General features: G+C 30.7%; 2 protein-coding genes, 1 long non-coding RNA gene and 1 pseudogene across 7 annotated transcripts; 3 read left to right on the top strand and 1 right to left on the bottom strand.

The window, feature by feature from the left end:
- The first annotated feature begins 2,697 nt into the window (after positions 1-2,697).
- LOC143257617 (uncharacterized) lies at positions 2,698-61,433 on the top strand. Of its 5 annotated transcripts, none has more exons than XM_076516617.1 (6): positions 2,707-2,969; positions 48,737-48,866; positions 52,128-54,323; positions 54,990-55,192; positions 55,605-55,725; positions 61,295-61,432. In XM_076516617.1, exons 3-5 carry the CDS (start codon positions 52,519-52,521, stop codon positions 55,625-55,627), a joined length of 2,031 nt encoding a protein of 676 aa, XP_076372732.1. In that variant the 5' UTR covers positions 2,707-2,969; positions 48,737-48,866; positions 52,128-52,518; the 3' UTR covers positions 55,628-55,725; positions 61,295-61,432. The 5 variants fall into 5 exon arrangements, with proteins under 5 accessions (XP_076372772.1, XP_076372732.1, XP_076372741.1 ...); XM_076516626.1 differs by having other exon boundaries at positions 52,139-54,323; XM_076516636.1 differs by having other exon boundaries at positions 48,779-48,866.
- A 40-nt stretch (positions 61,434-61,473) lies between these two features.
- On the top strand, positions 61,474-68,931 carry LOC143257631 (uncharacterized). Its single transcript, XM_076516667.1, has 2 exons — positions 61,474-61,626; positions 68,243-68,931. Exons 1-2 carry the CDS (start codon positions 61,474-61,476, stop codon positions 68,612-68,614), a joined length of 525 nt encoding a protein of 174 aa, XP_076372782.1. The 3' UTR covers positions 68,615-68,931.
- Positions 68,932-72,430: 3,499 nt separating this feature from the next.
- On the top strand, positions 72,431-73,745 carry LOC143257603 (uncharacterized; annotated as a pseudogene).
- A 19,868-nt stretch (positions 73,746-93,613) lies between these two features.
- LOC143257607 (uncharacterized) lies at positions 93,614-101,171 on the bottom strand. Its single transcript, XR_013031964.1, has 2 exons — positions 100,844-101,171; positions 93,614-96,972 (listed from the first exon to the last, which is right to left on the bottom strand). It is a non-coding gene; the product is annotated as an uncharacterized LOC143257607 (long non-coding RNA).
- Positions 101,172-139,505: the final 38,334 nt, after the last annotated feature.

Consider the following 139,505-nt stretch of genomic DNA (forward strand, 5'->3'; position numbering starts at 1 on the left):
AAAGCAATATGCTGATTATAATTGTTTTGTTGCAAGAACACTGCATAAAATCAAATATTTCTGATGTATTTTGATGCATGGCTGAAGTTATATGGCTGTTATTGAAACTAGAAGTAATGGTGCAATGTTTTAACTATTTTATGGTAACAAACGTACAGAATTGTAGAAGTAATTTAATTTTGAAATATCTTGTTCTTTCCAGTGGAGGCTTTAACACAGACAAGTGGTTAATGTGCTAGCTTTGGATATTCTTGTGCATCGTTTGTATTTGTTACACACACAATTAAAACGTTGTTTAAGCTGCAGATGCATTAAGGGTAAAACTTAGGCCTAACCCTTCCATTGAACAAACCAGCTCAAACGCTTGCTGTGGATGTTGGCTAACTTAGCTGCCTTCCTTTTAGTACGTTAATTCAAAATTAGACAGAGATACGAAACAGCCATTAAGTAGCCAAAAAAGAAACATTTCCACTACTTCCATGATTTCGACATATGTTCAACTTGTGTATATGCAGGTTTTCAATTGAACTTTATTCTCCATAGGTTGTTATCGCAAATACATATGCAAAAACGGCTCGTTTGGGTTGAGAAAATATTTTACATAGAAGAGCGAACAACGTTTCGACCTTCTTCGGTCATCGTCAGGTTCTTTGTGAACCTGCGTTTGTTTATGTTCGTTTCGTTATTTAGTATTTAAGTGTTTTCTATGGTTATGTTTTGTTTATTTGACTTGCAGTGTTCGAAAACGTGTGAAGGTGACTTTTTATGTTCTTTGAATCTGGTTTCCATTTTTCTACTTGTTTCTCCAATATAGAAGTCGTGGTAGTTATCACATTGTATTTTATAATTAAAAACGCAAAATTAAAGAAGCCTTACTTATACAACAACTTAAACCCAAAATAAACCAATACAAAGGAACACCTTTATATCTATATTAAAAATAATATAATAAATAATAATAATAAAATAAATATATTATATATTCAAATATCTAAGCCCAATCCTCTACATTCCGACACTCAGTTACACAACCCCTTTCAAACATGTGGTCAGTTTCCGGTCAGTTACCTCTCTCTTTCTTTGTGAACCTGACGATGACCGAAGAAGGTCGAAACGTTGTTCACTCCTCCACGTAAAAAAAATTTTCTCAACCCAAACGAGCCGTTTTTACATATATATTTCTCTACAAGTGGGTTTTCTCAATATCAATGATTGGAAATGGTTTATCGAATGAGTGACCGTCGGCAGTGGTGAAAGTCGCACTTTGCATGAGTGTAAAAGAGAAATCATCAATAATATAATAAAAAAATGAAGGGTGGAGATTGAGTTTTGATTATTTATTCAAAGTGGATGCGAAAAGAACAGTTTCGAAGGACCAGCCGATTCCTTGTCTGTAAATGATGTTATTTTGTGTAAAGCGTTACCTGTTGGTTAGCATGTTATGACTGTGAATCCAAAAATTAAGCTTCATATTATATTGAAAACATTCCGCTTTGCATATGAGTGCATCGTAAGCGTAACTGCCAAATCTCAATGTTCGTTTACAGTAAAGTATTCGAACAGTCGGAATGTTATTGTACTATTGTTCCTTATGAAACTGTAAGGGCAAAACAACAGCAATTAATATTCATAATTTATATGCAAAAACGGCTCGTTTGGGTTGAGAAAATATTTTACATTGAAGAGCGAACAACGTTTCGACCTTCTTCGTTATTCTTCAATGTAAAATATTTTCTCAACCCAAACGAGCCGTTTTTGTATATAAATTTCTCAGCAAGTGGGTTTCTCGACATCACTGAATATTCATAATTGTTACTTGGAGTCTAAAGGTCGGTTTTCCCATCTTTATTCTTACAATTGAGTTATCTCAGAAATAACTCAAAACAAACCAGTTTTGATGAGTTTTTCATGAGTTACTAAAATAAATAAATAACTACTTGCTAATTTCTAAAGCAATCGTTATTGTTGAAGGATCACAGCTTGCTTAGTTTAAAGTTGAGATTGGAGTGATTTTATGGGTAGTTGAAAAGTCAATGTTAAGTGTTTTCAGTTTGTTTTGGATTTCGTGGGCTATCTGCGCTACCCACTCCTGGGCTACTCATTTACTAAATAACAGTGGGATTTACCGACAAATTGCAACGCACCCACAGTTGAAAGTGAAAGCATGTTTTGTATGGTGTGTTTTGTTTGTTTTTGAATTTCGGGCAAAGCTGCACGAGGGCTATCTGCGCTAGCAGTCGCTAATTTAGCAGTATACAAGGACAGCTCTTGAGTTGCCCTTTTACCAACGAATAGTGAGATTGATCGTATTATATAACGCTCCCACGGCTGAAAGGGCGAGCATGTTTGGTATGGTGGGGATTTGAACGCGCGACTCTCGGATAAAGAGCCGAGCGCATTAAACATCTGGTCAGGCTGGACCTAATATCATCAGCTTGACCTATGTAGTAGCTGATTTAATATCGTTTTTTTGATTATCAATTGTTTTTGAAAATTAAGATGGAGTCACTTTAAGTTCAGTTGAACGAGTGGTAAATGTTAGCAGTTTGGCTTGCATCGTGGCTTACTTAATATCTTTATTTATTGCCATTATTAAATTGATTTGCAAATTTAATTTATTTCATTTGCAGCAGTATTTATTTAATATAAATTAAAATAGATATTTCTCATTTGTATTTAGCTCTCAACATTTTGTTTTATTTTCCCTGTCCTGTGTAACTTAAATATTATTTTATTTATTTTTCAGGAGTTTAATATCAGTAACGTGTCGCTGTCGTTCTAGAGATGTAATTAGACTTTAACAATAACGTTTAAAAAAAAAAATAAAGAACAGCAAGAAATCTTGTTTTTAAAGTCAAATTTATAAAGTATCAACGTTTCTGTTTGTTTGTAAACTTGCAATAAAAATGCCCTTTTGTGTACCGGAAGAGTATACTTCTATTCGATAATGCCAATGGATAGATAGAAAGGTGTTGTATGCGTTATACTATAGACTAAAGCATAGTGCATTTTATTATGTCAAAAATTAATGATGTGCACTAAAGTTATTATTGGTGTAATTAAAGTAATTAGGTAGTACTGTATGTTCACAATAAATATTTGTTTATACCGAGTATAGATACGCTAGCCTAATCAGTTCTACTACGTTGTTTTAATAGTGATAATTTATCAATAAAAGTAATCTTACTATTACTAACAAGTAACAGTAGTACAACTAATTTTGCGTTTGTTTATGTTTGTTTCTTTATTTAGTATTTGAGTGTTTTCTATGGTTATCTTGTGTTTATTTGACTTGCAGTGTTCGAAAACGTGTGAAGGTGACTTTTTATGTTCTTTTAATCTGGTTTCCATTTTTCTACTTGTTTCTCCAATATAGAAGTCGTGGCAGTTATCACATTGTATTTTGTAAATAATGTTGGTGTGGTGTTTGTCAGTGTAGGTTTTACATAGTATAGACCTCAGTTTTGTGCCTGGTTTTTGAATAAATTTGGTATTAACTGAATGTCATATTTTGTTACTAATTTTTGCCAAATGTTGGTTATTTGTTTGCTGATGTCAGGAATATATGGTATACAGCAGTATATGGTTTCGTGATTTTTTGATTTGTGAGATATATTTACTTTAGTTGGTTGATTTTGCTTTCTGTCTAGGTGTGTGCGTATAATGTTTTCTATGGTTTGTGGAGGAAACGTATTGATGTTGATGAAGTATTGTTTTATTTTGTTTAATTCATTGTTAATTTTATCTGGTGAGCATAGTTTTATGGCTGTGTTTATTTGGTTTCTTAGAATGTTGAGTTTTTGTTTTGTTTCATGTGTTCTGTCCCAAGGAATGTATAGTCCAGTATGGGTGATTTTTCAGTGGATTTCTGTTTTGAATTGTGTGTTGGTTCTTGTAATTTTGAGGTTCAGAAATGATATTTGATTCGAACACTGCAAGTCAAATAAACACAACATAACCATAGAAAACACTCAAATACTAAATAAAGAAACAAACATAAACAAACACAAAATTAAAGAAGCCTTACTTACACAACAACTTAAACCCAAAATAAACCAATATAAAGGAACGCCTTTATACCTATATTAAAAATAGTACAACTGGTTATAATAGTGTACAGTATTATTCAGTATTAATAATTTACACATATGTACACCGTGTTGAAACATTACGTTTATCTTTCGAATTATAAATGTCAAACTACAGACAATACAGTCAATTATTAATGAAGAATTGTAGTTCAGTTATTGGAATTTAGAGAAATTCTCTCTTTTAGTTAAACGTGATTATTAATAGTAATACTACTTACACATCGCACTGTATAGTAGACGTCCAGTATTCATTGGTAATACTTGGCTTTCGGCTTAGAAATCAGATTATCAATTGTGTTGTTTCTTATATTTTTATAATGAATATTGATATCTGATTTTGATCTGAAAATAATCCTTTACTTAAATATATATTAATTTTTTTACAACATATTCAAAAGCATACTTGCAAAAAAAAACACAAAAAAGCATTGTATTTAATTATCACATGACATCCATTAAAAATGAAATGCTGGATTCTAAGTTGAACATTACAGAAAAGATGCATTTAAAGCTTGATAAAGGGTCGTAGTTGTACAAGATTACCAAGAATTTAGAATTTTAAAGACCAAAAGTCTAATGTTCTATTTTTGAAAGATATTACAAAATCCAAACTGTTAGTTTTTGTAACTGAAACTTTTCATTTCATAAAATAAGTTTTATCTTTTTCTTTGTGAATTCATTTATAGAATCTAACTGTAAAATTATGTGCCACTGTGCAAGTAAAGGGAAGTCACCGTTAAGGTTTCTTTATTTCTTGTTTAACACCTGCAGAAGCTATTTCCTGTTTTTGATCATTACATTTAATTTTATATATATGTTACCAATCAGAAACTTGCATGTAGTAATTCCCAAAGCTGTTATCATCTTTTAATAACAACCCACTTTATCAATGAAAAGTCTTGTCTAATGGTCTCAAATAAATTTTGAAAATTGAGAAATGACATTTCATTTCCTTTTGTCTTAATGGGTGACAAAATATGAAACCAAATTAAAGAATGATTATTGTTTTCAAAATGTTTCCCATCCCATTAGTGGTTAATAATAAATTTAAAACAAAGTCCCTTTGGAAGGTTCTCTAAGTCACTTCAGTATTCAATTTTAGCCTCCTTACTTTAGTAAGAATATTCAACTGTTAGAAGTGGTGTATCATGATGACACCAGGCAGTGAAAAGTTGTCATAATAGGACTGGTTAAGCTATTGGAAAGTTACTTTTTAAAAAGGAAAACTTAGAGTAAATATTATTGAGAAGTTTAATGCCAAGGAAGATGATAATATCAATGTATCGTACTTTATTAACTTAATCATACCTTGGGGACACACATATAACTTTTGGCAGGGTAGGTATCATTTCCAGTTCAGATACTTTTTTTTAACAGAGTATTTAGTATTTAGGAATGAATTGTTTTCATATGTGGTAGATACAATAAATTCAAGGGAATTCTTGTGTAGTCTTCATAAATATTTGAACAATAAGGACTAAGTCTGGGTCATTAAAAAAAATGTTAGTTTGATGAATGGGGCAGACTAGACGATCCCTTGTTTCATTAAAATTTGTCATGTTGGTATGGTTTCAGTTAAATGTAACTAATTCTTATTTATATTAAGTAATTTATGTCATGTTGGTATGATTTTACTTAAATGTAACTAATTCTTATTTATATTAAGTAATTTATGTCATGTTGGTATGGTTTCAGTTAAATGTAACTAATTCTTATTTATATTAAGTAATTTATCTCATGTTGGTATGGTTTCAGTTAAATGTAACTAATTCTTATTTCTATCAAGTAATTTATGTCATGTTGATATGGTTTCAGTTAAACGTAACTGATTCTTATTGGTATTAAGTAATTTATGTCATGTTGGTATGGTTTCAGTTAAATGTAACTAATTCTTATTTATATTAAGTAATTTCTGTCATGTTGATATGGTTTCAGTTAAACGTACTAATTCTTATTGGTATTAAGTAATTTATGTCATGTTGGTATGGTTTCAGTTAAATGTAACTAATTCTTATTTATATTAAGTAATTTATGTCATGTTGGAATGTTTTCAGTTAAATGTAACTAATTCTTATTTCTACTGAGTAATTTATGTCATGTTGATGTGGTTTCAGTTAAATGTAACTAATTCTTATTTATATTAAGTAATTTATGTCATGTTAGTATGGTTTCAGTTAAATGTAACTAATTCTTATTTATATTAAGTAATTTATGTCATGTTAGTATGGTTTCAGTTAAATGTAACTAATTCTTATTTATATTAAATAATTTATGTCATGTTAGTATGATTTTACTTAAATGTAACTAATTCTTATTTGTATTAAGTAATTTATGTCATGTTGGTATGGTTTCAGTTAAATGTAACTAATTCTTATTTATATTAAGTAATTTATGTCATGTTGGTATGGTTTCAGTTAAATGTAACTAATTTTTATTTATATTAAGTAATTTATGTCATGTTGGTATGGTTTCAGTTAAATGTAACTAATTCTTATTTATATTAAGTAATTTATGTCATGTTAGTATGGTTTCAGTTAAATGTAACTAATTCTTATTTGTATTAAGTAATTTATGTCATGTTGGTATGATTTTACTTAAATGTAACTAATTCTTATTTGTATTAAGTAATTTATGTCATGTTGGTATGGTTTCAGTTAAATGTAACTAATTCTTATTTATATTAAGTAATTTATCTCATGTTGGTATGGTTTCAGTTAAATGTAACTAATCTTTATTTATATTAAGTAATTTGTGTCATGTTGGTATGGTTTCAGTTAAATGTAACTAATTCTTATTTATATTAAGTAATTTATGTCATGTTGGTATGGTTTCAGTTAAATGTAACTAATTCTTATTTATATTAAGTAATTTATGTCATGTTGGTATGATTTTACTTAAATGTAACTAATTCTTATTTATATTAAGTAATTTATGTCATGTTAGTATGGTTTTAGTTAAATGTAACTAATTCTTATTTGTATTAAGTAATTTATGTCATGTTGGTATGATTTTACTTAAATGTAACTAATTCTTATTGGTATTAAGTAATTTATGTCATGTTGATATGGTTTCAGTTAAATGTAACTAATTCTTATTTATATTAAGTAATTTATGTCATGTTGGAATGTTTTCAGTTAAATGTAACTAATTCTTATTTCTACTGAGTAATTTATGTCATGTTGATATGGTTTCAGTTAAATGTAACTCATTTATATTAAGTAATTTAGGTCGTTAGTATGGTTTCAGTTAAATGTAACTAATTCTTATTTATATTAAGTAATTTATGTCATGTTAGTATGGTTTCAGTTAAATGTAACTAATTCTTATTTATATTAAGTAATTTATGTCATGTTAGTATGGTTTCAGTTAAATGTAACTAATTCTTATTTCTATTGAGTAATTTTTATCATGTTGATATGGTTTCAGTTAAATGTAACTAATTCTTATTTGTATTAAGTAATTTATGTCATGTTGGTATGGTTTCAGTTAACTGTAACTAATTCTTATTTATATTAAGTAATTTATGTCACGTTAGTATGGTTTCAGTTAAATGTAACTAATTCTTATTTCTATTGAGTAATTTATGTCATGTTGATATGGTTTCAGTTAAATGTAACTAATTCTTATTTCTATTGAGTAATTTATGTCATGTTGATATGGTTTCAGTTAAATGTAACTAATTCTTATTTGAATTAAGTAATTTATGTCACGTTGGTATGGTTTCAGTTAAATGTAACTAATTCTTATTTGTATTAAGTAATTTATGTCATGTTGGTGTGATTTTACTTAAATCTAACTAATTCTTATTTGTATTAAGTAATTTATGTCATGTTGGTATGGTTTCAGTTAAATGTAACTAATTCTTATTTATATTAAGTAATTTATCTCATGTTGGTATGGTTTCAGTTAAATGTAACTAATTTTTATTTATATTAAGTAATTTATGTCATGTTGGTATGGTTTCAGTTAAATGTAACTAATTCTTATTTATATTAGGTAATTTATGTCATGTTGGTATGGTTTCAGATAAATGTAACTAATTCTTATTTATATTAAGTAATTTATGTCATGTTGGTATGATTTTACTTAAATGTAACTAATTCTTATTTATATTAAGTAATTTATGTCATGTTGGTATGGTTTCAGTTAAATGTAACTAATTCTTATTTATATTAGGTAATTTATGTCATGTTGGTATGGTTTCAGATAAATGTAACTAATTCTTATTTATATTAAGTAATTTATGTCATGTTGGTATGATTTTACTTAAATGTAACTAATTCTTATTTATATTAAGTAATTTATGTCATGTTGGTATGGTTTCAGTTAAATGTAGCTAATTCTTATTTATATTAAGTAATTTATCTCATGTTGGTATGGTTTCAGTTAAATGTAACTAATTCTTATTTCTATCAAGTAATTTATGTCATGTTGATATGGTTTCAGTTAAACGTAACTCATTCTTATTGGTATTAGGTAATTTATGTCATGTTGGTATGGTTTCAGTTAAATGTAACTAATTCTTATTTATATTAAGTAATTTCTGTCATGTTGATATGGTTTCAGTTAAACGTACTAATTCTTATTGGTATTAAGTAATTTATGTCATGTTGGTATGGTTTCAGCTAAATGTAACTAATTCTTATTTATATTAAGTAATTTATGTCATGTTGGTATGGTTTCAGTTAAATGTAACTAATTTTTATTTATATTAAGTAATTTATGTCATGTTGGTATGGTTTCAGTTAAATGTAACTAATTCTTATTTATATTAAGTAATTTATGTCACGTTAGTATGGTTTCAGTTAAATGTAACTAATTCTTATTTGTATTAAGTAATTTATGTCATGTTGGTATGATTTTACTTAAATGTAACTAATTCTTATTTGTATTAAGTAATTTATGTCATGTTGGTATGGTTTCAGTTAAATGTAACTAATTCTTATTTATATTAAGTAATTTATCTCATGTTGGTATGGTTTCAGTTAAATGTAACTAATCTTTATTTATATTAAGTAATTTGTGTCATGTTGGTATGGTTTCAGTTAAATGTAACTAATTCTTATTTATATTAAGTAATTTATGTCATGTTGGTATGGTTTCAGTTAAATGTAACTAATTCTTATTTATATTAAGTAATTTATGTCATGTTGGTATGATTTTACTTAAATGTAACTAATTCTTATTTATATTAAGTAATTTATCTCATGTTGGTATGGTTTCAGTTAAATGTAACTAATTTTTATTTATATTAAGTAATTTATCTCATGTTGGTATGGTTTCAGTTAAATGTAACTAATTCTTATTTATATTAAGTAATTTATGTCATGTTAGTATGGTTTCAGTTAAATGTAACTAATTCTTATTTATATTAAGTAATTTATGTCATGTTAGTATGGTTTCAGTTAAATGTAACTAATTCTTATTTATATTAAGTAATTTATGTCATGTTAGTATGGTTTTAGTTAAATGTAACTAATTCTTATTTGTATTAAGTAATTTATGTCATGTTGGTATGATTTTACTTAAATGTAACTAATTCTTATTGGTATTAAGTAATTTATGTCATGTTGATATGGTTTCAGTTAAATGTAACTAATTCTTATTTATATTAAGTAATTTATGTCATGTTGGAATGTTTTCAGTTAAATGTAACTAATTCTTATTTCTACTGAGAAATTTATGTCATGTTGATATGGTTTCAGTTAAATGTAACTCATTTATATTAAGTAATTTAGGTCGTTAGTATGGTTTCAGTTAAATGTAACTAATTTTTATTTATATTAAGTAATTTATGTCATGTTGGTATGGTTTCAGTTAAATGTAACTAATTCTTATTTATATTAAGTAATTTATGTCATGTTGGTATGGTTTCAGTTAAATGTAACTAATTCTTATTTATATTAAGTAATTTATGTCATGTTGGTATGATTTTACTTAAATGTAACTAATTCTTATTTATATTAAGTAATTTATCTCATGTTGGTATGGTTTCAGTTAAATGTAACTAATTTTTATTTATATTAAGTAATTTATGTCATGTTGGTATGGTTTCAGTTAAATGTAACTAATTCTTATTTATATTAAGTAATTTATGTCATGTTAGTATGGTTTCAGTTAAATGTAACTAATTCTTATTTATATTAAGTAATTTATGTCATGTTAGTATGGTTTCAGTTAAATGTAACTCATTTATATTAAGTAATTTAGGTCGTTAGTATGGTTTCAGTTAAATGTAACTAATTCTTATTTATATTAAGTAATTTATGTCATGTTAGTATGGTTTCAGTTAAATGTAACTAATTCTTATTTATATTAAGTAATTTATGTCATGTTGGTATGGTTTCAGCTAAATGTAACTAATTCTTATTTATATTAAGTAATTTATGTCATGTTGGAATGTTTTCAGTTAAATGTAACTAATTCTTATTTCTACTGAGTAATTTATGTCATGTTGATATGGTTTCAGTTAAATGTAACTCATTTATATTAAGTAATTTAGGTCGTTAGTATGGTTTCAGTTAAATGTAACTAATTTTTATTTATATTAAGTAATTTATGTCATGTTGGTATGGTTTCAGTTACATGTAACTAATTCTTATTTATATTAAGTAATTTATGTCATGTTGGTATGGTTTCAGTTAAATGTAACTAATTCTTATTTATATTAAGTAATTTATGTCATGTTGGTATGATTTTACTTAAATGTAACTAATTCTTATTTATATTAAGTAATTTATCTCATGTTGGTATGGTTTCAGTTAAATGTAACTAATTTTTATTTATATTAAGTAATTTATGTCATGTTGGTATGGTTTCAGTTAAATGTAACTAATTCTTATTTATATTAAGTAATTTATGTCATGTTAGTATGGTTTCAGTTAAATGTAACTAATTCTTATTTATATTAAGTAATTTATGTCATGTTAGTATGGTTTCAGTTAAATGTAACTAATTCTTATTTGTATTAAGTAATTTCTGTCATGTTGATATGGATTCAGTTAAACGTACTAATTCTTATTGGTATTAAGTAATTTATGTCATGTTGGTATGGTTTCAGTTAAATGTAACTAATTCTTATTTATATTAAGTAATTTATGTCATGTTGGAATGTTTTCAGTTAAATGTAACTAATTCTTATTTCTACTGAGTAATTTATGTCATGTTGATATGGTTTCAGTTAAATGTAACTCATTTATATTAAGTAATTTAGGTCGTTAGTATGGTTTCAGTTAAATGTAACTAATTCTTATTTATATTAAGTAATTTTTTTAATGTAGTATGGTTTTAGTTAAATGTAACTAATTCTTATTTATATTAAGTAATTTATGTCATATTAGTATGGTTTCAGTTAAATGTAACTAATTCTTATTTCTATTGAGTAATTTATGTCATGTTGATATGGTTTCAGTTAAATGTAACTAATTGTTATTTGTATTAAGTAATTTATGTCATGTTGGTATGGTTTCAGTTAACTGTAACTAATTCTTATTTATATTAAGTAATTTATGTCACGTTAGTATGGTTTCAGTTAAATGTAACTAATTCTTATTTCTATTGAGTAATTTATGTCATTTTGATATGGTTTCAGTTAAATGTAACTAATTCTTATTTCTATTGAGTAATTTATGTCATGTTGATATGGTTTCAGTTAAATGTAACTAATTCTTATTTGTATTAAGTAATTTATGTCACGTTGGTATGGTTTCAGTTAAATGTAACTAATTCTTATTTGTATTAAGTAATTTATGTCATGTTGGTGTGATTTTACTTAAATCTAACTAATTCTTATTTGTATTAAGTAATTTATGTCATGTTGGTATGGTTTCAGTTAAATGTAACTAATTCTTATTTATATTAAGTAATTTATGTCATGTTGGTATGGTTTCAGTTAAATGTAACTAATTTTATTTATATTAAGTAATTTATGTCATGTTGGTATGGTTTCAGTTAAATGTAACTAATTCTTATTTATATTAAGTAATTTATGTCATGTTGGTATGGTTTCAGTTAAATGTAACTAATTCTTATTTATATTAAGTAATTTATGTCATGTTGGTATGGTTTCAGTTAAATGTAACTAATTCTTATTTATATTAAGTAATTTATGTCATGTTGGTATGGTTTCAGTTAAATGTAACTAATTCTTATTTATATTAAGTAATTTATGTCATGTTGGTATGGTTTCAGTTAAATGTAACTAATTCTTATTTATATTAAGTAATTTATGTCATGTTGGTATGATTTTACTTAAATGTAACTAATTCTTATTTATATTAAGTAATTTATGTCATGTTGGTATGGTTTCAGTTAAATGTAACTAATTCTTATTTATATTAAGTAATTTATCTCATGTTGGTATGGTTTCAGTTAAATGTAACTAATTCTTATTTATATTAAGTAATTTATGTCATGTTGGTATGGTTTCAGTTAAATGTAACTAATTCTTATTTATATTAAGTAATTTATGTCATGTTGGTATGGTTTCAGTTAAATGTAACTAATTCTTATTTATATTAAGTAATTTATGTCATGTTGGTATGGTTTCAGTTAAATGTAACTAATTCTTATTTATATTAAGTAATTTATGTCATGTTGGTATGGTTTCAGTTAAATGTAACTAATTCTTATTTATATTAAGTAATTTATGTCATGTTGGTATGGTTTCAGTTAAATGTAACTAATTCTTATTTATATTAAGTAATTTATGTCATGTTGATATGGTTTCAGTTAAATGTAACTAATTCAGTTAAATTAAGTAATTTATGTCATGTTAGTATTTTCATTAAATGTAACTAATTTTATTTATATTAAGTAATTTATGTCATGTTGGTATGGTTTCAGTTAAATGTAACTAATTCTTATTTATATTAAGTAATTTATGTCATGTTGGTATGGTTTCAGTTAAATGTAACTAATTCTTATTTATATTAAGTAATTTATGTCATGTTGGTATGGTTTCAGTTAAATGTAACTAATTCTTATTTATATTAAGTAATTTATGTCATGTTGGTATGGTTTCAGTTAAATGTAACTAATTCTTATTTATATTAAGTAATTTATGTCATGTTGGTATGGTTTCAGTTAAATGTAACTAATTTAAGTAATTTATATTAAAATGTAATTTATTTATATTAAGTAATGTTGTTGGTATGGTTTCAGTTAAATGTAACTAATTCTTATTTATATTAAGTAATTTATGTCATGTTAGTATGGTTTCAGTTAAATGTAACTAATTCTTATTTATATTAAGTAATTTATGTCATGTTAGTATGGTTTCAGTTAAATGTAACTAATTCTTATTTATATTAAGTAATTTATGTCATGTTGGTATGGTTTCAGTTAAATGTAACTAATTCTTATTTATATTAAGTAATTTATGTCATGTTGGTATGGTTTCAGTTAAATGTAACTAATTCTTATTTATATTAAGTAATTTATGTCATGTTGGTATGGTTTCAGTTAAATGTAACTAATTCTTATTTATATTAAGTAATTTATGTCATGTTGGTATGGTTTCAGTTAAATGTAACTAATTCTTATTTATATTAAGTAATTTATGTCATGTTGTCATGTATGGTTTCAGTTAAATGTAACTAATTCTTATTTATATTAAGTAATTTATGTCATGTTGGTATGGTTTCAGTTAAATGTAACTAATTCTTATTTATATTAAGTAATTTATGTCATGTTGGTATGGTTTCAGTTAAATGTAACTAATTCTTATTTATATTAAGTAATTTATGTCATGTTGGTATGGTTTCAGTTAAATGTAACTAATTCTTATTTATATTAAGTAATTTATGTCATGTTGGTATGGTTTCAGTTAAATGTAACTAATTCTTATTTATATTAAGTAATTTATGTCATGTTGGTATGGTTTCAGTTAAATGTAACTAATTCTTATTTATATTAAGTAATTTATGTCATGTTGGTATGGTTTCAGTTAAATGTAACTAATTCTTATTTATATTAAGTAATTTATGTCATGTTTTATGTCATGTATGGTTTCAGTTAAATGTAACTAATTCTTATTTATATTAAGTAATTTATGTCATGTTGGTATGGTTTCAGTTAAATGTAACTAATTCTTATTTATATTAAGTAATTTATGTCATGTTGGTATGGTTTCAGTTAAATGTAACTAATTCTTATTTATATTAAGTAATTTATGTCATGTTGGTATGGTTTCAGTTAAATGTAACTAATTCTTATTTATATTAAGTAATTTATGTCATGTTGGTATGGTTTCAGTTAAATGTAACTAATTCTTATTTATATTAAGTAATTTATGTCAGTTAAATGTAACTAATTTTATTTATATGTAATATGGTTTCAGTTAAATGTAACTAATTCTTATTTATATTAAGTAATTTATGTCATGTTGGTATGGTTTCAGTTAAATGTAACTAATTCTTATTTATATTAAGTAATTTATGTCATGTTGGTATGGTTTCAGTTAAATGTAACTAATTCTTATTTCTATTGAGTAATTTATGTCATGTTGATATGGTTTCAGTTAAATGTAACTAATTCTTATTTCTATTAAGTAATTTATGTCATGTTGGTATGGTTTCAGTTAAATGTAACTAATTCTTATTTATATTAAGTAATTTATGTCATGTTAGTATGGTTTCAGTTAAATGTAACTAATTCTTATTTATATTAAGTAATTTATGTCATGTTAAATGTAACTAATTCTTATTTGTATTAAGTATGGTTTCAGTTAAATGTAACTAATTCTTATTTCTATTAAGTAATTTATGTCATGTTGGTATGGTTTCAGTTAAATGTAACTAATTCTTATTTGTATTAAGTAATTTATGTCATGTTGGTATGGTTTCAGTTAAATGTAACTAATTCTTATTTATATTAAGTAATTTATCTCATGTTGGTATGGTTTCAGTTAAATGTAACTAATTCTTATTTATATTAAGTAATTTATGTCATGTTGGTATGGTTTCAGTTAAATGTAACTAATTCTTATTTATATTAAGTAATTTATGTCATGTTGGTATGTAACTAATTCTTATTTATATTAAGTTTCAGTTAAATGTAACTAATTCTTATTTATATTAAGTAATTTATGTCATGTTGGTATGGTTTCAGTTAAATGTAACTAATTCTTATTTATATTAAGTAATTTATGTCATGTTGGTATGGTTTCAGTTAAATGTAACTAATTCTTATTTATATTAAGTAATTTATGTCATGTTGGTATGGTTTCAGTTAAATGTAACTAATTCTTATTTATATTAAGTAATTTATGTCATGTTGGTATGGTTTCAGTTAAATGTAACTAATTCTTATTTATATTAAGTAATTTATGTCATGTTGGTATGGTTTCAGTTAAATGTAACTAATTCTTATTTATATTAAGTAATTTATGTCATGTTGGTATGGTTTCAGTTAAATGTAACTAATTCTTATTTATATTAAGTAATTTATGTCATGTTGGTATGGTTTCAGTTAAATGTAACTAATTCTTATTTATATTAAGTAATTTATGTCATGTTGGTATGGTTTCAGTTAAATGTAACTAATTCTTATTTATATTAAGTAATTTATGTCATGTTGGTATGGTTTCAGTTAAATGTAACTAATTCTTATTTATATTAAGTAATTTATGTCATGTTGGTATGGTTTCAGTTAAATGTAACTAATTCTTATTTATATTAAGTAATTTATGTCATGTTTTATGTCATGTTGGTATGGTTTCAGTTAAATGTAACTAATTCTTATTTATATTAAGTAATTTATGTCATGTTGGTATGGTTTCAGTTAAATGTAACTAATTCTTATTTATATTAAGTAATTTATGTCATGTTGGTATGGTTTCAGTTAAATGTAACTAATTCTTATTTATATTAAGTAATTTATGTCATGTTGGTATGGTTTCAGTTAAATGTAACTAATTCTTATTTATATTAAGTAATTTATGTCATGTTGGTATGGTTTCAGTTAAATGTAACTAATTCTTATTTATATTAAGTAATTTATGTCATGTTGGTATGGTTTCAGTTAAATGTAACTAATTCTTATTTATATTAAGTAATTTATGTCATGTTGGTATGGTTTCAGTTAAATGTAACTAATTCTTATTTATATTAAGTAATTTATGTCATGTTGGTATGGTTTCAGTTAAATGTAACTAATTCTTATTTATATTAAGTAATTTATGTCATGTTGGTATGGTTTCAGTTAAATGTAACTAATTCTTATTTATATTAAGTAATTTATGTCATGTTGGTATGGTTTCAGTTAAATGTAACTAATTCTTATTTATATTAAGTAATTTATGTCATGTTGGTATGGTTTCAGTTAAATGTAACTAATTCTTATTTATATTAAGTAATTTATGTCATGTTGGTATGGTTTCAGTTAAATGTAACTAATTCTTATTTATATTAAGTAATTTATGTCATGTTGGTATGGTTTCAGTTAAATGTAACTAATTCTTATTTATATTAAGTAATTTATGTCATGTTGGTATGGTTTCAGTTAAATGTAACTAATTCTTATTTATATTAAGTAATTTATGTCATGTTGGTATGGTTTCAGTTAAATGTAACTAATTCTTATTTATATTAAGTAATTTATGTCATGTTGGTATGGTTTCAGTTAAATGTAACTAATTCTTATTTATATTAAGTAATTTATGTCATGTTGGTATGGTTTCAGTTAAATGTAACTAATTCTTATTTATATTAAGTAATTTATGTCATGTTGGTATGGTTTCAGTTAAATGTAACTAATTCTTATTTATATTAAGTAATTTATGTCATGTTGGTATGGTTTCAGTTAAATGTAACTAATTCTTATTTATATTAAGTAATTTATGTCATGTTGGTATGGTTTCAGTTAAATGTAACTAATTCTTATTTATATTAAGTAATTTATGTCATGTTGGTATGGTTTCAGTTAAATGTAACTAATTCTTATTTATATTAAGTAATTTATGTCATGTTGGTATGGTTTCAGTTAAATGTAACTAATTCTTATTTATATTAAGTAATTTATGTCATGTTGGTATGGTTTCAGTTAAATGTAACTAATTCTTATTTATATTAAGTAATTTATGTCATGTTGGTATGGTTTCAGTTAAATGTAACTAATTCTTATTTATATTAAGTAATTTATGTCATGTTGGTATGGTTTCAGTTAAATGTAACTAATTCTTATTTATATTAAGTAATTTATGTCATGTTGGTATGGTTTCAGTTAAATGTAACTAATTCTTATTTATATTAAGTAATTTATGTCATGTTGGTATGGTTTCAGTTAAATGTAACTAATTCTTATTTATATTAAGTAATTTATGTCATGTTGGTATGGTTTCAGTTAAATGTAACTAATTCTTATTTATATTAAGTAATTTATGTCATGTTGGTATGGTTTCAGTTAAATGTAACTAATTCTTATTTATATTAAGTAATTTATGTCATGTTGGTATGGTTTCAGTTAAATGTAACTAATTCTTATTTATATTAAGTAATTTATGTCATGTTGGTATGGTTTCAGTTAAATGTAACTAATTCTTATTTATATTAAGTAATTTATGTCATGTTGGTATGGTTTCAGTTAAATGTAACTAATTCTTATTTATATTAAGTAATTTATGTCATGTTGGTATGGTTTCAGTTAAATGTAACTAATTCTTATTTATATTAAGTAATTTATGTCATGTTGGTATGGTTTCAGTTAAATGTAACTAATTCTTATTTATATTAAGTAATTTATGTCATGTTGGTATGGTTTCAGTTAAATGTAACTAATTCTTATTTATATTAAGTAATTTATGTCATGTTGGTATGGTTTCAGTTAAATGTAACTAATTCTTATTTATATTAAGTAATTTATGTCATGTTGGTATGGTTTCAGTTAAATGTAACTAATTCTTATTTATATTAAGTAATTTATGTCATGTTGGTATGGTTTCAGTTAAATGTAACTAATTCTTATTTATATTAAGTAATTTATGTCATGTTGGTATGGTTTCAGTTAAATGTAACTAATTCTTATTTATATTAAGTAATTTATGTCATGTTGGTATGGTTTCAGTTAAATGTAACTAATTCTTATTTATATTAAGTAATTTATGTCATGTTGGTATGGTTTCAGTTAAATGTAACTAATTCTTATTTATATTAAGTAATTTATGTCATGTTGGTATGGTTTCAGTTAAATGTAACTAATTCTTATTTATATTAAGTAATTTATGTCATGTTGGTATGGTTTCAGTTAAATGTAACTAATTCTTATTTATATTAAGTAATTTATGTCATGTTGGTATGGTTTCAGTTAAATGTAACTAATTCTTATTTATATTAAGTAATTTATGTCATGTTGGTATGGTTTCAGTTAAATGTAACTAATTCTTATTTATATTAAGTAATTTATGTCATGTTGGTATGGTTTCAGTTAAATGTAACTAATTCTTATTTATATTAAGTAATTTATGTCATGTTGGTATGGTTTCAGTTAAATGTAACTAATTCTTATTTATATTAAGTAATTTATGTCATGTTGGTATGGTTTCAGTTAAATGTAACTAATTCTTATTTATATTAAGTAATTTATGTCATGTTGGTATGGTTTCAGTTAAATGTAACTAATTCTTATTTATATTAAGTAATTTATGTCATGTTGGTATGGTTTCAGTTAAATGTAACTAATTCTTATTTATATTAAGTAATTTATGTCATGTTGGTATGGTTTCAGTTAAATGTAACTAATTCTTATTTATATTAAGTAATTTATGTCATGTTGGTATGGTTTCAGTTAAATGTAACTAATTCTTATTTATATTAAGTAATTTATGTCATGTTGGTATGGTTTCAGTTAAATGTAACTAATTCTTATTTATATTAAGTAATTTATGTCATGTTGGTATGGTTTCAGTTAAATGTAACTAATTCTTATTTATATTAAGTAATTTATGTCATGTTGGTATGGTTTCAGTTAAATGTAACTAATTCTTATTTATATTAAGTAATTTATGTCATGTTGGTATGGTTTCAGTTAAATGTAACTAATTCTTATTTATATTAAGTAATTTATGTCATGTTGGTATGGTTTCAGTTAAATGTAACTAATTCTTATTTATATTAAGTAATTTATGTCATGTTGGTATGGTTTCAGTTAAATGTAACTAATTCTTATTTATATTAAGTAATTTATGTCATGTTGGTATGGTTTCAGTTAAATGTAACTAATTCTTATTTATATTAAGTAATTTATGTCATGTTGGTATGTAACTAATTCTTATTTATATTAAGTTTCAGTTAAATGTAACTAATTCTTATTTATATTAAGTAATTTATGTCATGTTGGTATGGTTTCAGTTAAATGTAACTAATTCTTATTTATATTAAGTAATTTATGTCATGTTGGTATGGTTTCAGTTAAATGTAACTAATTCTTATTTATATTAAGTAATTTATGTCATGTTGGTATGGTTTCAGTTAAATGTAACTAATTCTTATTTATATTAAGTAATTTATGTCATGTTGGTATGGTTTCAGTTAAATGTAACTAATTCTTATTTATATTAAGTAATTTATGTCATGTTGGTATGGTTTCAGTTAAATGTAACTAATTCTTATTTATATTAAGTAATTTATGTCATGTTGGTATGGTTTCAGTTAAATGTAACTAATTCTTATTTATATTAAGTAATTTATGTCATGTTGGTATGGTTTCAGTTAAATGTAACTAATTCTTATTTATATTAAGTAATTTATGTCATGTTGGTATGGTTTCAGTTAAATGTAACTAATTCTTATTTATATTAAGTAATTTATGTCATGTTGGTATGGTTTCAGTTAAATGTAACTAATTCTTATTTATATTAAGTAATTTATGTCATGTTGGTATGGTTTCAGTTAAATGTAACTAATTCTTATTTATATTAAGTAATTTATGTCATGTTGGTATGGTTTCAGTTAAATGTAACTAATTCTTATTTATATTAAGTAATTTATGTCATGTTGGTATGGTTTCAGTTAAATGTAACTAATTCTTATTTATATTAAGTAATTTATGTCATGTTGGTATGGTTTCAGTTAAATGTAACTAATTCTTATTTATATTAAGTAATTTATGTCATGTTGGTATGGTTTCAGTTAAATGTAACTAATTCTTATTTATATTAAGTAATTTATGTCATGTTGGTATGGTTTCAGTTAAATGTAACTAATTCTTATTTATATTAAGTAATTTATGTCATGTTGGTATGGTTTCAGTTAAATGTAACTAATTCTTATTTATATTAAGTAATTTATGTCATGTTGGTATGGTTTCAGTTAAATGTAACTAATTCTTATTTATATTAAGTAATTTATGTCATGTTGGTATGGTTTCAGTTAAATGTAACTAATTCTTATTTATATTAAGTAATTTATGTCATGTTGGTATGGTTTCAGTTAAATGTAACTAATTCTTATTTATATTAAGTAATTTATGTCATGTTGGTATGGTTTCAGTTAAATGTAACTAATTCTTATTTATATTAAGTAATTTATGTCATGTTGGTATGGTTTCAGTTAAATGTAACTAATTCTTATTTATATTAAGTAATTTATGTCATGTTGGTATGGTTTCAGTTAAATGTAACTAATTCTTATTTATATTAAGTAATTTATGTCATGTTGGTATGGTTTCAGTTAAATGTAACTAATTCTTATTTATATTAAGTAATTTATGTCATGTTGGTATGGTTTCAGTTAAATGTAACTAATTCTTATTTATATTAAGTAATTTATGTCATGTTGGTATGGTTTCAGTTAAATGTAACTAATTCTTATTTATATTAAGTAATTTATGTCATGTTGGTATGGTTTCAGTTAAATGTAACTAATTCTTATTTATATTAAGTAATTTATGTCATGTTGGTATGGTTTCAGTTAAATGTAACTAATTCTTATTTATATTAAGTAATTTATGTCATGTTGGTATGGTTTCAGTTAAATGTAACTAATTCTTATTTATATTAAGTAATTTATGTCATGTTGGTATGGTTTCAGTTAAATGTAACTAATTCTTATTTATATTAAGTAATTTATGTCATGTTGGTATGGTTTCAGTTAAATGTAACTAATTCTTATTTATATTAAGTAATTTATGTCATGTTGGTATGGTTTCAGTTAAATGTAACTAATTCTTATTTATATTAAGTAATTTATGTCATGTTGGTATGGTTTCAGTTAAATGTAACTAATTCTTATTTATATTAAGTAATTTATGTCATGTTGGTATGGTTTCAGTTAAATGTAACTAATTCTTATTTATATTAAGTAATTTATGTCATGTTGGTATGGTTTCAGTTAAATGTAACTAATTCTTATTTATATTAAGTAATTTATGTCATGTTGGTATGGTTTCTTAATTCTTATTTATATTAAGTAATTTATGTCATGTTGGTATGGTTTCAGTTAAATGTAACTAATTCTTATTTATATTAAGTAATTTATGTCATGTTGGTATGGTTTCAGTTAAATGTAACTAATTCTTATTTATATTAAGTAATTTATGTCATGTTGGTATGGTTTCAGTTAAATGTAACTAATTCTTATTTATATTAAGTAATTTATGTCATGTTGGTATGGTTTCAGTTAAATGTAACTAATTCTTATTTATATTAAGTAATTTATGTCATGTTGGTATGGTTTCAGTTAAATGTAACTAATTCTTATTTATATTAAGTAATTTATGTCATGTTGGTATGGTTTCAGTTAAATGTAACTAATTCTTATTTATATTAAGTAATTTATGTCATGTTGGTATGGTTTCAGTTAAATGTAACTAATTCTTATTTATATTAAGTAATTTATGTCATGTTGGTATGGTTTCAGTTAAATGTAACTAATTCTTATTTATATTAAGTAATTTATGTCATGTTGGTATGGTTTCAGTTAAATGTAACTAATTCTTATTTATATTAAGTAATTTATGTCATGTTGGTATGGTTTCAGTTAAATGTAACTAATTCTTATTTATATTAAGTAATTTATGTCATGTTGGTATGGTTTCAGTTAAATGTAACTAATTCTTATTTATATTAAGTAATTTATGTCATGTTGGTATGGTTTCAGTTAAATGTAACTAATTCTTATTTATATTAAGTAATTTATGTCATGTTGGTATGGTTTCAGTTAAATGTAACTAATTCTTATTTATATTAAGTAATTTATGTCATGTTGGTATGGTTTCAGTTAAATGTAACTAATTCTTATTTATATTAAGTAATTTATGTCATGTTGGTATGGTTTCAGTTAAATGTAACTAATTCTTATTTATATTAAGTAATTTATGTCATGTTGGTATGGTTTCAGTTAAATGTAACTAATTCTTATTTATATTAAGTAATTTATGTCATGTTGGTATGGTTTCAGTTAAATGTAACTAATTCTTATTTATATTAAGTAATTTATGTCATGTTGGTATGGTTTCAGTTAAATGTAACTAATTCTTATTTATATTAAGTAATTTATGTCATGTTGGTATGGTTTCAGTTAAATGTAACTAATTCTTATTTATATTAAGTAATTTATGTCATGTTGGTATGGTTTCAGTTAAATGTAACTAATTCTTATTTATATTAAGTAATTTATGTCATGTTGGTATGGTTTCAGTTAAATGTAACTAATTCTTATTTATATTAAGTAATTTATGTCATGTTGGTATGGTTTCAGTTAAATGTAACTAATTCTTATTTATATTAAGTAATTTATGTCATGTTGGTATGGTTTCAGTTAAATGTAACTAATTCTTATTTATATTAAGTAATTTATGTCATGTTGGTATGGTTTCAGTTAAATGTAACTAATTCTTATTTATATTAAGTAATTTATGTCATGTTGTCATGTATGGTTTCAGTTAAATGTAACTAATTCTTATTTATATTAAGTAATTTATGTCATGTTGGTATGGTTTCAGTTAAATGTAACTAATTCTTATTTATATTAAGTAATTTATGTCATGTTGGTATGGTTTCAGTTAAATGTAACTAATTCTTATTTATATTAAGTAATTTATGTCATGTTGGTATGGTTTCAGTTAAATGTAACTAATTCTTATTTATATTAAGTAATTTATGTCATGTTGGTATGGTTTCAGTTAAATGTAACTAATTCTTATTTATATTAAGTAATTTATGTCATGTTGGTATGGTTTCAGTTAAATGTAACTAATTCTTATTTATATTAAGTAATTTATGTCATGTTGGTATGGTTTCAGTTAAATGTAACTAATTCTTATTTATATTAAGTAATTTATGTCATGTTGGTATGGTTTCAGTTAAATGTAACTAATTCTTATTTATATTAAGTAATTTATGTCATGTTGGTATGGTTTCAGTTAAATGTAACTAATTCTTATTTATATTAAGTAATTTATGTCATGTTGGTATGGTTTCAGTTAAATGTAACTAATTCTTATTTATATTAAGTAATTTATGTCATGTTGGTATGGTTTCAGTTAAATGTAACTAATTCTTATTTATATTAAGTAATTTATGTCATGTTGGTATGGTTTCAGTTAAATGTAACTAATTCTTATTTATATTAAGTAATTTATGTCATGTTGGTATGGTTTCAGTTAAATGTAACTAATTCTTATTTATATTAAGTAATTTATGTCATGTTGGTATGGTTTCAGTTAAATGTAACTAATTCTTATTTATATTAAGTAATTTATGTCATGTTGGTATGGTTTCAGTTAAATGTAACTAATTCTTATTTATATTAAGTAATTTATGTCATGTTGGTATGGTTTCAGTTAAATGTAACTAATTCTTATTTATATTAAGTAATTTATGTCATGTTGGTATGGTTTCAGTTAAATGTAACTAATTCTTATTTATATTAAGTAATTTATGTCATGTTGGTATGGTTTCAGTTAAATGTAACTAATTCTTATTTATATTAAGTAATTTATGTCATGTTGGTATGGTTTCAGTTAAATGTAACTAATTCTTATTTATATTAAGTAATTTATGTCATGTTGGTATGGTTTCAGTTAAATGTAACTAATTCTTATTTATATTAAGTAATTTATGTCATGTTGGTATGGTTTCAGTTAAATGTAACTAATTCTTATTTATATTAAGTAATTTATGTCATGTTGGTATGGTTTCAGTTAAATGTAACTAATTCTTATTTATATTAAGTAATTTATGTCATGTTGGTATGGTTTCAGTTAAATGTAACTAATTCTTATTTATATTAAGTAATTTATGTCATGTTGGTATGGTTTCAGTTAAATGTAACTAATTCTTATTTATATTAAGTAATTTATGTCATGTTGGTATGGTTTCAGTTAAATGTAACTAATTCTTATTTATATTAAGTAATTTATGTCATGTTGGTATGGTTTCAGTTAAATGTAACTAATTCTTATTTATATTAAGTAATTTATGTCATGTTGGTATGGTTTCAGTTAAATGTAACTAATTCTTATTTATATTAAGTAATTTATGTCATGTTGGTATGGTTTCAGTTAAATGTAACTAATTCTTATTTATTAATAATAAGTAATTTATGTCATGTTGTTGTATGGTTTCAGTTAAATGTAACTAATTCTTATTTATATTAAGTAATTTATGTCATGTTGGTATGGTTTCAGTTAAATGTAACTAATTCTTATTTATATTAAGTAATTTATGTCATGTTGGTATGGTTTCAGTTAAATGTAACTAATTCTTATTTATATTAAGTAATTTATGTCATGTTGGTATGGTTTCAGTTAAATGTAACTAATTCTTATTTATATTAAGTAATTTATGTCATGTTGGTATGGTTTCAGTTAAATGTAACTAATTCTTATTTATATTAAGTAATTTATGTCATGTTGGTATGGTTTCAGTTAAATGTAACTAATTCTTATTTATATTAAGTAATTTATGTCATGTTGGTATGGTTTCAGTTAAATGTAACTAATTCTTATTTATATTAAGTAATTTATGTCATGTTGGTATGGTTTCAGTTAAATGTAACTAATTCTTATTTATATTAAGTAATTTATGTCATGTTGGTATGGTTTCAGTTAAATGTAACTAATTCTTATTTATATTAAGTAATTTATGTCATGTTGGTATGGTTTCAGTTAAATGTAACTAATTCTTATTTATATTAAGTAATTTATGTCATGTTGGTATGGTTTCAGTTAAATGTAACTAATTCTTATTTATATTAAGTAATTTATGTCATGTTGGTATGGTTTCAGTTAAATGTAACTAATTCTTATTTATATTAAGTAATTTATGTCATGTTGGTATGGTTTCAGTTAAATGTAACTAATTCTTATTTATATTAAGTAATTTATGTCATGTTGGTATGGTTTCAGTTAAATGTAACTAATTCTTATTTATATTAAGTAATTTATGTCATGTTGGTATGGTTTCAGTTAAATGTAACTAATTCTTATTTATATTAAGTAATTTATGTCATGTTGGTATGGTTTCAGTTAAATGTAACTAATTCTTATTTATATTAAGTAATTTATGTCATGTTGGTATGGTTTCAGTTAAATGTAACTAATTCTTATTTATATTAAGTAATTTATGTCATGTTGGTATGGTTTCAGTTAAATGTAACTAATTCTTATTTATATTAAGTAATTTATGTCATGTTGGTATGGTTTCAGTTAAATGTAACTAATTCTTATTTATATTAAGTAATTTATGTCATGTTGGTATGGTTTCAGTTAAATGTAACTAATTCTTATTTATATTAAGTAATTTATGTCATGTTGGTATGGTTTCAGTTAAATGTAACTAATTCTTATTTATATTAAGTAATTTATGTCATGTTGGTATGGTTTCAGTTAAATGTAACTAATTCTTTAAGTAATTTATGTCATGTTGGTATTTATATTAAGTAATTTATGTCATGTTGGTATGGTTTCAGTTAAATGTAACTAATTCTTATTTATATTAAGTAATTTATGTCATGTTGGTATGGTTTCAGTTAAATGTAACTAATTCTTATTTATATTAAGTAATTTATGTCATGTTGTAATTTATGTATGGTTTCAGTTAAATGTAACTAATTCTTATTTATATTAAGTAATTTATGTCATGTTGGTATGGTTTCAGTTAAATGTAACTAATTCTTATTTATATTAAGTAATTTATGTCATGTTGGTATGGTTTCAGTTAAATGTAACTAATTCTTATTTATATTAAGTAATTTATGTCATGTTGGTATGGTTTCAGTTAAATGTAACTAATTCTTATTTATATTAAGTAATTTATGTCATGTTGGTATGGTTTCAGTTAAATGTAACTAATTCTTATTTATATTAAGTAATTTATGTCATGTTGGTATGGTTTCAGTTAAATGTAACTAATTCTTATTTATATTAAGTAATTTATGTCATGTTGGTATGGTTTCAGTTAAATGTAACTAATTCTTATTTATATTAAGTAATTTATGTCATGTTGGTATGGTTTCAGTTAAATGTAACTAATTCTTATTTATATTAAGTAATTTATGTCATGTTGGTATGGTTTCAGTTAAATGTAACTAATTCTTATTTATATTAAGTAATTTATGTCATGTTGGTATGGTTTCAGTTAAATGTAACTAATTCTTATTTATATTAAGTAATTTATGTCATGTTGGTATGGTTTCAGTTAAATGTAACTAATTCTTATTTATATTAAGTAATTTATGTCATGTTGGTATGGTTTCAGTTAAATGTAACTAATTCTTATTTATATTAAGTAATTTATGTCATGTTGGTATGGTTTCAGTTAAATGTAACTAATTCTTATTTATATTAAGTAATTTATGTCATGTTGGTATGGTTTCAGTTAAATGTAACTAATTCTTATTTATATTAAGTAATTTATGTCATGTTGGTATGGTTTCAGTTAAATGTAACTAATTCTTATTTATATTAAGTAATTTATGTCATGTTGGTATGGTTTCAGTTAAATGTAACTAATTCTTATTTATATTAAGTAATTTATGTCATGTTGGTATGGTTTCAGTTAAATGTAACTAATTCTTATTTATATTAAGTAATTTATGTCATGTTGGTATGGTTTCAGTTAAATGTAACTAATTCTTATTTATATTAAGTAATTTATGTCATGTTGGTATGGTTTCAGTTAAATGTAACTAATTCTTATTTATATTAAGTAATTTATGTCATGTTGGTATGGTTTCAGTTAAATGTAACTAATTCTTATTTATATTAAGTAATTTATGTCATGTTGGTATGGTTTCAGTTAAATGTAACTAATTCTTATTTATATTAAGTAATTTATGTCATGTTTTATGTCATGTTGGTGGTTTCAGTTAAATGTAACTAATTCTTATTTATATTAAGTAATTTATGTCATGTTGGTATGGTTTCAGTTAAATGTAACTAATTCTTATTTATATTAAGTAATTTATGTCATGTTGGTATGGTTTCAGTTAAATGTAACTAATTCTTATTTATATTAAGTAATTTATGTCATGTTGGTATGGTTTCAGTTAAATGTAACTAATTCTTATTTATATTAAGTAATTTATGTCATGTTGGTATGGTTTCAGTTAAATGTAACTAATTCTTATTTATATTAAGTAATTTATGTCATGTTGGTATGGTTTCAGTTAAATGTAACTAATTCTTATTTATATTAAGTAATTTATGTCATGTTGGTATGGTTTCAGTTAAATGTAACTAATTCTTATTTATATTAAGTAATTTATGTCATGTTGGTATGGTTTCAGTTAAATGTAACTAATTCTTATTTATATTAAGTAATTTAAGTAATTTGTATGTCATGTTGGTATGGTTTCAGTTAAATGTAACTAATTCTTATTTATATTAAGTAATTTATGTCATGTTGGTATGGTTTCAGTTAAATGTAACTAATTCTTATTTATATTAAGTAATTTATGTCATGTTGGTATGGTTTCAGTTAAATGTAACTAATTCTTATTTATATTAAGTAATTTATGTCATGTTGGTATGGTTTCAGTTAAATGTAACTAATTCTTATTTATATTAAGTAATTTATGTCATGTTGGTATGGTTTCAGTTAAATGTAACTAATTCTTATTTATATTAAGTAATTTATGTCATGTTGGTATGGTTTCAGTTAAATGTAACTAATTCTTATTTATATTAAGTAATTTATGTCATGTTGGTATGGTTTCAGTTAAATGTAACTAATTCTTATTTATATTAAGTAATTTATGTCATGTTGGTATGGTTTCAGTTAAATGTAACTAATTCTTATTTATATTAAGTAATTTATGTCATGTTGGTATGGTTTCAGTTAAATGTAACTAATTCTTATTTATATTAAGTAATTTATGTCATGTTGGTATGGTTTCAGTTAAATGTAACTAATTCTTATTTATATTAAGTAATTTATGTCATGTTAATTCTTATTTATATTAAGTAATTTATGTCATGTATGGTTTCAGTTAAATGTAACTAATTCTTATTTATATTAAGTAATTTATGTCATGTTGGTATGGTTTCAGTTAAATGTAACTAATTCTTATTTATATTAAGTAATTTATGTCATGTTGGTATGGTTTCAGTTAAATGTAACTAATTCTTATTTATATTAAGTAATTTATGTCATGTTGGTATGGTTTCAGTTAAATGTAACTAATTCTTATTTATATTAAGTAATTTATGTCATGTTGGTATGGTTTCAGTTAAATGTAACTAATTCTTATTTATATTAAGTAATTTATGTCATGTTGGTATGGTTTCAGTTAAATGTAACTAATTCTTATTTATATTAAGTAATTTATGTCATGTTGGTATGGTTTCAGTTAAATGTAACTAATTCTTATTTATATTAAGTAATTTATGTCATGTTGGTATGGTTTCAGTTAAATGTAACTAATTCTTATTTATATTAAGTAATTTATGTCATGTTGGTATGGTTTCAGTTAAATGTAACTAATTCTTATTTATATTAAGTAATTTATGTCATGTTGGTATGGTTTCAGTTAAATGTAACTAATTCTTATTTATATTAAGTAATTTATGTCATGTTGGTATGGTTTCAGTTAAATGTAACTAATTCTTATTTATATTAAGTAATTTATGTCATGTTGGTATGGTTTCAGTTAAATGTAACTAATTCTTATTTATATTAAGTAATTTATGTCATGTTGGTATGGTTTCAGTTAAATGTAACTAATTCTTATTTATATTAAGTAATTTATGTCATGTTGGTATGGTTTCAGTTAAATGTAACTAATTCTTATTTATATTAAGTAATTTATGTCATGTTGGTATGGTTTCAGTTAAATGTAACTAATTCTTATTTATATTAAGTAATTTATGTCATGTTGGTATGGTTTCAGTTAAATGTAACTAATTCTTATTTATATTAAGTAATTTATGTCATGTTGGTATGGTTTCAGTTAAATGTAACTAATTCTTATTTATATTAAGTAATTTATGTCATGTTGGTATGGTTTCAGTTAAATGTAACTAATTCTTATTTATATTAAGTAATTTATGTCATGTTGGTATGGTTTCAGTTAAATGTAACTAATTCTTATTTATATTAAGTAATTTATGTCATGTTGGTATGGTTTCAGTTAAATGTAACTAATTCTTATTTATATTAAGTAATTTATGTCATGTTGGTATGGTTTCAGTTAAATGTAACTAATTCTTATTTATATTAAGTAATTTATGTCATGTTGGTATGGTTTCAGTTAAATGTAACTAATTCTTATTTATATTAAGTAATTTATGTCATGTTGGTATGGTTTCAGTTAAATGTAACTAATTCTTATTTATATTAAGTAATTTATGTCATGTTGGTATGGTTTCAGTTAAATGTAACTAATTCTTATTTATATTAAGTAATTTATGTCATGTTGGTATGGTTTCAGTTAAATGTAACTAATTCTTATTTATATTAAGTAATTTATGTCATGTTGGTATGGTTTCAGTTAAATGTAACTAATTCTTATTTATATTAAGTAATTTATGTCATGTTGGTATGGTTTCAGTTAAATGTAACTAATTCTTATTTATATTAAGTAATTTATGTCATGTTGGTATGGTTTCAGTTAAATGTAACTAATTCTTATTTATATTAAGTAATTTATGTCATGTTGGTATGGTTTCAGTTAAATGTAACTAATTCTTATTTATATTAAGTAATTTATGTCATGTTGGTATGGTTTCAGTTAAATGTAACTAATTCTTATTTATATTAAGTAATTTATGTCATGTTGGTATGGTTTCAGTTAAATGTAACTAATTCTTATTTATATTAAGTAATTTATGTCATGTTGGTATGGTTTCAGTTAAATGTAACTAATTCTTATTTATATTAAGTAATTTATGTCATGTTGGTATGGTTTCAGTTAAATGTAACTAATTCTTATTTATATTAAGTAATTTATGTCATGTTGGTATGGTTTCAGTTAAATGTAACTAATTCTTATTTATATTAAGTAATTTATGTCATGTTGGTATGGTTTCAGTTAAATGTAACTAATTCTTATTTATATTAAGTAATTTATGTCATGTTGGTATGGTTTCAGTTAAATGTAACTAATTTAAGTATTTATATTAAGTAATTTATGTCATGTTGGTATGGTTTCAGTTAAATGTAACTAATTCTTATTTATATTAAGTAATTTATGTCATGTTGGTATGGTTTCAGTTAAATGTAACTAATTCTTATTTATATTAAGTAATTTATGTCATGTTGGTATGGTTTCAGTTAAATGTAACTAATTCTTATTTATATTAAGTAATTTATGTCATGTTGGTATGGTTTCAGTTAAATGTAACTAATTCTTATTTATATTAAGTAATTTATGTCATGTTGGTATGGTTTCAGTTAAATGTAACTAATTCTTATTTATATTAAGTAATTTATGTCATGTTGGTATGGTTTCAGTTAAATGTAACTAATTCTTATTTATATTAAGTAATTTATGTCATGTTGGTATGGTTTCAGTTAAATGTAACTAATTCTTATTTATATTAAGTAATTTATGTCATGTTGGTATGGTTTCAGTTAAATGTAACTAATTCTTATTTATATTAAGTAATTTATGTCATGTTGGTATGGTTTCAGTTAAATGTAACTAATTCTTATTTATATTAAGTAATTTATGTCATGTTGGTATGGTTTCAGTTAAATGTAACTAATTCTTATTTATATTAAGTAATTTATGTCATGTTGGTATGGTTTCAGTTAAATGTAACTAATTCTTATTTATATTAAGTAATTTATGTCATGTTGGTATGGTTTCAGTTAAATGTAACTAATTCTTATTTATATTAAGTAATTTATGTCATGTTGGTATGGTTTCAGTTAAATGTAACTAATTCTTATTTATATTAAGTAATTTATGTCATGTTGGTATGGTTTCAGTTAAATGTAACTAATTCTTATTTATATTAAGTAATTTATGTCATGTTGGTATGGTTTCAGTTAAATGTAACTAATTCTTATTTATATTAAGTAATTTATGTCATGTTGGTATGGTTTCAGTTAAATGTAACTAATTCTTATTTATATTAAGTAATTTATGTCATGTTGGTATGGTTTCAGTTAAATGTAACTAATTCTTATTTATATTAAGTAATTTATGTCATGTTGGTATGGTTTCAGTTAAATGTAACTAATTCTTATTTATATTAAGTAATTTATGTCATGTTGGTATGGTTTCAGTTAAATGTAACTAATTCTTATTTATATTAAGTAATTTATGTCATGTTGGTATGGTTTCAGTTAAATGTAACTAATTCTTATTTATATTAAGTAATTTATGTCATGTTGGTATGGTTTCAGTTAAATGTAACTAATTCTTATTTATATTAAGTAATTTATGTCATGTTGGTATGGTTTCAGTTAAATGTAACTAATTCTTATTTATATTAAGTAATTTATGTCATGTTGGTATGGTTTCAGTTAAATGTAACTAATTCTTATTTATATTAAGTAATTTATGTCATGTTGGTATGGTTTCAGTTAAATGTAACTAATTCTTATTTATATTAAGTAATTTATGTCATGTTGGTATGGTTTCAGTTAAATGTAACTAATTCTTATTTATATTAAGTAATTTATGTCATGTTGGTATGGTTTCAGTTAAATGTAACTAATTCTTATTTATATTAAGTAATTTATGTCATGTTGGTATGGTTTCAGTTAAATGTAACTAATTCTTATTTATATTAAGTAATTTATGTCATGTTGGTATGGTTTCAGTTAAATGTAACTAATTCTTATTTATATTAAGTAATTTATGTCATGTTGGTATGGTTTCAGTTAAATGTAACTAATTCTTATTTATATTAAGTAATTTATGTCATGTTGGTATGGTTTCAGTTAAATGTAACTAATTCTTATTTATATTAAGTAATTTATGTCATGTTGGTATGGTTTCAGTTAAATGTAACTAATTCTTATTTATATTAAGTAATTTATGTCATGTTGGTATGGTTTCAGTTAAATGTAACTAATTCTTATTTATATTAAGTAATTTATGTCATGTTGGTATGGTTTCAGTTAAATGTAACTAATTCTTATTTATATTAAGTAATTTATGTCATGTTGGTATGGTTTCAGTTAAATGTAACTAATTCTTATTTATATTAAGTAATTTATGTCATGTTGGTATGGTTTCAGTTAAATGTAACTAATTCTTATTTATATTAAGTAATTTATGTCATGTTGGTATGGTTTCAGTTAAATGTAACTAATTCTTATTTATATTAAGTAATTTATGTCATGTTGGTATGGTTTCAGTTAAATGTAACTAATTCTTATTTATATTAAGTAATTTATGTCATGTTGGTATGGTTTCAGTTAAATGTAACTAATTCTTATTTATATTAAGTAATTTATGTCATGTTGGTATGGTTTCAGTTAAATGTAACTAATTCTTATTTATATTAAGTAATTTATGTCATGTTGGTATGGTTTCAGTTAAATGTAACTAATTCTTATTTATATTAAGTAATTTATGTCATGTTGGTATGGTTTCAGTTAAATGTAACTAATTCTTATTTATATTAAGTAATTTATGTCATGTTGGTATGGTTTCAGTTAAATGTAACTAATTCTTATTTATATTAAGTAATTTATGTCATGTTGGTATGGTTTCAGTTAAATGTAACTAATTCTTATTTATATTAAGTAATTTATGTCATGTTGGTATGGTTTCAGTTAAATGTAACTAATTCTTATTTATATTAAGTAATTTATGTCATGTTGGTATGGTTTCAGTTAAATGTAACTAATTCTTATTTATATTAAGTAATTTATGTCATGTTGGTATGGTTTCAGTTAAATGTAACTAATTCTTATTTATATTAAGTAATTTATGTCATGTTGGTATGGTTTCAGTTAAATGTAACTAATTCTTATTTATATTAAGTAATTTATGTCATGTTGGTATGGTTTCAGTTAAATGTAACTAATTCTTATTTATATTAAGTAATTTATGTCATGTTGGTATGGTTTCAGTTAAATGTAACTAATTCTTATTTATATTAAGTAATTTATGTCATGTTGGTATGGTTTCAGTTAAATGTAACTAATTCTTATTTATATTAAGTAATTTATGTCATGTTGGTATGGTTTCAGTTAAATGTAACTAATTCTTATTTATATTAAGTAATTTATGTCATGTTGGTATGGTTTCAGTTAAATGTAACTAATTCTTATTTATATTAAGTAATTTATGTCATGTTGGTATGGTTTCAGTTAAATGTAACTAATTCTTATTTATATTAAGTAATTTATGTCATGTTGGTATGGTTTCAGTTAAATGTAACTAATTCTTATTTATATTAAGTAATTTATGTCATGTTGGTATGGTTTCAGTTAAATGTAACTAATTCTTATTTATATTAAGTAATTTATGTCATGTTGGTATGGTTTCAGTTAAATGTAACTAATTCTTATTTATATTAAGTAATTTATGTCATGTTGGTATGGTTTCAGTTAAATGTAACTAATTCTTATTTATATTAAGTAATTTATGTCATGTTGGTATGGTTTCAGTTAAATGTAACTAATTCTTATTTATATTAAGTAATTTATGTCATGTTGGTATGGTTTCAGTTAAATGTAACTAATTCTTATTTATATTAAGTAATTTATGTCATGTTGGTATGGTTTCAGTTAAATGTAACTAATTCTTATTTATATTAAGTAATTTATGTCATGTTGGTATGGTTTCAGTTAAATGTAACTAATTCTTATTTATATTAAGTAATTTATGTCATGTTGGTATGGTTTCAGTTAAATGTAACTAATTCTTATTTATATTAAGTAATTTATGTCATGTTGGTATGGTTTCAGTTAAATGTAACTAATTCTTATTTATATTAAGTAATTTATGTCATGTTGGTATGGTTTCAGTTAAATGTAACTAATTCTTATTTATATTAAGTAATTTATGTCATGTTGGTATGGTTTCAGTTAAATGTAACTAATTCTTATTTATATTAAGTAATTTATGTCATGTTGGTATGGTTTCAGTTAAATGTAACTAATTCTTATTTATATTAAGTAATTTATGTCATGTTGGTATGGTTTCAGTTAAATGTAACTAATTCTTATTTATATTAAGTAATTTATGTCATGTTGGTATGGTTTCAGTTAAATGTAACTAATTCTTATTTATATTAAGTAATTTATGTCATGTTGGTATGGTTTCAGTTAAATGTAACTAATTCTTATTTATATTAAGTAATTTATGTCATGTTGGTATGGTTTCAGTTAAATGTAACTAATTCTTATTTATATTAAGTAATTTATGTCATGTTGGTATGGTTTCAGTTAAATGTAACTAATTCTTATTTATATTAAGTAATTTATGTCATGTTGGTATGGTTTCAGTTAAATGTAACTAATTCTTATTTATATTAAGTAATTTATGTCATGTTGGTATGGTTTCAGTTAAATGTAACTAATTCTTATTTATATTAAGTAATTTATGTCATGTTGGTATGGTTTCAGTTAAATGTAACTAATTCTTATTTATATTAAGTAATTTATGTCATGTTGGTATGGTTTCAGTTAAATGTAACTAATTCTTATTTATATTAAGTAATTTATGTCATGTTGGTATGGTTTCAGTTAAATGTAACTAATTCTTATTTATATTAAGTAATTTATGTCATGTTGGTATGGTTTCAGTTAAATGTAACTAATTCTTATTTATATTAAGTAATTTATGTCATGTTGGTATGGTTTCAGTTAAATGTAACTAATTCTTATTTATATTAAGTAATTTATGTCATGTTGGTATGGTTTCAGTTAAATGTAACTAATTCTTATTTATATTAAGTAATTTATGTCATGTTGGTATGGTTTCAGTTAAATGTAACTAATTCTTATTTATATTAAGTAATTTATGTCATGTTATATGGTTTCAGTTAAATGTAACTAATTCTTATTTATATTAAGTAATTTATGTCATGTTGGTATGGTTTCAGTTAAATGTAACTAATTCTTATTTATATTAAGTAATTTATGTCATGTTGGTATGGTTTCAGTTAAATGTAACTAATTCTTATTTATATTAAGTAATTTATGTCATGTTGGTATGGTTTCAGTTAAATGTAACTAATTCTTATTTATATTAAGTAATTTATGTCATGTTGGTATGGTTTCAGTTAAATGTAACTAATTCTTATTTATATTAAGTAATTTATGTCATGTTGGTATGGTTTCAGTTAAATGTAACTAATTCTTATTTATATTAAGTAATTTATGTCATGTTGGTATGGTTTCAGTTAAATGTAACTAATTCTTATTTATATTAAGTAATTTATGTCATGTTGGTATGGTTTCAGTTAAATGTAACTAATTCTTATTTATATTAAGTAATTTATGTCATGTTGGTATGGTTTCAGTTAAATGTAACTAATTCTTATTTATATTAAGTAATTTATGTCATGTTGGTATGGTTTCAGTTAAATGTAACTAATTCTTATTTATATTAAGTAATTTATGTCATGTTGGTATGGTTTCAGTTAAATGTAACTAATTCTTATTTATATTAAGTAATTTATGTCATGTTGGTATGGTTTCAGTTAAATGTAACTAATTCTTATTTATATTAAGTAATTTATGTCATGTTGGTATGGTTTCAGTTAAATGTAACTAATTCTTATTTATATTAAGTAATTTATGTCATGTTGGTATGGTTTCAGTTAAATGTAACTAATTCTTATTTATATTAAGTAATTTATGTCATGTTGGTATGGTTTCAGTTAAATGTAACTAATTCTTATTTATATTAAGTAATTTATGTCATGTTGGTATGGTTTCAGTTAAATGTAACTAATTCTTATTTATATTAAGTAATTTATGTCATGTTGGTATGGTTTCAGTTAAATGTAACTAATTCTTATTTATATTAAGTAATTTATGTCATGTTGGTATGGTTTCAGTTAAATGTAACTAATTCTTATTTATATTAAGTAATTTATGTCATGTTGGTATGGTTTCAGTTAAATGTAACTAATTCTTATTTATATTAAGTAATTTATGTCATGTTGGTATGGTTTCAGTTAAATGTAACTAATTCTTATTTATATTAAGTAATTTATGTCATGTTGGTATGGTTTCAGTTAAATGTAACTAATTCTTATTTATATTAAGTAATTTATGTCATGTTGGTATGGTTTCAGTTAAATGTAACTAATTCTTATTTATATTAAGTAATTTATGTCATGTTGGTATGGTTTCAGTTAAATGTAACTAATTCTTATTTATATTAAGTAATTTATGTCATGTTGGTATGGTTTCAGTTAAATGTAACTAATTCTTATTTATATTAAGTAATTTATGTCATGTTGGTATGGTTTCAGTTAAATGTAACTAATTTATTATTTATATTAAGTAATTTATGTCATGTTTATGTATGGTTTCAGTTAAATGTAACTAATTCTTATTTATATTAAGTAATTTATGTCATGTTGGTATGGTTTCAGTTAAATGTAACTAATTCTTATTTATATTAAGTAATTTATGTCATGTTGGTATGGTTTCAGTTAAATGTAACTAATTCTTATTTATATTAAGTAATTTATGTCATGTTGGTATGGTTTCAGTTAAATGTAACTAATTCTTATTTATATTAAGTAATTTATGTCATGTTAGTATGGTTTCAGTTAAATGTAACTAATTCTTATTTATATTAAGTAATTTATGTCATGTTGGTATGGTTTCAGTTAAATGTAACTAATTCTTATTTATATTAAGTAATTTATGTCATGTTGGTATGGTTTCAGTTAAATGTAACTAATTCTTATTTATATTAAGTAATTTATGTCATGTTGGTATGGTTTCAGTTAAATGTAACTAATTCTTATTTATATTAAGTAATTTATGTCATGTTGGTATGGTTTCAGTTAAATGTAACTAATTCTTATTTATATTAAGTAATTTATGTCATGTTGGTATGGTTTCAGTTAAATGTAACTAATTCTTATTTATATTAAGTAATTTATGTCATGTTGGTATGGTTTCAGTTAAATGTAACTAATTCTTATTTATATTAAGTAATTTATGTCATGTTGGTATGGTTTCAGTTAAATGTAACTAATTCTTATTTATATTAAGTAATTTATGTCATGTTGGTATGGTTTCAGTTAAATGTAACTAATTCTTATTTATATTAAGTAATTTATGTCATGTTGGTATGGTTTCAGTTAAATGTAACTAATTCTTATTTATATTAAGTAATTTATGTCATGTTGGTATGGTTTCAGTTAAATGTAACTAATTTTTTATTTATATTAAGTAATTTATGTCATGTTGGTATGGTTTCAGTTAAATGTAACTAATTCTTATTTATATTAAGTAATTTATGTCATGTTGGTATGGTTTCAGTTAAATGTAACTAATTCTTATTTATATTAAGTAATTTATGTCATGTTGGTATGGTTTCAGTTAAATGTAACTAATTCTTATTTATATTAAGTAATTTATGTCATGTTGGTATGGTTTCAGTTAAATGTAACTAATTCTTATTTATATTAAGTAATTTATGTCATGTTGGTATGGTTTCAGTTAAATGTAACTAATTCTTATTTATATTAAGTAATTTATGTCATGTTGGTATGGTTTCAGTTAAATGTAACTAATTCTTATTTATATTAAGTAATTTATGTCATGTTGGTATGGTTTCAGTTAAATGTAACTAATTCTTATTTATATTAAGTAATTTATGTCATGTTGGTATGGTTTCAGTTAAATGTAACTAATTCTTATTTATATTAAGTAATTTATGTCATGTTTTATGTCATGTTGGTATGGTTTCAGTTAAATGTAACTAATTCTTATTTATATTAAGTAATTTATGTCATGTTGGTATGGTTTCAGTTAAATGTAACTAATTCTTATTTATATTAAGTAATTTATGTCATGTTGGTATGGTTTCAGTTAAATGTAACTAATTCTTATTTATATTAAGTAATTTATGTCATGTTGGTATGGTTTCAGTTAAATGTAACTAATTCTTATTTATATTAAGTAATTTATGTCATGTTGGTATGGTTTCAGTTAAATGTAACTAATTCTTATTTATATTAAGTAATTTATGTCATGTTGGTATGGTTTCAGTTAAATGTAACTAATTCTTATTTATATTAAGTAATTTATGTCATGTTGGTATGGTTTCAGTTAAATGTAACTAATTCTTATTTATATTAAGTAATTTATGTCATGTTGGTATGGTTTCAGTTAAATGTAACTAATTCTTATTTATATTAAGTAATTTATGTCATGTTGGTATGGTTTCAGTTAAATGTAACTAATTCTTATTTATATTAAGTAATTTATGTCATGTTGGTATGGTTTCAGTTAAATGTAACTAATTCTTATTTATATTAAGTAATTTATGTCATGTTGGTATGGTTTCAGTTAAATGTAACTAATTCTTATTTATATTAAGTAATTTATGTCATGTTGGTATGGTTTCAGTTAAATGTAACTAATTCTTATTTATATTAAGTAATTTATGTCATGTTGGTATGGTTTCAGTTAAATGTAACTAATTCTTATTTATATTAAGTAATTTATGTCATGTTGGTATGGTTTCAGTTAAATGTAACTAATTCTTATTTATATTAAGTAATTTATGTCATGTTGGTATGGTTTCAGTTAAATGTAACTAATTCTTATTTATATTAAGTAATTTATGTCATGTTGGTATGGTTTCAGTTAAATGTAACTAATTCTTATTTATATTAAGTAATTTATGTCATGTTGGTATGGTTTCAGTTAAATGTAACTAATTCTTATTTATATTAAGTAATTTATGTCATGTTGGTATGGTTTCAGTTAAATGTAACTAATTCTTATTTATATTAAGTAATTTATGTCATGTTGGTATGGTTTCAGTTAAATGTAACTAATTCTTATTTATATTAAGTAATTTATGTCATGTTGGTATGGTTTCAGTTAAATGTAACTAATTCTTATTTATATTAAGTAATTTATGTCATGTTGGTATGGTTTCAGTTAAATGTAACTAATTCTTATTTATATTAAGTAATTTATGTCATGTTGGTATGGTTTCAGTTAAATGTAACTAATTCTTATTTATATTAAGTAATTTATGTCATGTTGGTATGGTTTCAGTTAAATGTAACTAATTCTTATTTATATTAAGTAATTTATGTCATGTTGGTATGGTTTCAGTTAAATGTAACTAATTCTTATTTATATTAAGTAATTTATGTCATGTTGGTATGGTTTCAGTTAAATGTAACTAATTCTTATTTATATTAAGTAATTTATGTCATGTTGGTATGGTTTCAGTTAAATGTAACTAATTCTTATTTATATTAAGTAATTTATGTCATGTTGGTATGGTTTCAGTTAAATGTAACTAATTCTTATTTATATTAAGTAATTTATGTCATGTTGGTATGGTTTCAGTTAAATGTAACTAATTCTTATTTATATTAAGTAATTTATGTCATGTTGGTATGGTTTCAGTTAAATGTAACTAATTCTTATTTATATTAAGTAATTTATGTCATGTTGGTATGGTTTCAGTTAAATGTAACTAATTCTTATTTATATTAAGTAATTTATGTCATGTTGGTATGGTTTCAGTTAAATGTAACTAATTCTTATTTATATTAAGTAATTTATGTCATGTTGGTATGGTTTCAGTTAAATGTAACTAATTCTTATTTATATTAAGTAATTTATGTCATGTTGGTATGGTTTCAGTTAAATGTAACTAATTCTTATTTATATTAAGTAATTTATGTCATGTTGGTATGGTTTCAGTTAAATGTAACTAATTCTTATTTATATTAAGTAATTTATGTCATGTTGGTATGGTTTCAGTTAAATGTAACTAATTCTTATTTATATTAAGTAATTTATGTCATGTTGGTATGGTTTCAGTTAAATGTAACTAATTCTTATTTATATTAAGTAATTTATGTCATGTTGGTATGGTTTCAGTTAAATGTAACTAATTCTTATTTATATTAAGTAATTTATGTCATGTTGGTATGGTTTCAGTTAAATGTAACTAATTCTTATTTATATTAAGTAATTTATGTCATGTTGGTATGGTTTCAGTTAAATGTAACTAATTCTTATTTATATTAAGTAATTTATGTCATGTTGGTATGGTTTCAGTTAAATGTAACTAATTCTTATTTATATTAAGTAATTTATGTCATGTTGGTATGGTTTCAGTTAAATGTAACTAATTCTTATTTATATTAAGTAATTTATGTCATGTTGGTATGGTTTCAGTTAAATGTAACTAATTCTTATTTATATTAAGTAATTTATGTCATGTTGGTATGGTTTCAGTTAAATGTAACTAATTCTTATTTATATTAAGTAATTTATGTCATGTTGGTATGGTTTCAGTTAAATGTAACTAATTCTTATTTATATTAAGTAATTTATGTCATGTTGGTATGGTTTCAGTTAAATGTAACTAATTCTTATTTATATTAAGTAATTTATGTCATGTTGGTATGGTTTCAGTTAAATGTAACTAATTCTTATTTATATTAAGTAATTTATGTCATGTTGGTATGGTTTCAGTTAAATGTAACTAATTCTTATTTATATTAAGTAATTTATGTCATGTTGGTATGGTTTCAGTTAAATGTAACTAATTCTTATTTATATTAAGTTAAATGTAACTAATTCTTATTTATATTAAGTAATTTATGTCATGTTAGTATGGTTTCAGTTAAATGTAACTAATTCTTATTTATATTAAGTAATTTATGTCATGTTGGTATGGTTTCAGTTAAATGTAACTAATTCTTATTTATATTAAGTAATTTATGTCATGTTGGTATGGTTTCAGTTAAATGTAACTAATTCTTATTTATATTAAGTAATTTATGTCATGTTGGTATGGTTTCAGTTAAATGTAACTAATTCTTATTTATATTAAGTAATTTATGTCATGTTGGTATGGTTTCAGTTAAATGTAACTAATTCTTATTTATATTAAGTAATTTATGTCATGTTGGTATGGTTTCAGTTAAATGTAACTAATTCTTATTTATATTAAGTAATTTATGTCATGTTGGTATGGTTTCAGTTAAATGTAACTAATTCTTATTTATATTAAGTAATTTATGTCAATTCTTATTTATTTAAGTAATTTATGTATGGTTTCAGTTAAATGTAACTAATTCTTATTTATATTAAGTAATTTATGTCATGTTGGTATGGTTTCAGTTAAATGTAACTAATTCTTATTTATATTAAGTAATTTATGTCATGTTGGTATGGTTTCAGTTAAATGTAACTAATTCTTATTTATATTAAGTAATTTATGTCATGTTGGTATGGTTTCAGTTAAATGTAACTAATTCTTATTTATATTAAGTAATTTATGTCATGTTGGTATGGTTTCAGTTAAATGTAACTAATTCTTATTTATATTAAGTAATTTATGTCATGTTGGTATGGTTTCAGTTAAATGTAACTAATTCTTATTTATATTAAGTAATTTATGTCATGTTGGTATGGTTTCAGTTAAATGTAACTAATTCTTATTTATATTAAGTAATTTATGTCATGTTGGTATGGTTTCAGTTAAATGTAACTAATTCTTATTTATATTAAGTAATTTATGTCATGTTGGTATGGTTTCAGTTAAATGTAACTAATTCTTATTTATATTAAGTAATTTATGTCATGTTGGTATGGTTTCAGTTAAATGTAACTAATTCTTATTTATATTAAGTAATTTATGTCATGTTGGTATGGTTTCAGTTAAATGTAACTAATTCTTATTTATATTAAGTAATTTATGTCATGTTGGTATGGTTTCAGTTAAATGTAACTAATTCTTATTTATATTAAGTAATTTATGTCATGTTGGTATGGTTTCAGTTAAATGTAACTAATTCTTATTTATATTAAGTAATTTATGTCATGTTGGTATGGTTTCAGTTAAATGTAACTAATTCTTATTTATATTAAGTAATTTATGTCATGTTGGTATGGTTTCAGTTAAATGTAACTAATTCTTATTTATATTAAGTAATTTATGTCATGTTGGTATGGTTTCAGTTAAATGTAACTAATTCTTATTTATATTAAGTAATTTATGTCATGTTGGTATGGTTTCAGTTAAATGTAACTAATTCTTATTTATATTAAGTAATTTATGTCATGTTGGTATGGTTTCAGTTAAATGTAACTAATTCTTATTTATATTAAGTAATTTATGTCATGTTGGTATGGTTTCAGTTAAATGTAACTAATTCTTATTTATATTAAGTAATTTATGTCATGTTGGTATGGTTTCAGTTAAATGTAACTAATTCTTATTTAATATTAAGTAATTTATGTCATGTTGGTATGGTTTCAGTTAAATGTAACTAATTCTTATTTATATTAAGTAATTTATGTCATGTTGGTATGGTTTCAGTTAAATGTAACTAATTCTTATTTATATTAAGTAATTTATGTCATGTTGGTATGGTTTCAGTTAAATGTAACTAATTCTTATTTATATTAAGTAATTTATGTCATGTTGGTATGGTTTCAGTTAAATGTAACTAATTCTTATTTATATTAAGTAATTTATGTCATGTTAGTATGGTTTCAGTTAAATGTAACTAATTCTTATTTATATTAAGTAATTTATGTCATGTTGGTATGGTTTCAGTTAAATGTAACTAATTCTTATTTGTATTAAGTAATTTATGTCATGTTGGTATGGTTTCATTAAATGTAACTAATTCTTATTTATATTAAGTAATTTATGTCATGTTGGTATGGTTTCAGTTAAATGTAACTAATTCTTATTTATATTAAGTAATTTATGTCATGTTGGTATGGTTTCAGTTAAATGTAACTAATTCTTATTTATATTAAGTAATTTATGTCATGTTGGTATGGTTTCAGTTAAATGTAACTAATTCTTATTTATATTAAGTAATTTATGTCATGTTGGTATGGTTTCAGTTATTTATATTAAGTAATTTATGTCATGTTAGTATGGTTTCAGTTAAATGTAACTAATTCTTATTTGTATTAAGTAATTTATGTCATGTTGGTATGGTTTCAGTTAAATGTAACTAATTCTTATTTGTATTAAGTAATTTATGTCATGTTGGTATGGTTTCAGTTAAATGTAACTAATTCTTATTTATATTAAGTAATTTATGTCATGTTGGTATGGTTTCAGTTAAATGTAACTAATTCTTATTTATATTAAGTAATTTATGTCATGTTGGTATGGTTTCAGTTAAATGTAACTAATTCTTATTTATATTAAGTAATTTATGTCATGTTGGTATGGTTTCAGTTAAATGTAACTAATTCTTATTTATATTAAGTAATTTATGTCACGTTAGTATGGTTTCAGTTAAATGTAACTAATTCTTATTTGTATTAAGTAATTTATGTCATGTTGGTATGGTTTCAGTTAAATGTAACTAATTCTTATTTATATTAAGTAATTTATGTCATGTTGGTATGGTTTCAGTTAAATGTAACTAATTCTTATTTATATTAAGTAATTTATGTCATGTTGGTATGGTTTCAGTTAAATGTAACTAATTCTTATTTATATTAAGTAATTTATGTCATGTTGGTATGGTTTCAGTTAAATGTAACTAATTCTTATTTATATTAAGTAATTTATGTCATGTTAGTATGGTTTCAGTTAAATGTAACTAATTCTTATTTATATTAAGTAATTTATGTCATGTTAGGTATGGTTTCAGTTAAATGTAACTAATTCTTATTTGTATTAATTTAAGTAATTTATGTCATGTTGGTATGTTGGTTTTTCAGTTAAATGTAACTAATTCTTATTTATATTAAGTAATTTATGTCATGTTGGTATGGTTTCAGTTAAATGTAACTAATTCTTATTTATATTAAGTAATTTATGTCATGTTGGTATGGTTTCAGTTAAATGTAACTAATTCTTATTTATATTAAGTAATTTATGTCATGTTAGTATGGTTTCAGTTAAATGTAACTAATTCTTATTTATATTAAGTAATTTATGTCATGTGTATGGTTTGTTAAATGTTTTCTTATTTGTTAAATGTAACTAATTAACTTTCTTATTTGTATTAAGTAATTTATGTCATGTTGGTATGGTTTCAGTTAAATGTAACTAATTTTTATTTATATTAAGTAATTTATGTCATGTTGGTATGGTTTCAGTTAAATGTAACTAATTCTTATTTATATTAAGTAATTTATGTCATGTTGGTATGGTTTCAGTTAAATGTAACTAATTCTTATTTATATTAAGTAATTTATGTCATGTTGGTATGATTTTACTTAAATGTAACTAATTCTTTTTTATATTAAGTAATTTATGTCATGTTGGTATGGTTTCAGTTAAATGTAACTAATTTTTATTTATATTAAGTAATTTATGTCATGTTGGTATGGTTTCAGTTAAATGTAACTAATTCTTATTTATATTAAGTAATTTATGTCATGTTGGTATGGTTTCAGTTAAATGTAACTAATTCTTATTTATATTAAGTAATTTATGTCATGTTAGTATGGTTTCAGTTAAATGTAACTAATTCTTATTTGTATTAAGTAATTTATGTCATGTTGGTATGGTTTCAGTTAAATGTAACTAATTCTTATTTATATTAAGTAATTTATGTCATGTTGGTATGGTTTCAGTTAAATGTAACTAATTCTTATTTATATTAAGTAATTTATGTCATGTTGGTATGGTTTCAGTTAAATGTAACTAATTCTTATTTATATTAAGTAATTTATGTCATGTTGGTATGGTTTCAGTTAAATGTAACTAATTCTTATTTATATTAAGTAATTTATGTCATGTTGGTATGGTTTCAGTTAAATGTAACTAATTCTTATTTATATTAAGTAATTTATGTCATGTTGGTATGGTTTCAGTTAAATGTAACTAATTCTTATTTATATTAAGTAATTTATGTCATGTTAGTATGGTTTCAGTTAAATGTAACTAATTCTTATTTATATTAAGTAATTTATGTCATGTTAGTATGGTTTCAGTTAAATGTAACTAATTCTTATTTATATTAAGTAATTTATGTCATGTTAGTATGGTTTCAGTTAAATGTAACTAATTCTTATTTATATTAAGTAATTTATGTCATGTTGGTATGGTTTCAGTTAAATGTAACTAATTCTTATTTATATTAAGTAATTTATGTCATGTTAGTATGGTTTCAGTTAAATGTAACTAATTCTTATTTGTATTAAGTAATTTATGTCATGTTGGTATGGTTTTAGTTAAATGTAACTAATTCTTATTTGTATTAAGTAATTTATGTCATGTTGGTATGGTTTCAGTTAAATGTAACTAATTCTTATTTATATTAAGTAATTTATGTCATGTTGGTATGGTTTCAGTTAAATGTAACTAATTCTTATTTATATTAAGTAATTTATGTCATGTTGGTATGGTTTCAGTTAAATGTAACTAATTCTTATTTATATTAAGTAATTTATGTCATGTTGGTATGGTTTCAGTTAAATGTAACTAATTCTTATTTATATTAAGTAATTTATGTCATGTTAGTATGGTTTCAGTTAAATGTAACTAATTCTTATTTATATTAAGTAATTTATGTCATGTTGGTATGGTTTCAGTTAAATGTAACTAATTCTTATTTGTATTAAGTAATTTATGTCATGTTGGTATGGTTTCAGTTAAATGTAACTAATTCTTATTTATATTAAGTAATTTATGTCATGTTGGTATGGTTTCAGTTAAATGTAACTAATTTTTATTTATATTAAGTAATTTATGTCATGTTGGTATGGTTTCAGTTAAATGTAACTAATTCTTATTTATATTAAGTAATTTATGTCATGTTGGTATGGTTTCAGTTAAATGTAACTAATTCTTATTTATATTAAGTAATTTATGTCATGTTGTATGGTTTCATGATTTTTATTTAATGATTTTACTGTAACTAATTCTTATTTGTATTAAGTAATTTATGTCATGTTGGTATGGTTTCAGTTAAATGTAACTAATTTTTATTTATATTAAGTAATTTATGTCATGTTGGTATGGTTTCAGTTAAATGTAACTAATTCTTATTTATATTAAGTAATTTATGTCATGTTGGTATGGTTTCAGTTAAATGTAACTAATTCTTATTTATATTAAGTAATTTATGTCATGTTGGTATGATTTTACTTAAATGTAACTAATTCTTTTTTATATTAAGTAATTTATCTCATGTTGGTATGGTTTCAGTTAAATGTAACTAATTTTTATTTATATTAAGTAATTTATGTCATGTTGGTATGGTTTCAGTTAAATGTAACTAATTCTTATTTATATTAAGTAATTTATGTCATGTTGGTATGGTTTCAGTTAAATGTAACTAATTCTTATTTATATTAAGTAATTTATGTCATGTTAGTATGGTTTCAGTTAAATGTAACTAATTCTTATTTATATTAAGTAATTTATGTCATGTTAGTATGGTTTCAGTTAAATGTAACTAATTCTTATTTGTATTAAGTAATTTATGTCATGTTGGTATGGTTTCAGTTAGATGTAACTAATTCTTATTTATATTAAGTAATTTATGTCATGTTGGTATGGTTTCAGTTAAATGTAACTAATTCTTATTTATATTAAGTAATTTATGTCATGTTGGTATGATTTTACTTAAATGTAACTAATTCTTATTTATATTAAGTAATTTATCTCATGTTGGTATGGTTTCAGTTAAATGTAACTAATTTTTATTTATATTAAGTAATTTATGTCATGTTGGTATGGTTTCAGTTAAATGTAACTAATTCTTATTTATATTAAGTAATTTATGTCATGTTAGTATGGTTTCAGTTAAATGTAACGAATTCTTATTTATATTAAGTAATTTATGTCATGTTAGTATGGTTTCAGTTAAATGTAACTAATTCTTATTTATATTAAGTAATTTATGTCATGTTAGTATGGTTTCAGTTAAATGTAACTAATTCTTATTGGTATTAAGTAATTTATGTCATGTTGGTATGGTTTCAGTTAAATGTAACTAATTCTTATTTATATTAAGTAATTTATGTCATGTTAGTATGGTTTCAGTTAAATGTAACTAATTCTTATTTGTATTAAGTAATTTATGTCATGTTGGTATGATTTTACTTAAATGTAACTAATTCTTATTTGTATTAAGTAATTTATGTCATGTTGGTATGGTTTTAGTTAAATGTAACTAATTCTTATTTATATTAAGTAATTTATCTCATGTTGGTATGGTTTCAGTTAAATGTAACTAATTTTTATTTATATTAAGTAATTTATGTCATGTTGGTATGGTTTCAGTTAAATGTAACTAATTCTTATTTATATTAAGTAATTTATGTCATGTTAGTATGGTTTCAGTTAAATGTAACTAATTCTTATTTGTATTAAGTAATTTATGTCATGTTGGTATGATTTTACTTAAATGTAACTAATTCTTATTTGTATTAAGTAATTTATGTCATGTTGGTATGGTTTCAGTTAAATGTAACTAATTCTTATTTATATTAAGTAATTTATCTCATGTTGGTATGGTTTCAGTTAAATGTAACTAATTTTTATTTATATTAAGTAATTTATGTCATGTTGGTATGGTTTCAGTTAAATGTAACTAATTCTTATTTATATTAAGTAATTTATGTCATGTTTGTATGGTTTCAGTTAAATGTAACTAATTCTTATTTATATTAAGTAATTTATGTCATGTTGGTATGGTTTCAGTTAAATGTAACTAATTCTTATTTATATTAAGTAATTTATTTGGATTATCACCACTTTTTATATTAATGAACAAGTTTTCGGCTGAATTTCCTAAGCCTTCTATGAGTCCATGAAGTCTACAGATACGAGTGACTACTTATTCATATCTCATAATGTGTCAAAACCTTAAATTACTGAGTTATAAAATTATAATGGTAACAATAATTCCATTAGTTGTTGAAAACCTTCTCGCTTCTATATGCTATGTGATGCTTCCAAACGAGGAACGTCTTTCAGTACAGCTCAACTGAGATAAACAGAATGAGCTTTTGAATGATATAAACTGTGAGCTAATATCTGGTAATGAATAATTTATGAACATTTCATGTTGTTTTTAACATTGTTTATTTTAATTTATTATTAACTTTTCACAAAACTTCGATTTCTGTGGCGACAATGTAGGGACCTATTGTTTTCTTTAATTCGCTACTCCTACGGCAACAGGCCAAACCGCTTGGTATAAAAGATCCTGAGTGACTGCTGAGTTCAGTTATAGGAAGGATAGTGACTCCACTGCTGTGACTAGTGTCAGGTTAGCCATCTTCATTGATATTGAGTAAATCTTTGTTTCATAGCACTCTTTTTATGTTATCTCATTTATTTAATATATTTTAAACAATTCCTGTTGGTATTCATCAATAGATGTTTCATATCATACCTTTACCATGTATGGTAAACATCTGTTGGTATTCATCAATAGATGTTTCATATCATACCTTTACCATGTATGGTAAACATCTGTTGGTATTCATCAATAGATGTTTCATATCATACCTTTACCATGTATGGTAAACATCTGTTGGTATTCATTAATAGATATTTCATATCATACCTTTACCATGTATGGTAAAATTAAACATAGTAACAAAGAACCTTCACTTATAAACTTACAAACAAAGGTTTTCAACATAATTTTTCTTTGTGCACCTAAGAACTGAAGGATACTGGACATAAATAAGTAAACAGAAACACATTTGTGTGATAATTCACGTGAAAGAGTTCAATAAATGTTCAAGTTATGTTGGTTTTTTTTTTGTTACTTAAGTTTGCTAATTTCAGTATGTTCATTATTGGTAACTTATGTTAATTCATGTGACCCTTGAAATACACACTTCGTTATATTAAATATGATTTAACATTGGCTCAAAAAATATATCTTGCTTAACAGGAAGGATGTTTGTAATGAATGTATTAATATTTTAGTGTTGTATACATTACTGAAAAACAACCCATAGGTTACAGAGAAGTGGCTTGTCAGAAATTTGTGTGAAACTATAAATATCACACATTTTTCAGTAGTAACCAGAAATGCTAATTTTGATTGGTTGGTTATTCTCATGAGCTGTGACACTAATTGGTCATATTAACAGTGATAATCAAGTAATAATGGTAATGTTTTAAATACTGGGTAGTTGGAATTGCCCAAAGTAGTAACACCAGTTGTTTTTATTTTCGTAGCATTAATTGATTCTAATAGGTAACTGAGTTTTTTGCTCAATTCTAATGTTGATTACAAGTCAGAAGAAGGTAATTATTACCTAGGTAGTTGCTAGTTAAGCCTTGTGTAGGGTGCTGTGTACAGTTCTGATCTTATTCAAAAAAGGAGATGGGTTTATTGGTAGGATTTGGAAAAGAGGCTACTAGGATGATTCTGGAGATGTAAAGAGTTACCCTGGGTTAGGTTAATTACCCTTTATTATCTAATAAGAAAACAAAGATAACAGGTGATCTTATCATTATTACAAAGTGATACAAGGGATAAACTCACCTGAAGATTCCGTAACAAGAGGACACAAGCTAAGTGTGGAGAAGACAGTTAAAATAGTGTTATTTGCTTATGAATTAAATTTCTATTTGGATTAGTACAGGTTTCACATAATTGTAAGAAAGAAACTGATAATGACATGAAAAATAAAAGTTGGGCTTAACTTTTTACTTGTCTCAAAGGAATATGTCTAAGGCTATCCTTGAAGGATATAATAGTCCATCGTTGTTAGTGTATTATGGCTTGATGAACATAATCAAGATGTAGGTTTAGCTGCTGCCAGAATACAAGTATCAAGTAATAATGATCCTATTATTATTAATATTATTCATTTCCTTGGTTTTAAGTATTTTAGCCTTAATTAAAAGTATGTTTGATAAATTAGACATTTCCTTATATACTCTTCAAAACAAGAAACGCAAAAGGGATATTTTTGTTATTTTAAAGAGAAATATATGTAATAACGTTACAAGCTCAGAGTATGTGATGTTACATGTGTTAAGGCACTGATTGTCAGACCAAAATGACAATAAAAGTTGTGCACTTTAAAACGGAGGAAAACAACGGATTTTTCGCCAAAACCCATTCTTGTCCAATAAATTTGTTTGAGAGATCTGCATGTTCTGCAAGTGCAACATATGCAAAATCCATATAAAAGTGATGGGTTCTCGGTTTCCATAGCTCAGTGTTAAGCCACCGACACGCAATACAGTTACGCCAAGACTGACTGAAGCACAACGCAACAACGCCATTGGTCGCTTGGAAGCAAGCAAATCTCGATCAGATGTTGCCAGAGCTGTGAATGTCCGCCCAAGCACCATCACAAGGCTATGGAATCGTCACCAACAACATGGATCAACTTCGTGACCGTCCACGATCTGGCAGATCTCGTGTGACCACGCCCGCACAAGATCGCCACATCCGATTACGTCACCTTCGAATAGGACCACCACTGCGACGTCTACTGCCTCAACCATACCAGGGCTGCGTAGGATTTCCGATCAGACCGTGCGCAACCGTCGGCGAGATTCTTAGGCTCCATGTGCAACCCATCATGGTGAACGTCCAACGTTTTCAACATGACAACGCCGTCCTCACACAGCCCAACTCACCACTGTCTTCTTGGGACACCACAACATCAACGTTCTTCCATGACCCTTCAGATCACCAGATTTAAACCCCATCGAACATCTTTGGGACGAAGTTGGAACGGCGTCTGCGACGGCGGCAACCTCAACGGCAGGCTCTACTTCAGCTTTGAGCAGCTTTGCAGGCTGAGTGGACAGCCATTCCACAGGATGTGATTCGTCATCTCATCGCTTCCATGGGCAAGAGATGCCAAGCAGTTATTGATGCTCACGGGGCATATTCGTTATTGACGTTGAGTGGCGTTAAACTTCAACTAGTGAGCGTGGACTTCGCCTTTGCAGACTTTGGATGTTCAGCAGTGAATGTGCAAAGTTTCACACGTGTCATACAGAACTACCCGGAATAAACTTGTTAACAATTTGTCTCACGTTTTGCCTTTTGCATTTCTTTTTTTGAGAGTATATTTACTGTTCAGAGAGTTTGACTGTGGGGGTCAACATCCTATTCTGTGTACAGACACTTTCATGAAAAATATGTCATAAACTAAATGTATTTGTTGTGTTGTTTTTTTAACGGGGACAATGTATTTGTTGTGTTGTTTTTTTTAACGGGGACAGTATATTTGTTGTGTTGATTTTTAACGGGGACAATGTGTTTGTTGTGTTGTTTTTTAACGGGGACAATGTATTTGTTGTGTTGTTTTTTACCGGGGACAATGTATTTGTCGTGTTGTTTTTTAACGGGGACAATGTATTTGTAGTGTTGTTTTTTTTAACGGGGACAAACAGTTTTATTAAATGTCTTATGTTTAATGTTCTAAGGAACAGGGGACAAAGATATAATTGAAAAAAACTTGTATGGTATTAATATCAAGTACTGTACAAAGATGTTATGAATGTTCCACTTAAAAATGTTGCATTAAATAATATGAACTTTTAGTCTTTTTTCAGGCTGAGGAAGAATCAACATGATTGTAAACTATTTTGTGGTTCGAAGATAAGGTCACTATAACAACTGATTTGTTAACTTCTTATCTGCTGTTTTGTGTGATGGTTAAAGAAAGAGCAGAAGATTTAAAGCTAATTTGTGGAAAAATAGGCTACAGCTCTTCAGTGAGTGTTTCTCAGATAGAATTAGTTGATTCGATGGTTACAGAGATGGCAACTAATGGTTCTCAGTCGGTCAGTTCAGACCTGAATGCCACAATGTTCGGTCCACTCATGCCAATCAATGCAGCTTTTCCAGCAGTGCAGAAAAGGACAATGTCCAGTACCGTGCGTCTCTTTCAACATGGTTATCCTACACACTCAAAAGCTCTGGAGATTCCACCATGTCTGATCCTTTAGCTCAGGTACCTGAATTTGACTCAGTCTTATGCTCTCAGGAAAATCAGTTTGATCTAACCTCATCTCAAGTTTCACCACAAACTCCTAAGAACTGGTTGCCAGGATTTAACACCATGCCATTAACTTCGTCGGTTTATCGTCAGTTGTCGCAACTTGCTCCTAAATCGTCTTCAGAGTTTGTACAGGTCTGTCAATCTAATCCGATTCAGGGAACTGCCAAGTTGCCTTTTAAGACTCGTGTGGCTAAAGTGGATTCACCAGTAACATTATCTCAACAAAATTTACCATCCAGTCTAGCTTTTGTAATGAAAGGAGACTCGTTACAAACTGCTAATGCCTTGATCTCACAGGAACTACAAGGAAATATGCAAGATAGCTTTGTGCCCATGACTGAAAGTACAAGCTTGTGCCTTCTGGGGGGGCTGAATGTTATTTCAACACCATCGTCATCTCCAACACAAACCGTTTCATCTTCAAACTATTCTACGTATGATGAAGGGCCAGTGGAAACTTCACAAACACAACCACAGCTAATGTTAGACAGTACTGTTTTTGAAACTCAATTCATTTCGACAAGTGTGCCCACTTCGTCTCATTTTCCAGGCCTGCAAGTAATGTCCGGGCTTCCTCAGGAAGCTTCCACCTTATTTCAACTTTCTTCTTCCCCATCAACAAGTTCTCCATTACTTACAGCTAATACATCATCAGTGGGGTCAATTGTTCTCGACTCATCTGTTATAAGTTCAGTTAACACTCCGATGGGTTCAGTAACTCTGGCCTCTGCTCTGAATCCAGTTAACACTCCAATGGGTCCAGTAACTCTGGCCTCTGCTATGAATCCAGTTAACACTCCAATGGGTCCAGTAACTCTGGCCTCTGCTATGAATCCAGTTAACACTTCACTAGGTTCAGTTACTTTGCCCTCAACAATGAGTCCAGAAAATAATTCAGCAGAATCTTTAAACACTCACTCCCTTGGAAGCCTAACTAATGCTTCATTGATATCAGCTACCTTGACCTCTGTCATGAAAGACTCATTTCCAGTTACGTCTGGATCTCTTAATTTTTCTGAACATCTACAGAATGTAAATATTGATACTATGGATGTTTCTTTTGCTGTGGAAGAATTGAAGTGTTACAAATGTAAGTTTTGTACGTATGTGAACCTGCAAAAAGAACATATTGTCACACACATTAAAATTCATCACCAAGTGCAACTTTCAAACTCAGTTACAACAAGAACCAATGAACTGTCATCACAAAGAAAGACAACTAATCAAATGCTGAATAATTCTGAAACTAGTCCTTTCTTCTCTACATACTGTAGTCGGCCAGTAACTGAAGTAAGAGAGGAAACCAATCATACATCTTTTACAAATTCTCAACCTCCAAATAATTCAGGAGGCCGTTTCCTTTGTGGCAAATGTAGACAAACTTTCTCTGAGCTAGAGGAATGTCGAAAACATTTATCTACAGTGCATCACGTAAATGCTAAACATGTTCAATTAGAGTATCTTGACGAAAACATGGAGCCTCTGGACAAAAGAAAACATACTGATGAATCCAAAGGAATGAAAAACTCCTCCAAAAAAATCACTGAGAACCAACTTTTGAAAAAGGCAAGTGTCAGTGATACACAACCACTGAAAAGTTTGAAAGCTGCAATTCTTCCAAAGGTTGGAGAGAACTCAAAGGTCTTAGTTAGCATCAAGAAGAAAAGCAACAGGGAGATGTCCATTTCTAAAAAGGCATGGCAGAAAAAGATGAAAAAAGAACAAGGTTCATACATGTATGTAGGAGGAACTCCGTGGTTTTTAACGTAAATTTGTGTGCAACTTTATAAAGGTGTGGTATTTGATGTAAAGTTTTAATTTACGATTGGTTATTGGGTATAATTAAATGATGACATTGATAATAGATGTGAGAAAGTTAAGTAAAATTAAAAAACACTGAGAAAAGAGGAACATTGGTGAGCCACTCTTTTATATTTAAATATTTATTTTATATAAAGAAGTCCATGAGTGTGACCAAGATGATGAATATTTCTTTTAACATATCTCTATTACTTGATTAGGTAAATGTATCACTTTAGTTGTAATTTATTTCAGTAGAAGTAACAAGGTCAGTCATAATACAGTCCTTTCAAAATAATGTGCTCGGCAAGTAAGTAAATACAGAAACACTGAGCTATACATAATGCACTTGGCACATAAGTAAATACAGAAACACTGAACTATATGAACGTCAGATGACAGTTGAATTTACAAGATAAAAATGAACTGATGAAATTGGATGAGCCCATGGTTTTTGTGGGTGACTTTATGACTGTTTAAATTGGAGAAAGATCATAATTTGTAAATTTTCATATATACAAGTTTTATAGAACAGTATAAATTACTTGTAGTACCTCATATGACAAAAGGTTACAGACTGTTTGATCTAACTCTCTTAACAGCTGTGAATATAAAGGATGCAATGTGCGGTTCAGAAACTTGGATAATCTTGATTTTCACCGTAAGTGCCATGTTAAAGATGATTCGACCTTTTCTTGTGCTGAGTGTGGTATTGTCCTTAATCGTTGGGGTCCATGGCTGGACACTTGTGGCGTACCCACCTTGTGGACCTGGAGCTACATGCCTGTGATCAGTGTTCTTTCAAGTAAGCCTAAAAGTTGTACATAATAGTTTTCTGATTTTTTGGGCTCATAACTCTTACAATCTGCATGAATTATGTGTTTGGCAGTACCATCTCGGATCTGAAATAACACTGTGTAGGTACTGAAGGCTGTTTTTTCCATATTGTAAAATATGTTGTTTTTCTCCACATAGTGGTAATGTTGTAGTTTTGGTATATGTTACATAATGTTTAAAGGCTGTAACCTTAAGTTACAGTTCCTTTTAGCTCATAACAGCATTTTCAAAGAATGGATTTATTGTTCTTTTTAGGTAAAAGTAACTCCAAGAAATGCTGAAAGAAATATTGAGACAAGAATTGTGTTCTTTGAGAACTAGAACTCATTCTTTTATCTTATACATTTTGTAATTATATCTACCTGTGTTGTTTTTAATAGAACGTATAGTCTCTCCAAGCTAGAAAGTCTTCATAAGCGGATTCACGTGGATGAACGACCATTCTTATGTGACGTATGTGGTAAAGGTTTTAAAACAAACAAGCAGCTTCGTACACACAAGGTTTGAAATGTTCCTACATATCACAAAATTAATGTTTACAGTGTTTCTACTCTGTATAATAACTTGTTAATTACTGGTATTATAAGTATATGTTACCTATAGAATTCTCATTTGAAGTACAGAGATTCGTGAAGAAGTCAGTTTTATTATATTTTAGTTGTAAAATTACAGTATCCAGAGAAGCAATGGAAATATTTAAGCCCAATACTTGTGATAAAAAATCACATTATAATATCTCTACACTTGTGTTTCTTCTACAACAGGCATTGCCATACATTCCAGTATACTTAGCATGAATAACCTGTCTAAACGATCTATCAAAGAACACACTTGATGCCATCCATTCCAGTATACTTAACATGAATAACCTGTCTAAACAATCTATCAAAGAACACACTTGATGTCATCCATTCCAGTATACTTAACATGAATAACCTGTCTAAACAATCTATCAAAGAACACACTTGATGTCATCCATTCTAGTATACTTAGCCTGAATAACCTGTCTAAACAATCTATCAAAGAACACACTTGATGTCATCCATTCCAGTATACTTAGCATAAATAACCTGTCTTAACAATCTATCAAAGAACACACTTGATGTCATCCATTCCAGTATACTTAGCATAAATAACCTGTCTTAACAATCTATCAAAGAACACACTTGATGTCATCCATTCCAGTATACTTAGCATGAATAACCTGTCTGAACAATCTATCAAAGAACACACTTGATGTCATCCATTCCAGTATACTTAGCATGAATAACCTGTCTGAACAATCTATCAAAGAACACACTTGATGTCATCCATTCCAGTATACTTAACATGAATAACCTGTCTAAACAATCTATCAAAGAACACACTTGATGTCATCCATTCCAGTATACTTAACATGAATAACCTGTCTAAACAATCTATCAAAGAACACACTTGATGTCATCCATTCCAGTATACTTAGCATGAATAACCTGTCTAAACAATCCATCAAAGAACACACTTGATGTCATCCATTCCAGTATACTTAGCATGAATAACCTGTCTAAACAATCTGTCAAAGAACACACTTGATGTCATCCATTCCAGTATACTTAACATGAATAACCTGTCTAAACAATCTATCAAAGAACACACTTGATGTCATCCATTCCAGTATACTTAGCATGAATAACCTGTCTAAACAATCCATCAAAGAACACACTTGATGTCATCCATTCCAGTATACTTAGCATGAATAACCTGTCTAAACAATCTGTCAAAGAACACACTTGATGTCATCCATTCCAGTATACTTAACATGAATAACCTGTCCAAACAATCTATCAAAGAACACACTTGATGTCATCCATTCCAGTATACTTAACATGAATAACCTGTCTAAACAATCGATCAAAGAACACACTTGATGTCATCCATTCCAGTATACTTAGCATGAATAACCTGTCTAAACAATCCATCAAAGAACACACTTGATGTCATCCATTCCAGTATACTTAGCATGAATAACCTGTCTAAACAATCTGTCAAAGAACACACTTGATGTCATCCATTCCAGTATACTTAACATGAATAACCTGTCTAAACAATCTATCAAAGAACACACTTGATGTCATCCATTCCAGTATACTTAGCATGAATAACCTGTCTAAACAATCCATCAAAGAACACACTTGATGTCATCCATTCCAGTATACTTAGCATGAATAACCTGTCTAAACAATCTGTCAAAGAACACACTTGATGTCATACATTCCAGTATACTTAACATGAATAACCTGTCTAAACAATCTATCAAAGAACGCACTCGATTTTCTTTATCATGTTTATCTCAATTTGTCCATTGAAAGTTTTGAATCAAAGATACATGAAAATGACATTTGAAACTGCCTTAAAATCTATAGTGAACAAATAGTATTTAGAGGAATATAAAATGTACATCTGAACCTTGATATGACTCCCATTATAGAAATATTAAATTGACTCTAGTACAATATTATTTGTATTGTGTTAACAATAAGAATAGTCATTTAACATCAATCAAAGGAGTTATTAAACCATTTTCTTTTCTTAAAATTTACATCACTGATTTAAATCTTTCGTAACAACAAACACAGTTTTAGCCACTTAGAAGCAAAGTATCCAGCCAGTAGTTATCATTTATAACAAGTTGCTATATTAAGTAATTTTTTGTGATATTTTCTCAACTGAAGATTAGTGTTGTTAACATGATTGAAGAGAAATTGTACTTAGAAGAATAACTGAAGTCCAAATACATTTTAACGTAATGGTGAAAATACTTTTTACCAGATGGTGAAGCGTCATTGCATTTATATATGTCACTAGACGCATTAGGCCTACGATATTTTTGAACGCTACAGTACTATCCTAGCCCTAAGGGATTTTGAAGAGTTAAAAGAATGTGTAATGATAGTCTTTAACCGTGCCACGCTTCTCATAACCTTTGTTGAAGGTGCATTTCCATCAATCTGAAGCTTTTCGTGCCAACTGAGATACAACAAACACTGTAGTGGTCAGAACACTATTTGTATAAGCTGTTTCTTACAACAATTTTAATGATGTATACTTGACTAAGAATGTAATGTCTAAAAGTGTAATAAGTTTAACTATGTTTTATGATTAATATAATTAATTACATAGAAGTAGGCCTGGCATGGCCAAGCGTGGTAATCTGAGGGTCGCGGGTTTGCATCCCCGTCGTGCCAAACATGCTCGCCCTCCCAGCCATGGGGGCGTTATAATGTGACGGTCAATCCCATTATTCGTCGGTAAAAAAGTAGCCCAAGAGTTGGCGGTGGGTGGTGATGACTAGCCGCCTTTCCTCTAGTCTTACACTGCTAAATTAGGGATGGCTAGCACAGATAGCCCTCGAGTAGCTTTGTGCGAAATTCAAAAACAAACAAATACATGGAAGTAACATTTAAATTGAGGTCAACTGTTATTGTTGTAGGATTTTTTGTGTATGTGTATTACTTACAACGTTTGACTGCCTATATTAAATAGACTACATGCAATAATACTTTCTGACATTCTAACCTGATTAAGAGTTATTGTAAGTTTAGAATCTTAGTGATTCTAGCAAGTTCTGTAGAATAGCGTAAATGTTAATGAAGTTTTTGCTGTTAACACTAGTTCCGAAGCCAATATGATGAGTTTTTAGCAATAAAACTAGATATTAAATATTGTTATAATCCACACAATAATACAAAAGAAATTTCATATCAGCCAGTGTCCCACCATTGAGATTTCATCAGCACTTGTACCTCAGTAACTGGTTTTTGCTTCTCATTTGCAGTATTTGTTTAGTTATTACTTTAACATAAGCACAATTTCAGTACAACAATGCCAATCACCAACTATATTGCATTGTTGTGAGTTTATAGTTGTTCTGTTTTCAGTGTTTTGTCTTGGATAGTTTATTTCAAACCATCCACATGTTGTGGCAAGGTAGATCTTCAAGCACTGTCTTTTGAAATAGTTAACTGGAACATTACCCTTACCTTCAGGTGTTAGAAATTATGACAGATGGAAACAATTATAATCCCCCACTCCACTGTAACCTTTGTTTAATATATCTCATTATAAATACCATTGTTATTGTTGAAAATTAATTCATATTTAACACTTAATATTAAAGTAAAAGTTAACTGGTTGTAATAAGAAATAAGAGGATTACTGTGTGGCAGGTTGTGTTCCTGGAACTGACCAGGTTGGTAAACTGTGTGCTATGTCATGTTCCCTGAACTGACCAGGTCGGTAAACTGTGTGCTATATTGTGTTTCCAGAACTGACCAGGTCAGTAAACTGTGTGCTATGTTGTGTTTCCTGTACTGACCAGGTTAGTAAACTGTATGGTAAATTATGAAAGTTCTTTCTAGTACAACCACACATTTATGGTATTCTATAGTACTACCACACACTTATGGTAAGTTGTGACAGTGCTCTGTAGTACCACCACACGCTTATGGTAAGTTGTGACAGTGCTCTGTAGTACCACCACACGCTTATGGTAAGTTGTGACAGTGCTCTGTAGTACTACCACACACTTATGGTAAGTTGTGACAGTGCTCTGTAGTACCACCACACACTTATGGTAAGTTGTGACAGTGCTCTGTAGTACCACCACATACTTATGGTAAGTTGTGACCGTGCTCTGTAGTACTACCACACACTTATGGTAAGTTGTGACAGTGCTCTGTAGTACTACCACACACTTATGGTAAGTTGTGACAGTGTTCTGTAGTACTACCACACACTTATGGTAAGTTGTGACAGTGCTCTGTAGTACTACCACACACTTATGGTAAGTTGTGACAGTGCTCTGTAGTACTACCACACACTTATGGTAAGTTGTGACAGTGGTCTGTAGTACCACTACACACTTATGGTAAGTTGTGACAGTGCTCTGTAGTACCACTACACACTTATGGTAAGTTGTGACAGTGCTCTATAGTGTAATCACATACTTATGGTAAGTTGTGACAGTGCTCTATAGTACTACCACACACTTATGGTAAGTTGTGACAGAGCTCTGTAGTACTACCACACTTGTAGTGAGTTGTAATGGTGCTTCATAGTACAACCACACACTTATGGTAAGTTGTGACAGTGCTTTATAGTACCACCACATACTTGTGGAAAGTTGTGACAGTGCTCTATAGTACCACCACACACGTATGGTAAGTTGTGACAGTGCTATTTAGTACTATCACATACTTATGGTAAGTTGTGGCTTGAGATTAAATCTGAGATAAAGATGAAATTGTACTAAGTTTAACTTGTTTCATGCAAGAATTGCAGTATTGTTTATAAAGTATATTTTTGAATCAAGAACCAATCCTAGTAAGTAAAAAAGATAAAATGAAAATTCTAAATTACAGTAGTAATAAGCAATGTATGTTTAAATTGTTAAAATTATTTTATCTTTCTTGAGTCATGCTGTTTTTAACCAATTAAATAAATGTATTTTGTACAGTCTTTGTGTGAAAGTTGTTAATGCATTTAAAATAGTTATGTATTTTATGTGCACATTCTGCTACTATCAAAACATATAGTAGATGTATATACACAGTGCATTATTATGTTTATAAAAACTTGATCTACTGTGTCCTTTTCAGAAGGATCTGTTCGAGATGATTTAGCTAACCTTTCATTAGACTTCCCTTTGTTGACAGTTATATAAAATCATAACATTTCTTGGCAGTTAATTTACTAGACATGAATACAGCTGTGACTGTCAGTCACTTGGCTTAGTATCGCGGAAGTCACCAAACAATCAAAATCAGTGTTTGCAGATCAATCAGTTGTAATATTATTTTTATAATTCCTTATTAGTTCACCTTAATCTGTTTGTATCACAACTTGTTGAAATAAGCAACTAGTCAGAATTAATATTTATATTTATTATTACTACAAATTATTAAAATTGTAGGAGGTTAATTTAAAAATTAACGGGTTATGAAATTACACTAATGATCTAGCTTTGATCACAAATAGTGAAATAAAAATTGTCTCTATTATTTCTGTAGTCTGAAACCTGTGTGTTTTACAGTCTTATCACCAGAAGGCATCTAGTTCATCACAGAGATCCGGATGTGTGTGTGAAATCTGTCAGCGACACTTCTCTGACAGGCGGTTTCTAAAGATTCACAAAGATACAATTCACAACAAGATACGACCTTTCTTCTGTACCTTCTGTGGTTACTCCACGTCTTCTCGGGCACCTTGAAAATGCACATTCGACAACACACGGGGGAGAAACCCTTTGCCTGTGATGTTTGTGTTTATCGTACTAGTGACCATAATTCTCTTCGTAGGCACAAAATGCAACATTCAGGAGAAAGACCTTATAAATGTCCTTATTGTTCGTATGCAAGTATTCAGGTAAAATATGTTATTTTATGTCTTTCAAAAGCCATTAGTTCCTGTTCCAGGTTTTAGTTAAGTCTGTTTTATTAAAGGTTGAACATAGAATTACATGTTATTTTGTTTCATCGTTGTTTCTTCAAGTCAACGAGCAGTAAACTACAATGTTGAAAATAAATATCTTATTTTTCACCACTACTAACCTTGTGAAAACTATATCAAAGTTTTTATATAAATAAACCCAGAATGTTTAATCAAATACTGTTATAGAAGATGTTTCTTTGTACATCAGAATTATGGACATAATTGTCAGCACGTGAACCTCTTGTGATAATTTCTTGGCATGACATCTCATTTAACCTTTTGTTTGCTTGGATTCAGCAAGAGCAGCTGTGTATGAGATTTACTTAGGTGGCGAAACTTGTTTTTAGTTCATGTAATCAGTAATATCATAAAGAATGATATGTTGTGTTTCACTGGGTTAATAATACTGTTTCTAGCATTAGTTCACATCAGTGTTTTATTATTTTGTAAAGCTTTTGAGTACTGAAATGATTTGTTACAGTCTGTGTCACCATGTTAAGTTATGCTTGGTCTGATTGCTGTCCATCTCTGTTGTACTATTTCTGAGTCCCCAATCTGAACATATCTTTTTGATCTGAATGTTACGAGTATCTTGTTTTGAAATGGTCATTACCTACCCTTCCCAAAAGTGAAATGTGATTTCAAATAATGATTTGTGTTTGATCGTTGAATGTATAACGAGTCTCTAGTTTCTGTTGAATACGACATGTTTATAGTTACCTTTAGAACTTCAGAATGTAAATGCTGCCAAATACATATTTGTCTTATTTACGATGTCCTTAATAATAATTATTTCTGTCATTCTTACCAGGTGTTTCTCTCTCAAGAATTTCATTTCTTCACATCTGGTTACTCTGTGAGAAAATTTGTTTAATGATACACTCTGGAGGATTATGTCTTAATTATGAATAGCTTAAAAATATCTTAGAGCATGTTAGTTTGGTGATTCTCTGTGCCTCTTCTGGTTTCTTTGTTCTGTATAAAATATATTTAAATAAAACTTCTTTGTAATAAGGAATATTATAAAATGTTTTCAATGAATTATAAACAGTAAGCTAACTATAAAAATCCAGACTGAAACATAACTTATAACTCAGTGAAGCCAGTTTTCTATAAATAGAATTTATCCAAAATGGAGAACATCCCAAGTTACAATGAAACCTCTAGTGATTAGATGCATTAAATAATAAACCATCACCCTTACTATTAATGATGTTTTCAGTCCTAAACCCAGTTCTCTCTCTCTTGCAGGATTTGTTCAGGTGTAGAGAATAAGGTTTGTCCTAAATGTTTCAAAATTCAAATCTTATCTTGAGTCTTCATAACTGTAACATTTTATAACACTTTTATTTTAACTGATAATGAAGTGAGTCCTCAATAACAGAACATTATTTTATTAAGCTGTTTATTTGGTTGTTTTTTTTCCATATCTCCATGAAACTGTTACACATAAAACCAAATTTAACTATGATGTATAATCCTTTAATCACATCTAATAAACTAAAATACTTTGTGTGCATGGATAATGTTAGTGCCAGAACTAATTATTCATTATTTTTCAACAGACGAACTGGTTATTTATTTGTGAATTTTATTTTGTCACTAGAACATGACCCCTCAGTGTGGATTCCTGTATGTGGTAAAGGGGACCTCCCAGGGAAGATCCTATTCTTTCAGTTTACCACTTCTGGGATCTAAACATCTACCCACGTGTTTGCTGTGCATTGTGACCTGTGAAGGAGAGGAGAGGATCCTGGTGGTTGAGGGGTCCAACCCTAACACACCACGTTGGCCTTGAATTCCTGTATATGGGCAGCCTTGGGGTGGGCCCCCCTTGGATCAGTTGGCTGGTCAACTTGGGCTAGGGTCAACCAAGTACCAGTGTTGGAAGTTCTCAACAGGTGTTGTGGACATTGTATCTGATGCTGGTGTTTGGGTATAGTGCTCACAAAACCCTGGCATTGTTGCAATGTCCTTGCATGACATTGTAGTGCGTCCCCTCATAGGGCTCCATGGTGGGTGGGGTCAGTTGGCACTGAAATATTCCGTTTTTTATTACAAATGCTCCAAATATTGGTGAAAACATCCACATCTCAACACAGCAAACTCCTCTTGCATTCAAACGCAGTTGGAAGTATACCTGTTGAGGTTACACCTCATGCTACTTTGAATTCATCATGAGAAGTTATTGTTGAGAGGGATTAGAAAAACATCCCTGAGTCAGAGATTCTTGCTGGTTTCTCCATTCAAAGAGTTTCTGCAGTGAGGCATATCTCCAGATGGAATTATGATGCCAACCAATGTCCTCATTCTGACATTTATATCACCACATCCATCTGCAACCATCAAGGCAGATTACCTTAATTGCAGGGTACGGCCATACGTTCCAAACCCTCTCAGATGTTTCCACTGTCAGCAGTTGGGCCACTCTAAGACATCATGTTGTGGTTCCTTGACGTGTGCTTGTTGGAGTGGTAAGGACTACAATTCTTATGAGTGTGAAACGGACTCTCATTGCATCATTTACAATGGTTCTCACCCATCATACTTTCGTTCTTGCCCTAAATGGTTGGAAGAAAAAGAGGTGCAGTGTTTGAAAACTATTCATAACATTACTTATCCTGAGGCTCGAAAGTTGTCCACCACTTCATCTCAAATGTATGCTGCTGCACTTCATTCCACTACTACAGTGGGAGTGCAGACAGATCTTTCTGAGCCTCCTAAAGAATTGTTCTCAAACCAAGTGAAAAGTTTGACCTCCATGGTTAACAAAGTTAATGAATAAACTTCAACACCTATCTCTGTCCCTTACATACATTCCAGCAAACCCCCAAGATCCATTTCCTTTGGTTTTGGGTACAGGCATTTCCTTGGATCCATCTTCTTCTCTCACCCCAATATACAAAATGATCATTAGTTCGCATCCTCAGTCACTGGAATCTACTTCCAACAACAAAGTCCTGCCCTGTTGACCCAGGGCAAGATTCATGGAGGTCGATAGACCTCCCTAAAATAAAAACAGTAAAGGAAAGAGACGTGGTCATAAACAGAAGGGTTATCCAACCAATTCACCTACCCTTTATAGGATCCTGGCATTCTTATACAATGGAATTGTCGCGGTTTACGTTCTACTCTTGATGACGTCAAAACACTGATGATTCCTATTATCTTGTATGTCTTTCCTTACATGAAACATTTCTGAAACCTGCCGATACAGTCACCTTTCAGCGGTTTTCTTTGTACAGAAATGACAAGCTATGTGATGGACACGTGTTATTGGTGATGGTGACACTGTGTCCACCTTGGAAACGTTTTAGTTTTTTAAAGGCCATTAATCTTTTAATACCATTTAAGTTTTTAATTTATACACTAGATCTTTTTTAATGTGATTCCCTTTTAAGAATCACAGTCCATCTAGTTTGATTTGAAGTTAGAAAATGGCCATAACATCAAGTAACTCGAAACCAGGACTGGAAAGGCCAACTTCAGGTGACTAACGCAGCTGTTTGAACTACCCGTTAGTCATCCTGGTGAGTTGTTAATAAAATTTTGCTTCAAGTTTTTTAAAACTTTTATTACCTTACTTTTGAAAATTACCATAACATCAAACAACACAAAATCAGAACTGGAAAGGCCAACTTCAGGTGACTGGTGGTGGTTTTGGACTTACCTGTTAGTGTTCCTGGTGAGTTATGATAATTACAATTATGCCACAGAAAGTCCTTTACAACTTGTGTTACTGTGGTTGTTCTCTTAACATTGTAGACTAGATGTAAACATTGTTATTATTCTGTTTGTGTTTTTTAAACTTTGTTTTGTTTTACTTTAATTTTAACATTTTACCAGATGTTTGACACAGATATCCTAGCTGGTTTGTGTCATAAAACACCAACCAACCAGTAGAACATGAATTTCAGGAAAGATGACATGGTGCTCTAATCTAAGTTGTATATTGTTTTATTGGAACATCTCAGGTTATGAGTAATAAGTCAAAAGCCATGTGTCAAAACTGTAAGGGATGGAATGTTGACTTTCCAATCCAGTCTGAGACATGTTTTTTTAATATTCCATACCGACTGAAGAATAGAAACCATTATGTAGAAACAACAAACAACTTTAAATAAAATGTATAATTAATACACTACAGAAAATGAATCATTTGATTTCTTCTAAACTCCTTTCTATTAACAGTACAATACTTTACCTCTTTAACATTTTATTATTAATTTTATCAAAGTATTGTTATCACTTTCTCTGTTTCTACGATCAACAACCTAATACTGTTCAACATTTATTACATACACTTTCACAATATGTTGTTCAAGCTATATTTTGTTCTCAGTAACTGCCATTTCAAATCAGCGTGGTAACGTGACATAAGCCAGGTGTGAGTAATTAACCATTTTATCAGAAGTTGTTTTATTATAAACAATAACTAATGCTCTAAAGAGAGTGTGTTAAAGTGATCACATCATGACCGTTTTAATGGTTTCATTGAAAATTAAACCAATTTGTTAGCAATATATGTTCATAAACTTAGCATTGAAATAGTTTAAAATAAATACTGTTATATTATCTATGTTTTATTTACAAAACTAAATAGGTTTTAATCTTTCCGTCACTTCCCTGAGTCTTCAGTCTCCACTATGAATTATTATTTTTAATTTTTTTCTTCCCTTATGTGGACCCCAGAACATCCACAAATTAGACATATACACAAGCTACAGATATTGAAATACCAGAATATAAATTATGAACCCCTATCCCATGCTATTTCCTACAATGTCAAAACATTTATCACACCCACCACAGAAGCCTCTTTCAATTATTTGTGCTTTTTAATTTGCTCGTTTTCTTAAGCCTACTTATCAATGGTACATGTTCATAACAAATAGAAAAGCCACTTTGTCAACCGTGTGATTCTTGTGATGTTCTGTTCTGTTTTCACAGTGAAATACAATATTGTACAAGTTGGCAATCTAGATGTATAAAGATTGAAGTTGGTGCTCAAAATACAAATAGAATTGTTCCAATCCATTTATAGCTTAACTATAGTATTGAGATGTCTTATTTTAGTGCTATAAATATTTCATTTATGTTCAAAAATATATGCAATTGAAAGTTTTATACGATTTTTTTGGGACAAGAAAGGGCTTGTTAAAATAAACACCCAGTGTTTAAAGCTGGACTAGGGCTTAGGTGAGTGCTAAATATGTTGGGTTTTTATTTATTTGGATTATAAATTTATTTTTTAATAAAACATGAGTATTAAAAACTTGTTACATTATATAAAAATTTAAATGAAAATGAAGTAAGGTTTTGTTAACTGTTCTTACATAAATGTAGTTAGGCATCACATACTGTACTCCAAAACTGTAATTACTAATTCTCAGCTCTCCCACTAGGTGATATATTGCATTGAAATAACAATAAAGTTAACTGAAAACAGTTGTGTAAAGTTAAGTCGCTTAAGGTAAATGATTCCAGTCACCTGTTACAATCTGCAATCATTTCATTTCTTGTAAGAACTTTATATTTTTCAACTTATTTGATAACAGCACTGAGATGGAGAAATTAGAGTGAATATAAGCTGTTCATGTTGGGGGTTTAGAAACTGTAAAAGTGCTGTTTTCAAATAAAAATCACATAAACTCTGACTGACTCAGTAAAAGGTTCATATCATCACGGACAACTCTATAATAAAAATGTTTTGTTAAATGATGCACTTTTTCTCTGTGAAACAGATCTGTAGTGTTCACTACAAGTTTACCAAAAGTCTATGAAATTAGGGTTAGTACATTCATAATTATATGTTGGTAAGATGGTAGTCACAAAATTTGTAAGATTGAGTGAATCTTTATACAGAGAATTAAAGCACAGTATTAGAAACAAGTGTCTAGTGATTGACTTGGTTTATCAATAAACGTAATTATCTATAAATTATATGTTATGTCAACTATGCTACCTCTGCTTTATACAGTGCTGACCAGGCCTAATTGATCAAATCAGTTATTGTTATACAGAAGAAGTGATTAGCTAACATCATAATTAAATGATGTATCTCAGTAGAGAACAATGTTTTGACATTCCTAGGTCATATTCAGGTTAATAAAGCAGGTCAAAATATTGTTCTCTGCTTTATCAATGAAAGTTTTAATACCCACACCAGTTGTTCTGAAGTACATTTTTAATTCAAGTGCGTTTCTCGTCATCAAAAATTAAATTGTCTCACAAAAATAATTAATTAATCAAAACTACTTATTATTAATCCAGTATATTGTCGTAAATGTTTCTCATTATTATTTTCTATGAATTCAGTTGTATTCAGCTAACTACATGACTCATAACATAATTAGCATGGGAAGATCTTCTGTTATAAATATTTCCAGTTGTTTCAAACATCTTGTGTCAGAATCTTGACTAGTTGAATGGAATGCATTACTGAACCCCATGATTGATCAGTTTTCAAATTTCACAAATCACCCAGTTCTGATGATTGTTTTAAACTTGTCCACGTCTATTCATTATCTAGTAGCTCTGTTTTTTCTAGGCAAGTACCTACAAGACTCACCTGAAGATAAAACATCCTGGAATGAATGACGGACTCATGTTTTCGTGTAAACAGTGCTCCTTCCGCACCCTTAAGAAAGACAACCTCGCAACTCACATCTCGTCGGACCATCCGAGGTCCCCGCCTGAAGCGACTATTGAACAGCTGAAGTCCATTGGCTTTTCCAAACTTTTACATTCCACGTTAAATCAGTCTCAGCCATCAAATATCACAGTGTTACCAAACACGAGCCAGTCTCTGTCTCTCGGTGAGGCCGTGGATATTGCCGTATCTCAGGGTTCTGACGGAACAGGTTCTACGCCCTTGTTTGTTTTCAAAGCAATTGAAGAATTCAACAAGAAAATTGCATAGCAGTCAACTAGTTAACCCTAGCAGTGTTTCAAATAACTGTTAAAATATAATAGTTAACCCTAGCAGTGTTTCAAATAACTGTTAAAATATCAGTTAACCCTAGCAGTGTTTCAAATAACTGTTAATATATCAGTTGAAAGAAAACAAATTTGTAAGAATGTTTCAGACAAAGGCTCTTTGTCAAGTATCTCACAAGCAAGGAATTTAACTCATTCTAGAAGTCTGTTATCATTGGGTGATGTAACAGCAAAACCTGCCCTTTCAACGTAACGTGTCTGTTTTCTTCTATTAAATGTACTTATTATATACAAAGAAAATGTATGACAAGTTTCCGTTTTTTCATTATCTAGTAGCTTAGAAAATAAGATACCCAGAACTGAGGTGGTTTCTTCATAGATCAAACTAAAACGAGGTTAAACAATCATGATAAATAAATTAAAACGAAATTGCATAGATTGACATTACTGAAATGTTGAACTAGTCCTAAGAAAGCAAGGAAACATAATTGTGTATAAAAGAAACATTATAACTGCAAGTGATAAGAGAAATGTAACCCATCCGAAATTTATCAATAGCACAGATTATGACACTTAAATGAATTGGAAATTTCTAGAACAATTGACACCATGAAGATTTTATATTTGAGACAAAAAATGTTCTGTACAACCATCACTGTTCAAGTAAGCATTAATAAATGTACTGCTTTTCTAAGTTCACTGTAATATATTTATTTAACACTTTATGTTACTGTTTTCAATAAACCAGTGACTTCCTTCAGATTTCTGAAAATGAACTTTCTTTTTTTATAAGAAAGATTTTAAGTATTCCTTATTAGTAGGTGACTTTTCTTTGTAGTCACCCAGCCATTTTCTGTTTATTCAAGATTAAATGACTTCCTACTAATTACGTAGCAGTTTTCTATTCATTCAAGATTATATGGATACCCAACTAACAACTTGTCTTTTTTTATTCATTTGAAAGAGAAAGAATTATGCTCAAATCTATACAATTTTATTTATTATGTCATTCGAAGTATTATTAAAGAAGAGAATAAAAGATAGGATAAAACTGGTGTTTAATATTTAAAACCATGAATAAAGACATATTTTACTCATCCATATCTATTATAAAGTTAAGGCCACACTCAAAATAGTGTGTGATCTGACATTACCACGAGGTTTAATAGTTCCGATTTAACTTGACTTCCGTATTGTGGCTACTAAATCTAAGTGAACTCCACAGTCAGAAATATCCATTTTTTCATTCTCTGTTCAACCCAGTTGAACACATGATACTTAACATCGCTCAATACTGCTGTTCTGTTTGTGTGAGATTGACGACCTAACTTCATCAAATATTTTTATGCATATAACCTCAATTTGTTTAACATTTCTTGTAATCCAAAATTAAATTTGAAACCTCCTTTTATATTTGTTTCTTAGAAATACAGCAAGATTTCAACATTAAAACTTCGATGTATTTACATAGATTAATAAATAATTTTCTCAATCCAGAATTAAAACCCAAAAAAGTAGGCGGTGGATTAAACTTTGAAATCTTACGTAAGGATCTAATGTAACATCGAAACTATTTGGAATATTCATGGTAAATCAAATTTTAATTTTATAAACATAGTTTTAATCTGAGAAGTGTAATTAGAGGGCGTTCTCCAAGAGCAAGAAAAATAAACTTCACGATTTTTTAAAACACGGAGGTTTTGGTAATTAAAACAAAGTGCATATTTTGGTGGAAAATTAAAGTTCAAATCTTCGTTTCTGTTTATTTCTTAGAAAAATAGCAAATCGCTTCATTAACACTTTAATAACAATTATATAATTTTCAGAGATATAAAAAATTTCCTTTTTTTTTCACAAAGCTACTTGAGGGCTATCTGTGCTAGCCGTCCCTAATTTAGCAGTGTAAGATTAGAGGGAAGGCAGTTAGTCATCACCACACACCGCGAACTCTTGGACTACTATTTTACCAACGAATAGTGGGATTGACCGTTACTTTATAATGCCCCACGGCTGGGATGGCGAGCATGTTTGGCGTGATGAGGATGCGAACCCGCGACCCTTAGATTACGAGTCGCACACCTTAACACGCTCGGCCATGCTGAGCCCATTTCCAGAAAGAAAGACATCACTTTGTATCAGAATGTTTTTCTTATTATTATTATTATTCGGATGTATGTTACGTTGTTAAGTTTCTTTCGTTCTATGTATCTGTTCTGTATCGCTTATACTCATATAACCTAACAATGTGGTGTACAAGCATGCCGTGCGTTTCTTACATTATTATAATACGGAATTTTGAATTTTCCTTCGTTTATTTTACGTATATTGCAGTTTTGCATAACATGGAAAATAATTTTTGGAAAATAATGACTCTAATATATCAAAACTAATTACAAAATAAAAACAGCTGAAAGATAAATAAAAATCGTTGAAAAATTACGAATAATTAAAAACTTTTTATTTGCCCTAACTGATTTTCCCATCATCATCACAAGAGGTGAAGATAATTTATAAAAACCATCAAATCCAATGATACGACATATTACTGTTTCCACAATCTTTATAAACGAAGATAAGTTGTTGTTTATTTGATATATGTCCTCAATATGTTTCTCATTTAATTTTGTTAACAAATAGATCAGGTAAAACTGTATGAAATTCGCCTATCAGCACACTGAAAATTTTATTATCAGATCGAGTTTGCTTGAATTTTTTAGACAAAGTGTTCAACACCATCATGTAGTTCATTCAGTTTATGAGTTTCAATATTGAATTGACAAATGGAGTTCAAGTTTCCCAGTTTAATCAAGCCCGGCGCAACCAGGTGGATTAAGGCGTTCGACTCGTAATCCGAGGGTCGCGGATTGGAATCCCCGTCGCACCAAATATGCTCGTCCTTTCAGCTTTGGGGGCGTTATAATGTGACCTGTCAATCCCACTATTCGTTGGTAAAAGAGTAGCCTAAGAGTTGGCGGTTTGTGGTGATGACTAGATGCCTTCCCTCTAGCCTTACACTGCTAAATTGTGGACGGCTAGCGCAGATAATCCTTATGTAACTTTGCGCGAAATTCAAAATAAGCAATTCATTTAAATACACATTTTTTTTATTAATATTATAAGAAAAATATACTTCAGCGTGAAGTTAAATGCAACTAATCTATATTTCAGTTTATAGTTAAAAGTATATAATCATTGTTATGGTTACGGGCATGAAATCTACAATTTTATCATAATTTTCTATTTTCATTGTTTTTAATTCAGATACATCGTGACCGTTTAGTGAGCTTGTTGAAATTAAGACAGCTTAAGTGGAGAAAACTATTTAATAATTCATAAATTCAATGCAAAGTGAAAGCCTCGTATTCAGTAAACAAGTACCAAAGAATAAGTAGGAAGAAAAAGTTTTGGTGCCATGACTAAAAAAAAAAATAGTGTTTTCTATCTTTACTAACGTGTTTGCTGCTCTTACCTAATTTATTGTTTTATCAAAGTTGAAAGAAAGACTTCTAACTTAAGGAATGATATTTTCTGGAAGTAGAAGTGCTCACAGCTAAGAAACAGTCTCCTATTGAAGAGAGAAGAGTCTAAACATCAGATGACTTTCAAAGCATACATCCCGAATAGCAGATTGAGTGTTGCCCATAATGATAGACCTTCACACAAAATTCTGTTGTCTATTGGCTGGAAAAGAAAGACAACAAAATATTCGCGCTCTGGGGTCTGTTATGTATGTGACATTATTAGCCAATCAGCACTTAGTATTTTGTATGTGCGAGGCTATTCTATATAAAGTACAGGAAGCTGCGGCACGTCTGAGTTTTGTTGTTGCTCGATAACAAGTGTTTTATGAGAACCCAAAGACATAACATGGTTGTCAGAAGTGGAAGTTTTATTTAAATTGTGCCTTAGAAGCGACACACAGTCAAGATAAATACAAACTTTACGTTCACATAATCGTACGAGATATGATTCTCGCGGAAACACACGTGTTCTACCCAGAAAAATGGCGGAGGTAAGTTTCAAGCCACCTGTTTTTAATGACAAGACGGATGCTAGTGCGGCGTGGAAGAATCTCAAACAAGATTTGCGGATTTTCTTCATGGCATCAGGGTTATCAGAAGCAACAGAAGAACGTAAAGTGTCTATATTGTTGTACACACTCGGGTCGAAATACACGACAGTTTTCGACAATTTTGGACTGTCAGAAGCTCAACAGAAGAACTATAAACATGTAATCAGAGAATTCGACAACTATTTTCAGCCAACCAAGGTAACAAAGTTGTACATGAAAAAGTTTGAGGACCGAAAGCAGCAACCAGGTGAGACTGTGTCCCAGTATATCAGTGCACTTAGAGATAGCACAGAACTGTGAGTATGGTGATACTCTCGAACAACAGTTGTGTAAACAAATCAGCGTAGGCGTCAGTGATCGAGCATTAAGAGATAGACTGTGGTCAGAGGATCTGACACTGAAACAGATTACAGAGAAATGTCATCACCATGAACAAAAACTAGAATCACTGAAGGAAATCGAAGGATCCACAAGTACCGTAACAGATGTAAACTATGTACGTCGAGGTCAAGGTCAAAGCAGAGGTCGTAGTCGCCACAGAAGTCAAGGTTCCAGAAACCAGCAAAGACGAGGCACACAGGTCTACAGAGGAGCCACGACACGGAGACCGCCACAGAGGAACTGTACTCGGTGTGGAAAACTACCACATCACAGTCAACAAAGATGCCCAGCATTAGAGAAAACTTGTAATTATTGTAAATTAAGAGGTCACTTTGCTGTCATGTGTAGAAATAAGAATAGAAATGTACATTTTGTAAACACATGTGATGATTATTTTCAAGATGTCAATGATTATGATGATTGTTATGAAATGTGTAATGTAGAGGAAAGTATGAATTCTTTGAATATTTACTCCATTGGTGTAAACAAACCTACTGAGTATTGGTCTGTCATATTAAGTACCCCATATGAACAGGGTAAAGGTGCAGTGCGTATGAAAATAGACACACAGGCAGAGTGTAATATATTGAGTAAACAGTCATTTGATCGCATGGCACCTCATGGTTCATAATCTTTGTCTAAGTCACAGGTAACCATAAAAGCATTTGGTAATCATAAGATCACACCTGTTGGAAAACTAGATTTACTGTTATTCACAAAAGCAAAATGTATGATATTGATTGTGAAGTTGTTGATGGTGATGTACCTAATCTTCTTGGAGGTGAATCTAGTACTAAGTTGGGGTTAATACAAAAAATAAATGCAATTAGTACTTATGTACAAGGTAAATACTTGCATGATTGGTGTTCACAACATAGGCTACCTCCAGGTCCCGAGATTCCCACTGTTCAAAGCCCCCCCTCATGAATCAACACAAGTATGCCGCCCTTCGATTGATAAATCAAATAAGTGTACTAAAACCCAGACTCAGTCAGACTCCGAGTTCCTAGCCCGGGTTCCTAATATAAACAAAGTGCCACAGAGTATTCGTGAAATTTTGCTTCAGTATAAAGACAGATTTCCCACAGACAGAGTAGGCAAAATACCGGGAAAATGTATGTTGTCTATTGACCCAGATTACAAAGATGGCCCTGTGTCACAGGCTGCTAGGCCGATTCCTGTAGCGATGAGAGACAGAACTAAAGTACAGTTAGACTTTTTAGAGTCACAAGGGATCATTTCGAAAGTACCAGTTGGTATACCGACACCGTGGTGTAGTCAACTACATGTAGTACACAAGAAAGACCGAAACTCAGTGAGAATTTGCATTGATCCTAAGTTTCTTAATAAAGCACTACTGAGAGAATACCACCCTATCAATACACTAGAGGATGTACTTACCCGTATTAATGGAAGCAAGTATTTTACTGTCCTAGATGCGAACATGAGACACTATCAGCTACAGCTCGATGAGAATAGTCAGTTACTCACTGCTTTTAACACTCCGTGGGGTCGTTATATGTACTTACGTTTGCCGATGGGAATTAAGTCGAGTCCTGAATTGTACCAAAGAGCGATGGAAGAAATATTTCAGGAGCATGATAATGTGAATAACATTTTTGACGATATGCTACTCGATACTGTTGCACTACCTGAACATTGTAAAGTGCTAAGCAACACGTTGGAAACTGCTAGACAAAATGATGTGACATTTCGACTATCAAAATGTTTGTTTGGCCAGCCAGAGGTAGACTACACAGGTCATGTGATCACAGGCAACGGCATCAAAGTTTCTGATGAAAAAGTGCGTGCAATACATGAAATGCATACTCCAACCAATCGCGACGAAGTAAGAACACTGCTCGGAATGGCTACGTACCTGTCCAAATACATACCTAATTATTCTGATTTAACTGAACCTCTACGAGAAGTAGTCAAGAAGAAGACAGAAGAAACGCATGGATTCTATTTTGATGTACCACAGCAGGAGGCGTTTTCAAAGCTCAAGACTGCTCTCAGCCAAGCTCCAGTTATGAGATATTATGCACTTAATGAACCGTTGACATTGTCATGTGACGCATCACAAGGTGGACTAGGTGTTGTGATATTACAAAACAATCAACCAGTTGTCTATGCATCTAAAACACTAACACAAACAGAAAGAGCGTATGCACAAATAGAGAAAGAACTATTAGCAGTTGTATTTGGTTGCAGAAAATTTCATCACTTGTTATATGGCCGAAATGATATCACAGAGGAGACAGATCATTTGCCATTGGTCCGTATTCAAGACAAACCATTGGGACAAGTTCCGTTACGACTACAGAAAATGCTTTTATAACTGCAGCCGTACAACATCAGGTTAGTCGGAAAACCAGGTAAAGACATACCTATCGCAGATGCATTGAGCAGATTTCCAGTGAAAGATAAATATCCTGGCCTGGTAGATGATATGCGAGATTGTCAAGTTTTCGCAACTGAAGTCGCAATTTTATCTGCATTCACCGAAGAAAAGCAACAAGAGCTAAAGATCGCGACAGAAAATGATACAGAATATCGAATTCTCAAAGAACAGATTGTGAAAGGATGGCCCGAAAATCAAGACGAGGTACCACCAGAAGCAAGGCCATATTGGGATTTCCGAGAAGAGCTAACAGTATATGATGGTATATTATTCAAAGGAGAGAGAGTCATGATACCAAGGTCAATGAGACATAATATACTGAAACTCGTACATCAAAGCCATCAAGGAGTTGTGAGATCAAAGCAGCTTGCACGTGACATTTTATTTTGGAAAGGAATGAACAAACAAATCGAAGACACTGTCTCAAAATGTACCACATGTCAAACAATGAGAAATGCACAACAAAAAGAACCAATGATCAGCACACCTACACCAACGTTGCCATGGCAATATGTTTCAACAGACTTATTTGAAAACCAAGGAACACATTATCTAGTAGTAGTTGATCATTTGGAGATCAGTGAATATGAAAAAGAGATTACATCCAAACAAACAGTTCAGAAGTTGAAGAAAATTTTCGCTACGCATGGCATACCTCAGATTGTGTATTCGGACAATAGTCCACACTATGATGCTAAAGAGTTTAAAGATTTCAGTCAGATCTGGGGATTTAAACACCAAACATTCAGTGCTCGATATCCACAAGCAAATGGACTGGCGGAACGCGCAGTTCAGACAGCGAAAAGACTTGTTATAAAATCTCTGAAAGAAAAATCAGACCTGCATTTAGTATTGTTAGACTACCGAAATACACCAAAAGATGCAAAAATTGGATCACCAGTGCAAAGGTGCATGAGTCGTAGAACCAGAATGAGGTTACCGACAAATGAGAAGTTGCTTATTCCACAAATGATAAACAGTGATAAAGTGACGTCAGAAATCGACATTCAGAAACAGAAAAGTAAATCAAGATATGATCAGAATTCAAAACCACTGCCACCACTGGATCTTGAAAAATGTGTAAGATACAGACATGAAAACAAGTGGATGCCAGCTCAGTTATTAGGGCAAGCTGAGAAACCCCGAAGCTACATATTACAAACACCAGCAGACAGGATGATTTGTAGAAATCGTAGACATTTATTGCAAACAAATGAAGATGATGTCTATCACAGTGCTTGACAGAGATATCTTAGAAGAAAATCACAAGATGATTTGATTGCAGAAGAGTCTGTCCCAGAAAATGTGCCAAATATCCCTAAAACACCCCCAAGACAAAATATGTCTCAATCAGGGTCACCCAGAGCTAGCCATATATGTGAATCTCCACAATTGAAACAAAGTATTACACATGCTAAAAATAAAAATCAAATGCAAAATATTGCTCCTGCTCAAAAGAGTAAAATTGTAACAAGAACAGGTAGAATTTCTAAAGCTCCTACAAAACTAAGAGATTTTGTTATGTGAATTGTTAAAATGAGCAAGAATGTTACAAGAAAAATGTAATACTTAATGATTGAGAATAAGAGTTGTAAAAGAAAGAATACTTTTGTATTTGTAAGAGTTAAAATACTCTTGTATTTGTGTAGTAATTTGGTAGAATTTTTTTACTTCATTTTATATATTATTATGTTGTTATATCTGATTGATATAATGTGTTATGTAGTTAGTAAAAAAAAAGGTCCAGTTTTAATGTTAAAGAAAAATTTAATTTTCTGTGTATTTACACTTATCATATTAAAAAAAAATACATTTATCATATTACCAAAATAGACATTAATAACAACATAGTTTATTATGTCTTTGATGTTATAACTATAAGATATGTAAATCCAAATTTATGTAACAATAGTTAATTGTTTTAATTGTTAAAAAAAAAAGGGAGATGTTATGTATGTGACATTATTAGCCAATCAGCACTTAGTATTTTGTATGTGCGAGGCTATTCTATATAAAGTACAGGAAGCTGCGGCACGTCTGAGTTTTGTTGTTACTCAATAACAAGTGTTTTATGAGAACCCAAAGACATAACAGGGTCGTGTTTTTATTTTAAGGAGGATGCATAAACTCTCTCTCTCCCAAGTACAAAAATAACAAACATAACTCGACGTACTTTGTTATAATGGTGACATTCAACTCCTACATTTAGTTAGTGTAGCCAAGAAATTTATATTTGATGTTGTTTACTAGTTATTTATCCATGACACTATAAACTGAGAATTAAAAACGAATTGCGCAGATAAGCGTCATTTAACTTTACACGAATATATGAAACAAGCTAAACCAAATCCATTTGGTTTACAAAGTAATATCTTAAACAATTCAGAAAAAAGTTCTTTAACGAATATCATATTGAAAATTATATGGATAACATGCTTAAAAAATGCATATTTTGCATTTGAAGTTATTTCAGTATTTCACAAAAAATATAATTATGCTTAATTGTTCTAGAGCAACGCCACTTTGAGCTATTTTCTGAACCCGCCTAGAGTAATTAAACCCTGAATTACAGAGTTATAAATCTATGTAGACTAACCGCTTTTGCATCGGAGACAAAATATAATTACTATAATATCTGAGTATAGTTTTCCAAATTAAAGTATATACATATATAGTTATTTTTCTAGATGGCATGTACATTGTAGAGCTATGGCGCTGGAAATATAAATGGAAGTGGAGGTACTTTGTGGTGTTACGACTATCAAAAAAACTTTAATATAATTTAATAATGATTTATATAACTTATTTTATACAGGTTGATCAAAGTGTTAGGTATAAGCCTTTTATATTTTAGGTTTACTATTCGCAACTTAGCCTTAAGTCTATAGTAATTAGTATAATGACAAAAGTAGTTCTGATTAGATAATAGTTGCTTAATAATAATAATTGAACCTCTCAAAATAATAATGTTTTTTAAGTTGTATAGATTAGAAAGTATTAGAGTGAAGTCATCATGAGGGAGATAGGTTTCTATTTTAGAAATTGTTCGGGATGATTTTCTTCAACAGTTGGTTAGGGAACATAGTAGTAGTAATAGTAGTGAGTCCCAAAGTATACTTTATATTGTTATTACATAGTTTATATTAATAACTGTTCCCCGGTAAGGCAGCGGTAAGTCTGTGGATTTACAATGCAAAAATCAGGGGCTCAATTCCTCTCAGTAGCCACAGCAGATAGCCCAATATGGCTTTGCTACAAGAAAAACACACACGCAAACTAATAACTTAGTTCCAAGTCACAAAAGTATGTGAATGTGAAATCACAGTTGTGAATATATAAATTTGTCATAAACAAAATATTACTTATTGGACACCAAACAACAAATGAAAAATGTCTACATTACTGGGAACTGTACTCCCATTGGATCCTCTCCCTACCGATTGGCAGTGATGAACGAGCTGTTGTTAAAACTAAAAACTGCCAGTAAATATTAGATGGACCAATAAAGATCAGTGATAGCTCTGTTCATCCTATACTTTGGTCTGGATGGTTTCATGAGATCTAGAAACATTTACTATTTGAAAAGTCACAAACAAAACATTAAAACCATTTATAATTCTTTTTAATAATTTAATTTGTAGAAAAACAAGACCATACAGTAAACTCTTAAACTGAGAGTATTTTAAAAATTGATAAATGGGTGTTAAAAAGAAATAATATGTTGTCCTGACAACAGTTTTCTATATGTCGCCTTTGATTGTAGCTACTACAAAAGAACATGCCCTACAATAGTCTGTGATAAAAATTATTTGAATAGTTTAGGACAAGTACGTATTTGTCAATCACAATATCTCAGATTTACTACCAGTGTGATTACAATATGTATCCTCTGCTTTAATAGGGGTGTAGGTTATCTCATACTTCATTAACAGTTTTCATTTCATTTATCCATAATAATATGAATCCATGTATATGAGTTTGAAATTGGTGGACTGTATTGGGACCACATTTTACTTTGCCTTGATGTGGGTTTCCCACAGTCTCAGGTTACTAGGTATATAGATAATGTGTTATCATTTATTGGCGTTCCAATAAGAAGGTGATGAAGTGTGATAGGTCAGTTTTCAGATGTGATTATTAATTATTTTCATTTTATAATTATTAACTATTGAACTGCAGTATATATCCACTACTTTTTGACTGTGAAATCTAATATGGTATAAATGTTTTTAAAGTTGTGTTATATAACAATCAGTGAAACCTCATAGTACTAATAACAATGCAGGTTTATTGTTAAATTCTGATAGAGAAATGGTTGATGGGGTAGAAATAAGGGAACACCTGGGTACAAGTGATGATTGCTGAATCACATTTACAGATTTTCTGCATATGGAGATAAAGAATGATACTTTGGTTCCAAATTTCAAAATAGTACATTTTGAACAAATGATGATTAAACAAGTTAATTAATCAGAGAAACTGATTGAATGATTTTCAAGGTTACTAAATTCTGGAGTTCCTCACAGACAGGAAATGTTTGTTGCAAGTAAGACTGAGATTGTCTCCTGGTGGTATGAAGAGTAAAATAGAAATAATTATAAATAGTTGAAGTTTAAATTGGCTACAGTGATGGACAACTTTAGAGGATTACAGAAAACCAAGAGAGTTGGTCAAATGGGATATAAAAATGGGGTTGGCTGGAAGTGGGAAAAGTAACAAGTGTCAGGAGAATGTCAAGATGGACCTTTGAAGAAAGGATAATATCTGATTATTATGGGATGGCTGGGTTATTAAAACTACTTTTTAGTTTTTTGATAATCAAATAATAATTAAACAATACTATTCCTTGTTCTCAATAGTCACTAGATAGAAACAAGTTTGAACTAATCCAGGGAAAAATGTCACAATACAAAGATGAACACATACTTACAAGTACTTCTATATGTACATTTTATAACTTTAATTATTAGCCATAAGGCTATTTAAAATAACATATGCATATATTTAAGAAAGGTGGGGAATTTATTGAAAATATATTTATGGTTATAATGTATTTTTGTTCCTTTTTTTGCACATCTAGAATTTATAAAATAAATCTACAATGACTGCTAACTAATGATGTATAAAAAAGAGAACATAATTGTTGAAGTTATGGTACTAAAATAAAATAACTTCATTATTAATCAAACAAACCATTATTTATTATTAAAAATATGTTTTTAAAATGTTCCATTTTTTTGCACACTAGTGTATGTGTGATGCCATCACACGTAATTTGTGTTGTCAATGTGTAGAAGTTGTGTATTGTCAGTTAGTAACTGATTTAAGATATTTTTTATGTTACTTTAGTTATTTAAATAAAATATGACTTTTTTCCCGTGACTTTATTTCTGTTCACTGATTGAACAATGTGATCAGATTAATCCTGAGGTTACCAAGAACAAATTTTAGGAAGTTCAAAGAATGATAAGTCTCCTGGAATTTACTCAAGGGTTTTGAAAGAGCTTAAAGATGAGATACGTCAGCCGCTTGTTACTATTTTTCTAAGACATTGAATAGTAGGCTGATGCCAGAAGATTGGAACTTGGCTGATATTATTACTAATTTCAAGGGAAGTGATAAAAATTGCCAATTAATCTTCACATTAGTGGTGGAAAATTTTCTGAAAGCTGGATAAAAGATGTTTCGTAAACTCAGCAAAGTTAAAGATGTCATTATGGTTTCACAAGGGTAATATCCTGCTTTACGTGTCTTTTGACATTCTTTGTAGAGATTATTGCTTGTGCAGATTAGGGTATAGGTGTGGATTTGGTGTGTGTGGATATTTAGAAAGCATTTGATGTTTGCCATGTAAAAGGCTTGTTTAGATGTGAGAGACAGGTTGGCTCATAAGATAAAAAAAAACTGGTTAGATGGAAGAAAGCGAAAGGTTTATATATCTCATAACAGCTGGTATGGGTATTAACACTTTTACTGATAAGGAGAGAACAACATTTTGACCTTAATAACCCCAGTAGTCAAATGAACCTAAAACCCAAATGAGAGCATTGCAAAGTGGTCTAATGATCAAGTAAGGTCAGATACTGGTGCACATATATTGAAAACATTAGAGGAAACAAAGATAAACCTTGAATCTCTGTCACCTTGTGATGGGCACATCATACCATCAACAGTTGATAACATTAGAAAGATACGCGTTTGTTCACACACACGACACTGCTTTGTATTTGCAGTGTGAAAACATGATGCATTAGGCTGACTGTTTCAGTTGTATTGATTGGATTTTCAGTATTCCTCACTGAAGAGCAGTAGAACATTCATAAGACACGTGGCTTCAGTTACATGTCAGGTTTAAAAGATTTAAGATGTTTGATGACAGAAAGGTCAGGAGTTCAACGAGTAAGTTTGGTTGAAGGTGAAACCAAAGAGTTACAGAGACACAAGCTCACACTTTGATCAACAAATACTGACCTGACATATTTGGCTTTATAGGGGACTTCTTAAGCTGAGTGCTTCTGACAAGGACAGTCCTGGTTCTTCAGGTAGCCCTCCTTTCTATCAATGTAGTTGTTTTTGTCATTTCTTGAGCCAGCTTGATACATGAATCTCCATTCTCTGGTTATCTACCCTTTGTCCTCTCCCTTCATACTTATATTCATATGGATTCCTTTTTTGTTACAACTTCATATCAGTTCATAGTTTTCACATGCACTAATCACCTGGTAATATTTTGTGACATACGATTGAGATTTTTCATCTTTCCTTGAGTTTCAATCTCTTGAATCTGTTCTTCTAATGTAGGAATTTCCTTTTTCATTGTGTCTCTCGCCCTTTGTCTGTTCATCTTTGTCTTTCACTTTCCAAGCTTTGTCGAAATCTGTACAAGTTCCATTGTTTTCTTGAGACACTGTATTCAGAGCCCAGCAGCTTTACTGCAAAAATAACTACTTGTTTTCCATCTTGGCCTCAATGTCTTCTTCAGCAGGGTCACAGTTAACATTGTTTCTGGGATTTCCTTGGTTGGGACTCTGTGAGATTTACTTCCTTAGTGTTATCTCAAGAAACTATTTGGAAGAGCTCTTGGAAATTTGAACTGAGGCAACTCAGCAGCAGTCATTACTGGTCACTTTGGGTTCCTTCTTTCCAGTCCAAAGTGGTTCAAGTATGTTTTTCATCTTTGTCAAATCATATTTTCTCCTGATCATCATTCTCTCATTACTTTCTCCCATCAAGTGCTGGTTGTTGATAGTTTCTAAGGTGAGTTTTTTTTACTCTTGTCTGGTGGGAGCACAATTATTCCTCCTTACTTACTCTTGTCTGGTGGGAGCACAATTATTCCTCCTTACTTACTCTTGACTTGTGGGAGCACAATTATTCCTCCTTACTTACTCTTGACTGGTGGGAGCACAATTATTCCTCCTTACTTACTCTTGACTGGTGGGAGCACAACTATTCCTCACTTACTCTTGACTGGTGGGAGCACAATTATTCCTCCTTACTTACTCTTGACTGGTGGGAGCACAATTATTCCTCCTTACTTACTCTTGACTGGTGGGAGCACAATTATTCCTCCCTACTTACTCTTGACTGGTGGGAGCACAATTATTCCTCCTTACTTACTCTTGACTGGTGGGAGCACAATTATTCCTCATTACTTACTCTTGACTGGTGGGAGCACAATTATTCCTCCTTACTTACTCTTGACTGGTGGGAGCACAACTATTCCTCCTTACATACCTGTGATCTCTGTAAGAAATAGATTTATGGGTCAACCAGGATCTACCTCTGACTTTCCACATATCCTTCCAAATTCGTTGCATCTTTGGCACCTAGAGGAGATTTTGTGTCTCTTCAAGAAGTGAATCCTGAAGAACAGATCACTGACGTGTTTCAGAGCAACCTTCCACATTATTCTTGAACCAACATCTTGACATTGTTTGAATCCAGCTGGTTTACTGGAGTAGGAAAATGTATGATATTTTGAAATACAAACAAAGTGGTCCAGGAGAGTACTACCCACGGAGGATGTTCCAACCTGCTGTTAGTGGAGTGATGTAATTTAATGCTGATGGCATCACAAACTGGTGCAGAGTATGTTAATAAGGTGAGACGTGTTGTTCAAAGGCTTGACACTTGTGAAAAGCCTTTTGTCAGTGGTGTGATGTGTTAACTGTCTTTTTTGTTGTGAGTACATATCTGAAACACATTTTCAAGTAAAGAAAATATTACTTTACCTGTCATAAAACAAATACTCTAGTTCAAAGTATATTCATAATGTTAGAAAAACACATAGGTTCAAGAAGTCTCTGGAAATGAAATCGTTTGCTCCCAAAGAAGAAAGGGCCACCTATTGAAAGTGCTCGGGTTATAGGGTTTCTAAATCACTTCTTTAGACTAAAGTATACATATATTCCTTACCTGAATTAAGAAAACACAAATTATGTAAAGTTTCTGTCATGATGTAGTTTAAGGTCATTGCTGATAGTAAACTTGATATGCTAGTTGGTAAGTCATTCAGGCTATCAAAGCAGTATTATCAAATTTGGTGATGAAGAACTTACTTTGAGACAGCAAATTTTGAGGATGACTTGAATCGGTATTGAAATAAATTATAACACAGTAACAAATATACAAATTTTCAACAAGATTTTGTCATCATCAGGTAAAAATATAGAATGAAACAAAATGTTCACGTAATCAGAGGTTGCTTAACAGTTTCATAAAGATAGTTTGACACCCTAGGATTTTATGTTAAGGTTGGGATGTTTTGTTTTACTGTCATTTTATTTGTTAATGAATGGTTCTTTATATAAGTTACAGTTTTTACTGTGGAGTTATAATGGTGACAAAGGAAGATGTATTATATTCAATAAATCCAACTTCCAGTTTTCTTCCGGTTTCTTCAACATATAATTCTGGTCAGTTATTACTTGTTATTTTATAAATAAGTATTTTGTGATTCTCAGTAATTCACAAAAAAATTTGTTCACAGTTTAGTTTTACAGTCAACTTGGAGTCAATTGTAATTTCATATTTCATGGCAATTTGTGTTCAAGCGTGAAATATTTTTGAAGTGATTTTAGGGGCGAGTGGTAAACAGCAGTTGTTGTTTAGTTTATTAGTGTAAAGTTTATTAATGTGTTGAATTTTAAGGTTTTTGTTCTGTTGGTTGCGATAGAATCTTTCAACAATAACTGGTGGAAATTTGTTGGTGAAATGAAGGTATGCCATATTAGGTTGATTTTTTTCATATGTGTAGTGAGATGAGCAGTCTTCATGCTGTGTCAATAATATTTGTAGTGTATTGATTGTTTGGTTTCATGGGTGGAATTTCAGGTTATGTAGAAATCTGAATGTTTGGTGAATTTTGTTCACAAGATGTGATTAGATCTTGTCACATCTGATAAGATTGAGGTTAAGAAAAGATGGCTACTTGGTTTTAATGTTAATGGAGTTTACCTTTCAGAGAAAGTTTGCAAGTGTTTGGTTAAAGTGAAGCCAGTGAATTTTACTGACACCCATACATGTGTACAATTATGGGGAGGATGAAGAACACATGTTTCAACTCATATACATGTTGGTTAGAACTCTATGAAGATGTACATTAACTATATCTTCAAAACATTGGCTGGTCTTTCAGTTAACAGTATAATTTTTTAATATTCAAAAAACCTTATTTTTTAGTGAAGTGATTTTAATAAATTAAAATACAGATTTGTCTTTGTGCAAAGTGATTTTCATGGTAAGATTAAAAATCTGCTTCTTCAACTTAATCACAAACTTCACTTGTGTAATCTCTAAACCCTCTTAAATACATTTCAGACACTTGTTTTGAGTAGTTTTATATTTGATCTGTTATTTTCTCTACTCTTACGCTGTACAAAGTTGTTCAAATTGACCGACCTTGTAACCATCCAAAAAAAAGTCAAGTGTATCTAAACTACTCTGTCTTTGTAGAATGACTTGATTGTAATTTGAAACCACATTATTTTACCCTAAAAGGCTTTAAACTTGTAACAGTGTACATCTGTTTATAATTGTTTTATTGTACTTTGAATTGTATCTACCATTTCACCATAACAAGATGAAAATCACTTGGAGAATGTGAAACTCAAGTTATGCTATTAAATTACATTAACCACAAGCTGCTGGCATGCATATCTTGTGAAGCACTTTTATTTATTTCACCTGTTCTAACCTCTAACCTTATTACCTGTATTGTAGTAATGCTTCAAGTGACTCATCTTATTTTCACTACATTTAAAAATTGTTCATCTTAAATCTGATTGCAATGTACTGGCTGTTTTATTATTTTCAGAAATAATCAATGAATGTGTATTACGTATACTATAACACTAAGGAACAGAACCTCTTTCATTCCACTTTGTAATTATCCACTATTCCTCCTTCTTTGTTTTGATGTACATCTAAGCTATTATTTTCTTTTGTAATTGTTGTTAAGCATTGTGGGGAGATTTTGTTGTGAGATATTTCTGTGTTTATTTAGTCTCAGCCACACCACTGATCCATCTTCTCTTGTGTCACCCTTTTGACTCACTATTTTCATTATATATGTTTGTCATTTTCATTGATTAGACTGTTTAACCAAACAACTTAAATATTTGTATCTCTTTTAATTAACATGAGCAGTTTAGGCATTTTATATCTTCTTGCAATGCCAGTTAATATACTGATGTAAATAAAAAGAGCACATGTTCAAACATTAAGCCCCAAAATACCCCACACCCATGGCATTATCTCACTGACAATGAGTGGGGTGGAATCTACCCATTTCATGACAGTGATAACAGTCATTCTATATCTTTGTGTTTTTCAAGAAACTTTGCACATTATTAGTAAACATCTGGACTTCACACACAAAATATTTAAATTGAAGATTTCAACATTACAAGTATTTCTACAAAAAATATCAGATTTTTTTCAAATTAAAGATTTAAACATGATAAGACCATCTGCAAAATATCAGATTTTTAATTGAAGATTAAAATGTAACAAGACTTTCATACACAAAATATCAGATTTTAATTAGAGATTTAAATGTTACAAAACCTTCACACACAAAATATCAGACTTTTAGTTGGAGATTTAAATGTTACAAAACCTTCACACACAAAATATCAGACTTTTAGTTGGAGATTTAAATGTTACAAAACCTTCATACACAAAATATCAAATTTTTAATTGGAGATTTAAATGTTACAAAACCTTCATACACAAAATATCAGATTTTTAATTGGAGATTTAAATGTAACAAGACCATACACAAAATATCAGATTTTTAATTGGAGATTTAAATGTTACAAAACCTTCATACACAAAATATCAGATTTTTAATTGGAGATTTAAATATTACAAGACCTTCATACACAAAATATCAGATTTTTAATTGGAGATTTAAATATTACAAGACCTTCATACACAAAATATCAGATTTTTAATTGGAGATTTAAATGTTACAAGAACTTCATACACAAAATATATGATTTTTAATTGAAGATTTAAATATTACAAGAACTTCATACACAAAATATATGATGTTTAATTGAAGATTTAAATCTTACAAAACCTTCATACACAAAATATATGATTTTTAATTGAAGATTTAAATGTTACAAAACCTTCATACACAAAATATCAGATTTTTAATTGGAGATTTAAATGTTACAAAACCTTCATACACAAAATATATGATTTTTAATTGAAGATTTAAATGTTACAAAACCTTCATACACAAAATATATGATTTTTAATTGAAGATATAAATGTTACAAGACCTTCATACACAAAATATCAGATTTTTAAAGAATATTTAAATGTTACAAAACCTTCATACACAAAATATCAGATTTTTAATTAGAGATTTGCTCATGCATTTTTTTCCCTTTTCAAATACTGACTATCCAACATGCAAATTAATTTTGGTTTTGAGTTTAAAAATACTTTTACATACCAGAAAACTGTTATTTTATTTTTAAAATCTGTGTAAGCTCTACATAACTCAAATCTTTCATTGTGCTCATTGGTTTATCTTATCACTGTATGGGTTTGGATAATTTAATCAAACTGGTAACCACTAATTATAAATTACAAAAGATATAAATTATCTTTTTATTTCTATAATGGCTACAAATTAAAACACACAACTACAAATGTTTTTTTAAGTCTTGTAATATTATTCATCTGTTTATATTTAACTGTTTTTAATGTATTTATCTTCCAACTGTGTCTAATATTGCAGAAGTTGTAATCATGTGGTATATGGGTAGCTCATGTCACTGTATCCAACAGTATAAAACTAACCTTTCTAAAGTGTCCTCTTTGTTTTGTTCTAATGAACTAGTACATTGTAAATTACAATCATATTACAGTTATAAATTACATATTTACAAATAAGTTCTTGAAGTTCATTTAGTTTTTCTTAAAACGGTAAATAAAACAACAAATATCCGTGAGTGTTACAAAGTTTGTACTAGTTTATTGTAATGAACATGCTAAATCTGGTTGAATTTTGTACGTGGAGGACATGAAAACTAATATTTTTGTTTACGTTTTATGTATGTGTTTTGAAGTAAGTAGAAATTATAAATTACTATACCATCTATAGTATTTACATTAGCTTCCAAACCTTTTTATCTGTTTGTTTTAGGTAAACTAACAAACATACTACAACCTGTGATGGCATTCTTTTTGTTGTTTTTATAAGCATGAAAAAACAATGTTAGTGTACATTGTAGATCTATTTATAACATAATAAACAAATCTACAAGTGTTTATTACAGTAAACAGAGAAATAAGCATTTATTTTTGGGTTCTTTGTTTTTCCACAAGCTTTATATTGTAAAACTTTTATGGCTAAAGCTGAACTATTTCTTGTTCATTTGATATCAGTATTTAAGGGGTCAACCTGAGTTCCTCCACCAAGGGTCATCAGAAGTGGGTCAGTCAGCATTGGAGACAAGCCAAAAAGGTTTAGAGAAAGGCACTAGATTAACCTGGCTGGGTGCCTCCAGGCAAACTGCAAAGTGTATAATAATGAAAATAGACCAGAGGGCAGTTAGAAAATACACTATAAGTGTGGGCAGTGTGCTTATTCTTGTTCTGAGATGTATCACACTGTGAAGGACTTCAAAGATGTCACATGGACATGGGAAACTAGACTCTCTGGCAGATGGTGATCACAGACCTGACTTGGGTGAGTTCTGTTTCTTTGTAATTTGATATATATGTTGGTTTAGATTATACAAGGTAACAAAATGTAGGTTAGGAGATTGTGCACGTTTCTGTTGTAAGTTTGTTCAGATTAAATACGACATGAATAAACCTAAGACGAAAGTGACATTCGGGGATTTTCCCTAAATTCAGAATGGCCACCACTTGATGACATCATAATATACAAATTAAGTGAATAAAACTACTTTTATGAAAAACCTTGGATCATCCTGGATAAACTTTCTTTATACCAGGAGTGAACCTTGACTCCTTCAAAAACATAGAAATTACCAGGAATCAGTACAAACAACTGGTACATAATGTCAATACATATATATAAGGAATTGTTCTGTACCTAATGTTTATTAATATAAAACAAAGAACTGTTTGCAATATTATTTGTGATTATTTTTAAGGTGAATAAATAAATGAAGCATTGTTTGAAATTTTGAATCGTAGCTGGTTCTTTTCGGTTGTAGTCTAACATATATCAGTAAGTAAGTAATCTGGGTGTTTGTCCAGTGAGACAGTGTAGTTAGTTTAGTAAAATAATGTTTTTGTATTGGTGATAAATAAGTTGTGTAACCTTCTATAATTTTAAAGACAAAACTGGTGGTTGTAGTACTGGTTTACTTATTGAACATGTTGATTCCCAAACCTATTTTGCCAATAATTTCCAGGATCCAACTTGTCATTTTACAATTACTTTTAGGAAGAGTATATATGTACTGTTGTGTCCCAGCCACTAAGTGGTCCTTTAAAAATAAAATAGACCATGACTCACCAGCAGGTCATGTGGAGTCTTATTGGAAGGCTGTCATGACCCACCTGTGGGAGCCAACGTGTTAAATATGTCAACTCATGTATCAGTTGGACTTTGAAAGGACATGTTCAATTATTATTCAGTTACCAAAAAACCCTTTACTTGGTAATAATAATGTTCAGACAAAATTACAAATAACAGAATTCTAATGAAAATATGAGTTTCTATTTTCACCTAAACTTCCTACATCTTATTTTTGTATGTCTGTGTTTTACGTCGTCCCCAGTGAGACATCAGTGAATCTTCAGATTTACAATGCTAAAATCGGGTTTTTTTTACCCTCAGTGTGCACAGCAGATGTCTCAATGTGGCTTTGTTATAAAAAAACAATTGTATTTGAAACTATCAATGGTACTTACACCTTGAGTGTCATGTTTTTGTTGTTTTTACAAGGATGAAACGACAGCATTCATGTACATCATGTATTGTGGATATATGATGATTAGAATGTTATTTTTTGGTTTTCATCATCTTTGTGATTTACGTCTACTGAACTTGAACCATTTCATATCCATTTGATGTCTGTCTTTAAGGGGTCAACATGTGTTCGTCTTTATAAGTTAACTGAATATTATGGATTACATAGTTACTTTAGTGAAATATTTGTTGTTACAAGCACAGCCTACATATATAACTTCAGTGTTTAGGAAGAGTCAACAGATGGCCATTGATATCATTATAATAACCTCTGACCCATCAAACAAACTATTTAAATTGAATGTTGTTGTATACATGGGTAAACTTATGAAACAAAAGTTTTAAAGAATTCAGACTGACATCTGATCATTGTTAATGGACAACTTGTGTGACAGAACAAGTATCTATGAAGATATCCAAGTATAACAGATTTAGTTATATATAGACTGTATTGATTTAATTCACAGAGTAACTGTTTTTACTATTCCACTCAGTGTTATAGGTACCTTTAAGATCACATTTAAACCTGTTACCACTGCAGTTAGTGGTTTTGTTGTAACAAGAGGAATGACACTTGTCTTAAAGTGATGAACAGAATTGTTGTGATGGGAGTGTTCTGTCTTCAGTTTGGTAAGTTGTTGTAACATTATACCAGTTGATAAACCTGTTACCACTGCAGTTAGTAGTTTTGTTGTAACAAGAGGAATGACACTTGTCTTAAAGTGATGGACAGAATTGTTGTGATGGGAGTGTTCTGTCTTCAGTTTGGTAAGTTGTTGTAACATTATACCATTGATAAACCTGCTGGAAGGTTGCTCACTAAATGCACTTTACCAACTGTTATATTAGTTATTGATGGCCCTACAGAAGTATTAAACCAGTTCAATTTATACATATAAACACTTGTCAGTCAGTCAGTCAGTCACTGTACATTCATTGGAAGGTTTATAGATGCACGAACTCGTCAGACATATGTAAATCATTGAACAACTACAGCCACCTTATTAATAATATTGTCTATAAAATAATTCTCTTGACTCAACTACAACCTTCTTACAAACCTGTATATTAACCTTGTTAAAGTACCACATTTCATGAGTTTTATTTAAGAACATAATTTAACAATGAACTTATGTCTACAAACATTTCAACTCAATAAAACTACAGTATATACATATGTATCAAAAAGTAAAAATATATTTAACCAGAGATCTACATATACTGTTATCAAACAATAATTTTCAGTTGTGTGACTTCTTTGTTCTGTATTGTGTGTATATGCCTGTATGTAGTAAACTACATAACCTGATCGTGACAAAACCTGGAAACACAGTACATCTGTTATTCATTCAACCTATCTATAAACTGTATAGGTTTACCTTATCTCAAGTTATCTGATGTCTTCTGTTTGAGAACAATTTCTGTTGTTGTCAAGCAGATATAATTTAACTTGCACATACTATCACAACAAAAGAAAGGTTTACAAAAGCTACAGAACAAACCCTTCATACATCTATGTATTAGTAAATGATAGTCAAGTTCTTTCTCGGTTGCATCAAGTTAAACTTTTCTATAACTGCTTTCAAAGCTTTGTTTTATTATCAAGTAAACAAACTGTATGATGTGTCATCATATCAAAATTTCATCGAAATGTGATGGGCAGGCCAGGAAGGCTAGTCATTGGAGTTTCGAGTATTACAACCAGTCAAAATTTATTTATATTAAGTTCAGAAATTCAGTGGTGAGTGGAGCACACAAGCACCAACTCGAGGAAGTTTATGGTTAAAGCAAAGATTCTGACTGAGATTAATAGTCAAACACTTTTAATATACTTTGTCACAATATTTTGTTACAATCCATTAGTTAAATATCTGAAACAAATTAATTTTATAAATAACAAGTTCTTTCAGTAAAACAAGTAAATACCCTTTAATTATAGTAACATTCACTATATTGTTTACACTACTGACACACATTGATTGGGCCATATCTTAACATCATATACTCAATTTTAGAAATATAGTAACTTACAGAGAGCTGATACAAGAAATGTTTGGTAAGTTCATTATAATTGTATCACAGAGAGCTGAGACAAGAAATGTTTGGTAGGTTCATTATAACTGTAGTCATGGTTTCTTATTATAGGTGTTAGAAACTTTCATTACTTTCATTTTGTGAAGTGTATACTGTTTACAGTTCTGGCTTCAAACATGGGTGTTTGTATGAATCTTTGTGGTATTATTACAGTTTTCCAAATAGTGTAGACAGCTACCCGTAAGTAGGCCTGACACTGAATTGGTTTTTTTTTCATTGTATCATAATTCTCAGAACCAGAACCACTTAGTCATTGGTTACAGATAAAGTTGGTGAATCACCAGTCTTCTCACTTGTATTCTTATATACTCTTGATACAACATCAAATTTTTAACTTATTACTTACTTGACAACAGTTTGTGACATAATGTAAACATCTAACTTTCTCACTGCTCTAACTGAAGCAGTCTGTAGATAATGTAAACACCTTCTGTAACTTTCTCACGGCTCTAACTGAACCAGCCTGTAGATAATGTAAACATCTTCTGTAACTTTCTCACTGCTCTAACTGAACCAGTCTGTATATTATGATCTAATTTCCAGTATTTCTAATGAGGCTTTTGTAATCTTTCTCGTGACATTAGTGGTGGTGTTTGTATGTAGTATAAACAAACATATTTCTCTTCTTGGTCAATCATTATATACTTAAAAGTATGGTCTCCTTACTACATCTATCTGTTTAATATTTGAAACATTTGAAAATCCCCAGATGCTTCACAAGGACTGTACAAAAACTAAGGGAGAGACCACAAAATCAAGAAATGATAAATATATTTAAGGGGTAAAAATAAAGTTTATTTGTGGTGATGAGGATATAGTTTAACATGTAGCTTGTTTTGTGTACAGACTAAACCTTACTTAAATACTTAACAATATGTTAATTCTAACGCATGTGAGAAGCTAGAGAAAGTTGTTTATCCTAAACCATTGTACATAAAAGTACATTATACATGTAGAGTAGTACAAAATATGTATAACATTACTTACAACAACCAGTGAATGTTTGTTGATGAAAATATTAATAAGTGACAGTTTTATCATGTGTAAGTTAGTTGACAACTGTATTTACTGTTTGGTTTAAAAACAGTATACAATATTTAACAAACATTACTGATAGATCAGTGTCAGAGATAGATACTAAATCAGTTGTAAATCTTACAAAATGATTCAGTAAGTATGTAACAGTCTTATATCTTTATTTGTACTTGATATAAACATAAATTTCAAGGTAAATCTAGTAATTAAAGTTACGTTTATAAAACAAACTAAAGGTGTAACTAGTCTAGACCTATTTAGTATTTTTTAGATTGTCATAACACTTAGTGTTATAACTTCAAAATGATAACAGATTGAAGGTGTGATAAGTGTGTTAGGTGGACAAATGTAACCTGGCACTGTTTACTTTATGAATGTTGTTGTATTCTATTTTGTGCCTAGTGACAGTAATTAGGAACCCTAATTTTAATTAGTTGATAGGATACTAATTAATGAAATCATTCAATTCTGTTTCTAAGGCCTGTTTTAATTAAAATGGACTGGTAACCAAAAACCAGACTTGATATTTCACAAATAAATCTTTATTAAACAAACCTGATTATTTGTGTACAAAAAACTTGTCATCTTTACTAAGATTCTACCAAATAGTGTTAAGGTACAATGAGTGTATCATTAGTTACAGGGTAATTATTTAACATGTATATGAACTGTTGCATAATATGAGAATTTGAATTATGATCTTCAGTTTGATACAAAACTTAATGACAGAAATTCATTAAGTGAGGGTCAACAGACATGTCAATGTCTCTTGACCCATGACCTGCAGCAGTAGAGCTAAAGTAATGAAATTGTCAGCCAAACTGGTAGCATCCATAATAAGTTTACATTCACTAGTTAAACTGTGTTTTGTTTCACTTCAGGCTCCACAAAATACATAGCCTGGCTAACTAATGAATGAATATTTGATGTAAGTGGAGCTACCAGTTTGGGTGTTAATTTTGATTTCATTATTCTAAGTCTTGTATCAGTTGTCACACCTAAGGTGGTTTTTATTAGATATTATTACGTTTCCTCAGTACACAACCACAACAAGAACGTGACATTCGATAATAACCACCACTAGCTTTAGGGCCACAACCCTGTTATTTAAAACATACCAATACTTTATGGAATGAACCATATTCTTTAAAATATATATCAGTAGCTATTCTATCTAAAACAGATGTTTTTAGTCCAAATGACAAGAAACCAATCCATTTGAAATCTCAGATGAAACTGTGGTAAAACTTTTCAAGCTAATAATTCATGATGTTTTTCTGTTGCCATGTCCAAAGATCATGGTCAAATATGACATTTGTAGGCTATAAACATGTATCAAAATTAAATATGTTCTTTTGTTAAGTAAACTTTCAGTGTGAAATTAAATCACAACTCCAGATTTTATGTTATCTGTCTGAATGGATAGTCTGGTATGTAAAGTAATGGTCACTAGAACACTTTCACTGAAAATATAGGATAGTTTGTGTTACCACAGTATGAGCTACAGAAATGTATAAACTACTAAGTTGTCACGGTTTTTGCTTTTAGACACATTATGGTATGTCTTATCAAAATATTATTTTTCACTATGTTTAATGACATGGTTTTGTTCTCTAATTTATAAGTTTTCTCATCTGTTAAATTTGTAACAGTTATATAGACTTGTATTTATTTAAGTAAAGGAAACATGAATACAGTTACAACACAAAGTGTTCGTACCCCTGCGTCTCGAGTGGTTTTATTTGCTCATAACTTAAAAGGTATCATGATTAGGTTAATAGGAGTAAGGTATATTATAAATATTATACTAACACACATCTACATAAATATTTATGTAAATTAAACGACAAATAAACTGTTTATAAACAAAACCAAACATAGGAGAAGCACAAAGTGTTCAGTACAGTTCAGAACGTGAGAAAAACTGATATTCCTCGAGATATTTAGTTTGGCGAATAAACTACATTATACCATTCCAGAACTAGACACTGGGTTCATAATTATTGGAATTTAGCCAGCAGAAAATGTACTTCTGGCAATTTAGCATCGTCTCCGGCATAATCTGCTTGGTCATTATGGCAAACAGGAAACAACTGTCCAGTGATTTAAAAAACTGAATTATTGTAAAATACAAGTCGCCTGTTTCTCTTTCCAGTATTGCTACACAACTTAATGTGCTGAAATCTTCTGTTCAAAGCATAATTGCCAAGTTTAAGCTTACAGGATCAACTGCTAACCTCCCTCGTTCCGGACGCTCCACCAAAATTCCAGAGAGAACCAAGAGGAAGGGTCTCGGAGAAGTTAGAAGGAACCCTTGTTTAGCACATAATGACATACAGAAACTGGTAAGGGAAACTGGGGTTGAAGTAAGCAAGAAAGTATGTAGATGATCCCTTTACCTATTGGAAGAGTATTCTTTGGTCAGACGAGACTAAAATCGAGATTTTCGGCCACAATGATGTTCGCTATATTTTCCATAAGAAGGGAGAATGAAATCTTCCAAAGAACACCGTCCTTACAGTTAAACACGGAGGTGGCTTGATCATGCTATGGGGTTCCTTCAGCTCTTCTGGTGTAGGTAGCCTTCACCACGTCAACAGAATCATGGAAAAGAAGAGTATGTTGATATATTAGACACTTGTATCAAGAATGATGCTCGAACTTGCAGCTTGGGCGTCGTTGGATCTTCCAGCACGACAATGACCCTAAGCACACATTGAAATATGTGCAATCCTGATTGCAGAGAAACGATATGAGCGTTTTGGAGTGGCCATCGCAGTCACCCAATCTCAACCCAATTTAAAACGTTTGGCATGAGTTGAAGACCAGGGTTCATCAGCATCATCCAAAAAACTTGCAAGAGTTGGAGGTCTTCTGTAAAGAAGAATGGAAGAAAATAGCAGTTGAGTACTGTCAAATGATCATGGAGGGCTATGAGGAGAGATTGCGCCAAGTACTTCACCTGAAAGGCTACACAATTGACCATTAAAGTAGACCCACTAACACTTTCTGCCCCTCCTATGTTTGGTTATTTGTCGTTTAATGTACATAAATATTTATGTAGATGTGTGTTAGTATAATACTTATAATATAATGTACTTTCATTAATAGTGATACTTGTTAATTTATGAGGAAAAAACTACTCACAACACAAGGATATGAACACTTTGTCGTAACTGTATGTTTAATTACATTGTTTCAAATGTCTTTCTCTTGTTATTTACATGTATTGAAGTAGGTTCTCAATACTTCCAGTATGTGAGTGTTCAGAGTTGAGCTGTTCAGTAGCTTTATGCTAATAATTCATACTTTTCCACCTTACGAAATGAATTTTGACAAATATCAACTCCAACAATTTTAAGTTCTAGACAAGTTGTTAAACAAATATTTAACTACAGCTTAGAGTGAACAAGTTTTCACTGTAACTTAACATTCTTATTCACAGTTGTAAACACTTTGTGATATACTGGATTTGTAGGGGGCTGTTATTTTACCCCCAGATTTCAGTTTTATATATAAATAACAATTCTGTGTATTGTTCAATAAATCAATATTTGTTATCAACCCTAAGAAAACAGAATAATTACAGAGTTGTCATCTGAGTGTAAGTTCTGTAGATACACATGTACAAATGTGTTATATTAAACAACTTACTAGTTAAAACATTGTAATGTTTAATTACTGACCATCAACCACAGGAATAATAAAATTATGTTTGTAATCCTTCAGGGATTCTTTATAAAACTACTTAATATATCATCTAGTGGTAATGTTCTGTGAAGAACACAAGGATGTGGTTGTTAACAAGGAGCAAACTGTCATCTTGCTGGTAACGTTCTTCCAAACAAACCATTCCTGTCGTAAGGTCTATCTATACCCTTCACACTGAAGTATAAGAATTGTTAGATATGTATGTTACCGATTTGAAACACTTTAAATATTAGAATCTAACAACAGAATAATGACTTACACTCCAGTAATAAGACATGTTCTACACCGTTATACAAATTTACCTAAAGTACTGGTAGATATCCTGATGGATTAATTTAATATCTATTCTAACTCAACATTATATCATTACAAAATATTATACTTTATAACTGTAGGATTATTATAAGGACTAAACTCCAGTTACCACAGTTTAGTAATAAGACATGTTCTACAAATTTACCTAAAGTACTGGTAGATATCCTGATGTATTAATTTAATATCTATTCTAACTCAACATTGTATCATTACAAAATATCATACTTACTTTATAACTGTAGGATTATTATAAGGACTAAACTCCAGTTACCACAGTTTAGTAATAAGACATGTTCTACACAGTCATACAAATTTACCTAAAGTACTGGTAGATATCCTGATGGATTAATTTAATATCTATTCTAACTCAACATTGTATCATTACAAAATATTATACTTTATAACTGTAGGATTATTATAAGGAGTAAACTCCAGTTACCACAGTTTAGTAATAAGACATGTTCTATACCATTGTACAAATTTACCTAAAGTACAGGTAGATATCCTGATGTATTAATTTAATATCTATTCTAACTCAACATTGTATCATTACAAAATATTATACTTTATAACTGTAGGATTATTATAAGGACTAAACTCCAGTTACCACAGTTTAGTAATAAGACATGTTCTACACAGTCATACAAATTTACCTAAAGTACAGGTAGATATCCTGAAGTATTAATTTAATATCTATTCTAACTCAACATTGTATCATTACAAAATATCATACTTACTTTATAACTGTAGGATTATTATAAGGACTAAACTCCAGTTACCACAGTTTAGTAATAAGACATGTTCTACACAGTCATACAAATTTACTTAAAGTACTGGTAGATATCCTGATGTATTAATTTTATATCTATTCTAACTCAACATTATATCATTACAAAATATTATACTATAACATGTATCTACATTAGTCCAAACATGTGATATTCTGGAAAATTTAAATTTACTTATAATGAAGCATTATGGTACTTGTACATGTATCAAGTTAAACAAAGTACAGTAACCCATATTTAGAAGCTGTTATTAACACAAGATAATCTATTTTAACAGAATTTTCACTACAAAATACAGTATCCATGATGTTAAATCATACACCTTGTATGTTTCCCTCACTCGTGATGTTACGAACAACAGCTTTTCTACTAGTAATTTCAAAACCATCAGACTAAGAGCTACTGCTTAACACTCCTACGAAAATTGGGGCCTAATAGGCCCCAGAGCAACTTGAAAGGTTATTAATATTAGGCTAATAATTTTGTATTTAAATGAAATTGCCATTAATTGACCCTATCCCTTTATATTTTAAGGAGCAATAATATTTTGACTTTTCAGACATTTGCGAAATAATATTTAAAAATTTTTTTTAAAACATCCACTAAGGTTATTTTGGGGCCTATAAGGCCCCAGATCAAAAAACATAAAAATGACTATTTATTTCCTGAATAATTCCAGAACAGGCCTGGGCAACTGAAAAAAGCAAATTATAGTAAAAATATATTAATTTTACAACTTCTTTTCAAAAGATGGATATTTAGGATAATAACTCAACTCCAACAATAATTTTAGACGGTCCTGATTATTGCCTAGTTTGCTCACGCCTGTTCTAGAACATTCTAGAAACTTTACAGAAGTATTTAGAATAATCTAGAATATTCTAGAAGAATCCACAAATCCTATATATATAGGAGCTGAAATCTTCAAACCGTGTCAAAATGATATCTCTTGATGAAGCTGTACATTTACTGACAAAACCATCTGACGATGAAAGTGAGCATGATAATGTCGAAGACTACTCTGAAAGTTGTGATGATGATCCTTCTGAAGCCGAAAATGATGAACAAATTACTTTTTTCACTTTCAGAAGGGTAGAAAGTAATCAAGAAGATCTTACTACGATGCCAGTGAACGAACTTTGTCCAACGATAAGAATTTTCGTTATTCAACAACACCTTCAAGGATCAACAGGAGAACCACAGCTCTCAATATATTCAATGGGAACCCAGGCATTACAAGGCAAGCTGCTCCAAGAGTCTCTACACCATTCGAAACATTCAAAATTTTCATTTCTGATAATATGATGGAACAGATCATTCACTCAACAAACACCGTCATGAAAGAACCAATTTTGAAAAAGACCTCTGGAAATGGATCGCAGCTAATCTTTTCCTTGGAATAAGCAAATCCAAAAATGCATCGATAGACAAAATGTTTTCAACCAAATTCGGTTTGCCATTTTTGCGAAAACTGATTACACAAGACAAATTCAAAAAAATGTGCTCAAAAATCAGATTTGACATCCACTCTCAAAGAAATAGAGAAATCAAAGATGCTGCCATCTCTGAGTCTGGAATTTTTCATTGAAAATTGCAAAACAGTTACAACCCAGCGAATACCTGACAGTGGATGAACAACTATGTAACTTCAAAGGAAGAGTTGGCTTCAGAACATACATTCCGACAAAGCCAGGCAAATACGGAATAAAGATTTGGTGCCTAACAGATGCAAAGACAAGTTACCTCCTCAATGCTCAAATTTATATTGGAAAGGTTGGAAATAAGACAGAAACAAATCAAGGAGAAAGAATAGTCAGAGAACTGAGTCAGCCATTTCTTGGAAAAGGAAGGGCAATAACGACAGATAATTTCTTCACAACAATGACACTTGCCAAGTACCTACAAACAAAAAGAACAGGACTTGTTGGAACCATATGGAAATCAAGAACCTACCTGCCTCCTGAAATAAATGCAAAATCTAGAGAGTTATCACCAAAGTTTTTCTACCATGACGACATCACTCTTCTCAGGCACTCAGACAAACCAGGAAAATATGTGCTACTACTGAGTTCTCAGCATCAGTCTGGTGAAGTAGAAGAGAATGGAAAGCCCGAAATCGTCAATCTTTACAATGCAACGAAGGCAGGTGTCGACACTCTCGATCAACTGGTGAGATATTGTTCAACAAAGAGGCGATCAAAGCGCTGGTCAGTCTGCATATTCTATAACATTCTAGATCTTGCTGCGCATAATGCTTTCGTTCTATACTCAACAAAACATCCAGAATTTCTTCGTCAACATAAATCAAGAGCCAGAATAGAATTTATACGGCAATTGGTGCTTGAAATCAAAGAAATTTACTGCAAAGATAATGACAAAACAACCTCATGTGAACCGCCTGCAAAGAGGGCAAAAAGAGGACGATGCAATTTGTGCAGCAGATCAAAAGATACAGTTGAAAATTGTTTGCTCAAATTGTAAAAAAAATGTTTGTCAGAGCCATTCTAAAGTTGTTTGTAATGAATGTTGCTAAATCACTGTGTTTATATTGGAAAAATATATGGGGCCTGATGGGCCCCAAAATCACTTTAGTGGATGTAAATATTTTTTTCGTAGGAGTGTTAAAGAAAGTGTTTATAATGAACACTAAGTTACCCCAGGTCCTTGTGTGTTTTACATTTCATCATTATATTCTTAAACAATGTCAACTTAAGTGACTGGTTCTCCCCTGATATATTTTGTACATATTTCTGTACTGAAAAGAGATATTTTATATCACTGCAAGATAAATACAACCTGTATTTAGTTAGATGTAATTTTCTGTCTAACAAACCTTCTACACAAGTTATAACTACAAAGAAATGAGATTCTACACTTACTTCAAACACACAAAGTTGTAACTATAAAAGTAAGAAGGTTTCCTTATTTTAACAACCACTTACATCAGTGTTTCCTCCAGAACAAAAAATGGAACAAACTACAGAGCTTACTTCTGTGGATACCAGTCTATAAAACCATCTCTCCTGACTCAGCTACAGCCACCTGATTAATATGATTGGTCAGTTAAACATTAAAGTACTGCCCAATGGAACATGTTCAGATTGTTAAACTAAAATTCTCCCGTACTAGAATTTTTAATAACACTTACACAAGCAGACATATTTCCCTTCACATACTGTATCCTAACAACAGTCATGACTGTACACTGGTTTCAACTTCTCAACTGTGCCATAACAGAAGATCAAACAAAGAAGTGTTAATAGCAACTTATCTTGCTGGTCATACCCTCTATTGTCAAAGAGAACCTACACAAATCACAGTAACCTTCTTGTAAAATAAATGATGATTGTGATGAAACAGAGAACCTACACTAATCACAGTTACCTTCTTGTAATATAAATGATGATTGTGGTGAAACAGAGAACCTACACTAATCACAGTAACCTTCTTGTAATATAAATGATGATTGTGTTGAAACAGAGAACCTACATTAATCACAGTCACCTTTTTGTAATATAAATGATGGTTGTGGTGAAACAGAGAACCTACACAATCACAGTAACCTTCTTGTAATATAAATGATGATTGTGTTGAAACAGAGAACCTACACTAATCACAGTCACCTTCTTGTAATATAAATGATGATTGTGGTGAAACAGAGAACCTACACTAATCACAGTAACCTTCTTGTAATATAAATGATGGTTGTGGTGAAACAGAGAACCTACACTAATCACAGTCACCTTCTTGTAATATAAATGATGGTTGTGGTGAAACAGAGAACCTACACTAATCACAGTAACCTTCTTGTAATATAAATGATGGTTGTGGTGAAACAGAGAACCTACACTAATCACAGTCACCTTCTTGTAATATAAATGATGGTTGTGGTGAAACAGAGAACCTACACTAATCACAGTCACCTTGTAATATAAATGATGGTTGTGTTGAAACAGAGAACCTACACTAATCACAGTCACCTTCTTGTAATATAAATGATGGTTGTGTTGAAACAGAGAACCTACACTAATCACAGTCACCTTCTTGTAATATAAATGATGGTTGTGGTGAAACAGAGAACCTACACTAATCACAGTCACCTTCTTGTAATATAAATGATGGTTGTGGTGAAACAGAGAACCTACACTAATCACAGTCACCTTCTTGTAATATAAATGATGGTTGTGGTGAAACAGAGAAATCCTACACCTACAAATCACAGTAACCTTCTTGTAATATAAATGATGGTTGTGGTGAAACAGAGAACCTACACTAATCACAGTAACCTTCTTGTAATATAAATGATGGTTGTGTTGAAACAGAGAACCTACACTAATCACAGTCACCTTCTTGTAATATAAATGATGGTTGTGTTGAAACAGAGAACCTACACTAATCACAGTCACCTTGTTGTAATATAAATGATGGTTGTGGTGAAACAGAGAACCTACACTAATCACAGTCACCTTCTTGTAATATAAATGATGGTTGTGTTGATACAGAGAACCTACACTAATCACAGTCACCTTGTTATATAAATGATGGTTGTGGTGAAACAGAGAACCTACACTAATCACAGTCACCTTCTTGTAATATAAATGATGGTTGTGGTGAAACAGAGAACCTACACTAATCACAGTCACCTTCTTGTAATATAAATGATGGTTGTGGTGAAACAGAGAACCTACACTAATCACATCAACCTTGTAATATAAATGATGGTTGTGGTGAAACAGAGAACCTACACTAATCACAGTCACCTTCTTGTAATATAAATGATGGTTGTGGTGAAACAGAGAACCTACACTAATCACAGTCACCTTCTTGTAATATAAATGATGGTTGTGGTGAAACAGAGAACCTACACTAATCACAGTCACCTTCTTGTAATATAAATGATGGTTGTGGTGAAACAGAGAACCTACACTAATCACAGTCACCTTCTTGTAATATAAATGATGGTTGTGGTGAAACAGAGAACCTACACTAATCACAGTCACCTTCTTGTAATATAAATGATGGTTGTGGTGAAACAGAGAACCTACACTAATCACAGTAACCTTCTTGTAATATAAATGATGGTTGTGGTGAAACAGAGAACCTACACTAATCACAGTCACCTTCTTGTAATATAAATGATGGTTGTGGTGAAACAGAGAACCTACACTAATCACAGTCACCTTCTTGTAATATAAATGATGGTTGTGGTGAAACAGAGAACCTACACTAATCACAGTAACCTTCTTGTAATATAAATGATGGTTGTGGTGAAACAGAGAACCTACACTAATCACAGTAACCTTCTTGTAATATAAATGATGGTTGTGGTGAAACAGAGAACCTACACTAATCACAGTCACCTTCTTGTAATATAAATGATGGTTGTGGTGAAACAGAGAACCTACACTAATCACAGTAACCTTCTTGTAATATAAATGATGATTGTGGTGAAACAGAGAACCTACACTAATCACAGTGAATATAAATGATGGTTGTGGTGAAACAGAGAACCTACACTAATCACCGTCACCTTCTTGTAATATAAATGATGGTTGTGGTGAAACAGAGAACCTACACTAATCACAGTCACCTTCTTGTAATATAAATGATGGTTGTGGTGAAACAGAGAACCTACACTAATCACAGTCACCTTCTTGTAATATAAATGATGGTTGTGGTGAAACAGAGAACCTACACTAATCACAGTCACCTTCTTGTAATATAAATGATGGTTGTGGTGAAACAGAGAACCTACACTAATCACAGTCACCTTCTTGTAATATAAATGATGGTTGTGGTGAAACAGAGAACCTACACTAATCACAGTCACCTTCTTGTAATATAAATGATGGTTGTGGTGAAACAGAGAACCTACACTAATCACAGTCACCTTCTTGTAATATAAATGATGGTTGTGGTGAAACAGAGAACCTACACTAATCACAGTCACCTTCTTGTAATATAAATGATGGTTGTGGTGAAACAGAGAACCTACACTAATCACAGTAACCTTCTTGTAATATAAATGATGGTTGTGGTGAAACAGAGAACCTACACTAATCACAGTCACCTTCTTGTAATATAAATGATGGTTGTGGTGAAACAGAGAACCTACACTAATCACAGTCACCTTCTTGTAATATAAATGATGGTTGTGGTGAAACAGAGAACCTACACTAATCACAGTCACCTTCTTGTAATATAAATGATGGTTGTGGTGAAACAGAGAACCTACACTAATCACAGTCACCTTCTTGTAATATAAATGATGGTTGTGGTGAAACAGAGAACCTACACTAATCACAGTCACCTTCTTGTAATATAAATGATGGTTGTGGTGAAACAGAGAACCTACACTAATCACAGTCACCTTCTTGTAATATAAATGATGGTTGTGGTGAAACAGAGAACCTACACTAATCACAGTAACCTTCTTGTAATATAAATGATGGTTGTGTTGAAACAGAGAACCTACACTAATCACAGTCACCTTCTTGTAATATAAATGATGGTTGTGGTGAAACAGAGAACCTACACTAATCACAGTCACCTTCTTGTAATATAAATGATGGTTGTGGTGAAACAGAGAACCTACACTAATCACAGTCACCTTCTTGTAATATAAATGATGGTTGTGGTGAAACAGAGAACCTACACTAATCACAGTCACCTTCTTGTAATATAAATGATGGTTGTGGTGAAACAGAGAACCTACACTAATCACAGTCACCTTCTTGTAATATAAATGATGGTTGTGGTGAAACAGAGAACCTACACTAATCACAGTCACCTTCTTGTAATATAAATGATGGTTGTGGTGAAACAGAGAACCTACACTAATCACAGTCACCTTCTTGTAATATAAATGATGGTTGTGGTGAAACAGAGAACCTACACTAATCACAGTCACCTTCTTGTAATATAAATGATGGTTGTGGTGAAACAGAGAACCTACACTAATCACAGTCACCTTCTTGTAATATAAATGATGGTTGTGGTGAAACAGAGAACCTACACTAATCACAGTCACCTTCTTGTAATATAAATGATGGTTGTGGTGAAACAGAGAACCTACACTAATCACAGTAACCTTCTTGTAATATAAATGATGGTTGTGGTGAAACAGAGAACCTACACTAATCACAGTCACCTTCTTGTAATATAAATGATGGTTGTGGTGAAACAGAGAACCTACACTAATCACAGTCACCTTCTTGTAATATAAATGATGGTTGTGGTGAAACAGAGAACCTACACTAATCACAGTAACCTTCTTGTAATATAAATGATGGTTGTGGTGAAACAGAGAACCTACACTAATCACAGTCACCTTCTTGTAATATAAATGATGGTTGTGGTGAAACAGAGAACCTACACTAATCACAGTCACCTTCTTGTAATATAAATGATGGTTGTGGTGAAACAGAGAACCTACACTAATCACAGTAACCTTCTTGTAATATAAATGATGGTTGTGGTGAAACAGAGAACCTACACTAATCACAGTCACCTTCTTGTAATATAAATGATGGTTGTGGTGAAACAGAGAACCTACACTAATCACAGTCAACCTTCTTGTAATATAAATGATGGTTGTGGTGAAACAGAGAACCTACACTAATCACAGTCACCTTCTTGTAATATAAATGATGGTTGTGGTGAAACAGAGAACCTACACTAATCACAGTCACCTTCTTGTAATATAAATGATGGTTGTGGTGAAACAGAGAACCTACACTAATCACAGTGGTTGTGGTGAAACACCTTCTTGTAATATAAAATGATGGTTGTGGTGAAACAGAGAACCTACACTAATCACAGTCACCTTCTTGTAATATAAATGATGGTTGTGGTGAAACAGAGAACCTACACTAATCACAGTCACCTTCTTGTAATATAAATGATGGTTGTGGTGAAACAGAGAACCTACACTAATCACAGTCACCTTCTTGTAATATAAATGATGGTTGTGGTGAAACAGAGAACCTACACTAATCACAGTCACCTTCTTGTAATATAAATGATGGTTGTGGTGAAACAGAGAACCTACACTAATCACAGTCACCTTCTTGTAATATAAATGATGGTTGTGGTGAAACAGAGAACCTACACTAATCACAGTAACCTTCTTGTAATATAAATGATGGTTGTGGTGAAACAGAGAACCTACACTAATCACAGTAACCTTCTTGTAATATAAATGATGGTTGTGGTGAAACAGAGAACCTACACTAATCACAGTAACCTTCTTGTAATATAAATGATGGTTGTGGTGAAACAGAGAACCTACACTAATCACAGTCACCTTCTTGTAATATAAATGATGGTTGTGGTGAAACAGAGAACCTACACTAATCACAGTCACCTTCTTGTAATATAAATGATGGTTGTGGTGAAACAGAGAACCTACACTTCACAGTAACCTTCTAATATAAATGATGGTTGTGGTGAAACAGAGAACCTACATTAATCACAGTCACCTTCTTGTAATATAAATGATGGTTGTGGTGGAACAGAGAACCTACACTAATCACAGTCACGTTCTTGTAATATAAATGATGGTTGTGGTGAAACAGAGAACCTACACTAATCACAGTCACCTTCTTGTAATATAAATGATGGTTGTGGTGAAACAGAGAACCTACACTAATCACAGTCACCTTCTTGTAATATAAATGATGGTTGTGGTGAAACAGAGAACCTACACTAATCACAGTCACCTTCTTGTAATATAAATGATGGTTGTGGTGAAACAGAGAACCTACACTAATCACAGTCACCTTCTTGTAATATAAATGATGGTTGTGGTGAAACAGAGAACCTACATATAAAATGATGATGGTGGTGAAACAGAGAACCTACACTAATCACAGTCACCTTCTTGTAATATAAATGATGGTTGTGGTGAAACAGAGAACCTACACTAATCACAGTCACCTTCTTGTAATATAAATGATGGTTGTGGTGAAACAGAGAACCTACACTAATCACAGTAACCTTCTTGTAATATAAATGATGGTTGTGGTGAAACAGAGAACCTACACTAATCACAGTCACCTTCTTGTAATATAAATGATGGTTGTGGTGAAACAGAGAACCTACACTAATCACAGTCACCTTCTTGTAATATAAATGATGGTTGTGGTGAAACAGAGAACCTACACTAATCACAGTAACCTTCTTGTAATATAAATGATGGTTGTGGTGAAACAGAGAACCTACACTAATCACAGTCACCTTCTTGTAATATAAATGATGGTTGTGGTGAAACAGAGAACCTACACTAATCACAGTCACCTTCTTGTAATATAAATGATGGTTGTGGTGAAACAGAGAACCTACACTAATCACAGTCACCTTCTTGTAATATAAATGATGGTTGTGGTGAAACAGAGAACCTACACTAATCACAGTCACCTTCTTGTAATATAAATGATGGTTGTGGTGAAACAGAGAACCTACACTAATCACAGTCACCTTCTTGTAATATAAATGATGGTTGTGGTGAAACAGAGAACCTACACTAATCACAGTCACCTTCTTGTAATATAAATGATGGTTGTGGTGAAACAGAGAACCTACACTAATCACAGTCACCTTCTTGTAATATAAATGATGGTTGTGGTGAAACAGAGAACCTACACTAATCACAGTAACCTTCTTGTAATATAAATGATGGTTGTGGTGAAACAGAGAACCTACACTAATCACAGTCACCTTCTTGTAATATAAATGATGGTTGTGGTGAAACAGAGAACCTACACTAATCACAGTAACCTTCTTGTAATATAAATGATGGTTGTGGTGAAACAGAGAACCTACACTAATCACAGTCACCTTCTTGTAATATAAATGATGGTTGTGGTGAAACAGAGAACCTACACTAATCACAGTCACCTTCTTGTAATATAAATGATGGTTGTGGTGAAACAGAGAACCTACACTAATCACAGTCACCTTCTTGTAATATAAATGATGGTTGTGGTGAAACAGAGAACCTACACTAATCACAGTCACCTTCTTGTAATATAAATGATGGTTGTGGTGAAACAGAGAACCTACACTAATCACAGTCACCTTCTTGTAATATAAATGATGGTTGTGGTGAAACAGAGAACCTACACTAATCACAGTCACCTTCTTGTAATATAAATGATGGTTGTGGTGAAACAGAGAACCTACACTAATCACAGTCACCTTCTTGTAATATAAATGATGGTTGTGGTGAAACAGAGAACCTACACTAATCACAGTCACCTTCTTGTAATATAAATGATGGTTGTGGTGAAACAGAGAACCTACACTAATCACAGTCACCTTCTTGTAATATAAATGATGGTTGTGGTGAAACAGAGAACCTACACTAATCACAGTCACCTTCTTGTAATATAAATGATGGTTGTGGTGAAACAGAGAACCTACACTAATCACAGTCACCTTCTTGTAATATAAATGATGGTTGTGGTGAAACAGAGAACCTACACTAATCACAGTCACCTTCTTGTAATATAAATGATGGTTGTGGTGAAACAGAGAACCTACACTAATCACAGTCACCTTCTTGTAATATAAATGATGGTTGTGGTGAAACAGAGAACCTACACTAATCACAGTCACCTTCTTGTAATATAAATGATGGTTGTGGTGAAACAGAGAACCTACACTAATCACAGTCACCTTCTTGTAATATAAATGATGGTTGTGGTGAAACAGAGAACCTACACTAATCACAGTCACCTTCTTGTAATATAAATGATGGTTGTGGTGAAACAGAGAACCTACACTAATCACAGTCACCTTCTTGTAATATAAATGATGGTTGTGGTGAAACAGAGAACCTACACTAATCACAGTAACCTTCTTGTAATATAAATGATGGTTGTGGTGAAACAGAGAACCTACACTAATCACAGTCACCTTCTTGTAATATAAATGATGGTTGTGGTGAAACAGAGAACCTACACTAATCACAGTCACCTTCTTGTAATATAAATGATGGTTGTGGTGAAACAGAGAACCTACACTAATCACAGTCACCTTCTTGTAATATAAATGATGGTTGTGGTGAAACAGAGAACCTACACTAATCACAGTCACCTTCTTGTAATATAAATGATGGTTGTGGTGAAACAGAGAACCTACACTAATCACAGTCACCTTCTTGTAATATAAATGATGGTTGTGGTGAAACAGAGAACCTACACTAATCACAGTCACCTTCTTGTAATATAAATGATGGTTGTGGTGAAACAGAGAACCTACACTAATCACAGTCACCTTCTTGTAATATAAATGATGGTTGTGGTGAAACAGAGAACCTACACTAATCACAGTGGTTGTGGTGAAACACCTTCTTGTAATATAAATGATGGTTGTGGTGAAACAGAGAACCTACACTAATCACAGTCACCTTCTTGTAATATAAATGATGGTTGTGGTGAAACAGAGAACCTACACTAATCACAGTCACCTTCTTGTAATATAAATGATGGTTGTGGTGAAACAGAGAACCTACACTAATCACAGTCACCTTCTTGTAATATAAATGATGGTTGTGGTGAAACAGAGAACCTACACTAATCACAGTCACCTTCTTGTAATATAAATGATGGTTGTGGTGAAACAGAGAACCTACACTAATCACAGTCACCTTCTTGTAATATAAATGATGGTTGTGGTGAAACAGAGAACCTACACTAATCACAGTCACCTTCTTGTAATATAAATGATGGTTGTGGTGAAACAGAGAACCTACACTAATCACAGTCACCTTCTTGTAATATAAATGATGGTTGTGGTGAAACAGAGAACCTACACTAATCACAGTCACCTTCTTGTAATATAAATGATGGTTGTGGTGAAACAGAGAACCTACACTAATCACAGTCACCTTCTTGTAATATAAATGATGGTTGTGGTGAAACAGAGAACCTACACTAATCACAGTCACCTTCTTGTAATATAAATGATGGTTGTGGTGAAACAGAGAACCTACACTAATCACAGTCACCTTCTTGTAATATAAATGATGGTTGTGGTGAAACAGAGAACCTACACTAATCACAGTCACCTTCTTGTAATATAAATGATGGTTGTGGTGAAACAGAGAACCTACACTAATCACAGTCACCTTCTTGTAATATAAATGATGGTTGTGGTGAAACAGAGAACCTACACTAATCACAGTCACCTTCTTGTAATATAAATGATGGTTGTGGTGAAACAGAGAACCTACACTAATCACAGTCACCTTCTTGTAATATAAATGATGGTTGTGGTGAAACAGAGAACCTACACTAATCACAGTCACCTTCTTGTAATATAAATGATGGTTGTGGTGAAACAGAGAACCTACACTAATCACAGTCACCTTCTTGTAATATAAATGATGGTTGTGGTGAAACAGAGAACCTACACTAATCACAGTCACCTTCTTGTAATATAAATGATGGTTGTGGTGAAACAGAGAACCTACACTAATCACAGTCACCTTCTTGTAATATAAATGATGGTTGTGGTGAAACAGAGAACCTACACTAATCACAGTCACCTTCTTGTAATATAAATGATGGTTGTGGTGAAACAGAGAACCTACACTAATCACAGTCACCTTCTTGTAATATAAATGATGGTTGTGGTGAAACAGAGAACCTACACTAATCACAGTCACCTTCTTGTAATATAAATGATGGTTGTGGTGAAACAGAGAACCTACACTAATCACAGTAACCTTCTTGTAATATAAATGATGGTTGTGGTGAAACAGAGAACCTACACTAATCACAGTCACCTTCTTGTAATATAAATGATGGTTGTGGTGAAACAGAGAACCTACACTAATCACAGTCACCTTCTTGTAATATAAATGATGGTTGTGGTGAAACAGAGAACCTACACTAATCACAGTCACCTTCTTGTAATATAAATGATGGTTGTGGTGAAACAGAGAACCTACACTAATCACAGTCACCTTCTTGTAATATAAATGATGGTTGTGGTGAAACAGAGAACCTACACTAATCACAGTCACCTTCTTGTAATATAAATGATGGTTGTGGTGAAACAGAGAACCTACACTAATCACAGTCACCTTCTTGTAATATAAATGATGGTTGTGGTGAAACAGAGAACCTACACTAATCACAGTCACCTTCTTGTAATATAAATGATGGTTGTGGTGAAACAGAGAACCTACACTAATCACAGTCACCTTCTTGTAATATAAATGATGGTTGTGGTGAAACAGAGAACCTACACTAATCACAGTCACCTTCTTGTAATATAAATGATGGTTGTGGTGAAACAGAGAACCTACACTAATCACAGTCACCTTCTTGTAATATAAATGATGGTTGTGGTGAAACAGAGAACCTACACTAATCACAGTCACCTTCTTGTAATATAAATGATGGTTGTGGTGAAACAGAGAACCTACACTAATCACAGTCACCTTCTTGTAATATAAATGATGGTTGTGGTGAAACAGAGAACCTACACTAATCACAGTCACCTTCTTGTAATATAAATGATGGTTGTGGTGAAACAGAGAACCTACACTAATCACAGTCACCTTCTTGTAATATAAATGATGGTTGTGGTGAAACAGAGAACCTACACTAATCACAGTCACCTTCTTGTAATATAAATGATGGTTGTGGTGAAACAGAGAACCTACACTAATCACAGTCACCTTCTTGTAATATAAATGATGGTTGTGGTGAAACAGAGAACCTACACTAATCACAGTCAACCTTCTTGTAATATAAATGATGGTTGTGGTGAAACAGAGAACCTACACTAATCACAGTCACCTTCTTGTAATATAAATGATGGTTGTGTCACCTTCTTGTGAAACAGAGAACCTACACTAATCACAGTCAATATAAATGATGGTTGTGGTGAAACAGAGAACCTTCTTGTAATATAAATGATGGTTGTGGTGAAACAGAGAACCTACACTAATCACAGTCACCTTCTTGTAATATAAATGATGGTTGTGGTGAAACAGAGAACCTACACTAATCACAGTCACCTTCTTGTAATATAAATGATGGTTGTGGTGAAACAGAGAACCTACACTAATCACAGTCACCTTCTTGTAATATAAATGATGGTTGTGGTGAAACAGAGAACCTACACTAATCACAGTCACCTTCTTGTAATATAAATGATGGTTGTGGTGAAACAGAGAACCTACACTAATCACAGTCACCTTCTTGTAATATAAATGATGGTTGTGGTGAAACAGAGAACCTACACTAATCACAGTCACCTTCTTGTAATATAAATGATGGTTGTGGTGAAACAGAGAACCTACACTAATCACAGTCACCTTCTTGTAATATAAATGATGGTTGTGGTGAAACAGAGAACCTACACTAATCACAGTCACCTTCTTGTAATATAAATGATGGTTGTGGTGAAACAGAGAACCTACACTAATCACAGTCACCTTCTTGTAATATAAATGATGGTTGTGGTGAAACAGAGAACCTACACTAATCACAGTCACCTTCTTGTAATATAAATGATGGTTGTGGTGAAACAGAGAACCTACACTAATCACAGTCACCTTCTTGTAATATAAATGATGGTTGTGGTGAAACAGAGAACCTACACTAATCACAGTCACCTTCTTGTAATATAAATGATGGTTGTGGTGAAACAGAGAACCTACACTAATCACAGTCACCTTCTTGTAATATAAATGATGGTTGTGGTGAAACAGAGAACCTACACTAATCACAGTCACCTTCTTGTAATATAAATGATGGTTGTGGTGAAACAGAGAACCTACACTAATCACAGTCACCTTCTTGTAATATAAATGATGGTTGTGGTGAAACAGAGAACCTACACTAATCACAGTAACCTTCTTGTAATATAAATGATGGTTGTGTGTGAAACAGAGAACCTACACTAATCACAGTAACCTTCTTGTAATATAAATGATGGTTGTGGTGAAACAGAGAACCTACACTAATCACAGTCACCTTCTTGTAATATAAATGATGGTTGTGGTGAAACAGAGAACCTACACTAATCACAGTCACCTTCTTGTAATATAAATGATGGTTGTGGTGAAACAGAGAACCTACACTAATCACAGTCACCTTCTTGTAATATAAATGATGGTTGTGGTGAAACAGAGAACCTACACTAATCACAGTCACCTTCTTGTAATATAAATGATGGTTGTGGTGAAACAGAGAACCTACACTAATCACAGTCACCTTCTTGTAATATAAATGATGGTTGTGGTGAAACAGAGAACCTACACTAATCACAGTCACCTTCTTGTAATATAAATGATGGTTGTGGTGAAACAGAGAACCTACACTAATCACAGTCACCTTCTTGTAATATAAATGATGGTTGTGGTGAAACAGAGAACCTACACTAATCACAGTCACCTTCTTGTAATATAAATGATGGTTGTGGTGAAACAGAGAACCTACACTAATCACAGTCACCTTCTTGTAATATAAATGATGGTTGTGGTGAAACAGAGAACCTACACTAATCACAGTCACCTTCTTGTAATATAAATGATGGTTGTGGTGAAACAGAGAACCTACACTAATCACAGTCACCTTCTTGTAATATAAATGATGGTTGTGGTGAAACAGAGAACCTACACTAATCACAGTCACCTTCTTGTAATATAAATGATGGTTGTGGTGAAACAGAGAACCTACACTAATCACAGTCACCTTCTTGTAATATAAATGATGGTTGTGGTGAAACAGAGAACCTACACTAATCACAGTCAACCTTCTTGTAATATAAATGATGGTTGTGGTGAAACAGAGAACCTACACTAATCACAGTCAACCTTCTTGTAATATAAATGATGGTTGTGGTGAAACAGAGAACCTACACTAATCACAGTCACCTTCTTGTAATATAAATGATGGTTGTGGTGAAACAGAGAACCTACACTAATCACAGTCACCTTCTTGTAATATAAATGATGGTTGTGGTGAAACAGAGAACCTACACTAATCACAGTCACCTTCTTGTAATATAAATGATGGTTGTGGTGAAACAGAGAACCTACACTAATCACAGTCACCTTCTTGTAATATAAATGATGGTTGTGGTGAAACAGAGAACCTACACTAATCACAGTCACCTTCTTGTAATATAAATGATGGTTGTGGTGAAACAGAGAACCTACACTAATCACAGTCACCTTCTTGTAATATAAATGATGGTTGTGGTGAAACAGAGAACCTACACTAATCACAGTCACCTTCTTGTAATATAAATGATGGTTGTGGTGAAACAGAGAACCTACACTAATCACAGTCAACCTTCTTGTAATATAAATGATGGTTGTGGTGAAACAGAGAACCTACACTAATCACAGTCACCTTCTTGTAATATAAATGATGGTTGTGGTGAAACAGAGAACCTACACTAATCACAGTCACCTTCTTGTAATATAAATGATGGTTGTGGTGAAACAGAGAACCTACACTAATCACAGTCACCTTCTTGTAATATAAATGATGGTTGTGGTGAAACAGAGAACCTACACTAATCACAGTCACCTTCTTGTAATATAAATGATGGTTGTGGTGAAACAGAGAACCTACACTAATCACAGTCACCTTCTTGTAATATAAATGATGGTTGTGGTGAAACAGAGAACCTACACTAATCACAGTCACCTTCTTGTAATATAAATGATGGTTGTGGTGAAACAGAGAACCTACACTAATCACAGTCACCTTCTTGTAATATAAATGATGGTTGTGGTGAAACAGAGAACCTACACTAATCACAGTCACCTTCTTGTAATATAAATGATGGTTGTGGTGAAACAGAGAACCTACACTAATCACAGTCACCTTCTTGTAATATAAATGATGGTTGTGGTGAAACAGAGAACCTACACTAATCACAGTCACCTTCTTGTAATATAAATGATGGTTGTGGTGAAACAGAGAACCTACACTAATCACAGTCACCTTCTTGTAATATAAATGATGGTTGTGGTGAAACAGAGAACCTACACTAATCACAGTCACCTTCTTGTAATATAAATGATGGTTGTGGTGAAACAGAGAACCTACACTAATCACAGTCAACCTTCTTGTAATATAAATGATGGTTGTGGTGAAACAGAGAACCTACACTAATCACAGTCACCTTCTTGTAATATAAATGATGGTTGTGGTGAAACAGAGAACCTACACTAATCACAGTCACCTTCTTGTAATATAAATGATGGTTGTGGTGAAACAGAGAACCTACACTAATCACAGTAACCTTCTTGTAATATAAATGATGGTTGTGGTGAAACAGAGAACCTACACTAATCACAGTAACCTTCTTGTAATATAAATGATGGTTGTGGTGAAACAGAGAACCTACACTAATCACAGTCACCTTCTTGTAATATAAATGATGGTTGTGGTGAAACAGAGAACCTACACTAATCACAGTCACCTTCTTGTAATATAAATGATGGTTGTGGTGAAACAGAGAACCTACACTAATCACAGTCACCTTCTTGTAATATAAATGATGGTTGTGGTGAAACAGAGAACCTACACTAATCACAGTCACCTTCTTGTAATATAAATGATGGTTGTGGTGAAACAGAGAACCTACACTAATCACAGTCACCTTCTTGTAATATAAATGATGGTTGTGGTGAAACAGAGAACCTACACTAATCACAGTCACCTTCTTGTAATATAAATGATGGTTGTGGTGAAACAGAGAACCTACACTAATCACAGTCACCTTCTTGTAATATAAATGATGGTTGTGGTGAAACAGAGAACCTACACTAATCACAGTCACCTTCTTGTAATATAAATGATGGTTGTGGTGAAACAGAGAACCTACACTAATCACAGTCACCTTCTTGTAATATAAATGATGGTTGTGGTGAAACAGAGAACCTACACTAATCACAGTAACCTTCTTGTAATATAAATGATGGTTGTGGTGAAACAGAGAACCTACACTAATCACAGTCACCTTCTTGTAATATAAATGATGGTTGTGGTGAAACAGAGAACCTACACTAATCACAGTCACCTTCTTGTAATATAAATGATGGTTGTGGTGAAACAGAGAACCTACACTAATCACAGTCACCTTCTTGTAATATAAATGATGGTTGTGGTGAAACAGAGAACCTACACTAATCACAGTCACCTTCTTGTAATATAAATGATGGTTGTGGTGAAACAGAGAACCTACACTAATCACAGTCACCTTCTTGTAATATAAATGATGGTTGTGGTGAAACAGAGAACCTACACTAATCACAGTCACCTTCTTGTAATATAAATGATGGTTGTGGTGAAACAGAGAACCTACACTAATCACAGTCACCTTCTTGTAATATAAATGATGGTTGTGGTGAAACAGAGAACCTACACTAATCACAGTCACCTTCTTGTAATATAAATGATGGTTGTGGTGAAACAGAGAACCTACACTAATCACAGTCAACCTTCTTGTAATATAAATGATGGTTGTGGTGAAACAGAGAACCTACACTAATCACAGTCACCTTCTTGTAATATAAATGATGGTTGTGGTGAAACAGAGAACCTACACTAATCACAGTCACCTTCTTGTAATATAAATGATGGTTGTGGTGAAACAGAGAACCTACACTAATCACAGTCACCTTCTTGTAATATAAATGATGGTTGTGGTGAAACAGAGAACCTACACTAATCACAGTCACCTTCTTGTAATATAAATGATGGTTGTGGTGAAACAGAGAACCTACACTAATCACAGTCAACTTCTTGTAATATAAATGATGGTTGTGGTGAAACAGAGAACCTACACTAATCACAGTCACCTTCTTGTAATATAAATGATGGTTGTGGTGAAACAGAGAACCTACACTAATCACAGTCACCTTCTTGTAATATAAATGATGGTTGTGGTGAAACAGAGAACCTACACTAATCACAGTCACCTTCTTGTAATATAAATGATGGTTGTGGTGAAACAGAGAACCTACACTAATCACAGTCACCTTCTTGTAATATAAATGATGGTTGTGGTGAAACAGAGAACCTACACTAATCACAGTCACCTTCTTGTAATATAAATGATGGTTGTGGTGAAACAGAGAACCTACACTAATCACAGTCACCTTCTTGTAATATAAATGATGGTTGTGGTGAAACAGAGAACCTACACTAATCACAGTCACCTTCTTGTAATATAAATGATGGTTGTGGTGAAACAGAGAACCTACACTAATCACAGTCACCTTCTTGTAATATAAATGATGGTTGTGGTGAAACAGAGAACCTACACTAATCACAGTCAACCTTCTTGTAATATAAATGATGGTTGTGGTGAAACAGAGAACCTACACTAATCACAGTCACCTTCTTGTAATATAAATGATGGTTGTGGTGAAACAGAGAACCTACACTAATCACAGTCACCTTCTTGTAATATAAATGATGGTTGTGGTGAAACAGAGAACCTACACTAATCACAGTCACCTTCTTGTAATATAAATGATGGTTGTGGTGAAACAGAGAACCTACACTAATCACAGTCACCTTCTTGTAATATAAATGATGGTTGTGGTGAAACAGAGAACCTACACTAATCACAGTCACCTTCTTGTAATATAAATGATGGTTGTGGTGAAACAGAGAACCTACACTAATCACAGTCAACCTTCTTGTAATATAAATGATGGTTGTGGTGAAACAGAGAACCTACACTAATCACAGTCACCTTCTTGTAATATAAATGATGGTTGTGGTGAAACAGAGAACCTACACTAATCACAGTCACCTTCTTGTAATATAAATGATGGTTGTGGTGAAACAGAGAACCTACACTAATCACAGTCACCTTCTTGTAATATAAATGATGGTTGTGGTGAAACAGAGAACCTACACTAATCACAGTCACCTTCTTGTAATATAAATGATGGTTGTGGTGAAACAGAGAACCTACACTAATCACAGTCACCTTCTTGTAATATAAATGATGGTTGTGGTGAAACAGAGAACCTACACTAATCACAGTCACCTTCTTGTAATATAAATGATGGTTGTGGTGAAACAGAGAACCTACACTAATCACAGTCACCTTCTTGTAATATAAATGATGGTTGTGGTGAAACAGAGAACCTACACTAATCACAGTCACCTTCTTGTAATATAAATGATGGTTGTGGTGAAACAGAGAACCTACACTAATCACAGTCACCTTCTTGTAATATAAATGATGGTTGTGGTGAAACAGAGAACCTACACTAATCACAGTCACCTTCTTGTAATATAAATGATGGTTGTGGTGAAACAGAGAACCTACACTAATCACAGTCACCTTCTTGTAATATAAATGATGGTTGTGGTGAAACAGAGAACCTACACTAATCACAGTCACCTTCTTGTAATATAAATGATGGTTGTGGTGAAACAGAGAACCTACACTAATCACAGTCACCTTCTTGTAATATAAATGATGGTTGTGGTGAAACAGAGAACCTACACTAATCACAGTCACCTTCTTGTAATATAAATGATGGTTGTGGTGAAACAGAGAACCTACACTAATCACAGTCACCTTCTTGTAATATAAATGATGGTTGTGGTGAAACAGAGAACCTACACTAATCACAGTCACCTTCTTGTAATATAAATGATGGTTGTGGTGAAACAGAGAACCTACACTAATCACAGTCACCTTCTTGTAATATAAATGATGGTTGTGGTGAAACAGAGAACCTACACTAATCACAGTCACCTTCTTGTAATATAAATGATGGTTGTGGTGAAACAGAGAACCTACACTAATCACAGTCACCTTCTTGTAATATAAATGATGGTTGTGGTGAAACAGAGAACCTACACTAATCACAGTCAACCTTCTTGTAATATAAATGATGGTTGTGGTGAAACAGAGAACCTACACTAATCACAGTCACCTTCTTGTAATATAAATGATGGTTGTGGTGAAACAGAGAACCTACACTAATCACAGTCACCTTCTTGTAATATAAATGATGGTTGTGGTGAAACAGAGAACCTACACTAATCACAGTCACCTTCTTGTAATATAAATGATGGTTGTGGTGAAACAGAGAACCTACACTAATCACAGTCACCTTCTTGTAATATAAATGATGGTTGTGGTGAAACAGAGAACCTACACTAATCACAGTCACCTTCTTGTAATATAAATGATGGTTGTGGTGAAACAGAGAACCTACACTAATCACAGTCACCTTCTTGTAATATAAATGATGGTTGTGGTGAAACAGAGAACCTACACTAATCACAGTAACCTTCTTGTAATATAAATGATGGTTGTGGTGAAACAGAGAACCTACACTAATCACAGTAACCTTCTTGTAATATAAATGATGGTTGTGGTGAAACAGAGAACCTACACTAATCACAGTCACCTTCTTGTAATATAAATGATGGTTGTGGTGAAACAGAGAACCTACACTAATCACAGTCACCTTCTTGTAATATAAATGATGGTTGTGGTGAAACAGAGAACCTACACTAATCACAGTCACCTTCTTGTAATATAAATGATGGTTGTGGTGAAACAGAGAACCTACACTAATCACAGTCACCTTCTTGTAATATAAATGATGGTTGTGGTGAAACAGAGAACCTACACTAATCACAGTCACCTTCTTGTAATATAAATGATGGTTGTGGTGAAACAGAGAACCTACACTAATCACAGTCACCTTCTTGTAATATAAATGATGGTTGTGGTGAAACAGAGAACCTACACTAATCACAGTCACCTTCTTGTAATATAAATGATGGTTGTGGTGAAACAGAGAACCTACACTAATCACAGTCACCTTCTTGTAATATAAATGATGGTTGTGGTGAAACAGAGAACCTACACTAATCACAGTCACCTTCTTGTAATATAAATGATGGTTGTGGTGAAACAGAGAACCTACACTAATCACAGTAACCTTCTTGTAATATAAATGATGGTTGTGGTGAAACAGAGAACCTACACTAATCACAGTCACCTTCTTGTAATATAAATGATGGTTGTGGTGAAACAGAGAACCTACACTAATCACAGTCACCTTCTTGTAATATAAATGATGGTTGTGGTGAAACAGAGAACCTACACTAATCACAGTCACCTTCTTGTAATATAAATGATGGTTGTGGTGAAACAGAGAACCTACACTAATCACAGTCACCTTCTTGTAATATAAATGATGGTTGTGGTGAAACAGAGAACCTACACTAATCACAGTAACCTTCTTGTAATATAAATGATGGTTGTGGTGAAACAGAGAACCTACACTAATCACAGTCAACCTTCTTGTAATATAAATGATGGTTGTGGTGAAACAGAGAACCTACACTAATCACAGTCACCTTCTTGTAATATAAATGATGGTTGTGGTGAAACAGAGAACCTACACTAATCACAGTCACCTTCTTGTAATATAAATGATGGTTGTGGTGAAACAGAGAACCTACACTAATCACAGTCACCTTCTTGTAATATAAATGATGGTTGTGGTGAAACAGAGAACCTACACTAATCACAGTCACCTTCTTGTAATATAAATGATGGTTGTGGTGAAACAGAGAACCTACACTAATCACAGTCACCTTCTTGTAATATAAATGATGGTTGTGGTGAAACAGAGAACCTACACTAATCACAGTCACCTTCTTGTAATATAAATGATGGTTGTGGTGAAACAGAGAACCTACACTAATCACAGTCACCTTCTTGTAATATAAATGATGGTTGTGGTGAAACAGAGAACCTACACTAATCACAGTCACCTTCTTGTAATATAAATGATGGTTGTGGTGAAACAGAGAACCTACACTAATCACAGTCACCTTCTTGTAATATAAATGATGGTTGTGGTGAAACAGAGAACCTACACTAATCACAGTCACCTTCTTGTAATATAAATGATGGTTGTGGTGAAACAGAGAACCTACACTAATCACAGTCACCTTCTTGTAATATAAATGATGGTTGTGGTGAAACAGAGAACCTACACTAATCACAGTCACCTTCTTGTAATATAAATGATGGTTGTGGTGAAACAGAGAACCTACACTAATCACAGTCAACCTTCTTGTAATATAAATGATGGTTGTGGTGAAACAGAGAACCTACACTAATCACAGTCACCTTCTTGTAATATAAATGATGGTTGTGGTGAAACAGAGAACCTACACTAATCACAGTCACCTTCTTGTAATATAAATGATGGTTGTGGTGAAACAGAGAACCTACACTAATCACAGTAACCTTCTTGTAATATAAATGATGGTTGTGGTGAAACAGAGAACCTACACTAATCACAGTCACCTTCTTGTAATATAAATGATGGTTGTGGTGAAACAGAGAACCTACACTAATCACAGTCACCTTCTTGTAATATAAATGATGGTTGTGGTGAAACAGAGAACAGAGAACCTACACTAATCACAGTCACCTTCTTGTAATATAAATGATGGTTGTGGTGAAACAGAGAACCTACACTAATCACAGTCACCTTCTTGTAATATAAATGATGGTTGTGGTGAAACAGAGAACCTACACTAATCACAGTCACCTTCTTGTAATATAAATGATGGTTGTGGTGAAACAGAGAACCTACACTAATCACAGTCACCTTCTTGTAATATAAATGATGGTTGTGGTGAAACAGAGAACCTACACTAATCACAGTCACCTTCTTGTAATATAAATGATGGTTGTGGTGAAACAGAGAACCTACACTAATCACAGTCACCTTCTTGTAATATAAATGATGGTTGTGGTGAAACAGAGAACCTACACTAATCACAGTCACCTTCTTGTAATATAAATGATGGTTGTGGTGAAACAGAGAACCTACACTAATCACAGTCACCTTCTTGTAATATAAATGATGGTTGTGGTGAAACAGAGAACCTACACTAATCAGTCACCTTCTTGTAATATAAATGATGGTTGTGGTGAAACAGAGAACCTACACTAATCACAGTCACCTTCTTGTAATATAAATGATGGTTGTGGTGAAACAGAGAACCTACACTAATCACAGTCACCTTCTTGTAATATAAATGATGGTTGTGGTGAAACAGAGAACCTACACTAATCACAGTAACCTTCTTGTAATATAAATGATGGTTGTGGTGAAACAGAGAACCTACACTAATCACAGTCACCTTCTTGTAATATAAATGATGGTTGTGGTGAAACAGAGAACCTACACTAATCACAGTCACCTTCTTGTAATATAAATGATGGTTGTGGTGAAACAGAGAACCTACACTAATCACAGTCACCTTCTTGTAATATAAATGATGGTTGTGGTGAAACAGAGAACCTACACTAATCACAGTCACCTTCTTGTAATATAAATGATGGTTGTGGTGAAACAGAGAACCTACACTAATCACAGTCACCTTCTTGTAATATAAATGATGGTTGTGGTGAAACAGAGAACCTACACTAATCACAGTCACCTTCTTGTAATATAAATGATGGTTGTGGTGAAACAGAGAACCTACACTAATCACAGTCACCTTCTTGTAATATAAATGATGGTTGTGGTGAAACAGAGAACCTACACTAATCACAGTCACCTTCTTGTAATATAAATGATGGTTGTGGTGAAACAGAGAACCTACACTAATCACAGTCACCTTCTTGTAATATAAATGATGGTTGTGGTGAAACAGAGAACCTACACTAATCACAGTCACCTTCTTGTAATATAAATGATGGTTGTGGTGAAACAGAGAACCTACACTAATCACAGTCACCTTCTTGTAATATAAATGATGGTTGTGGTGAAACAGAGAACCTACACTAATCACAGTCACCTTCTTGTAATATAAATGATGGTTGTGGTGAAACAGAGAACCTACACTAATCACAGTCACCTTCTTGTAATATAAATGATGGTTGTGGTGAAACAGAGAACCTACACTAATCACAGTCACCTTCTTGTAATATAAATGATGGTTGTGGTGAAACAGAGAACCTACACTAATCACAGTCACCTTCTTGTAATATAAATGATGGTTGTGGTGAAACAGAGAACCTACACTAATCACAGTCACCTTCTTGTAATATAAATGATGGTTGTGGTGAAACAGAGAACCTACACTAATCACAGTCACCTTCTTGTAATATAAATGATGGTTGTGGTGAAACAGAGAACCTACACTAATCACAGTCACCTTCTTGTAATATAAATGATGGTTGTGGTGAAACAGAGAACCTACACTAATCACAGTCACCTTCTTGTAATATAAATGATGGTTGTGGTGAAACAGAGAACCTACACTAATCACAGTCACCTTCTTGTAATATAAATGATGGTTGTGGTGAAACAGAGAACCTACACTAATCACAGTCACCTTCTTGTAATATAAATGATGGTTGTGGTGAAACAGAGAACCTACACTAATCACAGTCACCTTCTTGTAATATAAATGATGGTTGTGGTGAAACAGAGAACCTACACTAATCACAGTAACCTTCTTGTAATATAAATGATGGTTGTGGTGAAACAGAGAACCTACACTAATCACAGTCACCTTCTTGTAATATAAATGATGGTTGTGGTGAAACAGAGAACCTACACTAATCACAGTCACCTTCTTGTAATATAAATGATGGTTGTGGTGAAACAGAGAACCTACACTAATCACAGTCACCTTCTTGTAATATAAATGATGGTTGTGGTGAAACAGAGAACCTACACTAATCACAGTCACCTTCTTGTAATATAAATGATGGTTGTGGTGAAACAGAGAACCTACACTAATCACAGTCACCTTCTTGTAATATAAATGATGGTTGTGGTGAAACAGAGAACCTACACTAATCACAGTCACCTTCTTGTAATATAAATGATGGTTGTGGTGAAACAGAGAACCTACACTAATCACAGTAACCTTCTTGTAATATAAATGATGGTTGTGGTGAAACAGAGAACCTACACTAATCACAGTAACCTTCTTGTAATATAAATGATGGTTGTGGTGAAACAGAGAACCTACACTAATCACAGTCACCTTCTTGTAATATAAATGATGGTTGTGGTGAAACAGAGAACCTACACTAATCACAGTCACCTTCTTGTAATATAAATGATGGTTGTGGTGAAACAGAGAACCTACACTAATCACAGTCACCTTCTTGTAATATAAATGATGGTTGTGGTGAAACAGAGAACCTACACTAATCACAGTCACCTTCTTGTAATATAAATGATGGTTGTGGTGAAACAGAGAACCTACACTAATCACAGTCACCTTCTTGTAATATAAATGATGGTTGTGGTGAAACAGAGAACCTACACTAATCACAGTCACCTTCTTGTAATATAAATGATGGTTGTGGTGAAACAGAGAACCTACACTAATCACAGTCACCTTCTTGTAATATAAATGATGGTTGTGGTGAAACAGAGAACCTACACTAATCACAGTCACCTTCTTGTAATATAAATGATGGTTGTGGTGAAACAGAGAACCTACACTAATCACAGTCACCTTCTTGTAATATAAATGATGGTTGTGGTGAAACAGAGAACCTACACTAATCACAGTCACCTTCTTGTAATATAAATGATGGTTGTGGTGAAACAGAGAACCTACACTAATCACAGTCACCTTCTTGTAATATAAATGATGGTTGTGGTGAAACAGAGAACCTACACTAATCACAGTCACCTTCTTGTAATATAAATGATGGTTGTGGTGAAACAGAGAACCTACACTAATCACAGTAACCTTCTTGTAATATAAATGATGGTTGTGGTGAAACAGAGAACCTACACTAATCACAGTCACCTTCTTGTAATATAAATGATGGTTGTGGTGAAACAGAGAACCTACACTAATCACAGTCACCTTCTTGTAATATAAATGATGGTTGTGGTGAAACAGAGAACCTACACTAATCACAGTCACCTTCTTGTAATATAAATGATGGTTGTGGTGAAACAGAGAACCTACACTAATCACAGTCACCTTCTTGTAATATAAATGATGGTTGTGGTGAAACAGAGAACCTACACTAATCACAGTCACCTTCTTGTAATATAAATGATGGTTGTGGTGAAACAGAGAACCTACACTAATCACAGTCACCTTAATTGTAATATAAATGATGGTTGTGGTGAAACAGAGAACCTACACTAATCACAGTCACCTTCTTGTAATATAAATGATGGTTGTGGTGAAACAGAGAACCTACACTAATCACAGTCACCTTCTTGTAATATAAATGATGGTTGTGGTGAAACAGAGAACCTACACTAATCACAGTAACCTTCTTGTAATATAAATGATGGTTGTGGTGAAACAGAGAACCTACACTAATCACAGTCACCTTCTTGTAATATAAATGATGGTTGTGGTGAAACAGAGAACCTACACTAATCACAGTCACCTTCTTGTAATATAAATGATGGTTGTGGTGAAACAGAGAACCTACACTAATCACAGTCACCTTCTTGTAATATAAATGATGGTTGTGGTGAAACAGAGAACCTACACTAATCACAGTCACCTTCTTGTAATATAAATGATGGTTGTGGTGAAACAGAGAACCTACACTAATCACAGTAACCTTCTTGTAATATAAATGATGGTTGTGGTGAAACAGAGAACCTACACTAATCACAGTCACCTTCTTGTAATATAAATGATGGTTGTGGTGAAACAGAGAACCTACACTAATCACAGTCACCTTCTTGTAATATAAATGATGGTTGTGGTGAAACAGAGAACCTACACTAATCACAGTCACCTTCTTGTAATATAAATGATGGTTGTGGTGAAACAGAGAACCTACACTAATCACAGTCACCTTCTTGTAATATAAATGATGGTTGTGGTGAAACAGAGAACCTACACTAATCACAGTAACCTTCTTGTAATATAAATGATGGTTGTGGTGAAACAGAGAACCTACACTAATCACATCAACCTTGTAATATAAATGATGGTTGTGGTGAAACAGAGAACCTACACTAATCACAGTAACCTTCTTGTAATATAAATGATGGTTGTGGTGAAACAGAGAACCTACACTAATCACAGTCACCTTCTTGTAATATAAATGATGGTTGTGGTGAAACAGAGAACCTACACTAATCACAGTCACCTTCTTGTAATATAAATGATGGTTGTGGTGAAACAGAGAACCTACACTAATCACAGTCACCTTCTTGTAATATAAATGATGGTTGTGGTGAAACAGAGAACCTACACTAATCACAGTCACCTTCTTGTAATATAAATGATGGTTGTGGTGAAACAGAGAACCTACACTAATCACAGTCACCTTCTTGTAATATAAATGATGGTTGTGGTGAAACAGAGAACCTACACTAATCACAGTAACCTTCTTGTAATATAAATGATGGTTGTGGTGAAACAGAGAACCTACACTAATCACAGTCACCTTCTTGTAATATAAATGATGGTTGTGGTGAAACAGAGAACCTACACTAATCACAGTCACCTTCTTGTAATATAAATGATGGTTGTGGTGAAACAGAGAACCTACACTAATCACAGTCACCTTCTTGTAATATAAATGATGGTTGTGGTGAAACAGAGAACCTACACTAATCACAGTCACCTTCTTGTAATATAAATGATGGTTGTGGTGAAACAGAGAACCTACACTAATCACAGTCACCTTCTTGTAATATAAATGATGGTTGTGGTGAAACAGAGAACCTACACTAATCACAGTCACCTTCTTGTAATATAAATGATGGTTGTGGTGAAACAGAGAACCTACACTAATCACAGTCACCTTCTTGTAATATAAATGATGGTTGTGGTGAAACAGAGAACCTACACTAATCACAGTCACCTTCTTGTAATATAAATGATGGTTGTGGTGAAACAGAGAACCTACACTAATCACAGTCACCTTCTTGTAATATAAATGATGGTTGTGGTGAAACAGAGAACCTACACTAATCACAGTCACCTTCTTGTAATATAAATGATGGTTGTGGTGAAACAGAGAACCTACACTAATCACAGTCACCTTCTTGTAATATAAATGATGGTTGTGGTGAAACAGAGAACCTACACTAATCACAGTCACCTTCTTGTAATATAAATGATGGTTGTGGTGAAACAGAGAACCTACACTAATCACAGTACCTTCTTGTAATATAAATGATGGTTGTGGTGAAACAGAGAACCTACACTAATCACAGTCACCAATATAAATGATGGTTGTGGTGAAACAGAGAACCTACACTAATCACAGTCACCTTCTTGTAATATAAATGATGGTTGTGGTGAAACAGAGAACCTACACTAATCACAGTCACCTTCTTGTAATATAAATGATGGTTGTGGTGAAACAGAGAACCTACACTAATCACAGTCACCTTCTTGTAATATAAATGATGGTTGTGGTGAAACAGAGAACCTACACTAATCACAGTCACCTTCTTGTAATATAAATGATGGTTGTGGTGAAACAGAGAACCTACACTAATCACAGTCACCTTCTTGTAATATAAATGATGGTTGTGGTGAAACAGAGAACCTACACTAATCACAGTCACCTTCTTGTAATATAAATGATGGTTGTGGTGAAACAGAGAACCTACACTAATCACAGTCACCTTCTTGTAATATAAATGATGGTTGTGGTGAAACAGAGAACCTACACTAATCACAGTCACCTTCTTGTAATATAAATGATGGTTGTGGTGAAACAGAGAACCTACACTAATCACAGTCACCTTCTTGTAATATAAATGATGGTTGTGGTGAAACAGAGAACCTACACTAATCACAGTCACCTTCTTGTAATATAAATGATGGTTGTGGTGAAACAGAGAACCTACACTAATCACAGTCACCTTCTTGTAATATAAATGATGGTTGTGGTGAAACAGAGAACCTACACTAATCACAGTCACCTTCTTGTAATATAAATGATGGTTGTGGTGAAACAGAGAACCTACACTAATCACAGTCACCTTCTTGTAATATAAATGATGGTTGTGGTGAAACAGAGAACCTACACTAATCACAGTCACCTTCTTGTAATATAAATGATGGTTGTGGTGAAACAGAGAACCTACACTAATCACAGTAACCTTCTTGTAATATAAATGATGGTTGTGGTGAAACAGAGAACCTACACTAATCACAGTCACCTTCTTGTAATATAAATGATGGTTGTGGTGAAACAGAGAACCTACACTAATCACAGTCACCTTCTTGTAATATAAATGATGGTTGTGGTGAAACAGAGAACCTACACTAATCACAGTCACCTTCTTGTAATATAAATGATGGTTGTGGTGAAACAGAGAACCTACACTAATCACAGTCACCTTCTTGTAATATAAATGATGGTTGTGGTGAAACAGAGAACCTACACTAATCACAGTCACCTTCTTGTAATATAAATGATGGTTGTGGTGAAACAGAGAACCTACACTAATCACAGTCACCTTCTTGTAATATAAATGATGGTTGTGGTGAAACAGAGAACCTACACTAATCACAGTCACCTTCTTGTAATATAAATGATGGTTGTGGTGAAACAGAGAACCTACACTAATCACAGTCACCTTCTTGTAATATAAATGATGGTTGTGGTGAAACAGAGAACCTACACTAATCACAGTCACCTTCTTGTAATATAAATGATGGTTGTGGTGAAACAGAGAACCTACACTAATCACAGTCACCTTCTTGTAATATAAATGATGGTTGTGGTGAAACAGAGAACCTACACTAATCACAGTCACCTTCTTGTAATATAAATGATGGTTGTGGTGAAACAGAGAACCTACACTAATCACAGTCACCTTCTTGTAATATAAATGATGGTTGTGGTGAAACAGAGAACCTACACTAATCACAGTAACCTTCTTGTAATATAAATGATGGTTGTGGTGAAACAGAGAACCTACACTAATCACAGTCACCTTCTTGTAATATAAATGATGGTTGTGGTGAAACAGAGAACCTACACTAATCACAGTCACCTTCTTGTAATATAAATGATGGTTGTGGTGAAACAGAGAACCTACACTAATCACAGTCACCTTCTTGTAATATAAATGATGGTTGTGGTGAAACAGAGAACCTACACTAATCACAGTCACCTTCTTGTAATATAAATGATGGTTGTGGTGAAACAGAGAACCTACACTAATCACAGTCACCTTCTTGTAATATAAATGATGGTTGTGGTGAAACAGAGAACCTACACTAATCACAGTCACCTTCTTGTAATATAAATGATGGTTGTGGTGAAACAGAGAACCTACACTAATCACAGTCAACCTTCTTGTAATATAAATGATGGTTGTGGTGAAACAGAGAACCTACACTAATCACAGTCACCTTCTTGTAATATAAATGATGGTTGTGGTGAAACAGAGAACCTACACTAATCACAGTCACCTTCTTGTAATATAAATGATGGTTGTGGTGAAACAGAGAACCTACACTAATCACAGTCACCTTCTTGTAATATAAATGATGGTTGTGGTGAAACAGAGAACCTACACTAATCACAGTCACCTTCTTGTAATATAAATGATGGTTGTGGTGAAACAGAGAACCTACACTAATCACAGTCACCTTCTTGTAATATAAATGATGGTTGTGGTGAAACAGAGAACCTACACTAATCACAGTCACCTTCTTGTAATATAAATGATGGTTGTGGTGAAACAGAGAACCTACACTAATCACAGTCACCTTCTTGTAATATAAATGATGGTTGTGGTGAAACAGAGAACCTACACTAATCACAGTCACCTTCTTGTAATATAAATGATGGTTGTGGTGAAACAGAGAACCTACACTAATCACAGTCAACCTTCTTGTAATATAAATGATGGTTGTGGTGAAACAGAGAACCTACACTAATCACAGTAATATAAATGATGGTTGTGGTGAAACACCTTCTTGTAATATAAATGATGGTTGTGGTGAAACAGAGAACCTACACTAATCACAGTCACCTTCTTGTAATATAAATGATGGTTGTGGTGAAACAGAGAACCTACACTAATCACAGTCACCTTCTTGTAATATAAATGATGGTTGTGGTGAAACAGAGAACCTACACTAATCACAGTCACCTTCTTGTAATATAAATGATGGTTGTGGTGAAACAGAGAACCTACACTAATCACAGTCAACCTTCTTGTAATATAAATGATGGTTGTGGTGAAACAGAGAACCTACACTAATCACAGTAACCTTCTTGTAATATAAATGATGGTTGTGGTGAAACAGAGAACCTACACTAATCACAGTCACCTTCTTGTAATATAAATGATGGTTGTGGTGAAACAGAGAACCTACACTAATCACAGTCAACCTTCTTGTAATATAAATGATGGTTGTGGTGAAACAGAGAACCTACACTAATCACAGTCACCTTCTTGTAATATAAATGATGGTTGTGGTGAAACAGAGAACCTACACTAATCACAGTCACCTTCTTGTAATATAAATGATGGTTGTGGTGAAACAGAGAACCTACACTAATCACAGTCACCTTCTTGTAATATAAATGATGGTTGTGGTGAAACAGAGAACCTACACTAATCACAGTCACCTTCTTGTAATATAAATGATGGTTGTGGTGAAACAGAGAACCTACACTAATCACAGTCACCTTCTTGTAATATAAATGATGGTTGTGGTGAAACAGAGAACCTACACTAATCACAGTCACCTTCTTGTAATATAAATGATGGTTGTGGTGAAACAGAGAACCTACACTAATCACAGTAACCTTCTTGTAATATAAATGATGGTTGTGGTGAAACAGAGAACCTACACTAATCACAGTCACCTTCTTGTAATATAAATGATGGTTGTGGTGAAACAGAGAACCTACACTAATCACAGTCACCTTCTTGTAATATAAATGATGGTTGTGGTGAAACAGAGAACCTACACTAATCACAGTCACCTTCTTGTAATATAAATGATGGTTGTGGTGAAACAGAGAACCTACACTAATCACAGTCACCTTCTTGTAATATAAATGATGGTTGTGGTGAAACAGAGAACCTACACTAATCACAGTCACCTTCTTGTAATATAAATGATGGTTGTGGTGAAACAGAGAACCTACACTAATCACAGTCACCTTCTTGTAATATAAATGATGGTTGTGGTGAAACAGAGAACCTACACTAATCACAGTCACCTTCTTGTAATATAAATGATGGTTGTGGTGAAACAGAGAACCTACACTAATCACAGTCACCTTCTTGTAATATAAATGATGGTTGTGGTGAAACAGAGAACCTACACTAATCACAGTAACCTTCTTGTAATATAAATGATGGTTGTGGTGAAACAGAGAACCTACACTAATCACAGTCACCTTCTTGTAATATAAATGATGGTTGTGGTGAAACAGAGAACCTACACTAATCACAGTCACCTTCTTGTAATATAAATGATGGTTGTGGTGAAACAGAGAACCTACACTAATCACAGTCACCTTCTTGTAATATAAATGATGGTTGTGGTGAAACAGAGAACCTACACTAATCACAGTCACCTTCTTGTAATATAAATGATGGTTGTGGTGAAACAGAGAACCTACACTAATCACAGTCACCTTCTTGTAATATAAATGATGGTTGTGGTGAAACAGAGAACCTACACTAATCACAGTCACCTTCTTGTAATATAAATGATGGTTGTGGTGAAACAGAGAACCTACACTAATCACAGTCACCTTCTTGTAATATAAATGATGGTTGTGGTGAAACAGAGAACCTACACTAATCACAGTCACCTTCTTGTAATATAAATGATGGTTGTGGTGAAACAGAGAACCTACACTAATCACAGTCACCTTCTTGTAATATAAATGATGGTTGTGGTGAAACAGAGAACCTACACTAATCACAGTCACCTTCTTGTAATATAAATGATGGTTGTGGTGAAACAGAGAACCTACACTAATCACAGTCACCTTCTTGTAATATAAATGATGGTTGTGGTGAAACAGAGAACCTACACTAATCACAGTCACCTTCTTGTAATATAAATGATGGTTGTGGTGAAACAGAGAACCTACACTAATCACAGTCACCTTCTTGTAATATAAATGATGGTTGTGGTGAAACAGAGAACCTACACTAATCACAGTCACCTTCTTGTAATATAAATGATGGTTGTGGTGAAACAGAGAACCTACACTAATCACAGTCACCTTCTTGTAATATAAATGATGGTTGTGGTGAAACAGAGAACCTACACTAATCACAGTCACCTTCTTGTAATATAAATGATGGTTGTGGTGAAACAGAGAACCTACACTAATCACAGTCACCTTCTTGTAATATAAATGATGGTTGTGGTGAAACAGAGAACCTACACTAATCACAGTCACCTTCTTGTAATATAAATGATGGTTGTGGTGAAACAGAGAACCTACACTAATCACAGTCACCTTCTTGTAATATAAATGATGGTTGTGGTGAAACAGAGAACCTACACTAATCACAGTCACCTTCTTGTAATATAAATGATGGTTGTGGTGAAACAGAGAACCTACACTAATCACAGTCACCTTCTTGTAATATAAATGATGGTTGTGGTGAAACAGAGAACCTACACTAATCACAGTCACCTTCTTGTAATATAAATGATGGTTGTGGTGAAACAGAGAACCTACACTAATCACAGTCACCTTCTTGTAATATAAATGATGGTTGTGGTGAAACAGAGAACCTACACTAATCACAGTCACCTTCTTGTAATATAAATGATGGTTGTGGTGAAACAGAGAACCTACACTAATCACAGTCACCTTCTTGTAATATAAATGATGGTTGTGGTGAAACAGAGAACCTACACTAATCACAGTCACCTTCTTGTAATATAAATGATGGTTGTGGTGAAACAGAGAACCTACACTAATCACAGTCACCTTCTTGTAATATAAATGATGGTTGTGGTGAAACAGAGAACCTACACTAATCACAGTCACCTTCTTGTAATATAAATGATGGTTGTGGTGAAACAGAGAACCTACACTAATCACAGTCACCTTCTTGTAATATAAATGATGGTTGTGGTGAAACAGAGAACCTACACTAATCACAGTCACCTTCTTGTAATATAAATGATGGTTGTGGTGAAACAGAGAACCTACACTAATCACAGTCACCTTCTTGTAATATAAATGATGGTTGTGGTGAAACAGAGAACCTACACTAATCACAGTCACCTTCTTGTAATATAAATGATGGTTGTGGTGAAACAGAGAACCTACACTAATCACAGTAACCTTCTTGTAATATAAATGATGGTTGTGGTGAAACAGAGAACCTACACTAATCACAGTCACCTTCTTGTAATATAAATGATGGTTGTGGTGAAACAGAGAACCTACACTAATCACAGTCACCTTCTTGTAATATAAATGATGGTTGTGGTGAAACAGAGAACCTACACTAATCACAGTCACCTTCTTGTAATATAAATGATGGTTGTGGTGAAACAGAGAACCTACACTAATCACAGTCACCTTCTTGTAATATAAATGATGGTTGTGGTGAAACAGAGAACCTACACTAATCACAGTCACCTTCTTGTAATATAAATGATGGTTGTGGTGAAACAGAGAACCTACACTAATCACAGTCACCTTCTTGTAATATAAATGATGGTTGTGGTGAAACAGAGAACCTACACTAATCACAGTCCTTCTTGTACCTTCTTGTAATATAAATGATGGTTGTGGTGAAACAGAGAACCTACACTAATCACAGTAACCTTCTTGTAATATAAATGATGGTTGTGGTGAAACAGAGAACCTACACTAATCACAGTCAACCTTCTTGTAATATAAATGATGGTTGTGGTGAAACAGAGAACCTACACTAATCACAGTCACCTTCTTGTAATATAAATGATGGTTGTGGTGAAACAGAGAACCTACACTAATCACAGTCACCTTCTTGTAATATAAATGATGGTTGTGGTGAAACAGAGAACCTACACTAATCACAGTCACCTTCTTGTAATATAAATGATGGTTGTGGTGAAACAGAGAACCTACACTAATCACAGTCACCTTCTTGTAATATAAATGATGGTTGTGGTGAAACAGAGAACCTACACTAATCACAGTCACCTTCTTGTAATATAAATGATGGTTGTGGTGAAACAGAGAACCTACACTAATCACAGTCACCTTCTTGTAATATAAATGATGGTTGTGGTGAAACAGAGAACCTACACTAATCACAGTCACCTTCTTGTAATATAAATGATGGTTGTGGTGAAACAGAGAACCTACACTAATCACAGTCACCTTCTTGTAATATAAATGATGGTTGTGGTGAAACAGAGAACCTACACTAATCACAGTCACCTTCTTGTAATATAAATGATGGTTGTGGTGAAACAGAGAACCTACACTAATCACAGTCACCTTCTTGTAATATAAATGATGGTTGTGGTGAAACAGAGAACCTACACTAATCACAGTCACCTTCTTGTAATATAAATGATGGTTGTGGTGAAACAGAGAACCTACACTAATCACAGTCACCTTCTTGTAATATAAATGATGGTTGTGGTGAAACAGAGAACCTACACTAATCACAGTAACCTTCTTGTAATATAAATGATGGTTGTGGTGAAACAGAGAACCTACACTAATCACAGTCACCTTCTTGTAATATAAATGATGGTTGTGGTGAAACAGAGAACCTACACTAATCACAGTCAACCTTCTTGTAATATAAATGATGGTTGTGGTGAAACAGAGAACCTACACTAATCACAGTCACCTTCTTGTAATATAAATGATGGTTGTGGTGAAACAGAGAACCTACACTAATCACAGTCACCTTCTTGTAATATAAATGATGGTTGTGGTGAAACAGAGAACCTACACTAATCACAGTCACCTTCTTGTAATATAAATGATGGTTGTGGTGAAACAGAGAACCTACACTAATCACAGTCACCTTCTTGTAATATAAATGATGGTTGTGGTGAAACAGAGAACCTACACTAATCACAGTCACCTTCTTGTAATATAAATGATGGTTGTGGTGAAACAGAGAACCTACACTAATCACAGTCACCTTCTTGTAATATAAATGATGGTTGTGGTGAAACAGAGAACCTACACTAATCACAGTCACCTTCTTGTAATATAAATGATGGTTGTGGTGAAACAGAGAACCTACACTAATCACAGTCAACCTTCTTGTAATATAAATGATGGTTGTGGTGAAACAGAGAACCTACACTAATCACAGTCACCTTCTTGTAATATAAATGATGGTTGTGGTGAAACAGAGAACCTACACTAATCACAGTCACCTTCTTGTAATATAAATGATGGTTGTGGTGAAACAGAGAACCTACACTAATCACAGTCACCTTCTTGTAATATAAATGATGGTTGTGGTGAAACAGAGAACCTACACTAATCACAGTCACCTTCTTGTAATATAAATGATGGTTGTGGTGAAACAGAGAACCTACACTAATCACAGTAACCTTCTTGTAATATAAATGATGGTTGTGGTGAAACAGAGAACCTACACTAATCACAGTCACCTTCTTGTAATATAAATGATGGTTGTGGTGAAACAGAGAACCTACACTAATCACAGTCACCTTCTTGTAATATAAATGATGGTTGTGGTGAAACAGAGAACCTACACTAATCACAGTCACCTTCTTGTAATATAAATGATGGTTGTGGTGAAACAGAGAACCTACACTAATCACAGTCACCTTCTTGTAATATAAATGATGGTTGTGGTGAAACAGAGAACCTACACTAATCACAGTAACCTTCTTGTAATATAAATGATGGTTGTGGTGAAACAGAGAACCTACACTAATCACAGTCACCTTCTTGTAATATAAATGATGGTTGTGGTGAAACAGAGAACCTACACTAATCACAGTCACCTTCTTGTAATATAAATGATGGTTGTGGTGAAACAGAGAACCTACACTAATCACAGTCACCTTCTTGTAATATAAATGATGGTTGTGGTGAAACAGAGAACCTACACTAATCACAGTCACCTTCTTGTAATATAAATGATGGTTGTGGAAACAGAGAACCTACACTGAAACAGAGAACCTACACTAATCACAGTCACCTTCTTGTAATATAAATGATGGTTGTGGTGAAACAGAGAACCTACACTAATCACAGTCACCTTCTTGTAATATAAATGATGGTTGTGGTGAAACAGAGAACCTACACTAATCACAGTCACCTTCTTGTAATATAAATGATGGTTGTGGTGAAACAGAGAACCTACACTAATCACAGTCAACTTCTTGTAATATAAATGATGGTTGTGGTGAAACAGAGAACCTACACTAATCACAGTCACCTTCTTGTAATATAAATGATGGTTGTGGTGAAACAGAGAACCTACACTAATCACAGTCACCTTCTTGTAATATAAATGATGGTTGTGGTGAAACAGAGAACCTACACTAATCACAGTCACCTTCTTGTAATATAAATGATGGTTGTGGTGAAACAGAGAACCTACACTAATCACAGTAACCTTCTTGTAATATAAATGATGGTTGTGGTGAAACAGAGAACCTACACTAATCACAGTCACCTTCTTGTAATATAAATGATGGTTGTGGTGAAACAGAGAACCTACACTAATCACAGTCACCTTCTTGTAATATAAATGATGGTTGTGGTGAAACAGAGAACCTACACTAATCACAGTCACCTTCTTGTAATATAAATGATGGTTGTGGTGAAACAGAGAACCTACACTAATCACAGTCACCTTCTTGTAATATAAATGATGGTTGTGGTGAAACAGAGAACCTACACTAATCACAGTCACCTTCTTGTAATATAAATGATGGTTGTGGTGAAACAGAGAACCTACACTAATCACAGTCACCTTCTTGTAATATAAATGATGGTTGTGGTGAAACAGAGAACCTACACTAATCACAGTCACCTTCTTGTAATATAAATGATGGTTGTGGTGAAACAGAGAACCTACACTAATCACAGTCACCTTCTTGTAATATAAATGATGGTTGTGGTGAAACAGAGAACCTACACTAATCACAGTCACCTTCTTGTAATATAAATGATGGTTGTGGTGAAACAGAGAACCTACACTAATCACAGTCACCTTCTTGTAATATAAATGATGGTTGTGGTGAAACAGAGAACCTACACTAATCACAGTCACCTTCTTGTAATATAAATGATGGTTGTGGTGAAACAGAGAACCTACACTAATCACAGTCACCTTCTTGTAATATAAATGATGGTTGTGGTGAAACAGAGAACCTACACTAATCACAGTCACCTTCTTGTAATATAAATGATGGTTGTGGTGAAACAGAGAACCTACACTAATCACAGTCACCTTCTTGTAATATAAATGATGGTTGTGGTGAAACAGAGAACCTACACTAATCACAGTCACCTTCTTGTAATATAAATGATGGTTGTGGTGAAACAGAGAACCTACACTAATCACAGTCACCTTCTTGTAATATAAATGATGGTTGTGGTGAAACAGAGAACCTACACTAATCACAGTCACCTTCTTGTAATATAAATGATGGTTGTGGTGAAACAGAGAACCTACACTAATCACAGTCACCTTCTTGTAATATAAATGATGGTTGTGGTGAAACAGAGAACCTACACTAATCACAGTCACCTTCTTGTAATATAAATGATGGTTGTGGTGAAACAGAGAACCTACACTAATCACAGTCACCTTCTTGTAATATAAATGATGATTGTGTTGTGGTGAAACAGAGAACCTACACTAATCACAGTCACCTTCTTGTAATATAAATGATGGTTGTGGTGAAACAGAGAACCTACACTAATCACAGTCACCTTCTTGTAATATAAATGATGGTTGTGGTGAAACAGAGAACCTACACTAATCACAGTCACCTTCTTGTAATATAAATGATGGTTGTGGTGAAACAGAGAACCTACACTAATCACAGTCACCTTCTTGTAATATAAATGATGGTTGTGGTGAAACAGAGAACCTACACTAATCACAGTCAACCTTCTTGTAATATAAATGATGGTTGTGGTGAAACAGAGAACCTACACTAATCACAGTCACCTTCTTGTAATATAAATGATGGTTGTGGTGAAACAGAGAACCTACACTAATCACAGTCACCTTCTTGTAATATAAATGATGGTTGTGGTGAAACAGAGAACCTACACTAATCACAGTCACCTTCTTGTAATATAAATGATGGTTGTGGTGAAACAGAGAACCTACACTAATCACAGTCACCTTCTTGTAATATAAATGATGGTTGTGGTGAAACAGAGAACCTACACTAATCACAGTCACCTTCTTGTAATATAAATGATGGTTGTGGTGAAACAGAGAACCTACACTAATCACAGTCACCTTCTTGTAATATAAATGATGGTTGTGGTGAAACAGAGAACCTACACTAATCACAGTCACCTTCTTGTAATATAAATGATGGTTGTGGTGAAACAGAGAACCTACACTAATCACAGTCACCTTCTTGTAATATAAATGATGGTTGTGGTGAAACAGAGAACCTACACTAATCACAGTAACCTTCTTGTAATATAAATGATGGTTGTGGTGAAACAGAGAACCTACACTAATCACAGTCACCTTCTTGTAATATAAATGATGGTTGTGGTGAAACAGAGAACCTACACTAATCACAGTCACCTTCTTGTAATATAAATGATGGTTGTGGTGAAACAGAGAACCTACACTAATCACAGTCACCTTCTTGTAATATAAATGATGGTTGTGGTGAAACAGAGAACCTACACTAATCACAGTCACCTTCTTGTAATATAAATGATGGTTGTGGTGAAACAGAGAACCTACACTAATCACAGTAACCTTAATCACAGTTGTAATATAAATGATGGTTGTGGTGAAACAGAGAACCTACACTAATCACAGTCACCTTCTTGTAATATAAATGATGGTTGTGGTGAAACAGAGAACCTACACTAATCACAGTCACCTTCTTGTAATATAAATGATGGTTGTGGTGAAACAGAGAACCTACACTAATCACAGTCACCTTCTTGTAATATAAATGATGGTTGTGGTGAAACAGAGAACCTACACTAATCACAGTCACCTTCTTGTAATATAAATGATGGTTGTGGTGAAACAGAGAACCTACACTAATCACAGTCACCTTCTTGTAATATAAATGATGGTTGTGGTGAAACAGAGAACCTACACTAATCACAGTCACCTTCTTGTAATATAAATGATGGTTGTGGTGAAACAGAGAACCTACACTAATCACAGTCACCTTCTTGTAATATAAATGATGGTTGTGGTGAAACAGAGAACCTACACTAATCACAGTCACCTTCTTGTAATATAAATGATGGTTGTGGTGAAACAGAGAACCTACACTAATCACAGTAACCTTCTTGTAATATAAATGATGGTTGTGGTGAAACAGAGAACCTACACTAATCACAGTCACCTTCTTGTAATATAAATGATGGTTGTGGTGAAACAGAGAACCTACACTAATCACAGTCACCTTCTTGTAATATAAA

The sequence above is a fragment of the Tachypleus tridentatus genome, chromosome 1, assembly GCF_004210375.1.
Source record: "Tachypleus tridentatus isolate NWPU-2018 chromosome 1, ASM421037v1, whole genome shotgun sequence".
Lineage (NCBI taxonomy): Eukaryota > Metazoa > Arthropoda > Merostomata > Xiphosura > Limulidae > Tachypleus > Tachypleus tridentatus.

Bases quoted from the DNA above. Each gene is read 5' to 3' on its own strand.
- LOC143257631 (XM_076516667.1), top strand. From the start codon at position 61,474: ATGCACATTCGACAACACACGGGGGAGAAACCCTTTGCCTGTGATGTT. The intron at 61,627-68,242 runs GTAAAATATGTT...TGTTTTTTCTAG, and splicing joins GTTCGTATGCAAGTATTCAG to GCAAGTACCTACAAGACTCA.
- LOC143257617 (XM_076516657.1), top strand. From the start codon at position 52,519: ATGTCTGATCCTTTAGCTCAGGTACCTGAATTTGACTCAGTCTTATGC. The intron at 54,324-54,989 runs GTATGTAGGAGG...CTCTCTTAACAG, and splicing joins AAAGAACAAGGTTCATACAT to CTGTGAATATAAAGGATGCA. The intron at 55,193-61,294 runs GTAAGCCTAAAA...TGTGTTTTACAG, and splicing joins TGTGATCAGTGTTCTTTCAA to TCTTATCACCAGAAGGCATC.